This window comes from Poecile atricapillus, chromosome W, assembly GCF_030490865.1.
Source record: "Poecile atricapillus isolate bPoeAtr1 chromosome W, bPoeAtr1.hap1, whole genome shotgun sequence".
Taxonomy (NCBI): Eukaryota; Metazoa; Chordata; class Aves; order Passeriformes; family Paridae; genus Poecile; species Poecile atricapillus.
Window position 1 is genome coordinate 48,652,721 of NC_081288.1, and position 144,179 is coordinate 48,796,899.

At 36.7% G+C, this 144,179-nt stretch overlaps 1 protein-coding gene across 2 annotated transcripts; it reads right to left on the bottom strand.

The window, feature by feature from the left end:
- Positions 1–4,628: 4,628 nt before the first annotated feature.
- LOC131591601 (neuronal cell adhesion molecule-like) lies at positions 4,629–71,907 on the bottom strand. 2 transcript variants are annotated; one of them, XM_058862446.1, is made up of 31 exons: positions 71,742–71,907; positions 69,308–69,325; positions 67,223–67,328; positions 64,191–64,387; positions 63,181–63,303; positions 62,635–62,805; positions 62,139–62,195; positions 60,057–60,168; positions 57,955–58,139; positions 56,401–56,532; positions 48,496–48,639; positions 47,388–47,499; positions 46,899–47,065; positions 46,668–46,815; positions 45,987–46,111; positions 44,725–44,754; positions 43,253–43,354; positions 40,209–40,406; positions 40,026–40,096; positions 38,986–39,211; positions 38,590–38,705; positions 34,861–35,065; positions 34,579–34,701; positions 33,386–33,571; positions 32,272–32,307; positions 24,892–24,957; positions 24,248–24,373; positions 23,031–23,183; positions 19,599–19,730; positions 16,431–16,509; positions 12,885–14,718 (listed from the first exon to the last, which is right to left on the bottom strand). In XM_058862446.1, exons 1-31 carry the CDS (start codon positions 71,830–71,832, stop codon positions 12,885–12,887), a joined length of 5,571 nt encoding a protein of 1,856 aa, XP_058718429.1. In that variant the 5' UTR covers positions 71,833–71,907. The 2 variants fall into 2 exon arrangements, with proteins under 2 accessions (XP_058718430.1, XP_058718429.1); XM_058862447.1 differs by lacking the exons at positions 12,885–14,718; positions 23,031–23,183; positions 24,248–24,373; ... (2 more) ...; positions 44,725–44,754; positions 69,308–69,325 and adding an exon at positions 4,629–7,001 and having other exon boundaries at positions 33,395–33,571.
- Positions 71,908–144,179: the final 72,272 nt, after the last annotated feature.

A 144,179-nucleotide genomic window follows, 5' to 3' on the forward strand; every position in this document is an offset into this window, starting at 1 on the left:
CAAGTATGGTACTTCAGTAAGATGAACTGCTGCCCTACAAATTGCCCAGCCAGGCGGCACTCATTGACTTCTTATAGGAACCTGTCCCCTCCAGTTGCACAGGTTCAGCAGCACCAGGCAGCACCTTCTCCAAACCCATTTGGGGCAGTGTAAGCTTCTTATGAATTGCAAAAGCTGAGCTAGCTGGCTACACACCAACCAGGTCAACATCATTTTTAAAATCTTTCTTATTTTACAGCTGCCAGGCACACATACCAACAGACACATCTGGGAACTGACAGCCTAGCAAGACATTCATCTGGCTTCTATTCTGCCTCGAAAAAGCCTTTGGGACGGGGCTACCTGCTGAATTTCAAACTAAGCATACCTGTCCCATAGTTCTTGCCAGTTTACTTTTCAAACAGCAATTCTGCTCCAAATGTCCCTGCAATTTACAATCCTGATAACAAATGGTTGAATTAGAATAAGGTCATCATTGCATAGACAAACAGAATTAATGTGTTACACAAACAAAAGAATTATCAACCTGTTTCCTATTCTTTTTAACCACTATTTTATGGTGCCTTTATATATATAGATAGACACATGCATTTACACGTACACACACACACACACACCACACACTCTCTATATCCATTACCATGGGATGTGAACTTCAGATGCTTTGGGGTTCTGCTAACCAACAATTGTAACTTCCCTCTAGTGGCCAATTGTAAATGCTAGTGATTGAAGACTTGTCTGCCTCTCATTACAAAAAAGATAAATCAACTTGTTTTAGAAAAATATATATGAGTTTTGCTTTTAATAAATTTTATGGTCATTGCCTAATTGTAGTAGAAAAGCACAGACTGTTTCCTTCTTAAAGCAAAACTTTGGAATCAAGTACCTGTAGTGAAAAGGGCAGGAAGGAAAAACAATCTTTGCTAAACAGAAGTTCTTGCTGGCTAATTATTCAAGTTATATAAATATACCAAAAAATTATGGTTGTGTACTGCTAGAAAATTAAAGCTGTAGTATTCACTTATAGGCAGGGTAGCCAGTTTTCTTGTGCTTCTTCATGTGGTATTTGTACCTACATGTCATCAGATAGCCTAGCAAAGGCCTTTTTCCCCTCTCCTTACTGGAAATCAAACTATTCCTGCCCATGTCAGTGTTCTTTTACATTCATCTGTACTCTGACTTGTCCAGAAACTATTGCAATTAGTTGTCCTTTTATTTTTATCTCTCTTCAGTTTTATTCTTGAAGAATCTCTTCAAAAACATTAATTCTGGTTTTCCGTGTTTGGAGTCCTCATTGTGTATGTTCTTCATCTACCAAACCGTTTGTATGGCTCCCTTGTATCTTCCTTATCTCAACAGCTCAGAAAATGCCCACTTTCCTCATATTACTAGAACAGCACTAGTCAAATTCCTAGGAAAAGGGAAAAGGATCTTTTCAGATTGCCTTGTCCCATACCTGCAGAAAGCAGGTGCTTTCCAGGAGATAGTTTTAGCTTACTTCGAAAAGTAAGGAAATTAAAGCCACTGCTTTGTGAGTTTGTTTGTCCAGCTGGTCAGTATTTCCCCTATGCCAAATCTACAAACTCCCTAGCAATTTTCAGTTGTTTGACAGACATTTTTAAGATTGGTAAGTCTTTCTAAGTCTCTTGGAACAATAACTAAATAAATAATAATTAAAAAAAAAATCTGGAAGGAGAATGATGTAGTATTTTATGCTGTTTGTCACCAACAGATAGTGTGGTCTGCACCTAGCAGGCTGTGCTGCTCCACACTAGCAAGGTCTCCTGCTGCCTCTGCCATTTTCTCTTTTTGCCCTTCAGGCCAGCTACCCTACTGGCTGTTTCTCAAATCTTTCCAAGAAACCTCAGATATTATACTTTTGTACTTGCATTTTCTCTGTCTCAATAGTTTCATTTTTACTACCCCTTCTTGCCACACCAGACAGGCAAACTTTTCACGCCAGCATGACCATAACTCTTTCACTACAGTTCATACATTGCAGAACATCTGCCTGAACTATATTCTGAACACTGCCATTTAGAAAACTTAATTTGTTCCCTTAGCCCTGTGAAGTCTTGAAGCCCTTTAGATCTTTGCAAACACAGGGCAGAGGAGTGGGCTGCTATCCTCTCTCAGGTAAGATGTTGGGTTTCAAAGCCAAAGCATCCCTCTTCCGAAGTCTTTGGACATGGGAAATACAGAAGAACCCCCTGGAAGATATGTATCAAGTACAGTTTACTGTCAAAAGTAAATGTAGTTCATTCCTCAATGTAGCACAAGACCTGGTAATTTTTAAAAAGTTTGGCATCACTTTCCCTGTTTGAAAGCTCAGGTCTGAAAACCATATTTGTACAGCATGGACCAGGTATGTTTCCTCCTCATCACTCATATCCAAAATGTGATAGAAAGCCATGCAGAATTAAATCTAAGCACTGGCTTAGATTTCTGACATGATGCCATGGGGTTTTTTTCAGCTGGCAGGGAAACCATACTACCTTCTAAACTTCTTTATTTTAGTTGAGTACTTTAGGGCAAGATGAAACAGGTCAAAGGCTGGCTGGGTCCAGGTGACAAGAGCTGTCTCCTGCCCTGCCACTCTCCAGTTTAAACATGTGCAAACCTATTACTTGCCAGCTGGCTTCAAATTTATCCTGTGCAGCTTTCCTGGAGGGACAAAGCCAGTGCTGCCAAATTCACAACAGGGCAAACTTCTCCAACCCCAAATGAAGAATCCATTCTTCAGGTATTGAACATGATCACATTTTTTTTACCAGCTCATTTACATGTGAGCACAGTAAGGAACCTGGTGTATATTTTTGCTGCCAAAATTTATGAGAACACTGGGATGACCATTTTTCTCCTTACTTACCGTCACAACGGATCACATCTACTGTCTGTCATAGTCCTGCTGACATGTATTTATCTTGACAGTTTGGTCTAAAGTTTCCACTTCTCATGTACAAAGAGCAACCAGAGATCCCTTCATTCAGATGAAATCCAGAGATTAAAATATGATTGCCAGTTGTATTTATTTTCACTCTAGGGGCATCATTTAGGGGTAGATTCCTACAAGTAGCACATTCAGTTATTTCCATCTTCCCATAAAACCAATTGCTATTTTTGCCAACTCTTTGAAATGTTCTTTTCAAAGGTAGATGAAGGGAGAAAACAGAGACAGTGTGACAGAAATACAGGAAAGGACAATTGCTTTTCAGAAATTATTGGAATCTCATTCTCTTTCTGAATTTCTCCACAGATCTTTTCTTTAGAAAAGAAGACACTTCCATATGGTAGATAATACTTCTTCATATATAATTCCTAGGGTTTCTGTTTTAAAATAAACCAGACATCCTGAAAAGAGAATTTCCACTCTGCTTCTGCTACTTTTTTCTTTTTTTGCCACTTTGCTTCTGCTACATGAGAAAGCATGAGAAAATACATGAGAAAATTGTATTTTCCTAGGAACAATGTGAGAATAGATTACAAGAAAAATTACCATTGGGGTAGCCTCTTTAATTCCCTCAGGATTTATACAATCACTTCAGTGAGAATAAAATCAAAAGCAAAGGTATATCAGTAAAATGAAAATGTAGCAACTATATGTATTAGTACACTTTGGGGAACATGCACAAATAACGTATGCATCTCCAAAAATTGTTACTGTATGAAATCCCTCTTCCCAACTAAGCCTAGGGAACTCAGACCTCTCTTTTCAGGAAATATTCTTTAATTGAAACAGAAACAGCTTATTTCGTATCTCCCAGACAATTTACATTGCTGCAAAAAATCAACAGATACCTGTACAAAAACCAAGACAGACAGTATCTGAAGATAATGTGAAGATATTTGAAGATACAAGTGCCAGAGCTGAGTCTCTGCAGATAACAGCAGCTGAAATATTCAAGAATTTCCAATTACATATGGAAAGGCTGACAGAATGGCTTCTGATTCAGTGATAAGATCCCTCTTTCAAGCATCATGCCCACACATCAACTTTTGGATACATCTCCTGAAGCACCTGCATCTCTTGGAATCCATGGCTCTCCTGCAGTCTTCTATGCAGAACAGCTGCCCTCCTGCCCAGTCTGTTTCCACTCATATATAGAATAGACAAGATATGAAAAGAGCATTGCAATGGATTTTGTGTACTGTAAAAGATGATATCTAAAAATTCCTCACTTTATATACTATTTAAAAACAGATAGCCATAAATTTATATGTTAGACAATTCCTTTAGGACACAAAATCCTTATTTGGATCCTATATGAGGGCTCTTAATTTCAAATCAACATACTTACGTTCTCCTATTCACTCTTACACGTATGGAACATGACTATTTCAATTCTTTTCTTTGCAGTAATATTACTAAATAAATAATAAAAACATCCATGGAAGAAAAATGCAAATAGTAGATTTCAATAGGAAATGGTCAAATTTACCATTTTTTTCAAATGGTAGCATGTAAAGGTATGCAACTTTCTGCAAATAAGTCGATGGCAGTAATGGAAGTTCTATAACATCATGGGAACAACTGTCAGAGTTCTTTCATGCTTTTTTTCTACTTTGAATTCTTAATTACAGGATGAATCCAACGTGATTTTTACTGCTAGTGTAAACAGAACAAACAGTGAAATTTTAAAACCACATTTATTTTTAATACAAAATCTGTTGCACTATTACAGAAGTGAGCCTGTATGTTTACCCCCACATGCACAGATAATTCAGCATCTACAATTAAATAAGAGTAAAATGATATTTAATTTTTACCAAAACCATTGGCAAATCCTGTTAAGAAATGTTCTCTTTGTGCTTTGTAATCAATGTTCATATAATTCATTTCGTATTTCGGTTCCCATTAAAAAAACTGACCAATGGAAAGCTCAAAGGTGCGAAAGAAGCTTATTACAGCTGGGTTACATTTGGAATTACTTCAGTTGTGCTTTACCTACAATATATACATGAAAGCTGCAAGGTGTCCTGTGGGCTAATGTAGTGCACTGGCAAAAGCTCTGAATGGTTTAGTTGGAAACTGTAATAAATGAGCAGATCACTATTTTGTTCTCACAGCAAAAACAAACAAAAAGAATGAAGTAGATGCTTTAAAATACCATGCACACCATTGGCTATAGTACTTCTTACACAGTACAACATAAGCTTTCTTGGTTTATTTGTCTGTAACACCTAGAAGCATATAGCATCTACGCTTTAAGTGTATTTACAAATTCAACAAAATATCTACATATAAAAAGCTTACTTAAAATTAAACTTGATGCAAGTTATGAAAAACCAATTTATTGGCAAATGAAACTGAGCATTCCTTCAACCATAGGTTGTTATAAAAATTTATATTTGGAGGTAAACATTTGATTGATATAGTATGCGAGAAAATAATTTTTTAACCGATAAGGGTAATCCTTTACCAATAAACCCTATTAGCACTTGTCAGATGGAATGCTGTGGTTCTGAGCAGTAACCCCCACACTGCTTCAGGCTGGAGATAATTACAAAGTTGCCACACTGATCAGACTGGGACACAGAGAGAAATGTGCTCTCACCAATGGAGTCAGCTGGTTTGGGTTTTTAATGATTTATTTTACAAGAGCTTGTACCTTGCTGTGTTAGTAAATAATTTAATTCTGGTTGTGGTTTGGGATTTTTGTTTGTTTGTTTTCATTTTTGTTTTAAGTATTCTAAGGCCATGAAAACATGTTGTGCTGTAACTTTGTAGAAAGCTTTTTGTAAAGGGAAAAAAATCATACTCCTCTTTATGTAGTTTAAAATATTTTAAACTTTCCATTTTTAGCACAACAGTTTCATAACACTTCTTTTTCTTCACATTTTTCCTTTATTTGGCAATGACAGTAGTCTGCTAATCACAGTTTACTGCACCAACTGCTTTAGTAGTACAGCGCATTATGGAATGCATATTGTATAAAGGCACTGAATGTACTTTGCCCTGTGTTTTCCAGAATATTTTCCCTCATTTTTAAAGTTTTTCTTTCAGTGACTGTACAAATTCCAAAATGCATTGCAATGCATATTTTTATGCCCTAAAATCAATTCAATGTGTTTTGATGTAAAAATAGAATACTGTACTGCTGCAATACTTGGTAGATTAAAAAGGTTATAAAGTAATAGGAGCAGAGAGCAGATAATAGGGTCTCATTAAGCTTCAGCAAATGCAAGTGTCATACTTAAATCATTTAGCAATTATATACTGTACATACTGTTCCTAACTGTCTTACAAAAAGACATATGATAGCTAGACATTAAGTCACCAATTTCACAACAATGTCCACAAAGACATTGAAGTTCTATATAATACTACTATAACACTCTGACAATGAGAACGGAATTCATATCCAGGGATTCAGCTGAGGACTGCATAACAAATTGTCAAACCATGTTTTTATAGTGTACACAAGATTTCCTGTGAGTTGTGTAGGGGTTTTTTTTCCATGCATTATATTGTATTTTCAACAGGAAACAAAATTACAAGTTGCTGTTACTGTTTGCGTCAGTTCCTTTAAAAAAAAAAGTCAAAACAGCCAAGTTTTGAACAAAATTTGAATTTTCTATTTTGATTCATAGTAACATACCACTTACTGTGTCATTATGCTGTATACTGATATTAACCTGCATATTCTCATAGCATTAACTTCTGGTGGTGAGGAGCTCCATTACCTGTGTGTTCATAGTATGAGAAGGAGGATGCACAAGTGCTTTAAGCAAACTGAAGATACAAGGGGATCGAGTTCTGTGGTTACACAAATGAATTCATGGCATTTACAGGAGAAGGAGCCTCAGAGCTTTCATTTCCTTCTGCAGGTTCTTTCTCTTTTTTACCACTATATTGTCCAATAAAGGAGCCATCCTCATTGAACTGACCATTTACACCTTCTCCATAGTCAACTAAACTATCATCACTGTCTTCTTTTTTCACAGTTCTGTCTGAAGGTGTCCGGCTTCCTTTTTTTAGAGGTTTATGGTCCTCTGCATCGCTGGAGACACAAACAAACAAACATGGGATTAACTGATGTACTATTTACTAAGACAAAATCAGCCGTGCATGCAGAGTTTATGAAAAGCATGTGTGCAGCCCTACAATCCTTTAGTAAACCCACATCACATTGTAGAGACAAATCAATATGATGCAGTTCACATGAAAACATGGTGTAAGAATGGTTTAAATAGAGAATGTCTTCAGTGGAGGGAGGGGGAGTTGTGTTTTTGGTTTGTTTTTTTCCCATCGTGCATGAATTTTCAGTGGTAAGACCTGTGCCCTTTGCTTGGAGGCCATGTAGATGCAACTGCAAGCATTAAGAAGTGGGTTGTAAAGTTATAAAAAAATAATTTGTTTGTTCTCCAAAGTAACAAGCTTATGATGTGCCGTGAAGTTAGTCTGTTAAACTTCTTAATTTTTTTGACTCCTTGAAAATGAATGAAGAATGAATTTGGTTAAATGAAATATACTGATTTTCTTTACTAGTATAAAGAAAATAAAAGTGCTGCATTTCAAATAATTTGTTACATAATGCAGTCCAGACTTGCAATTTTCAGCCTTACCTTTCAAGAGACCTACATATTCCATTAAAAGGGTGCAGAAGAAACAAATGAAAATAGCCTAAGAAGAAAAGCAAAGTCCATATCCTGATAGTGATCAGTATTTTATCAATAATAAGTTGCTCTTAAAATTTCTACAATATTTACTGTATTACAGGAAAAGCAACAATTCAGCTTACAGCAGTTAGAATTGAGGAGTTGAGAGCATGCTTATTCTTTTTCATTTCTTATCAGATCCATCTCCCTACCCTACTCCCTGACTGATAATGTTCTGACAGTGATGATGGTGATTTGGAGGACAACAGAAAAATGAAATGAAAGAAAGGCCAGTAGAAGAGATCTCTAGCAAAGTACTGTGGTCTTTCCTTTGTCAGTGGAAAAGCTGCAGCACCATCAGCATCCTCAAATAAATTTGCAGCTGTGGTAGGCTTGTATTTCATGAAATAGATATAGTTGGGCTCTTTTCAGAATCCTTTACACTGCACTTCAGTTTCAAGATGAAGATTTCAGCAGCAGCTCCAAAGCATCTTGATTTGAAACCCACTATTGCCAGCTGCACTTTTGGGTGCAATTATTTACCTTGTCTTAAACAGAACATGTGACTTGATTTGCATATAGGGTACAAAAAGAGGAAGTAGTTTGGAGTTTTTATTAAGATTCACAGGTACTTTTTATATTATTATGGGAAATATAAAGAAAAACATATAAAATATTAAAGAAACAAAATTACATTTTACAATTTCTAGAATGCTAGGCTGAATATATACTCAGCAAATTATTTTAACTCTCTAATTCCTAAAACCTAATGTCTTAGATCTTCAAATATTGCATTTTTTCCTAATTAATACCTTTGAACACCCAGAGAAACCATTTATATATATATATATATATATTACATAGGATGTACAAGGCCACACAGATCATACAGTTAGCAACAAAAGATCAACAAAAGCCCTGTTGAGAAACTATTGCTAGAAAACCATTACAACCCATTTTCTATCACAGTTTCTCCTCATTTCATCACCTTTTTTTTGTTTTGTTTTCCAAAACACTAAGTTATTAAATTCTAAAAGAAGGCCACCTCTAATATGCATATACTTACAGAAAGAGCATACCAGAGATTTTATCATTCTGCATATACACCAGAATAAAAGGTGTTAGGTGTTATTTACATGTAAGAAAATCTTCAGGCTCAAAGCACACAAAAGCAAAACCTCAGAATGTGACTGTGTCAGGCTTGATGTTTTATTTATTGCTGTGTACAAGGCACTAGGATAAATGTTTGTCATTGATCTGTGCTCACCGGTGCTGCAAACAAACAGGCCAATAACCTTTAAAAGACTACTCCAAAATTTCAAGAATCCATCAGCAAAGTGAAAGTGTCTATACCACTGTGAACACAAGCAGATTACAGAGGCATTACTGAAGAAGGTTCATTTTGGAAGGGCCATGTATTTAAAAGGTTGAAGATGGAATCAAGTATTTAATACTCATACACAATGTACTTTCTCCAGTGCCCCCATCAGAAGGTATTAATAGTCATTAAAACAGGTGATATGAGTCAAATGAAGGCCAGGGCCTCCCTTTGCAATTGTAACCAGTCCTACTCCAGGGGAGATCTGCTTTCTGGGTAGGACTGTTAAGGAAAGAACACTGGCATATGGTTTGTTGTTTAATTTCAGGTGAATAATTTCATAATCCCTTACACCATAATACACAGGAATGAAAATAAATTAAAATCACAATCATTTCATATTCCAATTGGTCATGAATCTCTGTACAAATATTCTAAAATATGACTGTAACCAGTGTAATTCACCAGGTTGGAATATACATAAATAAATATTACACTAGTACTGTATTAAAGATATCAACATTTTTTGTGTTTAATCCAATGAAAAGCTTGATTTGCCTTTACAATTTAGAAAAATCTGAGTATGAGACCTGTTGCTCTTATGGTTTTCTTATTTATATTTTTGCAAAGTTTATGTTTAAGACAATGAAGAAATATTTACACAGTTACATTGTGTATAAGATTTTTCTATATTTTAGTCGGGATGTGAATTCTACTATCTCTACAATTAAAACCAAACAAAACTGCAGATTTACCCAGGAGTGTATCTGCACAGAGGTAGGCACTGGTGTGAGAGCACAGTCACAGCAAATACAAAAATCAAATCAAATCAAAGGAACCTGGGGATTCCTTTAATTCTTGCTCTATGTAAGTCTAGAGAGAGGTTCTGCCAGGACTGTGGCAGTGGAAAAACAAGTGGGATTGTCCAAGATGCTTTATGCTCCTGGTTCAGAAAAGAAAACATATGCCATGGTACTGTTTTTTCTGTATCAAACTGGATTATGATTCTTAGATGAACACAGGTTTTTGAGTGGAAGAGAAAGAAATTGAGGAAGAAAGACAAAACCACCAAACAAATAGGAAAAGGAGAAAAAGTGAACACGTCAATGATTTGGACAACACTTTTGCTACTCTAGGGATTCAAAACAGAGGAGGGGCTCTGTGCTCTGGTGATGAATGTATTATCTGTTTGTTGCCAAGAAGCAAATTGCAAAACCTTCTGAATTACATTAGGAAGAGCTATACAACACTTTAGGCTGTAGAATATATAATATTATATTGCCAAAAACATGATAAAGCCATAAATTTTGATACTGTACCCCCAAGGTTTGCCAGCCTTGCTTACAATTGTTCATAAAACTATTCCAAAATGCAGTCAGGATAAATCATAGTTTCTTTCAGTTTCTGTTTGTGATTTTGTTTGCTGACCTTTATTTTGTACCTAGTGTAATACTGTGATATTAAAAAATAAAGTGCAAATTGGGTTGACTGAAATTACAGTGGGAAACTGAAGAAGTTTTTGAAAGCATAGTTTATGTAGTGCATATAATTATATAATTGTCAGAAAACAATACTGGAAGGGAACCAAACATGCGGTGAGAATGGGTACAAATTCTTCATTTAGTGCTATGGAAGTTAAGTGTAGTAATACTTTTATTATTTTTTGCTGTATAAATAAATTCCATACTAGTACCTTTTTAAGGATGAAAATTTCTCAAACACTCATATGTACCAATCATTTTGGTAAGCACTTTTACGTACCACATACACTTCAGTAAGAAAAGTGATTAATATTAAAGCATACTCTGAAAGCATGATTTAAACCTTAATCATTATTGATTGCTATTGTATGAATATGTTTCTTTTTCTTCTTAGTTTAATGAAACACATATCAAACTTGAAGCTAAATATTAAGAGTTATAAGAACTATGAAGGTAAAAATAACATAAGTGCAAAGTACAAATTTACTTGTTTAAAAAAAGTAATTCCATTTCACAAGCTTATCAGTTATTGAAAGAAATATGTACCTTGAAATCTCCTTTCTTCTTTCAACTTTTCAATTTTTCTTCCTTAGATATGGGTACATGCAGCAACCAGTCAGAATGGGGAAGACACTTTTATGATGCCTCTGCAGTCCAGCAGGCAATTAGTTCCCAACTAAACTTTGCCACATTCATAGACATGCAAAAAGACTCAATATATGGTTAGCAATATTACTTATTTTCCTTACAGCACAACTGTCAGGTGGAAGGCAACATGAAATAGAGTGGGTAAAGCATTTTGGGCTATGAGACACAGAAAGTGGATGCAGAAGATTAAAATTGTTTGCAGTAAATTCCTGTTTCTGTGACCTCAGGTTAATAGCCCAGAAATGTTTAAGTAAAAAGCAATCAGGTAAAGCCACAGAAGTACCTTCCATACCTTATGGCTTGCCTGCATACTCCAGGACAATCTGTCTCTAAGCCTAACAGGCTTCTGCTAACACTCCTAAGGAGGACTGTGAGTCCCAATATTATTAGAGTCAATCCATACTTCAAACCATTTTACTATTTCTTATTTAGCTAAGACTTAAGCACACCTATATTACTCCTCTGAGTAGTTTTTCATTAACATCTCTGTATGACTCGATCTTCAATCCTGGCAGAAGCTGGAAAAACTGGGTGATGAAGCTCTGGCTTTAAAAAGCAATGTATTGAAAAAATTGTTAATCACATAAGTATTCAAGAATGAAAACAAGAACTGTCAAAGTCCACGTACGTAAATTAGAATACAGTACGACCATTGCCAAATCCAATTGGACTATTCAGTTCTTCAGGTAGTTCATTGAGATAATCCCTTGTTCTGGATGGGACCAAACTTAGAATCACAGTCCTGAGGCACAAATCATACCTATGTCCCTGTGGAAACACACCTAAGTTGCAAGTTAAGTAACTACAAGAGAAAAAATCCCACAGTTGTAGTTACAGACTTTATTTTCATTGTTAATCAACTCAGAACAAGAAGGAAGAGTACTATATTTTCTAGCAATCCCAGAACTCTCTGCCACAGCATCTCACAGCGTATCCTAGAATTTCTAGAAAAACTACTGCGTGTCAAAATATTGAAGAGGCAAAACAATTCACCAAAATGTGCAAATATCCTGTGTTACCACACTAGCAATCCTTCTACTGTCATTGCCTAGTCCTGTTTTATCTCCCTGAACATTCTGCAGACCACTGGACTTTCATCCTTCCCTTCTAGTTGCTTGCTTCCAGTCTTCCTACCCATGAATCCACAGGTCTGTAGCTGTCAAAACTTCTTAATTTCCCGCAATTTATGGACCAGGAGGAAAATTTAGGCTGATTTATACACCTACACTGACCTCAACACAGATCTGTAGTACTTATTCTGTTTCTTGAAGGTTCTTGGTGTAGACAATGACTGCCCACAAGTTACTGTCTCAGTCTTCCACAACTCAGAAAAATTCTGAGAATGCAGTGCAGATTGTGATTGGGAGCGTGATTGTTACTGTTTTCCCCTATTAAGTAAAAATTAAGGAATCCATCCAGTCACAGGAATATAGCATCCACAATCATTCCATAGTTCCTGAAACACCTGAATTTCCTAAAGTATTATTTCCTTCACTAGATCAATATGGCAGAAAAATCTGATGTTGTCCTGCAGACCAGCCAACTCACACAGAAAGTATTCTCTTGAGGTTGAGGAGTGCAAAACTTCAAACAAATCCAAACCATCCCAAGACCACTAGGAAACCTAGAGTGAAAAAACCCTCCCCTAAAACTGAGAGCTATGATTTCTCTAGAATATCTTAATTAGTCATTAAGATTTAAGTAACTTCATAATTTAAATCTTACTTTGAAACAACTAATTTTCTAAGGGCCAGGTTTATTTATCCAGAAATATTGAAACATTTCCTTGTCTTTCACTCTTCTCAGTTCCTGAGAAACTAGGAAGCAAGTCTGTGTTCTTAGAAAGTTCCTCTCGATGGTCTAGTATCTCTCTGAAAGTGAGATGTCTTTTCATACTTGGCATGAAGTGATTGTGAGACCTTATACTTTCCCTTCCCTCCTTTGAACTTTGGTGGAGAACGCAAGGAGCTCAGACACTTGTGAGTAGAACAGGAAGAACTTCCAACAGAGCTCTTTTTTTTCATCTGACGTAAGGAGTGTTTGTGTTCTGAGAAATCCTTCATGATCTGGACTAAGGATTCACCGAACAGCTTGCCCCCTGTGTATGGTAAAGACAGCAGTTTACATTTCAGATCTAGCAATGAGCTCCAAGGACGCAGCCATAGAGCTCTCCAGGCTACAGTGAGGCATGCCACATTTTTAACAGTGAGTCTAAGAGAATCCTCAGCTGCATCATGGATAAAATTAGCTGCAATTTTACACAGCCTGTGTTTCCTCTGCATTGCACCAGATGGGACCCATTTCTTTTTGAATCTGGCTCTTTCTTCCTCTAACCATATTAGTAAAGCTTTAGAAGCGTAAGTGCAGTAGATAGATACTCCAAGCTGGGCTGCAACTAGCTTAAAAGATCTTTTAATTGCTTCCTCAATCTTTCTGTCAGTAGGATCTTTAGGGAGAGCATGTGTACTATCAGGTACTGACAGTATAGAATCACCAGTAACCAATGATCTGTCTACCTCAGGCAAGGTCCCCCACAAAGCAGCTTTATCCACTGGAAGAGGATAGAGCTTACGCAGGACTGGTGGGGCTTCATGCTTGGCTTCAGGATTTCCCCAAATCCTGCAGACAAGATCTTCCACAGCAGGATGGATGGGAAGTGCATTATCTACCTTGCCTTCTTCAGAGGGGATAAGCAGCTCTTCTGAAGCACATTCAGATTTGGAAGATTTTAGCATTAGCACCCTCTTTATGTGTTCAAACAGGTAATTCTGATTCTTCATGTCAAATTTACGCAGAGGATTTGGTCCTTCTAGATCTTCTGTAGGGGATTCAGAGGCCACCTCCCCATCTTCAGAGGCTGATTCAACCTCCAAGGCCTTATTAGCCTCAGGTTTCTCCTTCCCAGAAGCTGTTTCATTTTTTAAGCAGTCCATATGATCAGACTCAGAAATCTGGGAACTGCTCCCAGATGCTTCTAAAGGAACCAGTGGAACTTCTGCAATTGGTACCCTGGGATGCTTTACTGAATGGGACCTAGCCTGTGCCACAGATGTTATGCTTTGTCTGGCTGCTGTCAAAGCATCCTTTAAGACAGTGGCCAGCTCAGGCAAAATTACAGATTTCATTAGTGAATTCTTCTCAGATTCGGAGAAGTGAGTAGAAGGTCTTGCCTTTGTGTGGCAGGAGCTCTGAGTGTCTTCTGAATCTGAGCTGCAGTCTGGGGTCTGGCTGCACCAGTGCTGGAGAGAAGAATGTTGCATTGCCAGTAAGCCACCAATTGAGTTGCAGCCGAGGGGTTGCTGGAAAGGGGATGGCTGTCCTGCCTGAGAATCTGAGCCCTCCTCCAACCCCATTATCTGTTGCTCAGAAGCATGATGTCTAGAGCCATGCCTGTACTTCCATTCGTCTGGCCTCTTTTCCTCTTGGCAGAGGGAAGCAGAGACAGAACTAACCCTTGTAAGCTCTGAAGACTGCCTAGCCCTCCTCCTGGTGTAGGAGGTCTCTGATCTGGTGCTGGAGTATTGATCCCCTGACCTTCTGAAGAAGTTGGATCTGTCAGATCTCACAGACTTTGGTTTGGTAAAGACAGGGTCTGCTTCAGGAGAATTGGCACAGCTACCTTTTCTTTTCTTTTCCTTGTCCAGTTTCTTTCCTGTCCAAGCAGACATGGACCTGAAGTGATGAAAAAAGTTCAAAATACTCGAATTCCTAGATCTTTCAAAAATTACATTTTTTTCCAAGGGAAACCCTAATACCCTTTTTCCTCAAAGAAGCACCGCATCATGTGACGCAGACAAACTGGGAACTGAGTGACTGCAGTGATGCTGGGCTGCAGAGAGGATGACATGATATCTTCTGTAATCTGACTGGTTGCTGCTCCTGCCCTGTCTCTAAGGAAAAAAGAGGAAAGCCCAATATATACTAATTACACAGAAATACATTTTAAAAAGGAGTTTTCGCAGGATACATAGAATGAACTCTTTCATGTGAACAAGCGTGAAAGCTTGGCGCTCATCTGGCCATATTCACTGGACATGAGTGAATAAATGCATTATAAAATAATTTAATAAAGCACTAGATCACGCTTTAGATTAACTCAAGCCACCTAAACATGGAGATATAAATTCAAATCTTGCTACAGGTCACACATGAAAGAAGGCTTGAATACTTATTTCAGGCCTGAGAAAACATGTATTGACGTCATATCATTTGTACAATTCTGTACAAAGGTCAGTTTCTGCTGCTAAAAGTTCCAAGTATCAACAACCAGTGGAGCAATACAGGAGTATTCAAACTAGACTTCCAGGGAAAGCTTATACAGTACTTTTTAAACTCTACTTCCAAAGATTGCTTCACACTTCCCTTTTTATCAGTTGAATTTAGATAATTCATATGCACTTAAAGCTGTAATAAAATACTATTCTGAACTCCTTAACCTGAGAATGGAGTATATTGTTTTTAATCAAAGAAGAATAAACAGAAACTGCTCCTTAGCATTCAGAACTGTACATCTAGTCCTGTCAGATCAAGATGTACCTCTTTCTTCTATGAAGAAGCTATGGCAACAAAGTAGATAATTCTTGAAAAAAACCCTGCTTTTCCACAGGAATGTACTATCTGTTATAACACCCGTGTAAAATATAATCATATTGGCCTTTTTAGAAAATAATATTATTTTTTGTACTAATCAAAAAACAAATACACTGCTTACTTAATAAGCTATATTTATAACTGTTGTATGAATAATCTTGCCAAGCCATGCTTTTGGTAATGTGAGATTTGACTAGACTGCATTGACTATAAAGGCAGCCAGCAATAAGAGCTGTGTTGCATGCTTTGAAGCTGCTTGCTATGTATCTTGTACTGAAATACATGAAAGGGAGATTTCTTGTGGGACACTCCTTCACCTCGGTGTATAACTTCACTTTGTTACTGGATTAGATGTTAGTACTGGCAGCTACTTTAAACACATTTGTTTTCCAGTCAGAGTAACACCAGATTGTCTTTATTAGGCTTTAGTTGGAAATTTATTTTCAAAAACTCTAATGCTCAACATAGTACCCTAACTGAAAAGTCACTGTATTTGGCATTTGAACTATCTGAAAGATGGCTTTGGAAATAAAGATTCCACACTATGACTGTCAAACATATACAATTGTGTTTGAATCTGGGTTTCACCTTGCATTACCAAATGGCTTATACTAAGCTTACACATTTTTTTTTTCTAATGGTGTGATTGAAATGCTATTTTTGTTCTAAATAACACTGGATACAGAATCTTTGACATGGAAAAAAAAAGTTAGTCTTAAATTAATAGGTGTGATACATATACAGTACATGTATGACATGAACAGTGAACATGACAAACCACATCAGCTGCTCACCTGTATTCACCAAACGTTCCATCATCTTCCTTCATAGGTTGTATTTCTGGATCAGCATGTGCATCCTCTTTTTCCTTCACTAAAATATTTGAAATAGTAATTTTTATCATGAAATTGCGAGATGAGAAAGTCTAAGACCTTAATTTCTCAAACTGATCATATTTGGCAGGAATGTGGTTTGAAAAAAAACTATTTTTTTTAAATGGGGCCTTAGGCTATTACTTTTTTTCTTGAAGAAAAAGATCAGTTAATTAGTTATAGAATTTTATTTTTGTTCAACTATGACTGTATGTCATTTCATATTAGAACTTTTTCTTTCTTTTATTTCTAGTGCTAAAGAGAGAAGATTGTTAAAAATCATACTAAAATAACATATTTATTCAGATTATTAAAAGAGTTATTGTTTAATCAAATTTGAATTATTCAGTTCTACTTAACAATGTTCTCTATTTCCTCTTTATATTCTTCTCAGTCTGAATCAGATTCACTTTTGTTCACTGTCGGTTTCTGCTTTAATTTCATGTGGTCAGCCTCCAGAGAACTTTAGATATTTTTTTCCATTATTAATAATTCTCAAAATACTAGGCATGGTTTGTTAACTTCTTCTTTTCTACAACACAATCAAACCCAACATAAAGTCACATACACTGGAACCTAAATTTTACACAAATTTATTTCTTGCACATTCTGGTTTTAGGTTTAATCCTTGTTCACTGGTGGGAATAAATCCAGGCATATAACTTGTCCCTATAAAATAATAAATGTAGCACATTGACACAGAAACCCACTAGCACCTGAGGAGTCAGATATTTACAGATTACATATATTCCTATAAATTAAGGTTGTTGACAGGATTAAACAATATACTGACTTTAAGAATTATATTATGGTTCTTCCCTTTGCCTTTTCATTTCTGTTTTTCTGGCATCTATTCAAATCCTTTCCTTGTCTAGCAGATACAGTTATATAATCCAATACACAATCTCTTGTCTTTTACTCTGGCAATTTCCACACTTAATTTCTACATCATTAATTTATATGCTGTTATTTAAGAGGATAGGAATAATTCCAGACAGTATTCACTAAGTCTATGATTACAATAATGCATAAACACCTTGAGATATATCAGGCTGCTAGAATTTTATATTGAAGTAATTGATTACTTTATACAAACCACAAGCAATCTCAAGATGACATGCAAAAACTGTGAGGAAAAAGAGTTCATAACTTAAATTTTCATAATTTCGTAATTTAGTGCTCTCCATTTGTCACTACCTGTGGAACAGTACATTTGCAATGACCCAAGTAATACAAAATCACTTCTATAAACACCAGTATATACTGAATCTGGAAATTTTATAAACAGTCCAGGTCCACCATTATATATGTGTGTGTATATGCATACGTATCTGTGCATGAAAATCATATACCTTGCAACTGTTTGCTTCAGAAGCAGCAAACAGGACAGAATATCAAGGATCCACAAACTAATAACAACCTCAGCATCCAACTGCCCTCTACACTTTCACTCCAAACCTCTGTTTTACCCTCCCCTAGATGGTAGTTTACTCCATGTCCTCCCTACTCTTTTCAGCTTCATCACTTCACTTGTTTCAGTCACCTGAATCACTTTTTCTATATCCTCTGTTATGTCATTTTCTCTTTAAAAAAATCCAAATATTTGGAAAATAACCCTAAGATGGTGTCTTCACCCTGTCATATAACTCTGTGTAACACTGTGTTCCTTAATCATCTGTTTTCTTCATAGGCATAGGCAGCTGGAACAGAAACTTCTCTTACCTAATTTTTGCTGTCACTACAAATCTTAGCTCTCTCTGTAAAACAATCTAACAGTTAGATTGGGCAAAGTAGGATTCTTGTACTCAATAGATTTTCTCAGAAAAATACTCTGCTATTCTATTCCAGCAGATTTCCCTATGAAGAGCTAAAGTTCTTTATTTTCTTCTAAATTTTAAGAAGTGCACTGGTCAAAACAAACAGGAGAAAATAAAACAAAGTGTGTATTTTTCTTTTGTACTTCTCTATTTGCATACATCTTTTTCATGCTCAAATTAACAGTATGAACTCCAAGAAGTTTGAGTTGACTTTAAGTAAGCATTTTAGATTCTGGATATTTATTTCCAAACCTTAGGAGAAAATAATTTTTTTCATGAAATCAAGATTTTACATTAAACTTAGCAAGTGTACTTTCTATTGTAGCTAGAACAGGAGAATGAAAAATCAGATTATCCTTTGATGCTCACTTGAAGTTCAGTCATAGCCACTCATACCTCAACAGCTGCTCTGAAATCCTATCTGGCAAACTAGTTCTCGCTATCCTTTTCAAGAGAGCTTTGGTCTATGGAGCTACACCACAGAAAGAAATGTAAGACCAGGGCAATATATATATGATACCTATATGTCCACATACATACATACATACACACACACATGGCTTTTGTAACATGTACACCAGGAGGGATACATGATTTGATAAAAGATATACATTGTTTTTCCAACTTTTAATTAAAAATTATAAAACATACTTGGCCATTCCTAGACCTACTATAAAAAATGCTTATTCTACATCTCAGACATAGGAAAAAAACCCCAGCCTAACTGAAGGATGGTATCTTTAAATTTAGCTGCAAAACTGCAAAGGCTGAAGATGACACCGATTCTGGGAAAAAACTCAAGGTATTGGAAACAATATAATATATGAAGATATATATCCTATGACATGCATTCCCCATACTTTAACCAGTGGCTATGATTAGGATTTTCTGAACAAACAAATTCTAACTCAACTCATGTTGGTGGATTAAATCCATCTGCACTGGACTTCAGAAAGTGGAATGTGCACCAGTGGTGATGTTCCAAACAAAGCTCAAACCTCTCTGGAGAGGTCACACACTGACATGACCCTCCGGGAATGAAGAGGGTCCTTCACTTATGCTGAAATAGATGCAGGTTTTCTATCAATAGATAGAAATAGATAGCTCCTGTCAAGCCCACCAAATGGTAAAACTGATTTGCCATATATACAGTGCATATGTAAATGTATGTGTAAATGTAAACCAGCAGCAAATGTAATTTTATGGTAAGCCTGAGATCTGTCTTTATGGGTTACCAAGAGATGAATTTCACTATCCTGGTTAAATAGCATACCTGGATACTTGCCACCCTTATTCCTCCTTATGAAGCAAACAATCAGTAAAATCAAGATCAGAAGAGCAACAGCACACATAAGACCAATGAACCATCCTTGAGTAGCGATGTCTACTTGCCGACTTGCCATTGCTAGAGATAAAAGAAGAAAAATTATGTTTCTCTGTATTTAAATGTTATTTCAGATAAATAATAGCCAATATAATATTCATTAAAGAATAACATTCACTGTGAAAAATAGATAGCATTAAGAAAAACAGTGATTCTGTATTTTTGTGAGTATTTTCATTATTCAGAATATTTCCAAGTACCTATGCATAGAAGTTACTTTTCAGTATATAAGAAGTGTGCTAACATTTAAGCTTAGCAACTACTTTGCAAAATCTATGCACATACTACATTGCCTTCCACAGACCTCAAAACCATTCTCAACCATTTTGAATTAATTAAACTACTTAAATGACGTTGCAAATTATATATAATTCACACAAACATGTCAATTGCATTCTCAAAATGAATAAAAAGCCAGTGCTGATTAGCTAATGCATTCCCATCATTCTGAAATGGGGAAACAGATGGGTCATTCAAGGGCCTTAACATTCCATTTCAACTAAAAATCAACAATGAAGCATCCTTTAAAACCTTATTAAGCATCATGTTTTCTTTCTTCCCTCAAACCCATACCTCATCCTACAATTAATTTATCATGATTGCCATGATTTAGCATTAGTGAGGGCTTAACACAATGCAACTGGGAAGCCTTCCCTTGGCACTATTTCTCTCCAAATGCTGACCCTAGCTGGAAGATAACATAAATAATAAGCAAGCTACTAAGAAAATACTACAGGCAGCAATAAGGACAGGAACTATGTGGTCTAGGATCTGGATCTACTGGTCTCCAACACAGTAGGAGGATTATTCTGGTGAAGCTTATTTTCTACTCCACTGGTGGAAACACACTACAGGCAGCTTGACTTAGGATTTGCTGCTGGGATAAAGTGGGAAGAGTGAGCAGAGTTAGGGATATATGCTCCAAACAGAAGAAAATATGAAGTAGAGGAAGATGAACATCCATCCAAATCTATCTTATTCATTCTTCAGCTTCTTCTCCAGACCCAAAACCCAAGAGTAAGAAAGTCTATGAAGAGCTGCTCAACAGACAGAATTCAAGCCGATGTCTCAATGTCATTTTCTAGTTAAGGAGTGTGAGACAGGTAACTTGGAAAAGCAGCTGCCAATGGCCCCACATTCCTGAGGGATTCTATGAACACACTAAGTACTTCTGATGTCTACATAGAGTATCTCCAGTCCTTTCCATACAGAAGAACAGTGTGTATTCCACTTTAGAAATACTATGCTAAAATTAACTCTTTCTTTAAATGCTTATTTTTGGTCTTACTGTGCAAAGCTATGACTTGATTTTCATTTAAATAATTCAATGAGTTAATGTGCCTAGTTATTGTGGAGATACAATCAGGAGATTTCTCAGCCTTGTTTATGTTTTCTGATATTTTAGAAACTGACTCTTATATGCAAAATAATTTAAACTATTTTTGCATAAAGGTCTCTACATCTCATATAAATATATAGTTTATATACCTTAATGTTTATACTCTTTAGCCATATATAAATATACATAAATATATATATATAAATATTAAAAAGTGGCAATTAAAAAAATCACAAAGGAAATTTTCCTCTGAACTACAAATGTAAATAAAACTTTGTTTTCATATTAAGGTTAATATTATTTTGAGTTTTGTGCATCTGTATTCATAATAAGGCATTAATGTTGTATAATACATACTGTAACAAAATGCAAAAGCACAATTCACATTCAAATGTAGTAAGAAAGAGCATCAATCTAAACAACTAATGCATAAAAATATGCAAGATAGATGAGAAGGTAAAAACTCACTTATGCAGTTTCCTGTATTAACTTACTGCATTTCCAGTAGGAAAGGGTTTCTAGATCTCTGTGCATCTTTTAAAATGGCACACTTCCTGTCTATGCTAAGCAAATTATTTGCTTCAGGCAGAAAAACCTTGCATCTTGGTGAACCACTAATGCTGGAGTCAATGCAGAATCCTGTACTGGTAATGCCCAAGAAAATAAACCCACACACTTTGAAGATGCTCTATAGGAATGCTTGTCAAAGAAAAAAAAAATATGTGGGAAAAGTCTATATATGAAGTATCAAAGTTTCATTCTTAATTAAGGGCATAGTCCAGTGTTTGCCACTCCATCTTTTTGCAGTGTTTAAAAGCTCTGACCTAGGCTGAAGACAGTGTGACACAAAATTTTTATGCAGAAAGATGCTTTTGGGAAGGTTTCCATGCAGCTTGTTTTGAATAACATTACAGCCCTGATCCTTGTTTACTGCTCCTTCAGGCTTCAGATGTGTATTTGCACAACATTGCACAGGGAGGCTTTTCTACCACTAGCTGTTTCTGGTTCTGTGTTCAGCCCATACATATTTGCCTGGCACTGTTATTGAGCACCATGCTTTCAAACCTTCCTGCAACATCATAAACTGTGAACAGAAATGGAACAAAAGAAAGCAAAAAAAATGATGATTTTAGAAGGTGCTCACTTTCAAACTGGCATACCCATTACCTATGTTGTTGCCTGATAATTATAATATAATGTTCAAGTGTATTTTCATATTTAAATTACTTTCTTACAACATGACATTCTGGAGTTGGTGGGGCTACTGCTGTATAAAATACTTGGAATGAGCAGAAGTGGCTAGCAAAGACAAAAATAACAACAGCTGACCAAGAATATGATGATGGCATGGCATGCGATGGCGACATATTCAACATAACATCAAAAAACCTTCCAGTAGAACCTTTTCCCTGAGTGGAATGGGCAGGCATTGCTGATTTGCTTATGAAGAAATAGGACTGCAGTCTGAACTTAAACAGCCTTACTGATTCCCAAGACATATGCGTGACATCAAAATCCTTATAAAACAAGTATATGGGAGGAAAAGAGAGATTTACAAGTAGGAATGTCTTAACACTGGTATAAATAGATTACATGAGGCATCAAATTGAATCTGCACTTTCTGATTATGCAAATATTTTAGCTCTATAAGTAGAGATGTTATTTAAATACAGCCATCTAATTGGAAATATAAGAAATAGGTCATCTTCAGTACACAGCACACAGATGGAGCGTGAGCAGGGCATATCTTGCCCCTAGTACAAACATCAGTCAAGTAGCGTGAATCGAAAGGATGGAAGCATTCATAATCTACATATAAATGTACTGGCATAAATTAGGAGTTTATAAGATAACATTGCTCTATAAAAGAAACATGCAAAGATTCTAGCTGCAACATCTCTTGGCTAGAAGCAGTTCAGCATTTCAGCAGTTGGTCTACCACGATTCTGACTATGATACAGAATTGGTACAGTGTGCCTCACCTGGACCTGTCTCAAACACATCCTCTGAACTCCTAAAACCAGACAGGCCCTCAGCACCAACCCGGACTTTATATGCTGTTCCTGGTGTTAAACCCTTTAAGACAAAGAAGCTTCGAGAACCATTTACAATTTCTTTTTTCCAATCTTCTTTGCCTATAAAAATTTTAGGAAAACAACATATTGGAGTTTTAATTTTCTCTGTATTACTGAAAATTTCTAGACAAAATACTACTGACAGTTACTTGACTAAACTATGGATCATCTGAGAAAAATAGCTGTTCTCTCAAAAATATTAAAATTATATAAAATTATGAGTAATAAATTGCATGCAACATATTGAAGAATAAGCTGTACAGTAATTATGAAACTATTTTAAACATTTGTTCCATTGTACTAAAGAAATACAAATTTAATTTATTTTAAAAATGCTTATTGAACTTGTAATTATGAGATACACTAAAATTGATTATAGTCATTTAATTAAATGACACTTTTGCAACTTCAGTCAATATTTATTTTGGTCAAGAAGTTCCATTTCAAAATCTTCAAAACCTGAGTCTCTCTTGTATTCTTTTTCTTGAACAGTCTCAGCTACATCTTTGGCAAATATCCAGAAAAAGGCATTTCTATTCCAATTTTCAGATTAGTCACCTTTAGTCATAACTTTAGAAGGATGGGGTATTTGAAAAGAAGTATTTTGCTTTTATTAGCTAACTTTGTTTTGATTATTACCAGTATTATCAAAGTTCTAAACCTGGTTTTAGGCAATAAGAGTACATAAATTGATTTGTAACTTATTTTAAGGTTTAATTTAATAAAGGATATCTTATTTAATCTTTTTTCTTTTCTGAATTTGGCATAATTTAGGAAAATCTTTATATCCTATCTTAATGCAAGTAATCATATTTTTACACATATAATCACTTCATGATAAACAACTTCATGCAAACTACATTTTTATTAGCCCACATTCAAAAGAATTTATAAAATAATACAAAGGAACAAAAGTTCATATTCTATCTATTCATCAAAAACCTGTTAAACATTGGTGTGTATTGAAATGAAAATTATTTAATCTTCCTGATCAAATTAAAAAATAATTTAAGACATTTAAGAGCTATCATTAACACTGGGTCAATTAAAGGCCCCATTTACTATCAAAATTTTCAAAAACACATCTCAAAACTTTAGCAGAATTTAATGAAATGACTTCTTACTGCCTGCTACACCATATTCAACATAAAAGTTCGCATGATCTGGTCCCTCATACTCCCAACTGATATTGGCATAGGTCTCAGCAGCAGCTGTTGTAACATTTCTGATCCTTGGATAAAGTGGTTGAACTAAATACACAATAGAAAAACAAAGCAGAATATGCAGTTGTGACTTCACACATTTAAAAAAAAATTATTAAAAGAAGTTACTATGTTAACTTAGAACATATAGAGGGAAAGTATAGCACATTTTTCATTGGTTCCACTACTGGAAATTGGTGACTAAAGTATTGTATTTTGAAACTTAATCCTAGGCAGTTACTACACTAAGAAATTATAAAGTAAAATCTATGTACTTTACTAAGCATGCTCTGTACCACAAAAACTGCTAAATACTTAAAAAGTACCTAACTGCCAAAATTCTGAAAAACATTATTTCTATTCATCTGGAAGTAAAATGAAGACATCTGAAAAGTGAGATCATTGTCAGAGTAATGGGAAATGGTAGGACAGAAGGGAGCTATGAAGGTGGTACGCTTCTCCCTTTATGGCATGTGGAACTGAATGGACTGCAAATGCCCCAAGTGCAAGCCCTTATAGGATTTTGGCTCTATTGCATTGATAGTGATAAAAAAGGAAGACAATACCCTTATAGAATGTTGGACGGACAGTGTGCATGACTGGGGAAGTTGCAAAAAGGATTTCTGAATATCCTTCACCATCAGAGATAGTAGGAAAGAAAAAATAAAGAGTAAAACCACTTTGCATCGAAAAGTAGCAATTAACTAATACAGTAAAATCTTACCTGTTAAATAAGTAACACATGCACATTCTAAGATCATGCAGGTTTCCATTAATTTTACTTGTTAAAATATGAAACAGCTAAGTGATACACATATATTTGAAAACAAACTGAACTATGTATGTACCGGCAGCTTTACTTTCACAGGACATTCCCAAGATCAGCTCTTGTTAATATTACACATTCAGGGCCCTTTTAGACAGTGGAAAACTAGACATCAGATATTAAAATATCAAATCAATATCAAAATATCAAAATCAAAATCTGGTGTGAAGGACACGAAGCACCGGAATGCAAGGAGCTGCCCATTGTAAGGTACAGTGTCTTACTGATGCCATTCCAGTCAGACAACAGTACTTTTCACAGATATGCAAAATGCCCACATCTGTGAAAAGAAGAGCTTCTCTCTCCAGCATTCTGAAATTCTCCACTTCTGTGCTCATACCTCAGTTCTTTGCTCATGCCTTATCTCCAGTAAAGCTTGTTACAAATGGACATATAACTCAATGTCTCTGCTTGCCTAAGACTAATGAAAAATTAGATTTTAATAGTTCTAATGCCGTAACAGGGCAGATACAAAAAGGATGCTCCTCAAATGTATGAAATAGTTTTAACTGAAAATGCCTCACTTTGCCACTGACTTTTCTATCCTGCTAAAAATATTTTTTCTATTAAGGACATTAAAAGTGCTTCCCAAAGGACCATGAAACATCAGAGGTAAAAATCTAGTCTCAGTAAAGACAAATGTCAGAATTCTAATGGCTTTATCTACAGAAGACAATAAAATGAGCAAAAGTGTGTTATCAAGGCAAGAGGGGCTGCACAGAATTAATCTATCCACTTAAATTATTTTCTTCTTCCAACAGGCCAGCTTTGTCCATATGGCCAGCTGGAAAAAGTTCAGACTTATATGCACAGAGGAAATGGCTTATTTGGGCCCCTAGAACAGATGAAATAATAAGAGTACCATGTCTAGAAAACTGTAGTTTCTGAGTATTTTTTAAAATACCTAAATTAGGCAAATTCCATCAGTTCTTCTGATAATGTATTCTGATTATTACAATGTTTTACAAAATATTTTTACACCCATATTTGCATCAAATATTTTTTCTTAACGCTGTTCCAGTAGTACTCAATTCAATCTGTACTGTTCCCCCATCTGATGTTTTTGTAGCTACATTGTGCTTATATATGATTTCTTTCACCAAGCAAAATAATAAGTAACATATTATTTAAGTAATAAAGAATAGTTATATTTCTTGCTAAAGCCACCTAAACAAAATAACTGAGAAAGCACTAGGGGAAAAAAAAAAGCCATCTAGATCTCTAAGTCACAGCAACCACATTAAGAAATACCAAAGCCAGAGCTGTCCATAGGAAATCTAACATGTAACCATATACATTATGGTAATGCAAGGGGATTAGATTTTGTTTCTCTGTGCCACTTGGAAGTAGCAAGAGGAAAGAAAAGGAGTCTCTAAATTTAGGATGGTGCAGAGTCTGAGATTGCAGACAGGATGTATAAACTTCCTTCCTAATTTACACATAGGAACAGGTGTTTGTTTCAATAACCAACCATTTTTGCTGTGCCAAGAAAACAAGTGGCTTGTATTTGAAATATGACTTTGTTTTGTTTCATTAAATTGTATTTTCTCAAAGCCATATTGTCCTGGATTTTGGTCTTACATGGAAGATGTCTAATTAGCAGCCCAACCAACCATACAACTGATATTTGTCACAATATTAAAGACAGAAAAAACTGTTAGCAATAATCAGCTTTGTACTCCTGCAAACAGACGCCACAGCATTACCCCTAACTTCTCCCTTCTCAGGCCTGAGCACTTGGGGATGAAGGAAATTGTCTCATCTTCTTTGAAAGACTCCAGATGATGGAAAGCTTCTGAATTACTAAGCAAATTCAATAATAGCTCAATCTTATCTTGTAGAGCATTTTTTCCATCCCAGATTTCCAGTTCCTGCTCTCATTAAAGAGTTGCCTGCTAGATTAAAGCATCTGGTAAAAGTCTTCCTGTTCACATGATTGCATGTAACAATCAAGTTTGCTCTGGAAGTTTCCCCTAATTTCCTTGGTATCCTAATTTCTAAATCCTTTCAAGTGACTGATTAATGCTTATATTTATCAGATGTACCTGTTTCTTACTAACAGCAGTTTGTACAGATATACCCACATGTAGTATTTGGTCAGATTCAAATTCTGTGTTTTCTAACCATTGAACACAGTGCACCAGGAAATATGTTCAGTAGCATATTTCTTTACAAAATTATTACTTTTGCAATTCTCCTCTTTTTGCACTGTTGCTTGATCTCATTTGCCATCAGGCTTGCCAATTTTTACTTAATTCTTTTAAATGTGCCACGTTTGCAACATGACTACTACATACAGAAGAACATAAAAGATGGCTGATGGATCCTGAGGTGATGGAAGCCTGGAGGTGAATTGGTTATGACACTTAAAGCTTGTAGTCAATCCACCCAGGCTCTTTGTCTTCTCAATCACCACACCTCTAATTATAATTAACCTCCCAGTTCTTCAATATGTTTCCCAGCACTGCTCACAAATGGTAAATGTGTAATTGTCAGCTGGCAGCAGCTCCCATCGTGTGCAAGTGCCAGCTGGGAAAAAGGAAGGAAGAGGGGCAGGCAGAAAACTTTGTCCTGGAGAGCAGAGCACTGTGCTCTCTCATCTGTAACCATGCCCCACACTGTGCAGCAGTGCTGGCAAAAGCATCACTCTAAAAACCATGGGAATGGGCTGTTAGTAAGCTACAGATTTTATACAGACCCACTCTCATTCGTCTACCTCTGGCAAATTAAGCTTTTTCATTCCTGCCTTGATACAATGTAAAATTCAGCTGGCACATTCCAGTAGTATCATATAAAAGCATTTGCCAATTGCTGAGAAAGAGGCCTAGGCTCAAAGAAAAATTTTCCTTTCTTTTCAAATTAATTCCAGTGCTTTTTTTACTGGGTTTTTTTGGTAGAGTTTTACTTAATTTTTCAGCCTTTCAGAAGCACCGTTCCTACAAAGAACAGTTATGGCCGGGCTGTAGAATCTATATAATTTAGTATAAGACAGGACATGAGATTGGAAGGTATTTTAACAATTAAATAGGTACTCTTTCTCAAGATTTAGTCCAGAAGAACAATAAATAAAATAATCCCCAAAGTGACTAAACTTCAGGAATTTTCATGGAATTCACATGATATTCAGGAAAAAATGTTGGGTGAGTGCCAAGCACAAATTTGAAGACTAGCCAAATGGGAAAAAAAAACCCACAAAACAATATATCATAGACAATTAAGTTAAAATGCATATGCAAAGAGAACAGTTAATTTAAAGGAAAAAAACACACCCACAAAAGAAAAAATGAAGGACAAAGGTAATATATTCTGCCAGAGCCTGTCTGATACAGAAAAGGGTTTTATTTTCCTTTGCCTTGTTAACATTCAGAGTATGAAATTCAAGCTTTAGTATAATAGTAGGAGTGAATTCCATTTCTGGCAGTGAGAAATGAGCATTAGTCACTTCTGGGATTATTTAGGCCAATTGCAAGAGCATTTCTGTAGTGTAAGAAATACAAAAGACAAAGAAGAAATGCAAAAAATTATGTCACTGATGAGCATATGGCATGATATCTACAAAGCAAAAGGTATTTGCTGGAATTATTGCACAATGATAATAATAATTTTCTGTAGTCTAGAATACAGAGCATCAGCATTGTTCCCAATGAACTTAAAAGGGGACAAAACAGTGGTTCTGTTCAGCAGGCTGTACTGAAAGAATCACACCAATACATAATGAAGTCCACAGGGGGAATGTGGCTGAAGGAGCAATACAAAAATACTACACTTAACTTGACTGTAAAAGCAGCTTGAAATTGTTAGCAAAAGACATGGAGACATTATGTGCAGTGATTCAAGAGGGAGGGAAAACAGATGGTGGGCAGAGAAAATGATTTAAAGAACTGCATTTTGTACAGAACAAAGAAAACAGAGATGATCTTCTACAAAGAGATCAGAGATATAAACTCACTTGAGACTGATTTCTAGCCTACAGTGAGGAGTTACATACAGGTGATCCAGCCAAAAAGCCCAAAATAATAGTTTCAAACCCAGAGGACAGACTACTTGTTTTTCTCCCTTGTAACAAAAAGTACTGTTTGTCACTCGAGATGTGAAGCTCACATGAAGAAGACTGGCCAGATTGAGTTCCAGTGACAGGAGGCACTAGCTACAATTAAAGGTTACTGTGATCTCACAAACTTACTTTAACTGCATTTCAGGACTACCAGTTACCAGTCTCTGCATGCATGCAGATTACAAGGTCCTTGCTTTCAAATAAAAAGGTTGACTAAATAAAAAATAAACTAAAAAGTGAAATGAGAAGGCGTGTGAAATGAGGCTGACATGCCATGCCATGACTCTCTACACTTCAGCTTACAACAAACATGTGTTCCTATGACTCTATTTTAACCACCAACTTTCATTTCTACCACTGATCAAATTGGAATCTCTTCCCTCCTCTATAGGGCAGTTATTTAAAACTTGGAAAAGGACAAAAAAGACTTGACTCCTGTGATCACCTGAGTCACTTTCCAGTTGCTGCTATAATTATTTTATATAGAATTGGGTTATTCCCCCATGTTTCTCACACTTCTGTTACCTCATGCCTATGGTTAGATGCCAATATATAAATGGCAACACCAGAGCATACTTAATAACTATCATTAGGTATAATAAATTCTGGTTTACATATGATGTTTTCAGACACGTTTAGAATGTAGGTTGCTAAGAAAAACAATTTGTTTTTTCTTTGTAGTACCATTAATTTGATCAATTTTAAGTAATTCATAAAATCAGTATTAGAAAGAAAAAATGACAGTGCAAGTCAAATAGGAGTATCAACTATACTATAACAGCTTTTTCATCTAGTAAATAACATCTCATGATTTATTTATGTAGGCTTGTGAAAGTAAAAATATTGAATCTATTTAGATCCTTAGATTTACCACAGCAATATGTCCCTCTGCACTTTAATTTATAGTTTTACTCAGAGAAGTGAAATATGTCCCAGGTGGCACAGCTCACCAAGGTTTAAAGTAATTTAATTCCTCCAGGACCATGAATCTAATGTACATGACTGGCCAAGCTGCAGGTCTTCACAGGCAGCTATCCCGTAGGAAACACCAAATGCAGAAATTTCAGTTCAGCAGTTTAGGCTGGCTGAATCTGGGACCTACTGTCTGCTTAAATTCCAGTATCCGTGTGTTCAAATTGAAAGAAAAAAGGATAATTACATTTTCCTGGTAAGTTCTGCCCTTCAAAATTAAAAATCTAATATGTTTTTGATAGACCACAAAGAGGCTTGGAATATCTCAATTTGTTCTGGCTTTGGGTCCAAATTAATAAGAACTTGTAGACATCCTGCACTCAATGGACAAAGGAAAGTTCACTGCTGGTTACAGCTTCTTTTTGAGTGCACTGAACACTTTTATCTTCCAAATCCACCCCCTCATGAGACCAACTAATTTGGTGCTTGATCTTGATAATATGATCCTCCTTTTCCTTATTTGTGGTCCTGGATCAGTAGCAAATCAGCTAACATGGTAATGTAGTAAGCACTGAGAACATTCATCTCACACCTGCAGCAACTCAGATGTCCTGACAGATGTCATGGCTTTAGTTCTGTGTGTTTGCAGGTCCAAAGTCCTCTTTGCAACTGCAAGAACTATATATGCTACAGGAATATGTGAAAACTTTGAAACCATAAACAACATAGAACCAAACAAAGACATCTGCTTAGTTTTCAGAGAATCTGAGATCACAGCTCTGAAATGTGAGCTGCTCCAGCTGATCTTACAAATAAGATGCTTTCTGATAGCCATATACAGCTATAATTAGAACTCAGTTTCACACAGAGAATCCATTTTTCCTTGCATGAGTTTTTAGAGTGTGCTATAATGAGAATCTAATTTACATTTCTGCTGTGCATGTCCAGGACTAAAGCCAGTTTGATTGTTCCAATCTGTGCTGACTTCTCAGCTACAACTAGACTAAAATAGTAAAAAAGACTTTTCATCAAAATAATTCCACAACTCACACAGTTACCAGAAACACATCTGATATCAGAATACACTTATATATACATATAAAAATATATACTATATATGCCTAAATGCAGGCATACATATATTTATATATTGTCTGATTTACACCAGACTGAGTGAATGAATTTCTTTCTTACGGCTGCTATCATTCACAACACTTGATAATCAAGTGAAAAGAAATTATGTGTTAAACAATTTATGTTGTCTCTTCCAAGTTTATAAAAAATGTTGGGTACTTCATTTACAGATTTTGACTTGTGATGTTTATGGTCTAAGAATCTGAAACACAGGTGTTCATTAGTGTTAATGACACCTGTCATTCAACGACATCTCTGTACAGAGAGACATTCCTAGTTTGAGCTACCTCAGGACAACCTTTGCTTCTGACAACAAAGGTATCAAAATTCATTAAAACTGTGTGCAAAACTGCATCATGAAGAACTAAATAGTGCCAAATTCACAAATAAGGATGATACTAGGTTCTACACTCTGAAATATCCTCAAGTACTCACTCACAAGATCTGTGAACCTGAAACAGTGGGAAGACATTTGCCGGTATATTCAATCTGATACTCAAACTGAGAAGTAGACAGAGGGTATTGTCAGTCATCTGTCTCCTATGCACAGTTGGCTTGCAAATGAAGTAAATGTGTTCAAGTGGGTAGCAGTAATCCACAGTGAGAACAAGACTGCAGATAGTTTTTTAAAACAAAAAATGCACATGGCACAAGCAGTAAATGAATGCCCTTTGCAAAAGTGCTGTTTTTTCTACTCCAGCTAATCAGTGCTAGTGCACCTGGATCCTGAATATTTATGACAGAAATAATTAGATTTTGCTGAAGCAAAGTTAACGAATTCCCCTGGAACTCTGTGGCAAAATAAACAGATGAAAGGTATTAATAAGCATTCTGGATTCCTTAAAAAAAAAAACCCCAACAAACCCTAACAAAAAACTCCAACAACTCTTTTATTCCAGCACTGATTAAACTTTATACAAAAATGTGTAGTCCAAGATTTTCTGTCCTTACCACTGCAATTTCCCCATTTGCAACACTGCAAAAATCCACACATTCATAAATCATGCAGTTTCATTTTACCTTTGCCTGCACCTACAGCAGGACGGAGAATACCAGCTTTAATGGAGGAAAACAAGAATAGGAACACTATATAATTAGATACAACACCAAAGGAAACATACATATACAGTCTTACTATAAAAAGCATGCAGACTAGATAAAAAAGTATTAATTCAAATAAATTAGAAACAATCCACTTATGCTGAACACTGAATGACTACTACAAGACAAAATTAATGCACATGCATTTACAAAATTTTATTGTTCATGCTTGTTAGGGTGCAAGATTTAAAATAAATGCAGTTCATATGCAAACTTAATACCCTGACAGAGAAATTGAACTGCATACGAACTCATCTATGATAATTCAAAAAAACCCCATCATTTTACTGAGCATAAAATTATGTGAAAACATGGTACCAAAATGGACTTATTAAGATGATCAAAATGATAAAAAAAGTTCCAAATTTCCTGTTGACTTTAAATTATTCTTATTTTGTAAAGCATCCATATTTAAAGAAAGAATTTTAACAATGCTCTAGAATGGCTACAGATATAAAAATCAATGGTGACAGGATTTAACAATATACTTGGTGGTTTTTAAATACTATACAGTTACTTGGGGCCATAGATGACAAATTTATTTCAAAAGTTTTACCATTTTTTGCCAGTTCTGTGAAAGCAATTTTGATTTCACAGAAGCTGTTGAATACTGCAGAAAAGAAATAACTTCCTCTAATCACAACCCTGCATCATTGCAGTATTCTTCTCTGTGACTGAAGCTGGTCAATGATGCAGAATAGGTGAACAGAAAAAGACCACTAAAAACGTCAAATTACATGCAACTCAAAGCCCAGAAAGGCCAATGTCTGTCTTAGAGTTTGTGAGTTGATATTAATAGAAGAGTCTTTATACCTCTTTTGGGGTTCCCACTACAGCAGAAAACCTTTACATGTATTTTCTTTAAAATTATTTAAAATACTTTATTAGTGTATAACACAGTTAAGAAAGCTCTAGGAAAAAAATCGCTTGGCCCTATCTCCTTAGTGGAAGGAAGCAATAGAAATATTTAGATACAGATATTTAATATAATCTGTAGTGGTTTTTCAACTCAATGGACTTTCCTTATACATACCCATCTTACCTTCATCCATAATTGTAACTGCTTCCTCAGTTATCTGACTTCCTGATCCAACTGAAGTTTGTGCGTTGAAGTAAAACTTGTACCGGGTGCTGTAATTTAAATTTTTTAATATCAAGCTGCTCTCGTTGGCAGGAATTCTTATCTCTACCAAGGGACCCAATTCATGTGTGTTGTTGACTGTTGTTACAAAAAACAGAAAAACAAAAACATTAGGAAATTTACATTCACTGTCATTGTGTTTAAAAAAGCTTTTCTTGGTTTGTATGTATTTTTTTTGCCTGTCTGCTGCATCTACACTTTCAAAAGAAAGTTACCTTTGTGTAAAAGTGCCAAATGGAAGATAGGAAACACCAGCAAGTTTTTCAAGATCAAGTTTCACTCTCACAAATCTCTGAATCCAAGGCAAATGAATTCAATTCAAATAATCAGAATTTACGTAGAATTGAAGCCCTGATGATTGAAAAATTCTGAAACTCTAAATTCAGTATGCTTAGGAAAACATTGAAACTACTTGTGTCTAATGCCGAAGAACAGCAGAATTCAGTAAGTGGAAGAAAGTAAACTTCCTTTTTCTCTTCCATTAATATGAAACTCATTCCTTTCCAGTGTCACTGCTGAGAAATTTCTGGGCTAAGCAAATAACTGGGATCCAAAAGAAGTGATTTAATAGCTCTGAGGTGAGTAAATGGCACATTTATAAATTTTTCTTTTTAAGATTATACCATTACAATTGGAAAAGCATACAACAATATAACTGGACATACTTTGATTTACTTCTAATGACATTTTCTTTGCAGTTAGAATATAGAATTTGTAAGCAGTAGTATCTTGCATCTAATTGGATGCCACTTATATGAAGAACCTCACCTCCATTTTTCTGTGAATTATAGTTTGAAGTCATGAAAGTATTAAAATGTTAACCTTGTACTACAGCAAGGAAAGTTTTCCTAGTAGAGTCATCTATATTATCAAAAAATATTTGTCTTTTTCAAACCTGACATTTACAAGGCAATCATATCTTTTGTACGTTTTAAATTTAACATATTTTTTTCTTCATAAATGGTTTATTATTTGGTAGATACATTGCCTAAATTAGAGTTGTATCAGAGAATCAAAGAATGGTTTGGGTTGGAAAGGACTTGATCAGAAGTCCAACCCCTAAAATATATTCACATGTAACTTACTTGGTTGAAACTTCAGTGTATAGGATGTCAAAACACCATTTGGATGGGTGGGTGAACCCCACTCCAGAGTCAGTGAGTCCAGTGTTGGGTTAGTAATCTTCAGAAATGAAGGTGAGCTAGGAACTTTTAAAAAGAACACAGAGTAAATACAAAATAGATTAACTTAAAACAGGTCATAAATTATTAATTCTTAAGAATATTACTGTGTTGGGTCCGATTATTATTTTATGAAGTCCAGGTAGACCCCATTTAAGTTTAATATCTAGTTTTTTAATTTCATACCTCCTTCAGGGGTCTTAAATACTTTGTCTGGGCTTGCTGGTCCTTCTCCTTTACCGTTAACAACTCTAACGTTCAGCTTGTAAGAACTATAGGGCTCTAGCCCTGGTAACATTCCAAAAGTCTTGTTTCCCCTGAAAGTCAAGATCTTTTTTTCTACGTGTCGTCTACTCCTTCTGGATAGACTCTGCACTTTCCAGTAGTAAACCTAAAGACAAAAAAAAAAAACAAACTACAGTGAGTGCTTAGCTGTTCTGATTTTCTAAACTCTGAGCTCTTCCATGAATGTCCATGAATTATAGGTACAAATAACTGCAATTTTAATAACCTCATATAAGACACAGCATAGAGCTTTCCTGCTCTAGAAACAGACCTTGTCCAGAAACAGTCTACACAACTGGGTGCAGACTACCACCTGCCAGCTCTGCTAATGCTCAAAACCAGTTTGATACAAGTTCTGCCTGGGAACTGCATTGGTCTGTGATCATTCTCCTGTTATCCAGTCTATCTGAATGACAGTAGTTATCCATTCTTTCAGTAAGATGTCTACAGGCATTCCAAAGAAGATTTGGACTTTGCCTCCTTGTTAGATCATGTCCCTGGCCATGCTATTCCTTGTCAGATTACCTTTAAATGGGGAAGAAATCAAAAGATTTGACAGGGCTGGAAAAACACACAACTTCTGAAATGGCTCTAAGGTTACAGTATTGGAATGATCTCCACCAATGGATGGGAAGACTGCTCCTCCAATTATGTGACAATTTCATCAGATGAGAAAGCTGATTCTGATGTCCTGATGATCATGATGCTCTGATGAGCTAAGTTTCTAAGAAACTATATATGAGCCTCAGAGGTACTTTCCCTGCACTCGCTTTACTACACAGTCTCCCTACCATGATAACTTGAAAGGTATTAATAGTTGCCTCTCCAAAAGACTTGTGTTACTCCTAAGATTGTCACCTTCAAATACATAATTGTTTATTTTTCACAGCATCTTTTTCATGCATATATGATCACAAGCTGAAGATGATTAAGAAATCTAAATGAATAAAAAATCTGTTGCTATTCAGGCCAACTGCAAAACACCTCCTTAATTAAGGAACCTGGGATTTTACATAGGAATTGAAAAAAAGGGCCTGTTAAGACTTGCAAAGCCCAGCTACATAGCTATAAAGCAATGCTACACTTAGACCAGCTTTCAACATACCATTTCACTCCAATCACTTTTAAATGCCAATGTGTTTTACATGGTTTGAGTTAATGCTTTTCAGTGTCATCAGCTGTCATCCTATAGCTCTCATCCTATCAACTACTGTAGAAAATAATTTACAAGCTAACAAAACTTGAAGTGTTGGTACTACTGGTGCTGAAACTCATCAGCTATAATAAATGAGACGGCATCACATTTTTCATAATTTCTTCCTAACTTTGAAAAGCTTTATAGTACCACAGTATATTGACTAATACTTAGATTAATACAAGTGTAAAATATTAATTATGTGCTGTAGACTGCTGCTTAGTTATGTCTTCCTGCTTTTTTCAGACATTTGCCTTCAAAACATGACTCTTTAGACTCCCTCTTAGTTCTCTCTTTATTAAGAAATCTGTCCCCAGCACAACACTGCATATTGGGCTATTAACAGAAATAATTTTATTAACTAGGAAAACCTGAGTGTGCTAGTAGGATTTTGCTTCTGTGTTTACAAAGAGCTCGTCATGTGCTTTGTAAGCTGCGTCAATGATGAAGATATTTCATCCTTGAAAAGTTTTCAGTTTGTATTGAGAGAAAGCTTTATAATAAAAGCTATTATTCACCAGGTCTTAGGATTTCTCATGCCTTGTCTAGTTTTTAACCTATTTTAGCTTGATTTAGCTGTATTTGCAAAAATTATTTAAGATATTCTTGCTGCATCTGCAACTTATTCAAGGATATACCATTGTCACATTTGTCCTAGCCAGAACAGCAAAACTGCTCAGTGGTCAGGTCTGTTGTCAATCCTGTGGTTGTGAGATTGTTTAATTTATCATTATCAAGTAACTTATTTGAGCTTCAGTTTTGCTTTGCTTTGTATAATTGTGTGGCTCTTCTGCCCACAGAAAAAAAAAAATTACCATGCGTAGAGAAAGCATAACAAATTAAATAGAAGTAATCATGACATGATTGACCCCCTAGATCATGTAGAAAGGAAAGTGATACCATTAGTGATTACAGGACAGGAGATAACCCTCAGACACTGAAAGTCAGAAGGAAAAAGAAATCTCCATCTAAACTTTGGGTAATGACAATTCACTGTAACCATGCTGTTGAACTTAACACCTGATGTATAGTCAGAAATGTGTCTATGGATTTTGGTTTTGGTACTGTTATAGATCTTTAAGGTAAATTTGGTGATTTGGATTATGAGCTTTAGTGCTGCTGTAACTTGATTAATAGTCACCACTACTTTCACTAGAGTCTAACTCTTTAATTGTCTCATAATAGACATTTTCTTTTGATTGCCCATTTGTGCGTGAAATACCAGGTTGATGTAAAGCTGTCATCTAATAGATAAACATTTAAGAGAGTACTGAAGTCCTGTTTCTCAGCTGAATTTATTGAGTTAGTGTGGCAAAGCACCACACAATCTATGAACATGCTCTGTCATACAGAACTAGTTTAAGTCTCTCTGGATGGTGGCATTTTCTGCCAGGAAAGAGATATCCACACACCAGGAACTCACATTCATGTGGTAACCAGCTATGGAGCACTGAAGTTCAGTTTCAATGTTTTTGACTGCTTCATTTTATAAGTATAGTGTATATTTATTCTCCTCTAAACACTGTTTTAATTTTTCAAATATTTTTTTCTACCTCCTTTCACTTAAGGAGAAGTAGTTCAAACCAGTCTGTCTTACAAAGTGATCTAGTTTGGAATAAGTAACCTGTTTTGTTAGAACATATAAGATAACATAACATATATGTTTCTTGCAGAGAAACAAAGAAGGAATTACTTTGGTTTTCTTCTATTATTAAATAGGATGTCAGTATATCCTCACTGAAGCAACTTTTCCCTATCCCTCAGGGACACCGGTTCCAAATATTTAAGTCCTTCTGTCTCCCCTCCTCTATTAATTGCAGTCTTTTTTGTTCAGCACAGCCTTTTCAGTTATGGCCAAAGGCAACCCACTACCTTACAATAAGTTTCTTTGAATCACATGGGCACTGAATTTTCTGCCATTCTGCTGTCCTTAAGCTGAGCTTTCACACTGAGCTTTTTCCAAAAAGACCTCCAAAAAGACATAGAACCCAGCTTATGCTAGCAAGTGTCCAGTTACTCTGAATTAAAGATGTGATTAATCACATTGAAGCAGAACATGAGCAACCCTAGCATTAGACCTAGAAGAGACTCGTACAAAAACTATTTCTTCACATCCTCTAAATTACTTCGGAAAAAGATCATTAAAACTGTTACAATTTTTTTTAATCTGTTTAACATGTGCGAGTTTGATTGCCAACACATGCCATTTTTCTTCAAGGACAATGTCACAGGAAGCTAGTGCAACAAGGCTGGAACATTGCAGAACTCTGTATGAATTCCATCAAAGCTGTTGCTCTTGTCAGCAGAACTTGGGAGCTCACTGAAAAGCACAAGTCCTCTTACATGTCAGTTACTTCAATCTGGATCCAATCTCATATAGGAAGATTGATCTATTTTAATAAACAAGGAAGAGAATGCTTTTTGACCGTACTTACTTTATACCCTTGAAGGTGTCCTCGGACAGTTTTTAGTGGAACTGGGTCCCAGTACACCTTTGCTAATGTGCTGTTAATAACATGAACCTGCACATTGCCTGGAGCAACCATTGGCACTGTGTGGAAAAGATACAACAAGCACCTAGTTAGAATTAGAAACCACACAAACACAGTTTTTTAGAATGAGTCTGCATTGTACCCATGGAATAGTTAAAATGTGTTTTCAGGATTGATACTGCAGAGTATTATGAAGCCTTACTTTCTCCAAATTTCTTCCTTTTATTAAAAAAATAACTACTATTCCCCTTATCAGTATCTCAGTATTTTAAATACCCACTTAGGTTACACATTTAGTTCCTCTTAATTAGGATAACTGAGTTAAACTACAAAACTTACAGTCTTCCCCTGAATGTCCAATCACCTCTGATGGCTCTGGTGCATACCCCAAGTCATTTAAAGCTTGCACTTTTATTTCATATGGAACAAAAGTTGGTGTACCAGACACAATATATTTAGATACATTTGCAACTATAACAGATGTCCATTCATCATCAACATCTTTCTGGCGCCAGCTGACTTTGTACTGAAGCCCTGGTCCGTTAGACTGAAAACCTTTTAAAGGCTGAAATGAAAAGAAATAATTTTTAAATATTCTGAAGTATCTGAAAAATCTTAACTTAGAATGAAATACATTGACTCTTTTATAGAATGTCACTGAAAATTTAGCACTGTACTCTGCAGAGAAGCACTACTGAAAGTTGTGCAATTTAGCTTTTACAGGAACACACTGAATGATGTCAGTGCCTAATCCTTACACAAACAACACATTGTGATTTCTGTATACATATTTTGTTTTCAAATATTTTTTAAGAAGTGAAAGAGAGAAAAACAGACTTGCACCAACTCCCTGTAAGGAATGTATTTCTTGCCTGGGAGGGCAAATTGGTTATACATTGGTTATACATGGCTCTCCTTGAGCTCTTGTCATGATGGTAAGAGCATGATGGAGAAAACTTCAACAGAAGTTTTCTAGTGGGAAAGTGCACAATGATTAGTTTATCACAAAAGATGAAAGTGGAAGTAGCATTCACATTAGAATTCACTCTAAAATTAAGACTCTACTTGAAATTAACCTCCATTTATATTTTGAAGTTTTCCAAAACTGGCAGCAAAATACCATGTATTACTTAACTATTGGCTTATCTTGAAAAATCACTCAAGGAAATACGCCCCTCTCTTAACTTATTTTCATATTTAAAAAAATAAATAAATATATCTTTTCATGAAAATGAAGATGGGGAAGGGTCTGAATTTAGTTATATTTCAAGAGTATTTTAAGCAAGCAATTGGGTACTCTCATCATTGGTTCTCAAAAAAAACCAAAACTACTCACAAATGTGAAAACAAATGAAATCTTGAAAAAAGACCCATCTTACCTCCCATGTTATTACCAAATTATCAGGTTCTGAGCCTATCCCCTGTACATTTGCAGGATTTTCATCAGGGCCTAAAAATAAAATATTTACACGTGAGCAAGAATGGCTGCTGTGTGATTCCAAGCAAATTCAAGGCTATTCATAGAGGGAACCAATCACTGGTAAGTGGGAATAATTATTTACTTGCAGATTTTGTCAGGTACTGCTCAGATGGCTCACTGGGCTGACTCCTGCCAATCTTATTGACGGCTATCACACGGAATGAGTAGTTGACATACGGAGACAACTTCAACTGCACCGTTGTCTGAGTGCCAGGGACTTCCGTCTGGTAATGCCATACTCCTGGTTCATGCAGCGCATCTTCATATTCAATTACAAAGTCTGCAAGTAGGAATTGAATCCAACTTTATGTCAAAACTTGTAACAGCCTCCCAGACGGGTATAGGCTTTTCTGAATGAGCTAGTCAGAAGGGATTGCTCCAACCAATGCTTTCAAAAATCACAGAACTTGACATGTAAATACATAAATCATAACAGAAATCTATAATGTGGGTGGATATCAAAAGTAGAAATTTAGGTGAATTATAATAAATAAACCCTTACTTTTATCCTTTGCAACTTTCACTAATGCAGCCATCTCTCAGGTAATACAAGAGCTCCCTCTCAGGTACTGGATTTTAATTTAATGGGAACCCTTGAACTATCACAGCAAGGAAGTGGAATTTGACTGCCAAGTACATTATTCTTAGTTGTATCAAGCAGACAGCATGCAATACCTGTATAAATTTAAAACGCCCTGAATATTCCATTTTCCCCAATGAAATTGGCATAATGAAAATCTATTTAAAGTCAAGAACCTATACTCAAGGAAGATTTTTGAGAGCACTTTTCATTATCTTCAAATTAAATCAGGGAATGTATGCTCAGAAACTAAATTTCTTAAGAGTTCTCTGTGTGAATATTATGTCGACTACTGTTAATACCCTACAAAGTATATAACCTCAGGGATAAATAGGTTTGTAGAATTCCAAAAAGAAAATCATATTCATTATGAAAGACAAAAGGTCATCTTTTTACAGATATGAAACAGCCAAAAAACCTTGCTGTAAGATATGAGATATGAATTCTGAAAGACTCAGGAGGAAATTTTAGAACACAATAAATGAATGGGAGAATAATGTACAGTCTGAGTACATGCCACAGAACCTAGAGCATCAAATGTTTGTGTGCTGTGTAACAATAATTTTTCTCTATCTCATGTATAGTTGGAGACAGAATATGACTCAAGATTCAACCTGTTTGCACTACTAAAAAAATTCTGAGTCGCTTCTAGAAAGTTCTTTTAGAATACTTACAGCACCACATAGAAAAATGCATAACAATTTGGGGAGCAAGATGTAAAACAAGTAAGTTGTATTAATCATAGCCTTCTGGATTTAAGGCTGGCAGATTTCATTCTGACCTAAGTAGTCAAAAAAAGAGGGAGAATGGACCCCAAATTACTTTCTGAATTACTGCTGCAATTGTGTGCCCAGTGATACAGGTCTTGGGATGGGATGTCTTCTGGATAAAATCTTTGCTGAAAAGGTCAGAATATTATATGCCAAAAAGGTTTTCACTACTGCTTTTTACTTCCCTGGTCACTAGCCTCCTGTCTGCAACTCTAGTAGAATAATTTATGGGCAACTTCAAGGAAAAAAAAAAAAATCTAAACTTTCAGAGAGATTTTAGCATGTCAGTCATATTGTGCAAGCAGATCACTCCTAATGAAACGCGATCCTTGACTCTTCATCTGCACTTTGAAGTGATAGCAGCAGCAAAACAAACAGGCTTACTTAGGAAGCAAATGCCTTATTTTACAGCCTCTAAGAAGACCATGGAGCAATATGAATGGTATTATAATTAAACCCAGCATTATATAGTTAGAAGAGTTCAGCTTCTAATATGAGAGTGCATGCAGTATTTCATTCTAGAAAAAAACCTATAGGAGACAACACTGCCTAGTTAGTATTAACTGTTTTGGAACAGTTTGATCTCATTCCTACAGAAAGACAGCACTTGTGTCTTCTGGCATGGAAAAAATGAGAATACTAATAAAAGGATATGAACAAACCACTATTCAACTATTTACACTGAACTTCTATATATTATATTTTTAAGGTATATTACTAGATATATGTCAGAGATGCCTGAGACGGTAAAATTTCAGAAAAAATCACTTTGTGTTTCATTAAAATGCAGTCAAAATCTTTCCTGTGTTCAGAAACTTGTGAAAGTCTGTTTTTCATAAATCATCCTTTTGAGACACCTCATGTTTTTGGTTTGTTATCAGTGTAGATACCAACACTGCATCGAACCCTGGAGAGCAACACCCAGTAAGTCAGTCTAACAAATTAATTCCAAACATAACATGTACACTGGTGGTGTCAACTTATGGCAGTTATTATCTAAAAACACATTGCATAAATAATGAAATAATTGAATTAAGTTGCTCATAGGGAAAAAGTAATGCCAGAAAGTTTTTCTGATCCTATGGTTTTTTGGAAAACAAACATTTTTGTTCCTTGCTCCTAAAGTCCCCCTCTATCGTCTCAGCTGAATATAAGCAAGAGTCTTTCATTATATTTTACTGGGAAGAATAACAGCACTTAAGATCAATTTACTGTTTCAAAAATTTATAGATATTTAATTGTTTAGTTTTACGGTTATGGTTTATTCTTTTAACTGTCTGGACTAGAAAAAAACCCAGAAAAACTATCTACCTTATATTTTCATGAAGAATAAACTTCTGCATCTGTAGTGATGGATAATCACTGATGATGCTGGTACTGATGCTATTTCAAATTCATAGAATTACAAAAGAGTTAATGAAAGATGTTAGTAGCTCCCTCCTGCAGAAGCATACAAGCAATGAACAAGTCTGCTCTCTACATAAACATAAAATTAGACCTGGTCAGACAGACCTCACATCAGTGTATATATAACTTCTATAATATCTAGCACAAGTTTTTGAATAAAAAGCCCAGGTCTTCTGGGTAGTAAATAGGTCTTCCTGCTTGGCTGTACAGTAGTTATTAAGGGTATGTTATGTTAATAAATGGGAACTGTAGAGAATTAATTTACCATTTTCCCATGCTGTACACAAAATTTATTCCAGAAATATTTGGAATTTGAGAACAGTTAGAACAATACTTTCAATGTAGTGTAGCAAATGCAAACAAACATACTTGTAATGGGACTGTTGTTTTCATCTCCTGGTATCCATGAGAGATCAATGCTTCTTTCTAGCTGACCTGTCAATTCCAAGTCAAAGGGTGGATTTGGCCGAGCTGTAAATCAAGTGAACACAAAGTAAGTAACCACACCAGAATATGCAGTTTTATATTTGAAAAAAATCCTTACATTCCAATCAAAGAATTCCACAAAATACAGCAGGGCAGATCTACTCACTTACGTAAACATGACTTAAAGACCAATAGCATGCAATTGTTAAAAAACAGACAAAAATGGAGAACTGATATAATCTGGAAACTTCTATACATTAACAAGAATAGGTATTTTTTATCTATGTTTGAGTGCACTGTGATATAAAAATGTGATGAGATGCAAGGAATTATGAAATGCACATTTAGTTTGTCTTTGTTTTTGGGTGGTTATCTATTGTAACAGACATACCTCACACAACATGGAAAATAAAGAAGAATTTACATCAAAGAAACTTTTCTAGAACCATTACAAATATTTTTATGTGAATTCAAAACAAGTATACTTCAAATAGAAACTAACTTCAAGTTACTAAATTATTTATTTTTGCTGTTCTTTTAAAAAGGCTCACAAATACCATGCAAGCTGTTATTATACATCCTTACAATGCATAAAGATGTAATTGTCCATTCCAAATTCACAAAGGTAATTTATTATATGATTTGTTACACAAAAATCACGACTAATAAGTAGGTTCAAGGAAGAATACATAAGCATTTTCACTGAATCTTTTTCACTGACAGGATTTACATAAAAGTGCTTAAAACTTTTATACCTAAAAGTGTTTTAGCTTATTAATTGCACTTGAACCCCCAAATTCAGAAAACATGCAACCAAATTAAAGGCTCTATACCATCAAATTTAAGACTATGCCTGACTAACAGATGTATTTATATTTTTTTTTAACTTTAATTTTAAAATCTTGGCAATTTCATCAATTTTAAGTCAAACTGGTTAATATGGTCATATTCATCTTATGAGTGGAGTAAAATGAAGATAAACTATAAAATAGAGCTGGCCTACAAAGCTGCAAAACCAACATTGACATACAACATAATTTGCTTGGTGCAACATCTTTTACAGTGTTTATATAACCTTTCACCAAAGAGTTGGACTTACATTTTAAATATTTATTATATAACTATTTTGTATTACAGTGTGCTCTATGAGAAAAATATTGCCATACTATACCCAATCTTAATTAAAAATTATTTATCTCCAAAAATCATTCATTCCCTAAATATAAAGCAGTCTGCACTGTAACATTTCAAAGTCCAGTACTCCAGTAATGAAACAGTTTGTAGAATGGGATGAAACCACACAGACACAGACACACAGAGGAAAAGGGGAAAAAAATAGGCAAAAAAAATTGCAACAGGCAAATGAGCAATATATCTGCCTGATGATATAGAAAGAGAACTTTGATTTAGTTTACCGTAAATGATAGCTGGTGTTGGGGGAGCAGCTGAAAAGAACATTAATATAAAGGATTTAATCAGTTAGTAGCCAAAGAAACAGAATACTGTAGGTAGTTAAAGATTATAGTTATTAGAGACAAAGAAAAGATAACTTATATAGATTAAATGGTTAATTAAAAAAATACATGATCATTTTTCACTGAAGAGCTAAAAAAGTATTCTTGAGTATTTCATTCATTTTTTAAAATAAGGATAGATCAAGAAAATAAATAAAGCAAGCAATCTTATCAAAACACCTATTTTTTTTGGCTTAGATCATTCCTGGATAGACATAAGATCACAGCAGAATTTTAAAACACAAACATACTTGACTTTGAGTCTCACACTGAACTCACATAAAAATCATTCAGGACATCTACTTAAAACTTTCTTACAAACTGGAGAAGAGACAAAGTTATATATTTGGCAAGAATCTACAATCATAAAAACGTAACAGAACTAAACTAAAATACAATCCATAAGAAATCACACAACCAAGTATGCTCAGTCTTTCTGAAGCACAATTTAGTTGTCAAAGAGACTCCTGAGATACCATTCTCCCAACACAACAAAAACATGGAATGAGTCCAGAGGAGGGTCACTAAGGTGACCACAGAGCTGGAGTGCCTCTCCTATGAAGACAGGCTGAGAGAGTTGGGGCTGTTAGCCCAAAGAAGAGAAGGCTCTAGGAACACCTTAGAGCAGCCTCCCAGCACCTAAACAAGCTACAAGAGAGCTGGAGAGAGACTTTTGACAAGGGCATCCAGTGATAAGACAAGGAGGAATGGCTTCAGCTGAAGCAGAGTGGGTTTACGTTACATACTAAGAAGACATTGTTTATGGTGAGGCACTGGAACAGGCTGCCCAGAGAGGTTGTTTGGAAGGTGCCCCCGCCCAAGGCAGGGGGTTAGATGACCTTTAAAGTACCTTCCAACCCTAGCCATTCTGCCATGTTTATGTTCAAATACCCTGCAAAATTTGATTTCCTGTGGTAGCTCAGGTGAGGTCAAAGTAAAATGCTATACAGCACAAATCTGTCCTGGTGCTACTCTGTCGTTTGGTAAGTAGCTGATTCAAATGCAAACTAAGGTGAAACTGCATTTTTTAAAACTGAAACACATTGACACATAGGTGGCAATTCCTTTATCCTGTCCTAAAAACGAAAACTATTTTTGTGCTTTTCACTTTAAATCTAATGCTGTTTTCATACTTAACAGTAGAAGTTTGAGAGTATTCTTACCAACAACAGTGAGCACAGCACTTGCTGAAACACTGTCCAGAGTAGTATTAACTATGCAAGTGTATGTTCCATCATCTTTATCAGTTACATTCATAATGGTCAAGTTGTCTTTACCAACTAGAAACCTGTAAATACAATAGATTCAGCCACTGATTTTTCAATAACTGGCAGTGTTACAAGAAACTTGCATAAAACATTATTAAATCCCATATACTTGCACATACCTGAACAGATATGTTTACCCAAGTTAAGCTATGGAACAACGTCAGCTATTTTTTTTTCTTCATTGCTGTCGACCATCTTCCCACATAACTGCTTATTCTAATGTGTTTTTCTTTCCAAATATATTCAAACAAATTTTAAATTTATGTGATCTAGAGTAAAATAGTTTTCTATGATCTGTTTGTCTTCTTATGTCAATTATGTTTACCTTACACTTAACCTGTAAGGTCAATGTGCATAGTTTGTACAAATGTTTACATCTCATTTTATTTTTAATTCTATCTTAATATTTTCATCACACTAGGTAAGTCCTTTAGTCATTAAATATTGGAGAGCCATGATGTTTATCAGTCTTTGGAAAATGTCAATAGGTCAATACGTTCCTTTTAAAGATCAGGAAAAGGAGCAGACAAAAGGACCTAGAAAATTAAAAATAAAGGAAAACTATGTGGTCCTTACCTATCATCATCTGGCAGTTCATCATTGTCCTTCAACCACGTAACTGTTGGTAGCAAGGTAGAATCATGTTTTATTATACACTCAAAAGAAACCTGGCCATATCTCTGAATCACTTTGTACTCTGGCTGTTTAATGATCATTGTTGGATCTGAAATTTAAAAACAAAATTAGGTATTCAGAAATTCCGAAATCCTATACTAATCACTGATGAAAGAATGACTATTTTCTCACCTTTAATTTCCAACTGCACCTCATTTTGTATCTTTCCTAATTCATTCCTTGCTACACATGTGTATGTACCAGCACTATTCTTCTGAGCCACTGGAATTTCCAAGGTTCCATTATCATGGAAAACGTACTCATTTCCACGCAAGATGCTACCCTTCACTCCCTTAAACCTTTATATAAGAAGTAATATCATTAGCCAGCATCACAGTCAAATTCGCTATGGTTTTATTATCAATAAAATACAAATCTAGGACTGCCAAATTAGAAAATAGAGACAGCAGCACTCAAATTTAAATTTGACTCTGTAGGTGTAACTTTACTGCTGGTTTATTAAGTATATGCAATATTGTAATAGCAAATTGTAAACAGTATATATTTTACAATATACTATTTTAAAATTGTAAATAGCATTAAGAGTTTTAAGGCTTCAAGTGCTTGTTTCCATAGGTATAACTGGCTCAGCTTCTGTAACTAAGCACAGCTAGAGCTTACCATTCAATTTCAGGCTTAGGTGACCCAAAATAAGCACAGTCTAGCAATGCAGGACTGTCTGCAATGACTTGATACAGTTTATTAGCAGGAGTTAGAATTCTTGGTGGCTCAGCTGAAAAGACAAATATATTTGCATATAGTTACAAATTTACAAATAGTAAATACATGGTACAAAGTATAGTTACAAATACAAAATACAAAGACATCAAGAATGGCCTAAAGAATTACATATAAACATTTTTCTCTGAGATTATTTTGGGTCTCAGTCTGGGTTCAAATACATTCTACTTGTATGAGCCTGAGGAAAAAATGCAGGGAAATTATCTTGTGAAAAACAACTGTTTCTTGCCTATTTATAAGTAATAGTGATGGGCACCAAAGGCAATGATTTCAATTGGAAAATTTAAATCAGTATATACTTCAAGAAGATAATCTCCTGGGTAGACCGAGCTATCTAATTCCAAACAAACCTGCAGGCAGAAAGAAGCTAGGATGTATTTTTGGTCTAACACCTACATTTTCTTTTAAATGACAGTGTCAATCAACACATCTGCCAGTTCCTGCAGGAGAGTCACTGGAGACCATTCTGCCTAGGATTTTGCTACTAGCTTTGTGAAATTCAATGAGAAGAATCAGAGGGGCCACAACATTTTGTAATCAGAAACACATGCCAGGGAAGCCTTAGAGACAAACGCATAATCATGTCCCCTTGCAATAGCAACTTGGAGATCATCTATTCCACTAAACCAAAACATCTAGACTCAATGAAACTGACTTGAAACGTAGTGGTTTAAGCGATACTAATTCCTGCCTTCTTTGTTTGGCTTCTGTTTGACTGACTTACATAAACAAATAAAGGAGATAAAATTTCTTTCAAGTTTTCCCAGCTTTTACTTCTCTATCCTTCTCACTTTGGAACAGTGAAAGTGAAATTCAGGAACAGCCTAGAAAACACACTGTATGTATATACCCTTGCTCTCTACAGGGGCCAGGAAACAGATCAACTCCCAGTGAAGACCTCAAACAAGGCTTGAGCTGAGAATCTGTGTGTTAGCAGTAGACAACTGAATACCCAAGAAAACAGAAAAATATAAATTCTGTTTCTTACCCAGAACATTCACAAATGCATTTGATAGCAAGTATCCGTATTCATTAGAAGCATTGCACTGATAGACGGCACTTGACCTTTCTTGCACGTGTGAGAAAATAATGGTGTCACCATCCACCTTTCTGCTAGGATCTTCTGGGGCAACTGGTGGTGAAAAGAAAAAGAGTTATTGCTTTTCTTAAACTGCTATTGGATTGCAAATTTCATACTTCTGAAAAGAAGGAAAAATCAAAAGACCAATATACCCTTTACGTATTTTTTCCCTGTTTTCAAAAAGTGAATTTTAATATAGCTTAAAAGGTTCTTCTGATTCTAAAGGTATTAACCCAGGATGGTAGAGTTCCCTTTTTTGAAGATGTTTTTGTTTGTTTTCCAAGGAAGTGAAGCTGAGATTGTATTTTGCATGCAATACAGAGAAAAATGCCAATATGATAAGATTCAGGCAAATACAGTCAATATTTAGAAAAATACGGAAATACTTCTGAATGTCAAAAGATAATCCTGATACAGTGACACACTCCTCTGTGACTTTCAAATTTCAAATCAATTGTTATACCATAAATAATTTTCTAAATATAAAAATAGCCATATTCAGTTGAAAATTATCTCAGATTAAAGAATAAGTGTTCCTTCACACATAATCATGAAACAAGCTTCACAAGAGCAGAGTTAGTAATTCAGTAGGTGGCACTCTTTCCCTTATATAAGAATTATACAATGCCATTTCCTTAACTGTTATGGAGTGGCCTGAGCTGTCAAACAGCTTCTGCATCACAGAAGTACCCAGGACATAACTGAAAATAAAATTCTAGGAAAATACTGAAGAAGACAAATAGATGTCAGTTCTAATACAACTGGATGGCATTAGAGAAGCATAATGAAGAAAAAACTTAGCTTGTAACACCACACTGCATAAAAATGTGAAGTCTACAGTTTAATATTTTATGATCGTATTAAGTAAGACCATATATATTATTATTGTTTTAAAAAGCACACGTATTATTGATAATGAAAATTAATGGTAAAATTACTGATCCAATACAAAAAATAGATGTATTTATATGTAAATAAATGCATCCTAGTTTGGCTGCATCATCAAAACTGACACCCTTATTGAAGCCTGAAAAAGTATATTTGTGGAACACATTTTTGTAAAAGAAAATTCTTATTTTAACTCATAAAAAAGATCAATCAACTAAATTAACATAAATTTTCTGTGACAGGAACCTTTTGATTCAGACAATACCTTAATTCTCATTTGTAAAGAAAATGGAGACATTTCTCCTGCATTTTCTTGAAGTATCTGTTACTGAATTCTCCACAAAAGAAACCAGATGAAGGGGACCACAGTTCTGAGCTTCTGCTTAAGGGTATTTCCAGCTTGGATGAAATCTAAGGCCATATTTCATGTAAATACCTCAATTTCCAAACAGCTGCCTCAAGAACAGATTTCAATTTCTGTTTTTTCTGGTCTTCCATCACTCTGAGTTCAAATCAATGTCACAAATTCAAAAATTTCGGGAAGGAAGAAAAAGGTACTACCGTGAGTTTAAATGCTTATTCTCTAGACTTCTGGATTGTTGGCACATATTTTTCTCTCTTTTGCTTTACTTCCTATTGTGTTCCATGTTTCACATTGCTTCCTTTTCTATGTAAATGCCATTTTCATTAAAAGATTCATGGGCTGAAAATAGCCGGAGCAGGTGAGTAGCCCAGCAGGCAGGCCAGTCAGCTGCGGGAAGCGGTCTGTTTCTGCATACAAATCACAGTTAAACAGAAGACAGGCACAACTGCTCTCCCACGAGGAAGGAGAACTGCCCACAGCCATTCCAAGCATGGCTGCTTCCAGCCCTGGGCTCTGGGCTTCCCTCCACTCATGCCCTCTGAATCCTGCAGCACTGTGTGCATCCAGGCAGGTCTTTAATGGCTGCACAGACTGCCCCTCTCTCATACACTCTAACACATAATTCCTTTAAGGACAATGGTAGGGCCCCCTCCTAAGAGATGGGAGCCATTAGTTTAATCCTCTATAACTGAAGGAACGGCACTGTAAAAGAATGATCTAACCATTAAATTACTATATAAAAAGAGGGGCAGCATCTTCCCTTCTCACTGCTGGACTCAAAGGAAAAAGGAGATAACCCCTTTCAGCTATCTGAAGAAAAGGAGGTAGGTGCCTGTTCTCTGAAAAGGGCGTCAAGCTGGGGTCCCAAGAGAAAAGAAGACAGAAGTGTTAGGTTAGCTGGTGCTTTCTGTTAACTGGTCTAGCCACGTGGATGCTGAAGGGCACTGATTCAAAAGCTCCCTGTTAAGACTGGCATCTATTCAACTGCCTGTTGAATACAGTTTCTTTAATGGTCTGAAGCACCCACTGATATGCACTCATAGACACAGAAACACTGACCTTGGAAGGGACTTTTGGAGGTCCAACCCCCTACTCAAGCAGGGCCACTTGGATCCTGTTATCCAGAACTGTGTCCAGATGGGGGAAAGATCACCTTCCTCTACCTGCTGGCTGTACTTTTGTCTCATCTAGCCCAGGATATCATTAACCTCTTTGCCACAAGGGCACACTGCTGGCTCATGGTCAACTTGGCATCCACCAGGATGCCCAAGCCCTGTTCTGCCAAGCCACTATCCATCCGGATGGTGCCCAGCACTAAGGCTGTTCCTCCTCAGGTGCAGGACTTTGTTCCACTGATCACCCTCTCTCAGTTTGGCCTTTCAGCCATTTGTCTATCCACCTCCTTGTCTGCTTATCCAGCCCCTACATCAACTGCTTGTCCATGAGGATCTAATGGGAGACAGTGTTGAAGGCCTCACTGCAGTCCAGGCAGACATTATCCACTACTCTTGCCCTCATTTATCTGGCCAGTCATTTCATCATAAAAATGTATCAAGTTGGTCACTCCTTGGTGAATCCATGAAAACTACTCCTGAAAGTTTTCTTGTCCTTAACATGCCTTGATATGGTTTCCAGAATGAGCTGCTCCATCACCTTCACAGGAATAAAGATGAGAGTGACCAGCTTGAAGTTCCCTGGTTTCTCCTTCTTGCTCTTGTTGAACACAGGAGTAGCATTTGCTTTCTCTCCATCTTTAGGCACTTCTCCCAGCTACCCTGATCACGCAAAGATTATTGAGGCTCTTCTTGCAATGACATATGCCAGCTCAGTCAGCACTTGTGGCTGCATCCCATTAGGGCCCACAAACTTACGTATGTTCAGTTTGCCTCTGACCTAATCCTTTGCCACCAAGAATACATATCATTCTAATATTTTCCCCTGGTCTTTGGGACCTGAGATTCCTGAAGATCAGTCTTGCTGTAAAAGCTGATGAAAAACAGCATGCAGTACTTCAGCCCTTTCCACATACCAGTCTGTCTTTTTCAAAATCTTTTTCTGGGGCAAGGGAGTGATTGCAGGGCCACTCAAACACTACTTGCTTGTATTTATGAATATTCTGGTCACATTACACAACAGCTGCATGAAAAGGAGAAAATGCTTTTGACACATTAGACAAATCTGAATTTGGCACTAATAGGCAAAATACCAAAAAACCTAAGTAATATTTAAAATGGGCTTGTCCAAACAGGATAATGAATTATGAGGATTTGCTATAGGAATTCTGCTGCTGTAACAAGACAGACAAACATGTGCCATCTTACAGCGAACATTTGCTCCCAATAACATGGAATCTCAGCTTATGAATGCATTTCAGTCCTTTCTGAACAAAGACCTGGTTTCACCTAACTTTTTCGTCACATTGTACAATGATACAGTTTCTTGATTCTAGCCATGTTCAGCATATTACTACACAGGGAAGGCAGGGCCCTCATCGGATACTTTTGTCATAGCTAGAGATCCGCACCCTGAGTAAATTGTGTTCATCTGAATGCATACTTCCATCTGTCTCATAAACTACTGACAGCCTAAGCAATTACTTTTGCTAATATGTTTAAATAAAACCACAATGGCACCATTATTACTCTTTTTCTTAAAAAAAAAAAAAAAAGACAGAATGACGTGCTGTCTGAACAGAAGCAGTTAAAACACACTGTTAAGCTTAAAACTGGAAGGGAAAAAATCTGGATTAAAAAAAAGGGATAATTGAAATGGTTAATAATGTCCTTTTCCTTTATTTACCAATCTCCCTTGCTCCTCAGAATATTATTTGCCTGTGAACACTGAAATCCCTTTTTTCCTGAGTTTCTGTTTCTGACAGTTCTATTGTCTCCAAAGGCACAGCATTACCTGCACTAACTACAACCATCCTTTGACTATTTTGTGCAGAATTGGAAAAAAACTGATTATCAAAGGTTTTTTCATCTGCTGAAGTTAGGTCAGTTGCAAAGTTCCAACACAATGACAGCAGCAGTGGATAAAGATCTTCCCAAGCAGTCTTCTCTCCAAGACTGAAATACTGGGGGCATTAGGGTCCAGCAAATTTCTCCCTCCCATGGCTGAAGTGAACAGCTTGTGATGTGTACTCTCAGAGAAAATGATGGATGATGAATCTCTCAGCCAGGGATTAGCAAGGCCTTTCATGAAAGAAATCTTAGGGCTAATGTTTCTCACTTAAATTCAGTGTGAGTACTAATGGAGACTAACTCAAACCTAGCAATTCAAAGCAAAATGTGATATAACGAGAAGAATGTGTTGAAAGAAGATAAATAGTGCCTTTGCACTACTTTGTATAAATCTAAGTGTCTGTATGTAATATTTAACAGCTCATCATGAACTGTAAACCACTGGACCAAAAAATCAGTCTTTTGTACAGTATTTGCAATGCCTTTCTGAAGTCCAATTATGAAAGCGTTTCCCCTTCCTAATTAATCTGGGTTGTTACTTTCTTAAAAGTTGAGATACTTCATGCATGGCTTCCCTTTTGTAAAACCATGCTGAATATCTAAGCAGTAAGACACAATGGATTATGCAGTGATATAAATAATGCAGATCTTGAGTGTTAATTGAAGCACAAGGCAACACAGAGTCATGGCCTGAACTTTCAATTGCTACTTGCCAAAGTAGTTCTAATTGACCTTAACGGGACTGGACATGCGAGTTCAGCATACTCCTCCTGTGAGTAAACATTAGGAGGTTAGGTTAGGTCCTTATCATTCCAACATGTCTAAAGCAGCTTTTTCTTTAGAAATGCTGGTGTTTTCAGCATGACTGTTGAAGAAAACAAATTAAAATATTTCAGGGAAACCTAAAATCTTGCTTAATTTTTTTTTTTTATTCAAATTATTGCAATATTGAACAAAATTCACACCATTGCATTTTATTTGATAGTTGCTAACACACATTACATTTTTCTCTACTTTTTTTTTTTTTTCTCCTTTTCCCTATAGATGCTTAAACCTCAGCCTTTGACTGAGATATGGACGAATGGTTCTTTCTTTCACATTCCCCCTTCCTTGTCTGACTCTATTATGGAAAAACAAAAACGGAAGAATTAAGTATCTCCCAGTTGTGCTTTCCAACAGAAAATTAAAGTATTGCAAACAGATTACTAGGCCACAAGAGGCACATTGTGGGATATATGATGACAGCAGGGCTTTGAAATTCAAATGTAGCTCTTTTTCTTTGAAATCCTGCCATGGGTGTAGCTCTCTCAGCACTGCCCTGAAGCTGAAACAGCTGCTTTAGTTTCCTTTTACAGTGATTTCCTAATCATTCAGTTGGAAGATGAGTGGCTCAATTCTATAATTTAGTAACAAGTGAACAAAAAGACACACTGTACTTGGTAATTTCCAGAACAGCTTTTGATAACTCAGAATAATAAAAAATCACAAGAATCTTAAGAACTGCATTTTCTGTGATCATGATGCTTCTTATAGATGCTCTGACAGATGCAGTGTACTGGAGCATCCAATCAACTTGCACTTAAATATTTAATGTGGATAAGACTTCAGCTTTTCTCAGCAGTGAAAGTGACCTTTAATATAAGGCTGAGCTACCTACTTACTTCATGTGTTCTTTTCTTCTTTTTTTTTCCCTCTACTGAGTTTGAGTGGGTAATTTAATTATTTTAATTTTTACCGAATTCCTGTCAACAAGACTTTGTGTACTAATTCTTCAAGGCCAGTCCAATATATGCTGTCCTTATATTCCCAAATATAATTAGTTTCCCAATATTTGGTGGCATCCTGCAGCTGCTCCTGAAAACTCTGTTTCTTAATCTTTTACTGTACCATGAAAGAATGCAGAACACATCACTGCTTTTTTGGAAAATGTACTTGTTGGTCATTTGAACAGCTCGTCCTACAGCTTTGATAAGTAAGACCAGCAAGGCAAAGCTGACTTTCATAGCCAGGTGAAAAAGATTTTTTCAAGTTAGGAGGCTTGAAATAATAGTTATACTACTAGAACTACAGGATAAAAATCCCCTCCAAACAAATAAACAAAAAGTGAATGATGAGTATACAGAAAACAACAAAGATGAGACCACCAAAAACCCAGAACAGAAAGTGAAGGACAGGTACTGAGCTTTGATAATAACAAATTCATTATGATATATTTCTTTGTAAATATATACTATACAAAATTACATTGATATTTTCCTGTTTTCCTCTCTTACCATTGTTTGATGAGGTGATTAATGTCAGTTTACATAACTTATTTACCAATGGAAACTTCTCATTTTGAATCTCAGGCTGTAGAGCTCACCTTCTATTTAATTAGAATTCCTGAAACAGGTTATTTGCTAAATAATTCTATTAGTTTCAATATATAGCCTTATTTTTCCCCCAAAAGTTGCATTTCTCCCCTACAAATAAGTTTAATCTCTTTTGTATAGTGAATACCTCAAATATATCTAATGAGGGTTCGTGTTTACCTCTTGCTATTACCTAGATTCTGACCATGGACAATCCTTCTCCATGTTCCAAACTGGGTGAATTATATTTTGTCAAGAGACTTAAACAACTCCTAAATTTCTGAAAGTGACAGAAGGGACACTGTCATACTTTAATCAGACCAGTATTCTAGAATACATTATCTCTCATGAGCCAACAGGTGAGACTGTCTGGTTTTTTATTATTGTTTTGAGAAAGAGGAAGGATAAAGGTAGAAGAACCAAGTGTGACTTCACAGGATATGATCTGTGTAAACCCAGCTGCCAACACACTGCAGTGTCCTCCAGCAAGTTCCTTCCAAGGCAAGTTGTACTATATATAGCAGCTACCTTGTGTCTGTCTTACAGTACTGCCAGTCATAACACTGCAGCAATTAAGTAGCTCAATCACCAGTTCAGAGCTGCTTTTCTTACTGGTGCACAGAGAAACAGCTGTTCCACTGCCTTAGGGGTTCCTTTTCCTTGACACCTACTTGGCACAAACTGTTTGCCAGGTAGCTGCTGACACATTCAGACAATTTTGCTGCTGCAGCTTCTTAGAGCTGAAGCCTGGTAGGCTCAAACATACACTAAGCTGCAAATCCTGCAGTGTACTGCAAATCCTACAAGTGCTCTGTACATCCACACATCTGAGGACTTCATTTTTTATGTCGTGTTTAGGATTCCTAGGCAAGATTAGAGTTGCAGTGGGGCAGCAAAGGAGAGATCTAGCAGACACGACTGCCACAGAAACACAGGGGTAACAATGACATCCCAGCAATGGCCCTGTGAGAGAGACCATCTCCACAAAGATGCTACCAGCAGAATGCCAGACAGAAAAACCAGGAGCATGGCTACACATTTTAGTTTTCTCAAACATGTTAGAGGCACATTTTGTTGTTCAGCTTTTATGAACCACAGTATTTTTACCATATCTTTTATGATTTAATATAACCGGTCAGGCAAAAACTACAAAAATACAGGCTCTTCACATTTATTTGACAAAAAACACCCTGAGACTCCTCATATTTTCTTACTCATGCTCCTGTACAGTAATTAAGAATCTTACTTGCTATGGGAACACCATTTGCTAACCAGCTTATACTAGGCTTTGGGTTGCCATTAGCTCTGCAGATCAATGTTCCATCTTCTCCAGGAGACAAGACCAAGTTTCTGGGTGCTGTTATCCAGTATGGAGCAGCTTTAAGAAAACAAAGACAGCAATTATTTTCTAAAATTATGTACAGAAAATCATAAGACACAGGCATGGTAATCAGAAGATAATTCAAACAAGGTATGTGTAGATATAGCCTTACAGCTATACTGTTACTTTATATGTATATATATATATATATAAGTAATAAGTAATGCTTAATTAAGTAATACTCAATTAACTGGCTGAACTGACCCTCTGGTCACCTACTGCATTAAAATTCTGAGATAAACAACAAGAGGATCTTTGTTTCATTTAGGGTTGCCTGCTTTGAATCTAATTTGCCTTCCTAAAGCAAACAAAATTTATCTGAGTACGGCATTTGCAGACACTACTGTGGTCTTTTGATTAATTTCAGAAATATCCATGCTCTTAGTAGTTAGGCTGTTAGGAAGAAATTTAGGTTTGATTACACATAAAGCTTTCATGTCAAGGGTGAAATTTTTAAATGGCAAAATCCTTTGTCTCACTCAATTCAATGGATGATTTTAGTGGGGCCAGATGTTTACCTGAGACAGATGAAAACACAGAGATCAAAATGGGTGAAACACTGTCTTTACTAGAAGATATTCACCTATTTCTCCATCCCTTTTTTGCAAAAAATAACCACAAACAGCATATATTATCACATCTTGCAATTAATTTTCAGATTTTGGATTGATGGACAGATGCAAACAAAATTAAACTTCTGTTCTTAGAAAGGAGGTTAAATGTGATCATAAAAAGATGCTGATCTACAACAAAATAAATTACTATTTAGCATGCAAAGCAAGCAATACAGCTGATTATTTCAATGACTAATTAACTGTCATTACAGTTTTTTGTTTCATGGTATTCACAGCATACTTACAATTCCTATTTAGACAAACATGTTGTAAATGTTTTTAGAACTATAAGACATCATCTTGGATAAAAAACATGAAGAAGATAGGAACCCAGAAGTATCAGTAAAAGAGAAAAAGGAAGAAAAACATAAGACTTCAAGACAACAGTAAAATAGAGGGAAGAAATAATCTGGACTATATGAATGGAGAGAAGAAAAATAGAGAAAATGAGGATGAGATGATGAAAAGAGATAAGGAGGAAGACAGAGAACAAGAGAAAGAAGCAGTCTAATGACAGATAATCAAAGGATCTAAAATAAATGTAGTACTTGTGCAAACTAAGGCATTATCTTACTACTGTTACAGTTTAGCCTCCTGCTTTACAAAGTAACATTAAAAGATGAAAAAGATTTTATAGCTAGTAAAGCCCTTCCAGCATTAGAACTCAGACAGTTGAATGTTTCCTCAGAGTGATTTTTAACTATTATCATTCATCCTTTTAGCTATACTTCATCCTAGAACACCTGCTTCGATCCTTGATTCTGGACCCTTTACAACATTACATTAAGGATAATTTTAGTATTACCTTTCACAGTTACTGAAATGACATGATGAGCTGAACCTAATGTATTTCTTGCTATACATTTGTAGTTCCCAGAGTCAGCTTCTGAAACATCTATAATCTTGAGAGTTTTCTTAAAGTTTTCAAAAAATGTTCTGTTAGCTGGCAGTTCCCCGCCCTCTTTGATCCAGCGGATTACCGGTGTGGGCCTGAAGAAGTAAAAGCACAGATCAAATTTGGGGACTGAAGAAAAGGAATATAAGAGTTCAGTACATTAATATTTTTAATATATGTATTCTATAAATAATTATTTTAAGAGCCTCTACCCAGATTCTGGGCCACATCCAACAAATACGAAAAAATATGCCAGCATTTGTTTCTACGAAATGACAGGTCTCACTAACATTGTCAATGGCCATCTGTTCATAGGATTAATAATTACACAATACATTTGTCTGCTGATTAATCTAAAAAACCTGATGGTTAATAAATGAAGACATGCTTCTACTATTAAATTGATGCTCATGGTGCTTTTAAGGGTAGCTTCTATAAAATGACAAGTTTATAGTTGTCCTTTGTGTGAGCAATATCCTAATGCTGCATGAACATTATAAACTTTACAAAAGAGCAGTAAGGAGATAGAAACATTTCTTTTGAGAAATCAAGAAAAAAATTTCAGTGCTGAGTCAAGTACAGCTACTTGTCATTGCATGAAGTCTAAATCTTGGCTATGCCCCATGTTGTCCACTGAAGTTGAAAGTTGTTCAAACACATGGAGATATACGTTGAAAATTACAAGAAATCACAATTTGCTGCTTCCTGAATAGAATGTCCTCTTTCAAATAGTAATGGCTCTAGGCAAATGTTCCCTTAGCAGTCTAATATCACATATTTTATAACACAGATACCTAAAAATGCTGACTTTTAATTATGGTGTCAGTGATCTTCAAACAAAATCTGTATCTGGCCCTTTGTGGATCAGTATTCCCTATTTTTTTTATTTTTTTTTAATTATGTGACAGCTAAAGACACAAAGCCATGTAATATATTACACTCTATTTTTTTTCACAGGTTTTATCCATCCATTTCACTAGAGTTTGGAGCACCGAATACTTTTGTTGCAGGGTTGTCAAAAGGCATATAACTATATTGCAGATGAAGATCACCTGGGCTTATGCTACTCCCACTCACAAGGGTGGTTTTGCTAGTGCTGCTGGGGCAGACACCTGAGCAGGTCACAGGTGAGACAGAAACACTGCAATGATGCTCAGATCAGCTGTGCCTGAGCGTGCTGTGGAGCTCATGCAAGTGATGTGCACATGTGCACAGTGCTGTGGTGCATGATTTGTGATTACTGGCCTTCCTCATGGCTACCTGAGAGCACTCTGCATTGTATATGCCTTTGTGTGCTGTAAACATGTTTACAGTTCTGGAAATAGATACTGAAGATTTTCCATTTCTATTCTATAACCAATCTATTCTCAGATTTCTTCCTGAGAATGAAATTGATTTAAAAATCAACCTAATTCACGAAGTTAAATTGCTCTCAGTAATCTTTTTGCACAATAACCAGCAGAAGCAAACATGCATTGCATTGAAGAAACAAGTACCAATTAAGCTCAATTACAATGAGAAATTATATGTAAGGACCTGAAGATTTGTTCCAACAATACCCACCTAGTGGATCAACTAGGCAATTACTAACACATATAAGCAGTTTTCTTGGATTAGAACAGCAAATTCGTAACTATTTTTATATAATTTGAGAACCTAATGACTGTAAATTTAGGAAAACAACAGAGGCTTTATTCCTGACTGCAAATCTGTGGATATATACCTGAGTTTAGTCTATAGCATTTCTTGCCTGTGTCCTTTAAAAACAATGGTACAACCCATATTCTGTTCACAGGGTTTGGGGACATGAGAAGGCAGAGGCCATATGTTTTCATGTTCCAAAGTCTGCTGATGCCCAAGTAAATGGTGGTACTCCTAAAAAGTTCATTCTACACTTCTGCTTCTTTGAAACACATAACTTATACAGTGGTCACTTTTTAAGCATCCCTCAAATGTTTCCCTGTTTCTGTATTTCAATTTAGGAAAAAAAAAGAGTCTCAAAAGTAACTCACAATCCTGCTGCGATGCACTCCAACAAAAGCACATTTCCTCTGAGTTCCACTTTGGTACTTGTGCTACCTGTTGGTGTTAGAAGAACTGGCTGCCTCTCTGTAACTGGCTTTGCTGGAACAAGAAGAAGTAAAACAATTAATTTCTAAAGTTTATCCTAATACCAATCAAGTGCATACACCCATTCTCACGTTTTGAACAGAGATTTTACTCCACATTGGCCATTTGTTTAAAAGTCATTTTGCAGCACAACTACAAAGCTGAACACATTAGTTTTTTGACAGACATAACATATCTGTTAAATGCCACAATTTTGAACACATAGAAGAGAAATGTTATTATTAAAAGACAGGAACAATTGATACAAAGCTTTTACATAGGCAATTATGCAATCTTAATCCTAAGTAGCTGCTCTTTCAGTCAACAGAACTATAATGGGAAGAGGCCACTGGTGTGAGGCACAGCGCAAGACTGAGAGTTACTGAAAATTCCTGGGCTTCCATCAAAATAAAAATTAAGAAAAGTTATTTTTAATCGGAAATATAAACCAAGGGAGTGAAAAGTGCAGTCTGCTTTAGAATATGTTTTAATATTTTCTAGACAATGTGAGGAATTGTTTCAGAAAGTAATCCTTGTATTTTCCTCTTACTATATATTTAATTCAAGCTGTTCCCCAGTCTTCCAATACAGAACCTTGATTAACCTGTAAGCAATAATCACAGTAAACAGGCAACTATAAATATAAGACTCATTTCTGACATTAAACTCTGTTGGCTTTTGAAGTATATGGTATTTTCTATGCCTTCATGGAATTCAGAATAAGTGACTTATAATTATAGTGTTTTCTGTGAATACTCTAAGGTTGTGTTGTAGCAATTTTAATATATAGAATTAAATTGCTCTGAAGTGATGTAAGAGTCTGAAACATTACAATAAATATTTTTTTAAAAATGGGATTAGAAACATAATAAAGTTTGTTAGGGTACAGGGCTTACTGATACATTAGCATAAATACAACACTTTGTTTTAATCCAGTATGTGCTGTGAATTCCTTAATAACCAGTACACAAACAACTTAAAGTTGTGGGAGAACAGAGCAGTCTAGAGGCAAGAACACAGCTGACAGTCATGGCAACAACTCATCTACCCAGTGCTGGCACTGCCAAGGGCTGCTGGCTCAATTGGCCAGACTGTGAGTGTTCAGAAGAATTACCCATGGTGGTTCTGAGTTGGGAGCCAACCCAGAGTGTTTTAATCACTAATTGTAGTTAATATATTGTTTTGTGTTCAGGTACTTATTTCTTGTTTGTCCCTCCTGAATAACATGTAATTTTTATGTGGAGAAGTAAAATATTCTGTGCCCATGTTTTATTCTAGATTCACAGAAGTTATGGTTTAATATGCGCAAAGCCCCATTTCACAAGGAAAAAGACAAAAAAAATTGAATAACTATCAAGTATTTTCTATGTCACCCAATATCAAGTGGAGAGTCTAGAATAAGTGGTGCTCCAAAGTCAGCCTTGCTAAACACACATACATCTGTTCAGGATTTAATTCAGAACATACAAAAGACCATTCAACACAGATTAATGGAAAGACCAGCTTAAACACCAAACAAACAAAACTTATCCTACCTCTATGAATTTATTGGTACATTCAGTAAGTTATTACATGTGAAGTGGATATGTTAGGTGCTTAATTGTTGTTATTTAGTATGCAGCACATGACATTAAATAGTCCTAGTGATAATGAACATAATTAAACTACTAGGTAAATTGGAGGAAGAATGTAAAAAATTAACACAGTATAGAAGTAGTTTTTAAAATCTGCACCAGTGTGAAAGCATTCTTTTATTGTAAGTGTTTATATTTGCTATGAGCCATACAAGAGCATTGAAACATTAAATATTTGAAAGGATCACACTGTGCAGTCCCTTTGTAAAGTATGTATTATCACCAGCACTAATTGATACCTTTATTAGAAACTGAAAAAGGAGCAAAAGATTAAGTAGCCATGAAGGTGAAGTTAGTTAACTAAATGCTACTGTGAAACAAGGAGTATCAGTGGGGACCAGTGTAACTCACCACCATAAATATCAGTGTCACTCAAATTAGCAGCTATAGTGTCATTCAATGAATCCACTGAAATAAACAGAATATCATGAAGAAAGCATACAAGAGGGATAAATAAAAAGTTCTGGGAATCAAAAGGTGATGACATGGCCACGGTGAGTTAATCAAGTGATTGATTAATTTGTTTCAATAGTTACAATAATCGAATAACTTAATATTCTTGCATTGGAAAAACATCTAAAAACTTTATTTTTGTATTTTTTCTATGTATCAGATTTTAAAAAACATGTTTTCAAAACACAAAGCCTCATAAAGGGAGAAATGATAGCTTTTAAAATCAATTACATATCAAGAAAACTGGAGATTATGTTTCAATTTTATACAGTACTATAATTTCTTATTCAAAATTAAAATGACAAAATTCCCTAGCATAACACAACTTCAGCATGTAACTTGAGAACTCTGGATAAATACTGTGTAGTATGTAATCTGGTGAGGAAATACCTACTTGAAAAGACTTTTACAGATATGGGTTGTTTCTGCTGTATAGTTTGCGTATGATTAAATCTTGCGTAGCAGATATAGTCCTCCCGGGTGTCTTCTGGTTGTACATTAGAAAAATAAAGATCTCCATTTAGACCTTGGGAAACTCTTTCGCTTTGAGGCAGCCTTTGGAAAGCTAAGGGAAAACAAGAACACATTTATGTCAAATATAATTGACACACTCTGTTATTATGATCTGCAGATTCCACATTCATTCAATTGCACTTGTTTGTGGCTTGGTACATACATAGACATTTCTAAGCTTCCTGATGAAGTCCCTTGTCTACCCATTCTTCCCCAGTGGGTTAATCTACAACCTACATTAAGATCTCCAGCTGCTTTTGGCTTCATGCTTTTGGGCTCTATGTCTGCTTGTTTCCTCTGTTCTACAGGAATGGAAACTCACTGAATTTTGACTTAGAGGGAAACCTCACCATCTGTGGTTTTGGTAAGCAATGATCTACTATATAGAAAAACTGAAAAAAGTCAACTGCATAAAAAACAAACTCACCATTATCCATCCAAAATATGATAGGTGGTGGTAAGCCAACAGGAGGTCTGCAGTGCAGTACTAGTGAATCACCTTCGCGAACATGATTTGGTTCCAGTTTCTCTTTTGTCCACAAAGGCGATCCTGTAGGAAGTAATTTTGACAGACACACACAAACTATGGTTTGGCAAGAACACAGAAATTTAAAGGGAAAATGCACAAACTACATCCATCAGAATGCTAAGTCCTTTCACATTTGCTGATTTTTATTTTTGCTCTTTTTTATGTTTTTTTGACGAAAAGTACATCAATGATTAATTGAAAGTATAATCAACTGATTCAAATTATTTTGTCTACTCACTAAAGGTTTTTTAACAATGTCTTGCAAATTTTTAACCATATTGAAAAAAAAAATGCTAAAATAGAAAATGGGGTAGACATTCCTAAAGCAGTATTATAAACACACTCTTTAATTAAGATGTGAGAACAGCACATTTTAAGCTGAGCAGCTTGAAAACTAAGCTGAGATAAAGCTCCTAAAGAGCTGTAGAAACAATCTACCATTAATCAAAAATTCTTAGCTTCTTTTTAGTTTCAATCTGTTATGTTTTAAAGCTGTTACAAAAACTATGGAATACTTCATAAACAGAAATGTTATTCATAAATGTTTGTTCATAAACAGAATAAAAATTGTTGTTACCAATTATGCAATTAATGTCAACAAATTATCCTTAAAGCCTTAAAGATTTAAATATTTTATTCTAGCAGTAGTGTCATACATACAAGTCAGTTTAAAACATTATAAGGTTATCCAGATATATCAAGAAAAAAACTCAGCTATTAAATTTTTGTAAAAAAAGTATTTGAGAAAATATGTAATACAGTATTATACCTGAGTATTAGAAAATAGGCAATAACTTCTAACATGGTCATTTGGATGACTGAATTTTTAAGACAGGAAAACAAAAAGGCAAAAATTTCATAAGCAAGTAAGAAAACCAAAGTGTTTCTCGCTTAAGAGCTTTACTTACTAGAAGGCCTTATAACGATATTGTTGGAAATGGCTGCTCCTCGTTCATTCCTCGCTGTACATTGGTAAACTCCTTCATATGCTTCTGCCTTCCCACCATTCATAATATTTATGACAAGAGTCCCTGAATTTGGTTTCATTGTTACCTGTGCATCTTTATCTATATCAAAATGAGTTCCATTGCGCGTCCAGGAGAAGCTAAAACAATAAAAACAAGAAGAAAAGAAAAGTTTATTCTGAGCTGCTTTTTGTAGATTGTATGAAGAAAAAGAAGAAAAAAACTGATCAACAAAAATACATGCTGGTTTTTTTTTTTCATTAGCAAATAAGAAAGACTCATTCCCAAACTAAATTAACTAATAAAGCAATATAGAACTTTTAATATAAGAAATCTGGTAATATTTTAAGATAAAAGGTTTGGCTGAACTTGTTAAAAGGAGCTATTTCAAAGTCAATTATTTTTTTAAAAAATGCATTAAAAATTTCTGAGGTTAATTATACATGGAAAAAAACTGATTTCCTTTCTACTAAATATGATGCAGTAATATCTGCATGAACTGATATTGCTAAAGCTGCATTAACATTCCATTATAAAACCTATTGTTGAAAGAGTTTATAAACCTTTCTTTAAAAACTTGCTCAGGGCTGAAATGTGTCATCTCAGGCCCCAGCAGGAGATAATTTCTTTTAATTGGTTCGTTGATTTTGAAGTTATACAAGTGAATTAAAGTCTGTGGTGAGTTTGATTTCTTTTCACTATTCCAATGCAAATGTAATTCTCTAATTGAAATTATAGAGTCTGATAGCCTTTATTTAACCTAGTAAATTTACACTGACACTACTCAAAACAAGAAATGTTTTGAAAAGTAGTCATTAAAAATGAAGACCAATAGAACTCAAAAAATTGTAAAGAAGATTCACAGTTTACAACTTAGACTACTGTAAACACCACTTTCTTACTTACACTTCTGTCAAAAGTATAGTCACAGAGAGCCTGACCAACACCTATGAAGTGTTGAGCACTCACAGCTTCAAATGCTGTGAACAGCAGGTTTTGTACTTGCTACATTTCAGCTTCAGAATCTTAAGCATAAACACTCTTTTTGCTGTTTAGAATGCTTCCTACAGTATAAATGCAAATGGTACTGGGAAAGCTCAAATTCTAAATGACTCAAACTGTGTATTGACATTCTGCAGCAGCTGGGCAGGACTGGACATGATATTTGCACCTTGTGTTGGGGGAAAGAACTGGACCTGCAGCAGTGCTGCACCACACTGCAGTGTTTTTGGGAGGACTACCATGCATAGTCAACTAACAGTGAACCTCTTACTTACAACTTTGCAAGCGAAGCTTTAGGATGTGGGGTTTCTGTTACCAATAATATTAAAGATGCAAGAAAGTGTAATGTAGATTCAAATGAGAGTTGGAAAATGTGGTACAAGCCCCTGAATTTAAGATACATGACAGTCAGAGTCTTTGCTGTTCTAGCTATAGGCAGCAGCATATCCACAAACCTTTATGCCAGGTGATCTTACCAATAACAAGTTATCATACTGATATTACACAATTCACGCTGAGAAAGTCCACCTTTGACTTCAGAGCTCTGGAGCAGCTTAAGTTCCAATATGCATTTGCATTTTATCAAGAGTGATGGACCAACCAGACTGACTACTGATACAAATTAAATCAATATCACGTCTTAAAAAATAAGCAAGACTAAGCACAAGCTTTTAAAACTCATTAGAAAATTCTTTACTTAAATCCTGTCACTTCCTCTGTAGCACAAGAATAAAACAAGATCCATGTTTGATGGGGAAGATGAGGATGTACAGCAGAGAGCCCTGGCATATGGCTCAGGTATGTCAGTCTCACAGACAGCACTCTTTTTCTCTCTGGTAATTCCAACCATAAGTGTTCAATAGAAACATCTGCAGAAGCAATACAGTTGTCTCAAATTGAAAAATAATCATCTGATCACCGAGGTCAAGACCCAGACTCTTAAAAGTGCCATTGGGCCAGCCAAATTAAAATGCTGGTAAACCAATCAGCTCTGTGGCACTCCTGTCTTTATGGAACACTAGAAAGGGTAATCTCCATCTTTTCCAGATAATCTCCATCTTCTCCATTCTGCTGCCCAGTCATGATAATGACCATGATGCCAAGGCAATCAGCAAGAATAATGCAGAAAAAAACCTTGTTATTCAGAAGAAATACATCTAGCAAGCTCTGTCTGTGTCTGAATGAGCAGTTTTAGACGGACCTTGCTAGTAAGGTGTAGTGTAAGACTGCTGGAGCACAGATGCACATTTCCATGTTCATAGTATCTGCAATCACAAGCAGTTACTAACAATGCCAGAATGTATCATGGCTACTGATGCTTCCAGTGCAGGTATTCAATATCTTGAAATGAGTAGTTTTCAAATATTTCAAGATGCTGAAAGAGGATCTTAAAATGGACAATGATCAGGAGTCTGATCCATTTCTGCCAAAACCAAAAATCAAGGCTATTAAAATACACAAGACTGCTGATCAATAAAACTGATACAGACTACATAACTTCTGACAACTGTATTTCAAGATCATCCTTATAAAATGGAATTATTTAGAAAACATGACATTTGAATGTATTAGCATTAGTCTGACTTTATTCCAAGTGCATTCTTAAACACTATGCCTAAATCTGGCACGTCATCCAGTAGTGCCTCCTAGTGTGTTCCATGGACATTTACCTATCTGCTCATGTAATGATCAAGCATTATTCTATTGTTAGAGTTTTGAGAAGAAAAAAATGCTGCAATTTCTTAATGACTCTAGAAACACTTAAATGTCATGTGTGATAAGAGTCAGAATTGTGCCACTATCTGGTAGCTGTGTAATTTACAGAGGTACGGATGTGTTTGTGTTTCTGCATGTCCAAGCACATTCATACACAAAATCTTGATCTTCTCAGTTTACAAAAATTACAGTATGTTCTCCTAGTTCTTCCATGCTCTTAGGCCAACAAATGCAAAACAAAAAAATTAGCTACTAACCTAGGAGGTGGCTTTCCTTTGGCTTCACACTGTATTACAATATTCTCTCGAGGGTCAACAATGTAATCTTTTGGAGATTGCTGAGTTATCGTAGGAGGTTGTGACACTTCATTATGAAATACAACAAAGAGAGATGATTTCAACAATATTTTCAAACTATCACAAGACACTTTTGTAAGCAGAGAAAGAACAAGTGCAGTTAGCATCCAAATCATTGACCAAAGAGTGGGATTAAAAAGTATCCTTTGTATCAGGAGGCTGAAGTTCTCTACCCTTGTAAATCAGTGTAGCTATACTAACTTCCAGCTGAGCTATCCTGATTTACAGTGGATGAAGATCTTGTCCAAAAACTTTAATGAAAATATTTCTATACCTCAGATTTCAACAGATTTTCACAAAACCAAATGACACTCAAAATTTAAGTCCAACAAATCTGAAATGAAGAGCTGCAAGACACAAACCTCAACAAAATGGCTTTTTACAACACAGAAGGAAAAAATATACATTGCTTTGTGCTTCTAAACATTGTATGTATTTTCAAATTCTCTGCAGATGAAACCTTTCCACGCATTTATTATGCTTAACATATTGCATTAATCTACAAAGCATGCATTTAAGAACTTTTTAAGAACTACTTTTCAGGAGTAAAAAATGTATCATAAACAAAAGACTCTTAAAAATGACAAAAATAGTATCTAGTTTCCAAACAAAGTAAACATGTAGGAAAAATAAAGCACTGATTCCCCTTAAGAAACCCATTAAAAATACACTCAGTCTTGTGAACTATCCCAGAAGAAGCAATTTGACATTTGTGATTTGTCAAGTACTATAAAACAAGTAGCTCAGAACAAAACTGATCAGTCTGACAAAATAGTTGGTGTCTACCTAAGTAATTTATAAACTTTTGCCATTATCTATGTCCATTTTTGCATTAAAAAATACTGTTTGTGATATTTAGATAGTGAGAAAGGTATCTTCCTCAACATTATTCATGTTTATAGTTTAGTGTCATCTAAATAAACCTGTTTAAAAACATGCTCATGAATATCCCTGTCTAAGTGCTGTAAATCATCTGTCCAGCCATACCCTTTGCTAGTGCTTTGGGGTAATTTCTAGCCACTGGAACAAAATATTTCAATCATCAGAGTTAACTGTGTTTTTGTGCCTCACTCTAGACAGTTAAAATTGTACAACTGGGATTTTTATTTAAGTCTTCCTTAAATATACCATTATACATTAAGTACACCTTTGTACAGACAGAGGCTGTCTGTAAAACCCTACCTGCAAGAAACAGTGATGAAAAGAAATCAGATCATAAAATCATAAAAAGAACCACAGCAGCTAAGCAGAACAGGCCACAGAGAACTGGGTTCTGCTCCTCGCTGCACAGGGGAGAATCCTTGAATGAGGAAGGCACCACACAGGCATGATGCCTTTGTGTGTGTTTCTTTAAAAGTGAAGGCAGCCCTTTTCCCTCTCAGGGTCAGTACACATCAGATGCTTACATGGGAAAAGCAAATACACTCTGAAAAAAAGATATGAAACAAAAACTGCACAACTTACAGGATATTCCATCTGATGCACATCAAAGACCTGAAATCTCCACTCCTGTCTTATGGATTGCACTTAAAACTGACCTAATTAACCATAAAACTAAAGCTAAGTTAGAAACTGTAAAATATGTCTAATTAAACAGTGATATCCACTGTGGATATAAAAATATGTACACATATATAAAATAGCACAAAAGTACATCTATTCCAATAAATTTATTTTTTAGCAAATATATTTACTCCTGAAAGTAGTAATAAAACACTGCACATGCTCATATTGAGTGAAGATTTTAATGTTCAAATAGCACACCATCAAAAAATCACACAATTAATTTATTCAGAATATCAGAAAGTTGTTTTATGTACAGTAGTATTTTCTGAACACTGCATGCACAAAACATCTAGATACAGCAAACAAAATTATCAACAAAACGTCAGAATCACACATTTTTGGACAGCAAATTCAATTTGCAACACAATCTGTATTAATTTTCAGCAGCACACTGCCTATTTTTAGTGAAGAGTAACTTACATTCTTCTAGAAGTTTTGCTTTTATTCCCACATCAGAATCAGCAGTTGAATGGACAAACGGAGATTAAAGAGAAACATTTGTTAGCGAAGAGAAAATTAGCAATTTTGATTGGGAAGATAAGTATCTCTGACAAGTACATTGGTCACCATTAAAAATAAAACATTTAAAACATTCAGCACTGCAACCCATGCAGCGATGCCTGAAATTCCAGCCACAATTTCCATTGTGTTAGCTATTATTACATTTATCTTAAAGCCCTTGGTATGAAAAACTTTCCTGAACTGTTGACATTTAACAGCATGCTATGCAATTTTATAGCACACATGCTATGTGATTTTGGCCTTGCAAGGACATAAAACACTAATACTGAGAAGACAGCAGCAAATCAGAATTAATGGAGTGCACTACCCTAATGCTGCAGTCAAAATCAATCCACTCTTATGATCCCATGGAAGAACAAAGAGAATGCTGCTGGCTAAAATTACTCTTGTAAAGACAAAAGCACCTAATTCTACTCAACAGACTTGCAACCCTTTTTGGTTTGAAAAATAACTAAACAAAAAAAAATCAGTTTAACTTAAATTCATCTTTATTGCTTACTTCCAATGTTTTGCATAAACATGTCTCTTTATCAACAGGACAAATGTCCTTGAGTCCCCTCCATTTTCAGACATTCCTTGCCAGCTTTGAGGAGACACTGACTAGGAACTAATGAACTTGCTATGGACAGGAATTTCTAACCTGGATGAAACCTAAATATTCAACTGATCAAGTATGTTCTCACCACTAGGTCTCTATGGTGGATATTCAGGAAAGACCTACAGAAAATCCAAGTCCTTCCCTTGTGGTGCTCTCCCAAAGCCCATTCTCATCATTATTTATGAAAGCAATACCACCATTCTAGCTGTAATTTCTGACTAAAAATTTGAGTATGTGACTTCATCAGACCTCACAGTTATTAAGCATGAAGTAGAAGGGGATTAAATTCTCAGTACAGAATTAAAATGGTACATGCAAGAGGGCTATTCATTTTTGCATCTATTGATGCATTTCTGGTAAATTTAACCAAAAATCTTGCTCTTAAGATAACAATATCAGAGAGTTGATATCTTATATCAACTAATATAAGAATTTATATTAGTTTCTAAACTACAAGATAGGTTTAAAACACTATTTATAGCCTGCAGAGATGTTTAAAGAGAAAAAGTGAGTTTTGAAAGTAACACATTTATTTATTCATCGAAGTTCCAAATCCTTCTTTAACCTAAAACTTATTGCTCTAAAGGCATTTACAACACAACAAGTTGGATGTGATTCAGATATATTGATTTTGTTACAGAAATACAGGTCATTGGTTTGATAGGCTTGTTAAATGCATGGGGAAGAAAAAACAAACACCAAAGCACTTGCAAGGCATGTCAATGATTATTAAAGAAAAACATGCATTTCTGTAAGGCAGGAAGGTATCAAAACCACAGGGATAAAGAAAACCATGCAGATTAGAATCACAGGCAAATTTACTGATGTATTAATCCATCAATTAAACACTAGCCCTAACGTTCTCTTCTCTGGTAATTAGTTTAACAAATGAATAGTCACTGAGAGGTGCAACATGGTTCACTGAATTCTGAAAATGTGATCATGTTTATCTTAAAAAGAAAACAGCAACCTGTAACATGAGTAATTTAATAAAATTAGCTACTGAGAATATAAAACGCAGAAGCTACCACTGCTGCCTTTTCAGCATGGAGTGCTACCTTCAAGGTTCCCCACTAACAGCATTTTATATTAGACAAAAACTTCAGATCTTGGGATTTCCCCTTCTCCAGACATTTCCTCATGTGTTAATGCTGCAGTTACCTGGTCAGCACATTTTTAACATGTTTTTAAGTAGAAGTTCGTAACTGTTTTTGGGCACTACTTAAGAAATCTAAGAGTCTTACTTACCCTTTTGCTTCAAAAAAATAAGATGCTTTGAGTGTCTGAATTTTAGGTATTTGAATTTTGTACTGGCTCTCATATCAGCTCTTGGGAACCTCTTCTCTGAAGGTAAGGGTGATTGTTTAGCAACTAGGAATTGTCCTGGGATTTTTAGAAAATTAACAATATGATCTTAATTTCACAAATAATTAGGACTTAGCAGGGCTTTTCTGCCCTTCCTCATTTTGATCAAACAAAGGCAAACTGAAGTGTAAGTAGGATTATGTGAGAATCCTGTGTTAAACCTCTTCAAGTGAACAATGTAACTCATTTTATACACACAGGTTTTGAAAATCTTCAGTAAGTGCAAATATTCATAATTATAATGTGCTGATTGAAGTGACCAAATACACTGCATTTGTAGCTCCATGCTGAAGTTATCTTCAGCTTCCTACAGAAATTATTTAACTAATCTTCCGTTATTCTGCACTTATTTGTCAGGTTAATACTTACAGTCAAGAGGTACATCCAGTGCAGAAATAATTTGGCACAGAAAGAGGACCAAGGAAGTTTTGCTTGTAGGTATGCTCATCTTTTTCATCATGATTTTAGGCTGTACTGAGTAAATCACACTTGGAGTTCAACTTCATAAGACTAGATAGCTTGCAGTAGTTATGTAAGTATAGACAAGAAACCTGGTAAATAAAAAGCAAAAGAATGATTTTCAGAGTTAAATGATTACATGCATCTTAATAATATTATGAAATACCAGCGGTCTAAATGCTACATCTAAGAATAAGAGTTACACTATGTGTTCTACTGAAATCCAAGAAATTCACAAGTTCTTAGGTCACCTAGATCATAACGCTTTCCTAAAGAAGCTAGTGAAGAACTCTTATAACCTTATTGAATAGAAATACAAATGCCTCTCCTAAAGAATAAAGCATGTCAGTCCATCTAGTTTAAGAGGAATATATACTAAAAATAATAGTCTGCTGAAGTAGATTTAGTGGATTAAAGCTCTGGATGCCCACCTAGTCTCTCCTTCAAGCATCCTGTACCATTCTTGGAAAGAGGCATTTTAGGCATCTACTCCAATGAAAATATGTCAAGCCATGAATTTGCTAAGTAAACTGTGGAAAGTTTCTGCAGCTTTGAGTTACATATCCCAGCTTCTCCCCAGTTTGGAACTGTTTCTAATAAGACAGCTGTAGACTGAATTACACAAGACTTCATGAAAGTGTTGAGGTGCTACCATGTGTCACATACCTAGACTCCTATTTTTGGGTAACTGATTCCTCTCAAAATAGGTAGCATCAAACTACTTTGTCATTTCTAGCCTGAAACCAAAATCTAATTAACTGTCAGCATATCCTCAACACTCTCCTCCCCCTTTCATATGTGACGAACTGTCAGAAATTAAATTTAAGGGAAATCTGTTCTTTGAAAAGTGCTAGATTTCCCCCTTCAGCCAAGCATGAGAGATCACATTAGCCATGCAGAATGATTCTGGCTCTCTCCCTGTTTTCTGCATTCAGGACCAAGCTCTAGCTGAGAAGAATGTTGGAGGAGTGAAAACTCACTGTCTGCAAGCCCCATCAGCGTCACCAGTGACCTACAAAGAGTTATGCAGCCCTAGAAATCCAAAAAGTGCCTACACAATGCATTCTCCGTAAATGGATATCCACTGAGAAAGTACTTCCCAGATGCCAGATGGATCAGAAAGTTCACAGGGATCAGTATGAATTCACCTTGAAGAAAGCACTTTCTCAGCTCTGGCTACAGATACGAAACACAATGCTATCCAGCCCACAAGGAGTTAATGTTGCAAAGAAGCAGCCACTTTACCAATGTTAAATTAAAAGTTGTTTGTGCTTCCTGAAGTTACTTAAACCAGTCTGTGGTAAGAATTTCCCTCAATTTTCACATTACAGAAGAAATTATGCCTCTTAATTGCTACTGTAAATTATCCTTCTCTTTGTACAGTCCTCTGAGAAGAGACTGGAATTAGAAACTAGAACTGAGGCATGGAGCTCTATTTCTCATCCTAACGTAAGACATCAAACTCCCTGATTCTTACTGTCACTACCTGTAAAACACAGTTTTCTTTCAAAATAAGAATATTTCAGTAGGTTAAAGTTCTAGATATGTACTACTTGGAGTTGTTGGGAACTGCTGATTGAGGCATCACGGGAGAGGGCAAATTGTGTTTTGACATTACAAATCATCTCTAGGACTGCGTACAGTAATGTAATGACAAATTATTTATCATGGCAGATTAGAAAAATTATAAAACACATCAGAAGAGAGGACACCACAGTTCTGGCCTTTGTATCATTATTTATACACACTGGAACTGCACAAGAGTCAAGGTGGCATGCCTACCTACAAAATACTAGGAAAGGGGTTCAGACATATAACAGTAATGCATGAAAAATATTCACACATTCCTAGAAAAATTAACTGAATTTTCCTACATTTTAAATGAGCACCCTAAATTGCTGGGGGTTGAGCTGGGAAAGGTGAGAAGTGTTTTCTCCATCCCATTTTGGCAGATACAGTTTACTACGCTCCTGCCGCAGTGAGCAAGGGGAAGGAGTAGAGCGTCTGTCAAGAGCGCCTGAGAACACTCCAGCACCTTTCCTGCAATGAAGTGCTCTCCAGAAAAGTTGATTTTATTCCATCTACTACAGCTGTCTGCTCTTCTCCAGTTACACTAGGTTCTCGCACACTGTTCTGCTTATCTTTATGTCATCTCCTCGTTACAGTATCATTGCAATTATCAAGGTGCCCTCTCTGTGCAATGACCTGGGATTTACAGGATACTTTTTGAAGTATTGCACGAGTGAACCTTGACTTCTATTGTTTTTTGTCCATGCAACGTTTCAGTTCTCCTTGCGAAACCCTGAAAACCTGATTATCCACTTTACTGTCTTGTTCTTTCGACATGTAAAATGAGTACTGCAGTGATTTGAGAGTATTGTAAAATTAAATTGCATTTGCTTTGAACAAGTACAAATGAATACACAAGCACTGGTGAATCAGGCAGGGGCAATTAAAATGATTGGGAAAGTAATACTCTTGAGAAATTGTCTCATATTGTCTACCTCTGCTACTGCAAAGTTCCAGTAGGATACCTATTGGATCTGCTCCTGGGATGTTTGGATATTATATGGGAATTCAGCCTCAGAGAGCCAATGTGCCCAAAGGGTCTGCAATAGAATATTACTGAAAGTGATTTTAGGTTTGTCAGCACAACTGGGTGCTCTTGCTGAATATATTGAAGATTAAATCTGGCAGAATTTAGTATGACTACAACAGCTGCTATGTAGAACTAAACATTGCTCTGACATAACATTATCTGCTACAAAATAAGGACAGGCCTCTAAGCGCAGATCAATGTAAAGGCTTCAACTGCAAAACTTGAAATATTTATACAGCAGATGGCCTTTTCCTCCAGATAATTTATTTATGATCTCTTGTAACTCAGATATTTTTTCCTACCTTTTTCATAGGAAAACACATATATTGTGATAGTTCAGGAGTTTACTCACCAATTTGTACAAAATAATAAGATTTTCTATACCTCCATACCTCCTATGTACCTAACAAAATGTCATTTGTTATGTCTTCTGTACTTATTGATGAGATGCTGATTGTGACTAACAACATGGACTAAAGGTTTAATCTATGGGGTAGCAACCAGGAGTCGAGGTAAATAGAAATGTATAAACAAAGTGCAATAGTATTTCATCAGAAAGTATAATTTCCAAAGACAAGGGTTTTATGTATGTATTACAAAAAGAAACCAGGATCAAGTGAGAAGACATTGACCTTTTTTTCACTTAGAAAAAAACCCAAACAATTACTTTTTAAAAATTATCCACAGAAAGCTACAATTAGAATAATGAAATCACATGAGATGAGCCTGAGGTAGATGATATGGCAGAAGATCAAAACAGTTTGTACCCAGTGGTCTCTTCACTGGGACTATTTGGCTATAAACAGCAAAACCAGATACCTCACAAACACTGAAGGAGATAGGAAAAACAGCATGTATATGGAAGGGATAATTTGGAAGGCAAAATTCAAGATTCCTTTTGTAAATCAAAAGGGACAAGGATCTCCTCAATTTTAAGAGCTCAAGAGTAAGTGAATCACAGAATTGTTAAGGCTGGAAACCTTAACAATGATGACCTTTAAGATCATCAAGCCTAACCATGAGCCCAGCACTGCCAAGTCCTTAACTATGTTTCTAAGTGCCACAGTCACACGTGTTTAAATACCTCCAGGGATGAGAACTCAACCACTTCCCTGTTCCAGTGCTTGATAATTGTTTCAGTAAAGAAATTTTTCCTAATATTTAATCTAAACCTTCCCTGGAGCAATTTGAGACTGTTTCCTTTTGTCCTTTTGCTTGCTACTTGGGAGAGGACACTGGTACACCATGGGTTACATCCTTCCACTCTGAAGAAGTATCCATCCCACTTACTCCCTCTGATACACCCTGAATCATGTCCTGGCACCGTAGAATTACTATTGGATCAGGTCAGTATCTGCCAAAGAGAGTGTTAACAACTGAACAGTATCCACGACTGTAGAGCAAACACCCACACACCCATGCATGCACACACGGAGGATATTGCACTATACTATAGTGGTACTGAAAAATACTGATTTCTGATTGAAATATTAGTACAGACAGCATTTGAAACCCCAAAGCTGAGTCAATTGAGGCTCCAAATGATGGAGAGGACACATTTCCTCTAGCTATCTTCAACAGAAGCATACAGCATCTTTAATTTCCTTGTAAGTGCTGCTGCAATATTTCTTTTTTAGGATGTAAGAGTGTAAGGAATTGTGTTCACTGAAATTAAACCTAGTGCCAAGTTAGACAGCATTTTCTAAATGCAATATCGTTTCACAGAGATTTGAGACATCACTGATTATTCATTTCTACTCAATTACATTATTTTAAGACAAAAAGGTTTTTAGAAATGTGAATGGAATAGTCAGTAAGACCATTGGTCAGTAAGAAAAGAGAAAGGGTTGTTAAACTGCAAGACAGAACAACTGGAATATTTCATACACATTAAGAAAAAAAAGGATCCTTTCCCATATAGACATGGCTGAATTAATGCCAATTAATTCAATAAGTTAAACAACTCGAGATTAGAGAAAAATTACTACTTAGCAAAAAATTTCCTCTACTTCATTTGTCTCAATGCCTGTATTTTTTCTAACAGTGAAAGACAGATATAATTAGAATATAGGAAAAATGAACAGTTTTCAAGGAAATCTGTTTCACAGCAGTCTCATATCCACAGAAACATGAAAAGCAATTTCAAATGGTATAAATGTATTTAATGATTTGTATTTAAAAAAAGGTGTTGAAGGTTATAATCAAAAAGCACAACATGCTTGCTTTTGAAGACAACTGCAATACCCTTATCACTTAATGGAAGGTCCTTACAGGACTTGTGTAGTTTTACAGAACTACGCTAACTATGCAAGTATTAAGATAATTTAAAATAGTTTTGAACAAATGCTTTTAAATTTCACACTTCTTTTTTAGGATATCTAGTATTTGCAATAACAGGTCACATAAAAAACGCTAATTGGAAACAATCATTTAATTCAAATATTTCAAATAGAAACAGATAGCAATGCACTTAGCATTACACTACCTAAGCAGCAGACACAGCGCTACTAGTAACAATAATGCTATATAACAAGAATAATCCTAACTGTTTTTATGGAGGTAGCATAACATAGACTAAACACCCATGTATGTGTTGACAGACCCAGGTAGTATTCAAAATTCTGCTCTTGAATAATCTTGTAGACAATTCAGTCCCCACTGGTTTGCTTTCCCCATCCATCTCTTACCTGTTAGATATAAATTATCCAAGTTATGGTCTATTTCCAGGTAGCTGATCTTAATCCACTTACCACAGGACACATAGCTTAAGAGTGTCTGAACAGAGGTGTCACTAAAAAGAAATTATTTTTAAAACTTTCTAAAAGCACACCAAATTAGAACTATTTCTCATCCTCTAGAACCCTGGAATAACACCACACTGCTTTCCTCCGAGTTTTTAATTTGTCACAATCTACTGTAAATCTATCCTTTAAAGTCATCAGGGAATACTAAATCATCTTCTGTGATCTCCTGTTTATGAAGCTTAAGCCCATTGCTTTGGATTTGGCTACACTATACATGTCATGAGGACATCCATTTAAAGTGTACTGGATGAAAAATAAACTAGGCAGACAGAACTCTTGACTTCACCAAGATCTCCTCAGGACTAATTCAGATGCATCAGGTGCTTATTAGGTTTGATGTTTATATGCACTTGGCCATTTTCCAGCTATTTTGACAAAGGCAGATGGCCTTGTGTGCCACGCTCTAAATGTTCTCAGCAGTTCTATATGGAGCAAAAAATCATCAGCCTGAACTGCCACTACACTCAGCATTACTGTTTTGGCTCTGAGAATGTACTTAAGCATTCATAGTGGTCTCCTTCCTTTCCACAGTCCAGACACAATTTACAGTCTCTCTACTCTCACTCTCTCTTTTCCACTGTGGAAGAGCCACTTAGTCCTTGAAACATCTTTATGAACTATCCTATATTAAGACCTGCCAACTGGTTTGCTATTCATCAAAGTCTGGTCTGTTTTGTTACATAGTTCAATTCATATTTTTTTATTAATTGGTTTCACATGGCAGTAAGTCAAATTCTTTTCAAAGTCTTTTACATTGACACCATCATCTTACCAAACTTGTAATTTTACGTGATATTAAAATATTAAAATCAAGCTTTTGTCAATCATTTGTTTTACAAGCCCTACTTTCCATAAAACTCTGAGCAGAATCAATTTTACTCAAGGCTTTTAATTCCCTATCAGCTGAGTCCCCAATCAGCTTTTTCCATATGTTCACTGTGATTTATATCAGGCTATATTTACCCTGCTCAATCTGCTTGTCTATTCTGAATCTGGGCAGAACACCAGCTTTCTTCCAGTCTTAAGGAACATATTAAAAATGAAAACCTGTGAACCCAGATATCTTCCCCACTGTCTCCTCTGGAGCTCACAGGTAGGCCCATCACACCTAGACTTGCTGAATGACATAAAATTATATATTTTCAACACGGATTATTCAATATCTACTAATGGTTACTATGACTAAAGAAGCTTTCCATCCTAATATGATGCATCATAATTTTCTGTCCAATTCATTGTGTTACTTGAAAAAATATAACAACATCAGAAAACAGTGCTGGCCCTGAAACTGTTTCTAAGACTTGGTCCTATAAAAAAAACCCAAATATTTGCCTGCTTATCTCCACCATGGCAATGAGCAACACATCTGCCATGAGAACAGAAGCTCTTTCAACACAAGTACCAGTGTGACTGTACATCTGCACAGCCCCAGCACTATGAGATCCAACTGCTTTCAGAATAACTTCAGCTGCTGAACCAGCAACAGAGAACTGCTTCCATTATGCCCTCCTTTTCCACTGCCACTGAACTGCACTTGTACCAGGTCATTGGGCACCCACACAGCTGATGCACCCTTGCACAAGGCTGACTCCTCTGGCCCTGCCAGGACTGAGCAGGGTTTGAGCTGCTCCTCCCTGAACTCTAAAATTTCATAGCTGCTACCTGGATAAATCACTATGAACTGGGATCCAGCTTAAAAAGCAGACAGGGGTCCTTAAAAATTCCACTCTTATTTCAAGTGTCTGCTCAAGAAATACAATCTATGAGGAGCAAAAAATATAGGAAAAACCCCTGAACAACTAAGCACAGAGGTCAAATGTCTACTTAAGGGCTACAGGTAAGCCTGTAAGCTCAGTCATATGTCACAGACTTGAATCCTTAAAGCAGCCACTTAGAGCTGATTTTTAAAACACTGGAGCAAGGCTAATCTGTCCTTTTACAGTTGTCTTATATATTCCCTGAAGGCCTGTATTGGATTTGGCCCTTTTGAGGATTTAAACAGAGCAGCACTTACATTTTAGATCCTGCTCAGATTAAATTATAAACTGCTTTGGCTGGGCTGACTATAGACGTGGCCAAGTGTAGATAGCCCTCAAATAGGCAGGTAAGCCTAGTAAGCCTGGCAATAGATGCCTAGAGAGTCAAATCAGCACCTGAACAGCACTTCTGTACTGAAAATTTAAACAGATGTCTCAGTCTTGCTTGGGTCCTTTCTGGTGTCCTAAATTTTTGACTGGATTCAGATTATTTTACCTTTTTAATCCGCTCACAAAAAAATAATGGAACAGAGCACAAAACTAATGGTTTGGTGATATCTGCTTCAGTAGTCTTTAGAGTCATGACAGTCTGGACAAATACACTTAATCTCTTATGAATGTATATATATATATATACATATATATATATACATATATATATACAGTATATATATATACAGTATATATATATATATATATACTGTCTTTCAAAGACTTGGTTGAGATGTTTGAACTGAGTGTAACTTTGCAAACCTGCTGAAGACCATGAGTTTACAAAGGACGAAGTGAAAACAACTTGCATCGATTTAGGGAGAGCTAGTTTGGCTTGAAACAAACCACTAAATACAGGGATCAAGGAGAGGAAAGAATTCTGCTTGATCATTAAAATCCTAAGTTAGAAAGAATTCAGAGTAAGTGAGAGAAAATAAACTAAGAAAACACATTTTTACAGCTTGTGAATGATAGATACCTAGATGATGGTATCATTAGGCTAGTTCTTCACGCTTTGACACTTTTAGAACATGCAAATGATCTCATAATTCATTAAGTACAAATAATTCAGCACAAACTTCAACAAGACAAACATTTTCAAGTAGCACACCTCTTTCCCTCTGAACATTTTTGCAATAGAACAATACAGTGCTTATGAGAAAAAATATCAATGTATCCTCAGCCTGCTTTGACAGCCATACCATAGTGTGCAAGACAGAACCAGAAGGAAAACTGCAAAGTGGGCAGAAGGAAAACGCACCTATACCCTGAGTGAAGACTCCCAGTTCAGTTCCTTGTACGTCTGCAAAGAGGATGCTCAGCTGAAATACTCCCTGAAATATTAATTTCTTTACCTGGGAGATGTGATGAAACTGATTTTTTTTTTCCTATTTTCCAAATTTTTTTCCACCCATCAGAATGCAGAGCAGGGGTTTCAGAGAGCTACCTAAGGAGAAGGTAATACACTCTGTATTATGCTGCTTAATTATCTTTGCATCCCTACAGCTAACCCCAAAAGCACTGACTGTCCAGAAGTATTCCTGCAGTCCTGGAGATACTCTTAAGAAAACCATACTGTGCAAAATAGTACAATCAGATTTACAGACAGGGCAACTCCTCCCTTGGGGAAGTAGAGAAGAAACCACTAATATTAGCATGAAATAGTGGAATAATTATGCTAAAGAGGAGGTCACTCAGAATAGGGACATTGCCAGAAACTGAGGACTAAGGCATTCTGTCAGATATAAAACCCTAACAAGTACAGGAACAAAGGAGGGTAAACAGTGCAGAGGGAACAAACTGTACCAATTCCAGCTAGTTGCCTGGGCTACATTTTTTGGTAATGGGGGTTGGGGACTAGCCACCTATGTGCAACACCTATTTAACAGGTAAAAGTTAGCCTGTTTTCTCATTTAACTTTAAATAATTCTGTAAAAGTAGTTATAATTACATCTGTTACCTGCCCACCCTTAAAAACTGAAATGAACAGAGGACTCTGATACAAACACTTCAATACTGTAGAAATATTCTTGCCTTTCTCTCTAAAAATGAGAGTTGATAATCTTCACAATGATTACAGCTGTGCAAATCAAGTCTGTTCCTGCTTTATACAGCACTAGTTCATGCTGCCACTGCTCCTAACAGAATTATGTGAGACTTAAGTAAATGAACCAACTTAGTGGATGATGGAAAGGTTGTGAATGTTGTCTGCTAGACTTTAGTAAAGCCTTTGATAGTGTTTCCCACAGCATTATCCTGAAGAAACTGGCTTCCCACAACTTGGATGGGCATACTCTTTGCTGAGTAAAAGCCTGGCTGGATGGTTGGGCTCAGAGATTGCTGGTGAATGGCAGTGATTTGGCAGCCAGTCACCAGTGGTGCTCCTGAGGGCTCAGTACTGGGGCTCATCCTGTTCAGAACCTTTATCGATGATCTGGACAAAGGGATCAAGTGCACCCTCAGTGAGTTTGCAGACAACACCAAGCTGGGTGGGAGTGTTGATCTACTGGAAGGAAGGAAGGAAGGCCCTGCAGAGGGATCTGGACAGGCTGGATCGATGGGCCGAGTCCAACTGCATGAGATTCAACAAGGCCAAGTGCCAGGTCCCACCCTTGGGTCACAACAACTCCAGGCAGTGCTACAGGCTGGCAGAATACTGGCTGGAAAGTGGCCCAGTGAAAAAGGATCTGGGAGCTTTGGCCAGCGGCCATCTGAACATGAGCCAGTGTGAGCCCAGGTGGCCAAGAAGGACAATGACATCCTGGCCTGAATCTGAAATAGTGTGGCCAGCAGGACCAGGGCAGTGATCGTCCCTCTGTACACAGCACCGGTGAAGCCGCACCTTGAATCCTGTGTTCAGTTTTGGGCCCCTTTCTACAGCAAGACATTGAGGTGCTAGAGTATATCCAGAGAAGGGCAATGAGGCTGGTGAAGGGCCTGGAGCACAGATCTGATTAGGAGCAGCTGAGAGAGCTGGGACTGTTTAGCCTGGAGAAAAGCAGGCTGAAGTGGGACCTTATGAAAGGAGGTTGCAACAAGGTGGAGGTTGGCCTTTTCTCCCAAGTAACATGAGATAGGACAAGAGGAAATTGCCTCAAGTTGTGCCAGGGGAGGTTTAGATTGAATATTAGAAAAAGTTTCTTCACTGAAAGGACAGTCAAGCACTGGAACAAATTGCCCAGAGAAATGGCTTAGTCACCATGCCTGGAGGTACACATGGCACTTTGGGACATAGTTTAGTGGCAGACTTGACAGTGCTGTGTTAATGGCTGGGTGTGATGATCTTAGAAGTCTTTTCCAACCTAACCCATTCTGTCATACTATTATTCTGTAAAAATGAATATTTTCAGTTCAGAGCAGGGTAAGTACCTTAGATCAAAAGTTTGGAAGCATAGATGACATTTTGGACGAATCAGCACTGCACCTGTTATTCCTTCCACCCGGAGTCTACTGTTATCCAGAATTCTTTCCATTTATTACTATATTTTTCTTCTTGTTTAAAAGAAACTATGTGATTTTAGCCAGTTTTACTGACACTATTAAATGTTCAAATTGAAAGACCCATGTTGTTATGTTCTTTTAGTGAGAAGACTTCAAGTAACAGATATAATTTACTAAAATTCATATTTTTAGCATTTATCCTTCATTTTGCCAGTGTTATTCAATCAAATCTGTGACTGGCTTCATCTAGCTTAATTACATCTTGGTTTGATTAAGATGTGTTCTATCTTTACTGAAGCTCATTCTGTTAACTTTCTGTTCTCCAGCCATTTTCTTGTATCCTCATTATCAAAGGCCAAGAAAAGAAAATTTATTCAAAAATATAAATTAAAGTCTATTTTTTTGCATTTCACATTTATGTAAATGTGAAAAATTTCTCTGCTATTATGATGTTAATGGATTAGTATGGCTTTTAAATTAATGTATTTTTTGGTTTAATGTATCAAAATAAAACCCAGAGGCATAATTCTCACAATAAATCTAACACTTCTAATAGAGTTTTAAAACATCATTAAAAAACTGAAACCTAAATGGGATGTGCTAGCCTACATTTCCATGCTGTTGCTCTTTCATTTGAAATATATTTTATATGTTAAGAATATTTTCAATTCCCCATTTAAAAGAATCAGAAAGGCATTTAACACCAATGAAATAACATAATTTCAGGTGCAATTTAAGCAAGTAGAATAGAACAAAGCAACTAGAGCCTGAATATGCCTTTTTATAAAATCATTAATTTAAACCTTAAGGGCAAAAAAAAAGCTCATTTATTCATCAAGAAGTTAATCCAGTTTGTTCCCCAACTAGGAACATTTTTTTGCATTTTTTTGTATGTCTACACTATTAATTAATGAAACAAAAAAAAAAAAAATTACCCAAGACTTCAGATCTATTATGTAAGAAAATATTACACTTGATGTAAAAGTTTACATTGTTCACAGAATCATTTGAATTTCACATTCATATCACCACTGAGGCGGTAAAAGAAATTTCTTTCATAGTGTTCACTACTATTTTCTCTGCCTTTTAAAACTAATTTATCCTTTACCTCAACATCTCAAATGCAATCAGCACACACTGAAAAAATAGTATTCTTTTTCTGTGTAAATTAAGCTCATCACAGCTCTGCACAGTGACACCAATGGATGACAAAAAGCTTTTTTCCATTAGAAGTACTCTCTCATTATATGAGTACTATTCTAAGTATATGTGATATCCTCCCACAAAATAATACTAAATATTGAATTAAAGGAAGATTCTACAAGGTGAAGGAGAAAGAACACTGCAAGAGGCAAACACAATATAAAATCCCAAAATAACAACAACAACAAAATAAATTCCATAAATTCTGTCGTTAGTACTGCAAAAGCACATCACTACACAACATGTAAACCAGACTGTAAATTAGTACTAGCAGACTGATAAGCATATTATTTTATCCACACTAGAGAATGACTACATTTAATGATTCAAAAATAAAAAGAGCTTATTTACATATATACATTTATAATATTTGTATTACACAATGAGGCTTCCCAAGTAATATCTGCTTGTTATGACAATGTGTCTGGGCAGAGAAACAAGGTAGTACTAAAATGACTTGAATTCCTATTTCATGAAAAGGCACTGGTTTAAAACATATCCATCTTCTTTCCTAACTACATTTTCTTCTAAGCCAGGTTATTTGCTATATTTCAAGACATACATAAAAAATGAAAACCAAATTTCCCTCCAATTACATGTGCACTAAGAGCAATTTCTCACAGCACAACTATTAAAAATTATTTAATTCAATTTTGCCAGCTCTAATTTTTTTTTTGCAGTTGTAACATCTAATGCACCTTTTTCATGCAAATTCAGTATCAAATATGAACATTTCAGAAAGAAAAAAATTAAGAAAGTATAACAGTGAAGACAAGACCTTTAAAAAGAGAAAATAAATCATTCCTCGTTAGCTTTACTTCAAACACTTGGCTACGCTTTACAGATTTTATAAATTACCTTACTCTTTGAGGCAATTTTCAGTCAATCCAGTCATAGTTAGAATAAGAGTGTATCAAGGCAGCTTGTCAGTTAGACCCTTCTCCTTCACACATCTTGAAATATTGATCCTTCAAAGAAAATACAAAGGACTGTTCACTCAACTCTCAAGCAACACCTGCAGGTGAAACAGACTTATTAGCATAACACTGTTTGGGATTTCAGCACATAAAGACTGAAAAATTGCTATAAATCAACATTAAAGGCCAAAATTATTTTCTCAAGCATGCTAATTTGAAATAAGAGAGATGGTGCTGTCCCAGGATTTTTAATTTTACATTAAATTGACTTACTGCTTATACACCAGAGAAACTGTAATATAACTAAAACCAGAAAGAACTCTTTAATCTTTAATATATAATTAAATTTTGGTGGTTTTTCAATTTATCCAGAGATAGAGTACCACTTAAAACTGTGCTTTGTTGTATTCATTTTAATCAAATGTTATTTTAATTGGGTCTGTAAGGACATGTAGAAACTACTGCACCATAGGGAAGAAAGTAATTTTTGATCTTCTGTTCTTACATCTCTGAAACCAGCCTGGTTGGCAGTCTCACCTTTAACTTCCCTTCAGGCACTATTCCCTATGGCTCCCAATTCAGATTTGCTCAAATGAATAACGTATCTCAAAGCAGTACTTCTGGAAAGCAAGACATGGAAATGGGGATCTCTTGCCAAATTTTCCATATGGTCTATGGGAAGAACTTGAAACCTAAGGTAGGGCTCCTGGGAAATGCTTCACAGACCACATGGACATCACATGAATGAAAAAGCAACTCTACCCACCAGGTAGGTTCCCGATGTTTATGAAGGTGCCACTGTGTGAGCACACTACAGATCTGGAGGGCCTCCTTCCAAAAAGGAGCAAGATATCAAGACCTTCCTTAGACAAGCATTTGTGAATGTACTGAATCCTTCCCTCCCTCACGCTGATTTCTCCTAAGCACCATTCCTTCTAGGAGACTGAAAGGGGCTGCCTTTTGTTCCTTCCTTCACAAAACCTGTAAGCTCCACCAGACGGATAGAAAAGCTCCATACTGCTGAGTGCAGCCATCTATGAAAGAAAGGGTGATGGGAAATAAAGCCCATCATGGGAGAACACCTTAATCAGACCTTGAGTAAGAACAGTCTACCTCATATTGAAGAAGGTTTGAGACGTGGCTTTTCTTACTGTCAGAACAATAAAATACTAAATCAATAATACCCTTGCACAGAAGTCAGTTACAATAGCTAAAACTGGCTGGCAAATCCAGGCTGCAAAATTAGGACAGCCTCTCTCCTAGTCCTCCTTCTCTCTTTCTTACAGGAACTTGACTCAAGCTGTTTCACTGCAATGATTTGTTAAGTAGCTCACCAGTTTCTAGCCTAAACAACAAGATAAATTCATAACTATGTTCTACAGTTAGGTTCAAATGTTCCAGACAACATTTAACTTGAAATTAAAAGCTTCACTTCCTGTCAGAGTCAAAGTTAAGCTAGTAAATCAACTTTCATCTCTAAATGCATGAAAACAATGTTTCTCATTCAAGACATATAAAAAGTTCTAAGGATGGGGTGTGGGGAATGTGTTGGGGTTTTCCCTGTTTTGTTAGGGTTTTGCTCTGAATTTTATAAACAATTGATCACATTTATGAAAGGGGTTATATCACATTGGTTGCCTGTGCAGCAGTCACTAGACAGTGATGAGCATTGCAAGATTCCTCTTCTCAGAGGGAAAAACAGAAAAAAGGCATCAACATATTTAGGGGTTTTCAGCAGGACACATGAACACTTTTCCTATAAACCTGAATAGCATAAAAAGGAAAAAATCTGTGTCTCCTTTAAGATTCATATCTTAAAGTGCTTTGGTTTTCTCACATTTGAAATGCGAGTGGAACACAAAACCCAGGCTTTTTGTACCCCTTATCATTGTTTAAAAATGTGCACACGTTTTCACAGTGCATCACAGGGATCTCTGCATTCATACTTGTCTCATTTTTAACTTCATAACTCATTCTGTAACAGGAGCTGGTATCTTTAAAAAGGAGTTGCCTAGAAGCATCATCCATGAAATCATAGAGAAGGTAAAGATGAAATAAGATCTTTTCTCACTCTTCTTTAGTCTTGACAGTGAGTTCCCAGCATAAGGCTGGGTCCAACAGATTAAGTGGATTTTCACATATAATGCTTGCTGCTGGGTAGTTTCCAGGTAAGATAATAAATTTCTGCTTAATTAAACCACATTCCTTTTTTTCCACAACAGCTGATAATCTTGGCTATTCTCAATGCTGCAAGATGGATTCACATTAGTATGTGCTGAGAAAAGTATGATATACCTTTTGTTTAATGTCAAAAACCAGTATTTCCAGACATAAAATCAAGATTGGCGTGACCAAGACTCTGAACTTCACACATAAACTTTCTCACATATTTAATCAGAGAAAGTTTACCTAAGTCATTACTCTGGTTTGGCAGAGATATTGAATGTCATGGGGAAAACAGAAAGAGGAAGGAAAGAATAAAATATTTAAAATGGACAGAAGTGTAGTTAAACTATTGTTTTAACAAAATTAACCACTTCAATGTACTTGAGTCAAGACACCTGCACCAAAAAAAGCCCCCAGTAAATTCTGAGTTCAGAAAGCAAATACAATTAAACCTGAATGAACTTGACTGATGGGTCGATAAATGAATTTATATATACAACTGGTTTTGCTACTATAAAAGCATTAAGGGCCAGGTTAGAAAAGTAGTTTCCCCTTTATTTGCCAGCAATCACTGTAATCTCTTGATCATTGAAGTACTTTATTAGAAGGTACTTTTCAGTACTTAAATCTTCCATATACCGTAAACAACTGCAGGAATGAAAAAAGGGAGGTTCACAGAGACTAGAACAACGACATTTCTTCTTTGGGTTGCTGGGTGGAGTCACAGAATTATGTAGGGAAATGATTTCCACAAATTAAAATAGAACCTTTGTGTACATACGTGTGAAGGGGTGGAATCAGGGCCATCCATTCACTGGCTATACTCGCTTCTTTTTGCAAGAAGAGACCTTAGCATTCTCTCCAGCATTCACTTTTACTTAAATGAAAAAATTGGTACTTTATTTAAGGGTGGATTTTCCCACTAGACTTGCTCTGATCTAAAGAGAAGTAGCTGTCAAGAAGATATGGAGAGGTCCTGAGCTCTTCTGCTCCTCACTGCAAGCTCCTGCCCTCTCCCCTCACATTTAAGAATTGTAGCATCCCCAGTGCACTACATCAGTTCACTGATCCAAGAGAAAACAACCCTCTGCAAAAAAAGATTAGGTTCTGACATGACAGAGATTTCCTCAAAGGAGCTACCTCTTTTGGATGACAGCCTGAAATTAAACTAGATAAAGCAGCATGTGAAACTGTATTCCCAGCCAAAGTCTTCATGGATCAGAGTGAGGTGAATGTAATACCAAAGTATTCCCATCACTCTATGCTGACTCTGTTCCTCCCTACTTAAGCATTGGCAAGGAATACTCTGCAAAGCCAAGGATTATTCCTTCTCAAGTAGAGTCAAATATCTGAAAACAGATATATAATATTAATAAAAAAATCAAATAAAGATCCTAGTATCTCGGACTTAATCCATTTGACTCAGTGAACAGTGAGTCAGCAATATCCACTGATTTTTCAAACCACTACCAAGTACATAAAAGCTAAAATATGTTCCTCAAAGACAGCCTCCCAAATAGGCTTTCTTTTCACCTACTTTGCCATGGCAAGGGCTTCTCAGAATTGCAGACTTACTACTTTTCCCAAGGAATTTTGTCACAGTCTTCAAATTTTGTTTATGCTTGGCTTTTTCATTCAGGCTAATCAGCCATCCAGTATTTTGAACAGCTGATTATTCTGAATGACTTTCATTCAGACATTCTTGTCCATGACCTTCAGCAAGGACACAGTTTCTCCACGTGTCTATGACCCACAGCCATCCTTTCTTTTTAAACTACTTTTCACTACAGCATCCCATTTCCTTCCAGACTGTAAAACTTTCAGGTTTAAATACATTCAACTGCAGGATGCTATAAACAATCCTACAGTACTCCTAACATTAAAAATCCTGTGCTAAAATTTCTACCTCAGAGAAAATTGATTTCAGATGTAATAATCTGACGAAAAAGAACACTAACTTGGACTGAGCTTTACTTTATGTTGCTTCACACGCACAGAATTGTACCATCCTCAGCAGAATTTCTTCTAACACACAGGGGAGAAAAGAACAGAACTGGATCTCCTGCCTTCACATACTTCCTGTGACATGTCTGTATCACAAGAGCAGAGCAGCCTGTAAAGTCCATACTGATTTTTTATCTCACCGTGTCTCAGACATGTTTCATAAGATGACAGATGCATTCATAAATTTCACTGTACATTTTTATTTTAAAAAATTGACATTTTCTTTTCCCCATCTTTATGGTTCAAAGCATGTCCTTGTACTTCTTTCTAATGAGTTTCAGCATTGCTTCTAGTGTAGGCTGTTAGATATGTGAACTTTTGCTTCTGAAGAGAGGCAATCAATTCTGCAAACTCCATTAAGTCATGTAAAAAGGAATGTCAAACCTTTATTGGATTTTCCTGAGTTTTATATCCACCAGTCTTTTTAATCATACTTGAATAAATTCATGTATTTGGTTTATTTGGAATAAAATAATTCAAAAAAGTGTAGGCAACTACCATACACCAATATATGCATTTTCCTGCAAAATAATCCTAACATAGTGTCATTCTTCACGTATATTTAACAGAATGTATTTTTTAAACAGCATAAATTTGGTATCTGAAGGCTTTTATTTCTAAAGATAGGAAAATTATGACTAAGTCACTATCAATCATATCTGAGAAGCTGTGGCATTCCAGTCAAGTTCCCACTGACTGGAAAGGAGGAAATACAACACTCATTTTTAGAAAAGAAAACGAAGGAAAACCCAGGGAACCACAGGCTGGTCAGTCTCATCCCAGTGAGATCATGGAGAGCAGAATGTCCAGGAAATAATACTAAGATACATGGATGGTAAGGAGGTTTTGATTGATGACAGTCAACATGGTTTCACTAAGAGCAAACTGTGCCTGACAAACAAGAGGATGACAGCATCAATGGATAAGGGAAGAGCAACTGACATCATCTCCCTGGATTAGTGTGAAGCGTTTGACACTGTTCTGCATCCTAAACTGGAGATAAATGGATCTGAATTTGAAAGATGGACCACTCAGTGGATAAGGAATTGGCTGGATAGTCAGATTCAGAGAGTTGTGGTCAATGACTCAATATCCAAGTGGAGACCAGTGACAAGTGGTGTTCCTCAGAGGTCAGCACTGGGACCAGTGCTGTGCCACACCTCTGTCAGTGACACGGACACTGCCATGGAGCGCACCTCAGCAGGTTTGCTGATGACACCAAGCTGTGTGGTGTGGTCACCATGCTGGAGGGAAGGGATGACACCCACAGGGACCCTCAGCCTTGAGGGGTCAGTCTGTGCAAACCTCGTGAAGTTCAACAAGGCCAAGTGCAAGGTCCTGGGCCAGGGCAATCCCAAGCACAATACAGGCTGGGCAGAGAATGGACTGAGAGCAGGCCTGAAGAGAAGGTCTTGGGCGTGTTGAGAAGCTCAGAGTGACCTGGCAATGGGCACCTGCAGCCCAGAAAGGCAAAAGTGTCCTGGGCTGCATGAAAGCAGCGTGGGCAGCGGAGCGAGGGAAATGATTCCCCCCCATTACTCTGCCCTCATGAGACCCCACCTGGAGTGCTGCATCCAGCTCTGGGGTCCTCAACACAAGAAAGATGTGTACCTGTTCTAATAAGTTCAGAGGAGAGTCACAAAGATGATCAGAGAGCAGGAGCACCTCTCCTATGAAGACAAGCTGAGAGAATTGGGGTTGTTCCATCTGAAGAAGAGGAGATTCCAGGGAGTGCTCCTAAAGGGGCCTAAAAGAAAGCTGGAGAGGGACTGTACAAGGCCAAGTATTGACAGAACATGGGGGAGTGACTTTAAACTGAAAGAGGGTAGATTTATATTGGATATTAGGAAGCTGTTCTTTACTGTGAAGATGGTGAAGCACTGGTACAGGTTGCCCACATAAAGTGTAGATGTCCTATCCCTCAAGTGTTCAGGGAGAGGCTGGATGGGGCTTTGAGCAACCTGGTATAAAGTGTCCCTGCCCATGGTCCTTTCCAACACAAACCTTTCAAACACAAATTCTGGTTTTTTATAAAAATTATGGTGTACATAAATGATAAAGTTACTAACATTATACACTTACATAATTAATAATACGTGTGTGTGTATATACATATACATACATACATATATGAAAATAGTATTTAGTTCATCTTGTAACAAACTAGAGCTATATTTCTCAACATAATAATTTGTTGCTCTGATGAGTACAGTTCTTTAAAAAACCACCCTGATTGCAATTCCTGTGCTCACTGAATCTTAAATACTTCTGTCACAGCAGAGCTTTTCCATTTGCACACCAGTTTGCAAATTGTATCAGTTACCCAATAGTTAAATCTGCTATTAAAAAGGAATATGAAAAATTATATTTGAGGTATTTATGGAAAAGGTGTGCAAACAAAGACAGATCATTGGCAGAAAGTTTGTTAGGTTAATATAATATGCTGGAATGTGACAAAGAGGAGAATTAGAATTCATTGAGCTAATATCAGAATTTTCAACCTATTTTTGCCAAATAATCAGCTAAACTGGGTGCCATGTTAAAGAAAAGCTCATAGGAGAATAAAGATTTGCAAAAGGTTCTGGCTACTAATTTCATTTCAACTGTTGGTATCCTTTTAGGCAGAAAAAGATAAAAAAAGAAACTTTTAAAACACTGTCAATACAGTAAAAGAAGAGAAACACTGCTTTTGACATGAATGCAGGCCAAGAGGCATCCCACTGTGTAGGTTATTCCAAAAAGGAGATTTTAAAAACACATTTCATTCATCTAAGAGAGTCCAATGTGACATTCTTTCAAAAATTAATCCAGTGCTATTTTTGTGCTCAAAGTTTCATGGTCTTTTCAGGCAGCACCCTGGTGGAGCAGCTCACTGCCTCCACTTTGCCCAGGCTACTGACACTTTTCAGGGTCTGTTTAAGCTTCTCTCTTTCTTTCAGCATTGTCAGTGAGAACACACATGCCAGCTGACATCTTTTCAAATCTGTAGGAATCCTTTATTTGTTTGGAGGTTTCTCTGTGGAGAAATGTTTCTGAGTGGGAAAGAATTTAGCTCAGTTTAGCTCTGTCAAGATAAACTGCAATGGCTAAGTCAGTCTATCAGCATCAGGAAGCTTTATCTCATAACAATAAATAACCATTTATTTTCTCCTCTAAAGGTAGACAGGTATTTTAACATGAAAGAAGTACCACCTGTGTTACTAACAATAACAGAAGGATGTCAGTAGGCACAAGAACTTTAGCAGGAAGTTTTCTGCTAAGCTAGTTGTACGTTTAAAGGTGCTGTACTCAAATTCAAAATTAATTTACACAGGATCTTACTGACTACAGAATGCAATGAAAAGCCCCTTAACCTTTCTTTATGCAAGAAAGCACATTTTTTGTACAGAGGTACTGGCAGTGACAGTAGGTAGAGCCTTTCCTTTTGCCATTTGACAGAGTGCACTGCAGTAGTTAGACACAAAAGATACTTTCTACTGTTCTCAGAGAGTCTGCCCATCCTTTTTTTTTTACACTATCATGATTTCCATTAAAGGAATTACAAAACAAAAACATTTTGTGAGTAATTCATGGAATTTTTTTTTTTTTTTTTTTTTTTGTATTTTGCCAGCCAGAATATTCAATTTCTTCTGTCATCTTGCCACTAGATTAGGTCAGTAACTTCCTTACACAACTGTAGTATAAATTTTAACATGAGAAGGATATATCATCTTTCAAAACAATTTTTTCCTTTTTTATTCGTGCCTGCTTTGGTGGCATTTCAAAAATTAATGAATATACAGACATCTTTGAAATCATAACAGATTTCAAAGAACTGTTTTTGCTTTCTGTGGCTAAACATTTGACAGTTTTCTTGCAGAAATGTGTTTCCTGAATAACACTTCATAGAAATTCAACAAAAAGAATTTATACTCAAAAGCAGTAAAAGCCATACCCACATGAACTGTAATTATTTTAGAAACTAAGTGGCCATCAACTTTTGTATATCCCAGTCTTTATCATTTTGTTCTAGTACTGTACGCTGTCATTATCTATTCTTTCAGCAGTATTAACAGGCTTTACAAACTGCTGATAGTCATTTACTCCCTGGTGAAGCCAGAGAGATTTACAGCATTATCGGACCACACCACATATCAAAAAACACTTAGCTTCTGCAAAAGAGGGCTCCTGATGCTAGACAGATTACATTATTGAGCTGTTACAGTACTCAGATCTGCTAATTTTTAGAAGGCCCACGAGAGTTCATGAATCCCAAAACAAAACCAAAAGCCTCTGTGGAATAAACATGAGATTATGTTTTCCTCAGCATGCATTATTTAACAGTGTTTCTCCTTTGGATTCCACAAATCCCGTATAGATTAACCATTTAATAAAAGTCTGAAAATGTAGATGCTCCACAGATGCTTTTGCAGTGTAATAGTTTTCCTATTTCACAGAAGACTTACAAAGGTTGCAGAAAAAGGCATAACTGGAGAACTTTGATATCACAAATATTCACCTTTTGCAACAGAGGGAATGCAATCCCTGGTGTTTAATTAGAAGTCTGAAATCACCTATTACTGTGTACTATGCTAATACTGATCCCAAGTGAATGTGAAGTGATATTTGAGGTACTTTTCCCCTCTGATGACGGTGCCCACACAGCTACATTATAGGGTCAGTGAGATTTTACCTCAGTTCTGTTGAAAGCTGAGGTCCTTCTTCCTGCCTCTACCTAACAAGTTTAGGGCCAGAACTTTTAGTTTTCTATCCTCAGATGTACGCATGATAAGACAGTTTAAATAAGAAAAGCAAAAGCCGTGCAAAGCACAAAAAGGAATTAATTCACTGCTCTGTAATGTTCAACCATCCCTAGGAGGGCAGAGCCCCATCATGTATAATGGTTACTGGGAAAAAAAAACATCATAGTTCCAAATATCCCCCTTCCTCCTTCTTCCCTCGGTATATATGCATATACCAAGCATGATGTCATATGTAATCTCCCTTTGGTCACTTGGGGTCACCTGTCCTGGCTGTGTCTCCCCCAGCCTCCCAATGCAGTTCCAACTTCCTGGCAGTGCAAGAAGCAAGAAAGGCCTTGGGTCTGTGTAAGCCCTGCTCAACAGTAACAAAAATATCTCTATATTATCATCACTGCATTCAGCACAAATCCAAAAGACAGCCACATACAGTCTCTGTGAAGAAAATGAACTCTATCCAAGCCAAAATCGAAACACAATGTGTCACAGAAAGCTTTCCGTATCCTGTCATGGCCACTCTCCTTTCAAATCGATTACGCTGAAAAAAGCACAGTCATCTTTGTATGGGTCTTCTGACTTGTGTAGACTAGTACAGATGAAAAGAGCTTCACAAATCAACTAGAGAAGTAAATTGAATATTCTAATATATTTATTCTGTATTCTAATTGATGAACCTAATTCCATCAATTTTCATATACCGCTAGGAATGCAACCTCATCACAGACACCCAAAGGTAATGTATTATATCTTAACTTGGTAATGTCAATAGGAATTCTTCTGCTAAATTCAATTAGACATTAATGCATCCAAAACAAATAAGATTATCACCTGGATGAGTACAAGTAACAGAGGAGCTACATAACCTGGCACAAAATGGGTTCCTCCAGGAGACAAAACGGAAGGTGTGCTGAACCGATGTGATTTAAATTCAGAGGGGAGTACAGTTCAAGTAAGCAGGTTTCCTGAGGTCTGCGAGAAGAAAAGCAGGGTGCAAGAGAGTGCCTGAGAGCAGAAGTGCTGTGCCAACCATATCTCAGAGGCTTCACAGAGAAGCCACTGTCAGACACAACATGTGTCATTGTACCAAACAGACAGGGATGGTAACTGTACGCATGACAGATAAGTGCTGACACCTGCCAAGGTACAGTGTACACACAACATATTGCCCTACAGTCTGTTTGGGTCCTAAGCCTGTGCTCTTTGTAACCTTTCTCTCATAGGTTCATTTCTTGTACAATACTTCTTAAAGCTCTCCTGAAGGCAAGACTACAGCTGAGCCCTCCACTGAACAACAGGTGTAAGAGAACAGCTGTACATTTACAAGAGAAGATGTGCTACTGCAGCTGCAAGAACAATCATGGGTGCAGGCACATTTGCTGCTAAAATCGGCAACTCAGTGCTCATATATTTGTTTATTTGTACTTTTCCAGGAAAGAAAACCTTGTTCTTGACTGGTTAGGTCATTTAATGCTGGACCCTATGGAATTCAGGAATATGTAATAACAATGAACAAGTTGAGAAGACGAAATACTGTGTACATGAGACACAAGACCCTACTTGAACACCTTGGACCAAACCCAGAAACAACGGACACAGGTTTTCAAACACTGAACACCGTAAGAGTAATTCGCATTGTTAGTTTGGGCATCTATGTCCCCTATTATATTGAACACAAAAGACACATTTTTGCATAGTATTCAAACAGCTAGTTATCTCAGCGAGGAAATACCTACCTAGACAGAAACTGATGGAAGATTTTTCATTCTTTGTCCTGATTTTAAAGTAGCAGCATAGAACCAGAAAAGAGAGCTACAAATCTTTTGTGCAGTGATGAGAACATTCAGTGACTTTGAATACGGAAAAAGGATGCAGAAACACTTTGCACATTAGTGTGGTAGAATCATAGAATATGCTGATTTGGAAAGGACCCATTAGGATCATCACGTCCAACTTGTGCAGCCTTGCACAGGACAGTCCCAAGGCCCACAGTGTGCCAGGAAGTTTTGTATAAATGCTTCTTGAACTCTGACAGGCTGATGCTGTGACCACCTCCCTAGGGAGCCTGTTCCAGTGCTCATATAGCTACAGAGTAGGAGGAAACCTGTATAGTAGGCATTTAGCATTTCATGTTTAAGCTAGCAAAAGACCTTAATCATGAGGCTCTCAGGAGTTTCTATTACCCCAAAAGCTGGGACTCTCTGCACTCAAGAAAACCTAACTGCTGGTATGAAGTACAAAGATGGATTAGTAGTAAGGGGTGCACTGTGTATCAAATTCCAGGTGTCGTCTTGTGAAGGGCTGCCTTCTAATAGGAACCTCTGATGGGACAGTTTCTGTTTTGTGGAAGCTGCTCCTTGTCCTTATGAGTGTTCTGTCCCACTTGTTGAAGAGCAGACCGTGTTACAAGGTACTTGTGAAAAGAATAAAACTAAGAATTCTTCTTGGATCTTTAAGTGAAACAGTTGCCTCAATGAAAATTATCTGGCATCAATGACAAATCCTCCTGAAACTTCATACAAGTTATCTGAACGATTTTTAGAACAGCATTATGAAGAATTAACTCTCAAAATCCTCTTCCTCACTTCCTTCCTTGATACCAGAAAATAAGCATCAAATACGTTGGAAGGACTTTGTTTTGTTACTTTGGTTTTAAAAAGAACAGGCGTGGATCCAGTTTCCTTATAGTTTGTGCATAAACTATTCATCACTCTTCTGCATCAATTCCAAAAATGAGCCAAAAAAATGCTCCATCAGCTTTTCTTGACTTGTGTTAATTTTCAACTGCCTAAAGAAAGGATATTTCTGTAGAGAGAAAATTTGTTCTACAAACCTTCAGATTTAAAGCTTACTTATAAACCAAGTTAAAAGGTGATAACAGCATTCATGTGAAAATGCTGAGAATCCGATTCATATTTTACACCACGTAGTGTTTTGTGGGAACTGTGTAAGGAAAGAAACAAGATTCAAACATTAATGTAGAACAATAACTCTTTTATAGTTCCCATTAAATCCCACAACCACTTTAATACCTGCAGGCTGCATGAATATTTTGTCTCTTTCCAACATTTATATCAACTAATATAATTTATGAATATATCACTTTTCCACATTCCTGAACCACCTGATTGTTCTGGAAATGATCCCAAAGGCTCAAAACGCACAAACTAATGTCTGCTCTTTCAACAACAAACACTCTACTAGCTGTCAATGAGACATGGAGAAGTATCATGAAAAAAATGCATGGTAAGAAATTTAATCCATTTAATTTGCATGAACTGAAGTTGTCAAATTCTTCAGGGCTCTGCAAGCAGTCCAAGGCAACTAATACTGTTTGGATGAATGGTTGCTTTATGCTATTCCATACCATCATGCAGTATATGACTCTACTTCATAATCTTTGCAACTACTTGGGTGGAAGCATATCATCCTTCTGCAGTCTGCTGCTCTAGATGCAAAGGGTTCAATACCTTCCAAACCTGTCTGGCATGAGAGCTGCCATTTCACATGCTGGACTGGAGAAATCTGTCTGAATGCACTTGGGCTAGCAGAAAGACCTGACAGTTAGTGGTAGGTTATTTAATATATACCTACATGGTTTAAATCTTCTTGCAACATTTTTCTCTTTTCTTTGGCTAGAAAACATCCACTCCTGCCAGCCAAAGATCCATTTTCCTTTTAAGTACTTCCTGGGAATTTAATTGCCCAGTAAATTGCCAACAAAACTTCCAAGATGTAGATCAGCCCTGAGAGACTCCAGGGGAAAACAGCCTGTAATTCATCTTCCAGTCAATGAGAAGGGCAGAGTTTCCCTTCAGCCATAAAAATCAATATTTGACTGGATGAAATTTACTGAGGTACATACAGCCATATACAGAAAGTAGAAGCTCTCACCATTCTTGGTGGAATCTGACACTTCACTGGAACAATACTTTAGAGAACTGAGATATTCAGATAATTAGTGTCTAACTACATTGGCAATACAACTAGAATGTCTCCTGTTTGAAAATGTGTCTTCTTAGAAATTTAAACCTCTACAGTTCTTCCATTCTTGTCAGGTCCTCCAAATTGATTATGTTCCACACATTTCACGTCAGCAAGGTTCTGATTGGAAGGTAACTGATTATACAACATAAGAAATACAGTGGAGAGGAACATGAAGTTAGTAAAATATTTTTTTAGTAGCTGAAACAATTTTAGAATCTCACATTCAACCCTCTTCAAAAATAATTGTCAATAAAGAAACAAAAATACTCAAAATTCTCAAAAGACAGAAAATATGGAGATTAAACCAGAACCATTTATTTTTAAAGAAAATAACTTCAGCAAAAATTGTAAAAGTGCTGACTTCATTTCACAATACTGTAAACTATATAACTCATGCAATTCTGGAAACTCTGTCATCTGTCAGGAAAATGTAAACTGAGGTAACACTGAGATGCAATAATGCCTAGCATAGAATAAATAATCCACTTGGGGTTTATTGTTTGGAAACAAGTCCTCTACAAAAAAAAAAAAAAAAAAAGGTTTATGCTAGGCTGTTAATCACACATGACATTTTATTATTATTTTAGTGTATATTCTTTAAATTTTCAATTCAGAAAAATCAAGACTTGTACACTCTAGATACTCAGACCTGCTAATGGTGTTGGAATGCATTATGACGAAGGGTTAACTTTAATGGCATTATTTCACTTTTAATTAAAAATAAGCTGTAAAAGTTGAAGTGAAGCTTGGTCTGACCTGCTTGCAGGAGCACATGTGATGCATATTTGGAGTGCACCAACAGTGCTCCCTCCCTCTGCTCACAAAAACAAGCCAGAGATACTAGAGGTGCTTCTCCTCTGTCCCTGCAAATAGGCCAAATTCCCCTACTGAAGAAGCAAAGAGCCTCTTGGAAAACTGTCCTGAGGTCAGGCACCAGCCTCATCCTCCTCTGAAGACACTAGGGGTCACTGAGGAATTAAATCTGGGTGATGCACATACTGTCATGTTGAGAGCACTGTGGAGTATAAAGACTAAATTCAGCTTCTACTCTGTAATTCTGTAAGATTCAGCAGATTAAGTTTCAGTTTCCTCAGAAGAAACTAAGGCTCTGAAATCATAAGCAATTCCGATTCCAGTGAAAGGACTGGTATTTTTTTCCTAGAGATAGATCAACAAAACCTAGTTTAGAATTTGAAGACTGAAGCAAAATCTTGATTAAACTCCATTCAGTGGAGCAATTACTATTATTTTCAGCAGTAAATTACTTTCTATGCATTCTGTGCCCTCCCCTGTTGCTACTATATGGTTCTGATATGGGAGAACTAAATGACATAGATATTTATTGGGAAATTAAGAGAAGGGAGAAGTTAGTTACAACACACTACTTGCCTTTATTCATTCTATCTAAAGCACAGATCTAGATTTGCTGGCATATTACATTTTTAGAAATAAATCCATACATTCCAGATACCTCTCCATGTACTACCAATCTGTAACACTGATAACACAAACATCTTGTTGCAGAGATGAACATGCAGCTAAATCAATAACAAACAAATGGCTCTGCTGTCTTAATGCTTTTAAAATATGATTTCCTTGATAGAAATAGTAAAAATTTAAAATGAAGAGCTACATTGTGTCAGTCACTTAAATATTCACATACATTTAGACATAATAGAGATGTGCTGCAAAACACTAGAAAAATATTCAGGTAATTAAAGGGTCATTTAGACACCTCTGCAAAACAACATCAGCCTTCAGCAAAGGCTGAAGCCCTCCAGATATTAAAATGCACATTTACTGCCTTTGTTACATCCATTACATTTTTCTGATGCATAAATCTATCCAGATTATCCCATAATATTATGTATGCTAATTATATTTACTAACTCTTCTATAAATTTACAATAAAAACAAGAAACAGCATCTCTTTTCCTTTATCATAGACAGTAATAAAAAATAGTGATTTAAAACCCAATAGTGATTTAAAAAACAATTTATCCCTCTCCATGTTGAACTGTTACCCTTTGTACTTTACATAATCCCTTCCAGTGGTCTTTTCCTAAATGATTCTGTAAGCTCATCTTTTGTATCATACAGTATCACAAGATTTTCTGAAAATTCAATTATGTCCTTTGTTTCAGCTTCTTTGTTTACTGCACACTTCTGAAATTGTGAACACGAACTTACATGTTGGCAAAGAATTCTATAAAAAATTCAGCATTTCCAAGCCTTCCATGATGAATGCAGTAAAAACGATGCGTTCTGGGATTTCAACACAGAAAGGCTTGGCACCATGCTGCAGTCTTTTTCAGGACTATGTTTTATTGCCCATTTCTCATGTTAACATGCTCCAAAAACTTAGATGTAAGGGAAAATGTAAAATGCTTCCCAAAAGTATCTAAGAATTTTGAAAAGTATTGAGTCAAGTATTGGTGGTAAAGTTTTTGTATATCCCTAATACCAATCCCTAAAGACACAGAAGAAGGGGGATGTCAGAAAATATACAGCTGGACTTCAAGGTGAACCACAAAAAGCCAAGATGAAGTAGTCACAAACTACATCAAAGAAAAGTTCAATCAGACTTAAATAAGACATTTCCCAAGTAGAGCTGTTAAAGACATACTATGCTGCCCAAGGAGACTGTAGAACCTCCACCCTTGGCGACTTTTGAATGGGGCAAAACCCTGAATAATCTGCTCTGACTCTACAGTTTCCCTTGCTTTGAACGGGAAGCTGTACTGGGCTACTTCCAGTTCTGCCAGAAGACCTCAAAAAACTAATTTACTGTATTTTTCTACTAATTATATAGCTTGAAGAGTCTTTAAAGATGAGATTATATATTTGCCTTACAGACTAGCTGCAATAAGTAAATGCAAGTGTTTAAGTTGCACCTAAGCTTTACCTGAAGCATTATTATTTTATGGGGGGAAAGGCTATTGACAAAACTATATAAACCTCATTGTCTTCCAAACTTCAGAAGGACTTAAGTCACAAGTTAAATTTATATGTACTCACAGAAAAAGAAATTCTCCAACTGAAGTTTAAAAATTGTGTCAGATTTAGAAACTTTACTGTTTTAATACCTCTCCTCTATTTTCCCTCCATGCTTCTTTATAAAACAAAGATATGCCCAAGCTATTGAAGTATTAACTAAGAATGAACAAGATGTAATCTAGTAGTTGTCCTGTAGTTAAAGTAGAATCAGCTACAGGGAGTACTGTCGACTTGGGAAACTTGCAACTTGCCTTTGGTTCTCTTTCTAACTAGTGACGCACTCAGAAAATGTTTGATTGCACATTGTACATTGGAGTCTGTTAGACGCATCTAACAGACTCCATAACATTTAAAATGCTTTCAATTGGTGCTGTTAGTCATCCAGAAAGTTTCAAACTCATAAAATTTGGTTTAATGTTCTTTTCTTTTCCATCCCTCCCCTTTTAACATTATGTTTAAAAAGAAAAAGAAGTTATAAAATGTTTATTTATGGCATGGGTGGTTGCATGCACAGTTACCACAGGAACAGACTCAAATTTGCAATGACGTAGGAGTATTGCTTTTATCCTAAGTCATCACCCAAAGTTCTTATAAACTGAGCATGCATCAGTAGCTGAGAAACTCAGGATTATGTATTTTCCTTACATGCTGTCCTTTTTTAACATATTGGAAAAACACATAGCAAGACATCTAAAAAAGGAAAATGTGATTAAAGAGGTCCATTTAATTTAATCTACATATGAAGAAATCAGAGATTATGAAGTAAGGAAAAAAGCTGGGCAAAACCTAATGTTTTATATGACAATTATCAATATATCAATATATATACAATTATCCTAGACACTATACACTTACTACATTTGGGCAGACTTCAGTAGAACTAGAGTGGCTGTGATCCCTAAATGAGCTACAGCTACTTCTGTTTAAACTCTTTTTAGCTGTAAACACATTTATGAAACATATCAGCTTATTATCAATAAATGAAAGCTTTGTGAGGTATTTTTTTAACATAAATAAATTCATGTGTTTCCACAAATGAAAACACAAGAGTTCTCTTTCTAGAGCCTTCCATTATCCAACCTGTTAAAAATGTCTCTGATTTCTAGAGATAATTTCTGTCATGTAAAATGCTTACATTTTGGTTCTTGAATGAGAAACTGTCTTCATCCTTTTTTTGCTGATGTTAGGAAACTACAGATTATTAAAATATGCTTCTCATTTACAGACAATGTCTCCTATCAAGTTTCTTAAATTTAACTAGATGAATAGCCTTGTTAGAGTGAGGGCATTTTTCACAATAAATTTTACGAGGAATAATGTAAACTTGAAAAATTGTACCGCTGTTATTATAAACAATTCCTATAACTCCTACCAAATAAAAGTACCCTCTTTTCAATCTATTTATCTTAAACAGCTGTGAGACACTGTGTCAAGCCCTTCTTCTCTTTATTTTCCACTTCCATCAGCAGGTTTTTTTATTAGTAAGGACAGTGAGGAACATAAACAGTTTCTGTATAAACAGTGTTGACAGTGGCTACCTAGCTGACTTCGTACCACTTACAATATTTTCAAAACTTGACTATGTATAAATAACTCTCTTTACTCTTTGAAATATACACATACTGAAAAAAGTGTATTTTAGAAATACACGTTCAAGTCAGCCAAAGCAAAAGTGAGAATATAGTTTCAAAAAAACCTTGAACTTGGGAGACACTGATTTCCTGGAGCCACCCTGCCAGCCGCACCTGCTGGGACTGAGACACTCTGCGCAGAACAGACCAGCTAATGGCAGGCTCAGTGAGTGACAGGAGAGCAGCAGATGTTGTTTATATTGACTTTTGCAAGGCTTTTGACAATGTCTCCCATAAATTCCCCACAGACAAACTGATAAAGTACAGACTACAGAAATGGACAGCGAGATAGACTGAAATCTGGCTGAACTGCTGGGCTCAAAGGGCTGTGATCAGCATGAAGCCTAGCTAAAGAGGAGTCTGCTGGTGTGCTCCAGGCATCAGTAGTAGGGCCAGTTCCATTTAACTAGTTCATTAATGACCTGGGTGATGGGATACAGGGCGCTCTCAGCAAGTCTCCTGATGACACCGACTGGGAAGAGCAGCTCATAGATCAGCTGGTTGCACTGGCACTCAGGGGGACCTTGAAGAGCTCAGTCATAAACCAACAGGAATTTTAATAAGATCAACAAAGGGAAATAACGAAGTCCTGCACCTAGGGAGGAATAACTCCAAGCACCAGAACAGGATGAGGGATGATCAGCTGGAAAGAGGCTTAGCAGAAAAGCACCTGGAGAGCCTCATGGGCTCCAAAGCAAGACCATAAGCCAGCAGTGTACCCTTGTAGCAGGGAAGGCCAAAAACACCTTGTGCTGCATTAGGAAAATATGTCAGCAGGTCAAGATCAACATCATTCTGCTCCACTCAGCTGAGACATGCCAGAAGGGTTGTGTCCACTCATGGGCTGCCCAGTACAAGCAAACATAAGCATCCCAGAATGCAGTCCAGTGCAGGACTGCCAAGATGATTAAGGGATTGGAGCATCTGACATGGTGAGCCTGAAAGCACTGAGACTCCAGCCTGGAGAAGGCTCCAAGAGATCTTATCTATGTGCATAAATACCTGAGAGGGACAGGGTTAAACAACGCTTCTCAGTGGTGCCCAGCAACAGTGTAAAAGGCAATGGGCACAAACTAAAACATATGAAATTCCACCTAAACAAAAGAAAGCTTTTCTACTCTATGGTTGTTCAACAGCTGTCCAAGCAGCAAGCTGCTTTACGTGATCAGGACAGGTGTTGGACTAGACAATCACCAGACACCCTTTCTAACCAGGTATGGTTCTTTGTGGAAGAGACAAAAGGAAATTCATCTGAGTAATATAGATTCTGGGCTTACTGTCAGTTGTTTTCTATGCACACATCAAGCCTTCAATAAGACAAAACAGTTGGCTGTGTCTGACTTCATTACATGAAGGCAAGTTGTTTATTTGACTTAGGGAAAAGTCTCATTGTGCAGATACAACAAAATAAGTTCTTTTTCTCTCCCATGTTTTTTCTGATGCCCAAGCCTGTAGGTCTAAACAGTATGAGAACCACTTAACATAGAGATTAAGGCAATGTATTTGCTTTCACCAGTCAAATAATTCACTTTATTTTCTACTGAAATGTCCATTTGTATCAGCAAACTTCCATCACTTTAACACATTTCTGTGTGTCTCCTCCAGCCAGTACTCAAGCATTAAAGCTAGTTTAACCAAAGCAGGGCAATGGGAAATCATCCTTCTCCTTTGATAAAGCCTTTTCTCTCACATCAAAGTATTGACAGTTTTGTTTCACAACTGTAGGAAAAATGAGAGCAACCAAGAGAACGTCACAGAGAAAAGCTAGAACATCTCATTCATGAAGAGCAGGCACCTGTGCACTGACCCAATTAGGCATTCAAACACTTGTCACTTTGGAGCTGGCTGGTTGTCACTCATCCAATTAGCCCCAGGGGATGTATTGTATGGTGGCATTCCCTGACAGGAGAACTGGAGCAATGGAGGCAATGTAGGCACAGTGATAGGGTGCCAGGATCCTGGTGAGTGAAGCAGCCAGTAGCAAAGCCAAAGAACTTCAGAGCTTCCTTAACTTGTTTACCATCCAAAAAGCCTTTCAGAGTCTTCAATGGTCTTTTTTTTTTTTTTTTTTTCAGAGCAGTCTAGTTAAAAAACCTTACAGTAACAGTTCTCTTTATCCAATGATGCATTTAACTCCTGAGTGACTAACACAAGAACCATTTCAGAAGAGGTAAAAAACAAACAAGAAAACAAAATATCTTCATTGCAGGGAGAGATGCACTAAATGTTACTTTCAGTAACACTGCCAGGAAGTAATTCAGAAGTCAAAATGCTTCAGTGACCATCTCCTCCCTTCTCTGTTTTAAACATATGATTGATGCTTACAGATGCTCTGTTTGCTTGACCACATAAATGAGGGATAAAACACTTTACAACCATCCACGCCTACGTACTGTAAAAGACAGAAAATCTCTGTTCTACTAAACTACATACAATACCACATTCAAGATCCCCAAATCAGATTTTTCATTTAAGAAAAATCAGACACTAAACCACAGATGATTGCTCAGCAGCAACTACTCACTTCAAGTAAAGTGATCTCTCAACTTATGCTAAGAGAGTTATGCAATGCAAACACTAGAGCAGGGAGGAGTTCAAGGGGGATTGGTAAAAAGGTATTAGGACCTAAATCATTTGAGCAAAGATTACAGAATGTTTCCATCACTATATCTGTGGTCTATGCTAGAAGAAAAAACTTCCAATTTGCTGGTACAATATTTTATTTTCCTTCTTAGTCCATTTTTCCAGAGTCAGTGTTTCACTAGCTGACTTGCCCCGATACCTGTTCTCTCCAGTAAAGAATATCAGAAATTATTAAAACTACCTGCAATTATGTGAAACTATGAAATATTTTTAGCTGTTTTTCTAGTTAACATATTTTGATATGCCCTTCAGTTAAAATCCGAGATAAAAAAATAAAGTTAAAGATCACCCACAAAAATCACAGACTGTTCAACAAACATGAAAATGCAGGTAAATGCATAACATGTTATATGACTATCCTGGGCATTACTTAATAGAAAATTAAATAATACTAAATTAAAAGACAGAAACTGAAGAGATAGAAAATCAATGCCTGTAGGTCGAGGGCTTTTTCCCCACTTAGCATGGGAAAATAAAACTTGGAGGGAAAAATTATCTTACCTTTGTACAAATACCTTCTGAGAAAGTTGGTCTCTCTCTTTACTTTTCCTCCTGTTCTTATCTCCTGTATGACAGGTCTTTATGTTACCACCTTGTCTGTAAAAACAACATACAACCTCAAATAATTATAGAGCCAAATAATTACAGACTCTTAAATTACAACAAATACTTCATATATTTCTTGATAAAGCTGCAATACTAAATTCAGTTAAGTCAAACGAAATGGTATTTTAATAGTAACTAATTAATATATGTTGGGCCAAAGAAAAAACAAGAAGCATTAGAGAGAAAAGCAGCTCCCTAGGTTTCAAAGTTGTGTTTTGCATTTAGCTCTCCAAAACGGCCACTTACATCAGGTCAAACCACAGCAACCACAGTTTACCCAGATTCACTGTACTATTAGTGATAAGCAGTCGGTGCTTCAGAAAACTTGAGCAAAACAATCACGAAGCCTTACCACTTCTTCCCAGTGTTAAGTAACCCAACTTAAGGTACACTGGGTCCCTCAGGACTAAAAAACTAAGATGCTCTTTGTGCTACAGGTGCCAAAATTCTAAAGACATACACTGGAAGAGGTGGAAACAGGTGACAACTGTTGCAGGAAAATGGTTGGTCACAGACAGCACTTGCCCAGAAAGAGAGGCTGTAACTTCAAGGAAATTTGTAACTTAACTCCTACTTTCTAGGAGAATATCATAAATTCCAGTGGAAGGATGGGACTCACATCCCCCACTCCCCTACTCCCCCAGTTGAAAAGAACAAAACAAAGAAAAAGAAGACAGAAGAAAAGGTTTGGTTTTGATTCAGCTGCTACTTTCTTCATTTATTGACAAGAATTCTGCAGACAGTTCCTCTAATTTCTTACTTATTATTACTTTAACCTATTTTAAACACATTTAATGTTTTGCTGAGAACAAGTTGCCTATCTTTCCATGGTAGTGCACATGAGGAGTTAAACTTTCAAGTAAGCAAGGTTCAAGAAGGACCAGGAATTTTGAAAGCGAGTCTCAAAAACTTTCTGAGGACTCCCCTTCTAGTCTTTTAGCTGTAACATCTTGCTTATCTGAAAACACAGTTATTCTTGCCACAGTATGAAGTCCTCGTTTCAGTGAACTGGTGATGAATGGCAGTGAACAGCAACAAATTAGCATCACTGCAGCACCTGTCCCACACATAAAAGTATACACATTTTGTGTACCATACATAAAAGTATACACATTTTACTTGTAGGGAAGTAATTAAAGTTTAGTCTTAACTGCAGACTGGTGCCTTTTTGTAAAGTCAACCAGGAGAGATTGCAAGATCTCAGCTTACAATGGTTATACAGGAAGATCAGTTTAATTTCTCATCAAATTGATAATTCAATCATACAATTTCTTTCCATATATTTTTAAAAGCCTTTCTATTGTTAGATTGGCCTGCCAATGACTAGAACTCTCTTGTAGGTATTTCTTTCAATAACAAGCAACACTTCTCATAAATTGCTTTTTATCATGCTCTTCCAAAACAACTTCTTGCCCCTACATCCTAAAACATTGGAAAAAATATATTATCTTTGTAAAATCAGGAGTTTTGGCATATATATATATGTGTGTAATTTATTTCAGCGGGGTGAAATTCTCTTAGGAGATTCACTTCATTGCCTTAATCTTTATTCAGGCACTCAAATCACTTCCAACCCCCTGCCTCTATGTTCAGCTGGAAAAGCTGCCTGCAAACCAGCAGGACCTGGATGTGCCAAAGTCAACACAGAACTTGCATTCTGCAGTGCTACATGTGTGGAGCTCCTAATTGACCACAGCACAGCCTGACAGCAATCACAAAGATCCAATTACACCAAGGTACCGGCTACATCCACCCTGCCATTCTCACTGCTTCCTGGCTGGTTCAGTTCCCCAACAAACTGTCTACAAGACAAAACCTGAGTGTGTTTTAGGGAACGCTCCAGCCTGCAGAACCCTTCCAAACAACAGCATGGGTAAGACTGCCTTAAGTTTTGATTCCCCACTCCTGACAGCCCTGCAATTCTCATGTTCCAGGCACTGCATCCTCATTTGCAGCCTCTGCCTGCCTCCATGGGACACACTGGAGCAGACCCCAGGATTTACAGCATTAGCTGTAACATCATGCCTTTGATGGGCTGCAACACAGCTCCCACTATCCCAGGTACTCTGAACTAAAAGACATCAGCTACTTATCAGGGCTGCAGGACCACCACAGCACCCAGACCACACTCACATTACAGCCAGTTCTTTTTTAAGAGACTCATTTTCTAAAGCACTGAAATGTAGCCCAGCCCCTTGCCAAGCAGCCTACCCTGAAGACAGGTATTTGTCCTTGTCTTCTTGTTTTTGCCATTTAGGAATATCTGTAGCCTCAAGGGCGTTGTTTAAAAGTTAGGCATGCTCTGAAACTCAGAGATAACTTGTATAATACCTCATATACATCAGAAAACCACAGCTCTATTGGCACCATGGATAATCTTTTCAGGAATTTTAAGATTCACTAAAAGAAGGGGAAAAACCAAGTAGGAAATAAAAATCAAGGAGGAGGGTAAAAATGCTGGTTCTAAAACAAGTCCATAGATTAGATGAAATATGTTTTAAAATTTCTGAGATATATTTGGGGTCATATAATTTCCTTGGTCACTAGCATATTGTGGAAATGCAAAGCACACTTTTTAATCTTCTGCACCTGACATTATGATTACTGCATACTTACTTGTTCAGATATTCATTAAATAACTACAATTTACATAGTATTGTTGCTTTTCTTGTAGAAGTGTTGATAGACTTTACGGAAGCTAAATTTAGAAAAATAAATACATAGATTCCAATAGGTAACTATACAAAAAGTTCAAATGTGAAAAATCCAATACAAAAAAATCCATTTTTTATTTCACAGTCTGATTGGCTAAATGGTTTTATATAAAATGTATTAAAAAATATTCTTCAAAATGTCAAGACACTTTAATATTTTTAATGCAACCTTAAAAAGCAATAGTGAGACAATATGCAGCTTTCTCATAAAATTAATAATGTATCTATATACATATATATAATTCAGTTTCTGTTTACTTTACAAAAAGTAAACTGTGCAAAGTTCTTTAATATAAAATATTTGCTTTGTGATATTGAATGTATTTAAGCACAGTTTCATGCAATCCAGTACTGCAGAGCTCCATTGTTCAGCCTTGTGTAATTTCTCCTTTCAGAGCTAAGGATTAATGAGGAGCTCTCAGAAAAGGAGAAACCACCCTGCTTGGTTGATAAGGGCAATGATCCATCTTGCTGTCATGTCTGTCTTATTTCTGGGTGTGCCCAAGCCCAGATGATTGTGCAAGAGTAATAATGGGAAAAAAATATACTGGAAATACAACCAAAGTAGCTTTCAATTTTTTTCATTTCTGATATATACATCCTCATGAAGACACTTTCTAGGGTGGGTAGTCCAGCCTAGATTATATTATATTAACATCCGTAAGAACAATGCTCAAATTTTATGTATGCTATACTAATCAAAACAGAATACAGATTCCACCTGATCTTTAATATGTTGCAAAGTCATGCCCTTCCTTCATGGATACAAGACATGGAAACTCATTCTTTCAATTCCTACACCATTAATCAAAGTTAAATGTTTCAGTAAGTTAAATAGCATAGGCTTATTCCCCTGTTCAAAGTTATAACCTGACTTTTTTCATGATACTTCATTCCAATAAATCAAGCCAACTAATACTAAGGTACATAATTCTCAACTATTTGAGTGACTGGGAAGTACAAGGGTAGAAAAGGGAACTCAGACATTACCTTGTGCATGCAGCTATACGGCTGTCTTGGTCCTCTTCCTTTTTTGGTGGGTTACTTTTTCCTTTCTTCCTGTTAGCAAGTGGTAAGAATTTTTACCATGCACCCCTTCATGTTGCAAACTTGACAAAACTCTGATGCTAAGCCCTGCTGTTGCTGGCCTCTGTGCAGGGGCACGTACAAGAGGGGCCGTTTCCAGCCACCCGTCGCTTTGTCCTCGGCCCTCCCAAGCTTCTGTGTGATCAGCACAGGCTTTGTGCCCATACAATAGGGGTTAAACATTTCCCTGTATTTATAGAAAAGCAGAGCTAAATCTGCTTAGCTGCATGAACCTTTTAATAAAATTACGCTCACACTATTTGGGCATTTTTCCATTTGTTCGGTTATTTTATGAGTAATTAAAAATTAAAAAGACTATATATTTATATTTTATATATATATATATATGGTTTTTCATTATATGCTGTGCATAAAAAAGGCAATAAGCTTTAAGATTTTTATCCAGATCTTATATTATCCACAATTTCCTTCCAAGATGCTACCTGTGACTTGTGTATTTACTTAGAGATATAGTTTCATTTTTCCTTTACAGTTACTCTATTTGATGACTTGTCAGTGGGATAATCCCCTATCTCCAACAGTGTGCTTAAGAGACAGATCACTGCAAAAACTACAATCTGTACTCAGTGGTGAAATTCCACTGTAAGGAGGAAAATTAAAATGTACTGAGAAATAAAAGAAAACATTTTAAAGAATCAAATATGCTTGCTAACAGTCCCAATGATACTGATTTTATACACCACATGAGCCTCTGGACCACCCTTCCTTTCCAAGGAACTACATTAAAGCAACACTGGTACAGAAAACTAACATTTTTTTTCAACTCCTAAAGAAAAAAAAACTATTTTAAAACTTTCTGGTTTGTTCTGTTACAAATTCAGATTTTTCTCTTTGGGTTTTGGTTCTTTTGGGGGGTTGGTTGGTTGGTTGGTTTGGGGTTTTTTTTGGTTGTTTGATTGATTTTTTTGTTTGGTTTGGTTTTGTTTGTTTTTTTTATTTTTTGTTTGTTTGAGGGGTTTGTTTGTTTGTATTTTTTAAGTTCAGTTAAAACATTTCTAACTTTAAGGGGTTTGCATCTTTTTATAAGTAGTAGGATGAATTCTGTCAGCCTCTATTAGCACCAAAACCAGTTCAGAACAATAACTTCATCAAATCCTTTTGAAACCTGTTCCATTTTCAAGGCTTCTTAGAACAATGTTTTTCCTTACAAAAGCACAAGTTAGATTTAAGAATTTACTTCAAAGCAGATTGCCAGTGAGGTTCAGTAATGACTGAATCCACCTGACCTCTTAACTTGCCAAAACAGAACCAGAGTATCCTAACTTGAGCTCTCACTTCACATATGTGTCATGATTCTAGAGCTGCAAACACTTAGCTGAGGAGGACAAAAAACCAGAGCTTAATTACCATTATAGGTCATTAATTTTTTTGTGTGGAAAATTATCATCAAATAATACTGTGTTGATTAGGCAAAACCTCTGCCATTCAGTTACTAATCTTTAACTGCACATTTACAGCTGTACATTCAAATAACAACAGCAGACATGAAACTGTAAACAAGAAGCTACTTATCATGCCACAAATGTGGCATAGCATTAATCTGTAATTTTTACTTAGTAACATTAAATTCTTGGAAAAGCTCGATTCTCAAAATAGCTATTTTCATGGTTTAAATCCCAGAAGAATATGATTTGGGTAATGCAGTAGCTTAACTATTTGCTCCCCTCTGCCTTCGACAGTGTATTATATCAAGAACTCAGCTCATATATAACTGATTGAGCACAGTTTTTGTGTTTAACTGGGTTTAAGCAGAAATTGTTCTCTGAATTTTAGAGCTGAATGATGGAGGGGCAGGACTCATTTTGTCATCTGATTGACCAAGCCTAATCAGAATTATTTCTGCACACTGCTTCACTACAGCTGTAGATCTATTAAACACTAAATGCTCCAGAGGCCTTTCCCCTTCGGCTTCCCACTGTGACTCCCACTTTCCAGACAGTAGCTCCTCACTGGGCTACTCAAAACATTCAAAAAATGGAGGTGTTATATGTAATGGACAGCTCAAAACCCATAGCAAAATCTGACACTTGAAGGTTAGGACAGCAGCTATCATAATAAAACAGGCTCTGTGTGGTGGAGACTTAAAAAGAAGCCTTTGAAATGGCTCCCAATACATTTTTAATAGGAGAAGGTTTTCAGTCACAGTAGCTGTTTTTTCTTCAACAGAAATAATCATGTCTGCCTCTGGAAATGTTCACTGAGATATGCACTTTTTTTTTTTTTTTTTTTTTGGAATCATAACATTACCCCTGGCATGTTTGTTTTTTTTTGAATCTTAGTACCATTTTAGCCTCAGGAAGCTTTAAACTAATATAACCATTAGGAATGACTTAGCACACAATTTACATATTAACAAAACTATTTTTTGACCTATTGAACTGTTTAATCAGAAAAAAGCTGTGATGTGCACATACAGAACACAGTTCCTTACTTTGAGATCTGCTTGTTAGAAAAGATAAAAAACAGATTCTGAGAAATAACTAGGAACTGTCAGATTACACTAATTATTCATCCATTGTTTTTTCGTGGATTTTTGGCTTTCCTTTCCAAATGTCCGCAACTCTTTCCAGGCATATGATAATACTCAGGAAAAGTAACAAATCATTTATGCTTTCTGAGGTCAAAATAATATTCCCATCAAAAGTCAGTGAGTGAAATACTCATCTGAGACCTTCAATCAGCTGAAACGCTAACCTCATGGTGGAGTTTAACCCCAGACACAGGCTTTGGACCCTGGCACGTTGGACTGGGCAACCACATACAGGATCTGTAACTCTAGAAATGCAGAATGGGTCACAATTTCCCAGAAATGGAGCAAAGGAAGACCCCCCTCAAAAAAAGCTGCTTGTGCAGTTAGGTTAGGGCAATGAAGAAGATCAAAGGCTCACAATCACAGTACGATAATAAAATGGACTGCTTCTTTTACCTGCTACTTTGCACGCTGAAGGTTTCAAAAGCTGTATGTAACAATTACAACTGAAATCATGTCAATATTATAATTTTTAGAGTACAGAAAGTACACCATTAAGTCTTCTGACATGTCCACACGACCAGGATGATATTTCAATTTGATGATCACAACAGGAACCGAGATTAGGCATGCTGGATCATATTACTACTACTACTAGTGTTTGCTTGAAAAGAGGCAAAATGTTTCCTTTTCCTACGTGAAACTTAAAGAAATGCATAGCCTTGCTTTAGCTTTGTTCCCTGTACGTTTTGATAGATTCATCTTCTCTTTGCCATGTTTTTGCGTAAAAAAATTGATTTTTTTCTATTTTTCATTTTCCAGCTTCAATTTCCTTTACACTACCAGTGAAGCTTTCAAGAATCATAATTTTGTGTGCAAAAATTTTGAGTTTCTCTGTGCAAAATGCCTTTATGATTATGAAGCCTAAAAATACTTTAACGTGAAGATGACATTTAAAAAGACAGTTTCGTAGTGATAATAAGATATGCAGGATGATTATTCACTGTCACCTACGTATCTTTATCCCAAAAACTTAACCCAAGTACTTCAGCTGGGAGGTGAATTTTAAAGAGTATCTAGTAAGTCAAATGATACTACAAAGCAAAAATTGTGAAGAGCAGAATCCTCTAAGGATTATAGAATTTATTTATTTATTTTGAAACTTCATCATAACCACTTCTACTGGTTTTAAGCTGTTACCACTGAAATTTCATGGACATACTTTAATTAAACCCACTGTTGTTGCTCTCTCAGTAATCATTTATTCCTTTTAGGATTTTTTGCCTGTAAACAGGATGGTCTATACAAGAACACAGCCAGTTACTTCTTACCAGTGACCATCACATTATGGTAGGGAAATCAGGTTAAGTAATTTTTAACTAGACCTGAATAACTATCCTTTGTTCCAAAATAATTGTAGCATGTATGTCCTGATCACAATTCTTAGACTTTTGTCTCCTTTCTACATTTTCCTTAAGTTCATTGTACCAGCCAAAGCAGACTATCTGCCAGCTAGAGAAAATCTCTTCTCACATGCTCTGGGGATGCCGACTCACACAGGTTCATTTTCTCTTAATCCTTCACAGGGAGAGCCTTTGTTCACGTAAGGCGCATAAGCTGTTTATCACACAGAGAAGTTGCCAAGGAGTGTGAGATTTCCCCAAAGTGATTCCAGCACAGCTGACTGAGAAAAGTCCTCTTCAAATAACTCAAGGTTCATTCACTTTATTATTTTACCAGCACATCCAGTCAGGTATTGTACATGGGCCTTCTTTAAGTTTTCATGTTACTTTTGAATGAGGATGATCCATAATAAGATTCACAGCATTAACTTTATACTAAGCTTTTCTCTAGTACCGTTCTCCATCCCTTTTTATAGTGGAACAAATGCTTTGCCCTTCCTCTTTGTGCACAATGAGTGTCCTTGACTACTGGATGCCTAAAGCCATTTAAATATACAGAAACACAGTGTAAGTGTAGACAAATGTGCACTTCCCAACCTCAGGATGAGGAGATTTATCAGCAGCTAGAAAACCAATTGCAGCTTCAGGAACAAAACAGATCTGATGGTGCTGCAGTGCTTATAGTTAGCTAGAAGTTTGTGAAACTAAAGAGGTCAAGTGCATAGCCAAAATAAATTTACATCAACTACACATTAAAAAAAAATAAAATAAAAATTAAGATTCAAGCCTGGGCAAGAAAGGGAAAAGGATAAAAGAAGATGACAGATACAAAGTGAAGTTACAATCTCGATCCTGTAAAAATACCCAAACCAACCAAACAGGAACACAGAACAAAAAGCACCATTCAAAAAGCACAAGTCAAAAGATCATTCAAACAGGCAAGCAAAAAAATCCAACAAGACAGAATCAAGATTCTGTCCATTCCCTTTCCAAGGGAAGGAAAAAAAATGAAACTGAGTCTTCTTTGGATGTAGAAATCTTTTTGGGATGATTCAGCTGTCCAAGAGTTTTCTTTTTCTTGGTAAGGCACATGTTGTTGGAACTTCTGCATGTGATACACGTGCTGTATCTGAGCCTGCACTACCCAAAGAGAACCTTGCTGGAACAGAGGCCACATTCAGCTGCTGATGTTCCTCTGCCCGTGCTCATCTACCATCACACATGGAAACATCCTAATTATCAGTGCCTTAAACTTTACTTGAATGCTTTCTAGCTATCTACTATTCTCTCTCTGTATCATTTTGATAGAATTTAGAAGCTGCCTGCTTGAATTGTGTCAATAATTTGACCAACAACTTGAAACTAAGTTTAGCCACCTGAAACTCCTTAAGGGCTGTTTTCAGTACATACACAAAGAGTGTGCCAAGCATACAAAAGAGCTGGGCTCCCCAAAGCATTGGCACAGACAGCTGTAATTCTCTTTTAAATAACAGCAAGAGGAACGTGGTGTGTGGCAGTGCTTTCTCCTTTACACTGAGCAGCACTGGCTGTGGCTCCCCCAGTCTTCAGCACTTTGCCTCTCAGTGGCACAGCTGGTTTAGAGAGACAGGGACACAATCTCTCCCCCTTGCAGATCCCATCTAAGGAACGTACTCAGGAATTACAGGACATTTTTTTAAAAGGCTCTTTTCTATCTGTTTTTCTTTGCTATCCAAAGATCCTAAAACACAATGAATAGGGATTTTCTTCAGAGACAAACCAAGGAGACTTGCATGTACCTAGCAAAACATACATTTTATCTCAAGTCTCTCCTCCAGCAAGTATTGCAATCAAGGCAGTTTGTTTGAAAAGGCACAAATCCGTAATAATTCTTCCAGTAATTTTCAAATACAAGATCTTCATTCAAGAAAACCAGCACTGAGCAGTAAAGCAGTCTTAATAAAGAACCAGATGGAGACACCTCCTGACCTCCTGATTCTGTGCCAGTCTTGCTGTGTCCCAGCTCTTCCCAGGGTCCACTGCTGGCCCTGGAGGGGGGCCCTCGAGGCACCACAGCGGGGAAGGGGAAGGGGAAGGGGAAGGGGAAGGGGAAGGGGAAGGGGAAGGGGAAGGGGAAGGGGAAGGGGAAGGGGAAGGGGAAGGGGAAGGGGAAGGGGAAGGGGAAGGGGAAGGGGAAGGGGAAGGGGAAGGGGAAGGGGAAGGGGAAGGGGAAGGGGAAGGGGAAGGGGAAGGGGAAGGGGAATGTTAAAAACTGAGCAGCTACACGTGATACCTGTGTGAACATGCACACCCACACTGGACACAGTTGCTGTAGTGTGGAAGCCCCCGTTTTGGTAAATTTGACCATTTTTAAAGGGGAAAAGTTCCACATAAATGCATTTCTGGGCTTCATCTTCCACAAACGTTCACTTTAAACCTGGTTTCTATTTCTGAGATTAAACCATGAACATCTATCCCAAAAACACACACTAAACTGCTTTCAGGTTCAACATCTTAAACATTAAAAATTTTTCACTATGGCAGAGCCATTTGATACTATACAATTAAGACTTCAAGGTCTCAATTTGAAAAATATTTTTTGTCAATCTTCTGATCGGCAAATTAATTTTCATGACTACTGATCTAGAACGAATTTCAACTATTGACCTGGATATAAAAAAAAAAATACTCAAAGGCTTGAAACCATTTGTTGCTGCAGTCCAGTCAGAACTACATTTGATTTTAAATACGTTTGAATAATTTGGCATTACTTATGGAAATAGAACATTTGATATTTTTCTTTATAATTATACTTGTGATTTCAAAGTATTGTCTCTAGATCTGCCATTCACATCTTCACAAAAACTACATGTCATTAATATTCTGTACGTTGTCAAATTCATTAGTGTAGCAGCTAACTGCTGTATTTGGATTGCATGAACAAACATTTCATTTTTACAGTAGCTACTGCAGGAACATTAAGCAGGAGCCACACAAGCATAATAGCCTTTCCACCTCTGCAATGACAAAAGATTGAACTATTTTTATTTCTTTTAAGGACAGTAAAACTATATGGCAACACAGGTGAACTAAGCAATAAAATCACACATTCAGAAGAGTTTCATCAAGAAAATACACTGGGCAAATACTAGCAGTGGAGGAAGAAAGTAGCAGGTTGTTTATGCTATCCAAAAAAGACCAAAAACAAAGGGTAGGATTAATGTAGAAAAAAAGTCCTTATTAAATATTATAATAGTATAATATGGATTTTTTATTATAATAATTAACATCGTATTTATTACAGCCAAATTACCACACATCCAAACTCACGGCAGGTCCGGGTTTTTATTCGCATGCATTGCATAATTTTGTCTTCTCTGCAGTAAGAGATTAAATATTCACACACATAGAAACTAGCTTTATCATTGCTTAAAAACCCTAAAGAAGTTGCGCCCTTTTTAGTTTTTCCTTACTTCACACATTTGTCAAATGGCTTCCTACAAGATTTAAAAAAAAAAAAAAAAGCTAGAAATCTCTACAAGAACCTGAACTTTGCAGAAGCCTATTTTGCAGTTATCAAACGACCTGATGAGCAGCAGATGCACCTCTTCTTTATTAGCAGCTTAGATAGCAAAGGTGTTTGGAATCATTTCTGCATATAGGAAGCTTCTGGAGTTGCCAAGCATCCAGTTCAGTTATTTACTAACTGCCTTTTGTACAGCAAACCTGGTTTGTAGCAGCCAGAACTTCTGCACAGACAGAACTGGAGCAGCTGGAAAAATAGCACAGCTGTAACTCTAGCAGCTGTGACACCAGCAGGTACAGTTATGTTAGGTTACCTCCTGAGGCCATGGAGTCCCTCTGCAATAACACGGTTTCCTCCTTTCATTAGGAGTGTATGACACAAGTCTAAAGGTATCAAATTATTTTACTTTTCAATTGTAGAAGGAGGAATATAATTTACATATAATTTCTATATTTAAATATAATCAATTTAAAGCACTTTTTTTGCTTACCAAATTGTATGCCATATATAGAATTGCAAAATAGCTACCCATTTTACAAACTCAGTGGAAATCTCCATCCGTAGGACAGGTTTTACTTATACAAGAGCCTGAAGCTCTGTTTTCCAAATTGCTATACCCAGGAAACCCATGCACTTCTAGCAGGTACTTGAGGTAAATCTGCTGTGCTCTCCTCCAAAAGTATAGATAGCATATGCACCAAACAAATGCAGCCTCATGCCTCAAAGAGTGATGCATTTACAATATACATACTAACCAAATGTGAACTCAGGAAGTAAGCGGTTTGTCTTTGAGGGCCTTCTGAGGCCATGACTAAAATTGATGCTGTTTTATTCAGTATACTAACATTAGTCACTATTTTGACACACAAAGAGAAATCATGGTATAGAAAGGATCTGTGAATACCCCATTAAAGCCTGAACATCCACTCATCACATGGTCTCCTAATTTAGTTCTCTCTCAGTATCACCTCTCCAGATTAAGAAAACCCCCAGTTCCAATCACTTACACTTCTTCCCAGCAATCTGAATATTTCTCTAACTTTAATCTTACCTGATTATTTTAGTTATACTATTATGGTTGGTGGATATCAATATATAGATAATAATAAATATTATCTATATATAATAATAATATATTAATATATTAGTCTTTCCTGAAAGCATGATGGTGGAGAGGTTACCTCATTTTCAAACTAGGAATATTTTGGCTCAGGATCTGTGATGGGTGAAATGACAACTTATGATAAACCCAAGTCTTACTGAAATTCTGCAAAATGTATTTGGAAATTACCTCAGCAAACACAGCCTATTAAAAATTATGATTTAGCCTCATAATACTGAAAAGGTTTCTTTTTCATCCTAAGTAAGAGATTATTCAAACAGGCCTCTTGACTTGGTAAAAAAGCTTTTAGTAATTCTTTTCTACAAACACAGAAATAAAAACCTATTTTCACTTTACTAAGATTTGGGGGGGTTGTTTGAAAATATACTTAAACCTAAAATTAACCAGTTAACATATTAATTATTTTAGCTACTATTTCACTTTCCTTTAAAGAACAGTAAAGTTTATTAGGATGTACATAAAACCAACAAATACCTAAAAGATGATTATGGAAAAATAAACAACGGAGAATTGAAGACAAATAAACCAGTAAATAAAATAAGAAGAGTACTTTATTCTGCCATTACTGTAGAACTATTTTCCAATTGCAGATCAGAGTATTTTTATTTCCTGCAGTTGCCACAGTGTCATAATCTGTCTAGGATAATCCATCAGAACAATCAGGGGTGGTGTATGTGTACAGTTCTCCCTTATCAGAAAAGGAAAAATACTTGGGCAAGGACCACAAGCAACCTACATCTTTAAAAACACACTTTTACCCTCAAAACACTACAAATAGCAATAGAGTAAGTGTATACTATTGACAAAGCCAAATTCAAGATGGGAACTGGAATTTAAACAGGTTAAAGGAAGAAAAAAACAAGCAAGCAAATAGTATAAGAAAAAAATAGGCACTGCAGGTTCTTTAAAAGGATTTACAGGCATATATTGATTGAGGCTAACACTGAGTGCTACCAACTGACTTTGAAGCACTAAGGTAGTTTTAAAACACACAGCAAGTTAAAGCTGTGGCATTATTAACATTTAATGTTGTTTTGACTTTAAAACACTGACAAGATGTCTGTTTTACCAAAATAAAAAATTCATTAAAGAACTCTTTTGAGACAGAGATTCAGGTTTAAAGCATGGAGTGCAAAACTCTCAGCTTCCAGTTCCTGAGGACATTTGAAGAATTGTGTCTTCATGCCAATTAAAACACTACCAACTCAATGATGGTATCTGCATTTAAAAAAAAATAAAAAAATAAAAGTAAGTCAAAATCAAAACCTATTTTGAAAATAAAAAATCTTGATAAAATAACAATGGTTTTTGATAATTTAAGAATGCCACTCTGGTTTTCTGTTTAAACTGAACAAGAACTAAACACACTCAGCCTCATGCTAAGCGCAATTCTGTTGAATAGTTCACTTTTCTGCCAGCCTTACAAAGGCATGACATCCCCCATGTAATCTGATAAATGATGTTGAATTTGGATTAATTTAGGTGGCAAACAGCAGAGTAACAGGAACTGTCAGTTGAAGAGAAGATATAGTCCCTCATCCCCTCTGCGTTAATACAGAAGCTAATAAAATTCAGATGTCCATAAAAAGAGTACAAGAACCTTCACTTATTTGGAAAATGAAACCTTTAAAAAATCTTTTTAATACAGATTTAAATGTAAGCCTGTTCTACAGAGCATTCTACAAGCTGCAAATCACTACTTAATATGGTACAGACAAGTTGGCTGCTCTCTGTTGAGAGCTACAATGACTCAGGGCTCCAGAGCAGATGATATACACCAGTATGACAATCACATTGGTGATTGTCAAAAAAACTTTGGTGATTACAAGACCATAGTACTAGATAATATAACATATATACGGGCCTCCTAGACTTGACCTAGTTCTGCTTTTTATCTTCTTCCTATTTCGCAGCTACCAGGACTCTGGACCCTCTCCAATCCCCAGCCCAATCCTCCTGACCCCAGTTCCCAATCCAATTCAAATTGCAATGTTACAAGTAAGTGTCAGCAGTTATAAGCAGGCCAGAATCTTCACGTACAAATCACACCCCCTTTTGTAGTTTGATTTCAAACATTGTAATGTACTTATGTTAATGGTATGTTTAATTTTCTGCTAAACATATCTGACAGTCTAAATCAGCCTTCCATTCAACTAGGCTCTGCTCTACCTCATTCCTTGAAATACTTTACTTATTCTTTATATCAGAGGCCAGTGAAAAGTGCATCTGTATTTAGGAAGCTAATTCGGGCACCTGGTTATTGTAACACAGGAAACAACTACAGTGACAAATTGGTAACAAGACAGTCTGGAATAGACAAGTCAGTGTAGAATGAGAGCAAGGTATTTTCATTTTGCATCCAGTACATATATTGATAACACCTGTCAAAACTACTGGGCATCAGATTTATTTTCACCACCCACTGAGAAGGTGAGCAATCCACAGAAACCACCTGACTCCTCTAGTAAGCAGCAAAACTAAGATATGAAGAAAATAAACCCCATATCTCTTTCTTTACAATACATAGGAATTGCTTTAGCCCTAAGAGAAGAGGTTAGGAATGCTGACAAAACTGAACTTCCACTGGAGATGATTTTGATCTTCGCTACAAGGCTGGAAAAGCTACAAGGTTTTGTGAGCTGGCAAATGATTAAAGCCACCAAGTTCTGTGCTCTCCCAAGGGGCAGCGGGAACTGGGGTTTTGTGTGCTGCAAACCCCCACTGCCTGGCAGCAAAAGAGCTGACAGATCACCTGCCAGCACCACAAAGACAGCACTGTCACCAAGGCTGGAAGCTGGGGCTTCAGCCACACTGCAAACACTAACACCAGGAGAAGAAAGTGAGGAAAAGACCCATAAGTCTATTAGTAGGTATCTGAAAATAGACAACTCAAGGCATCCATGCTAGAAATAATTGGGAATTCAGTCCTAGAGGACTGGGGAGCTTCTGTGAAGTGTTTCCCCAGAAAATTTTGATATTTAACACTCTGGGAATGCCTGTTGATTCTTTCTATGTGGGCTTCCCCATTATCCAACTTCAGGTACATTTCATAAACAGTACATGGTAGGATGAACTGTTATCTTTACACTGATCTCTATAACCATAACAATAATTAAATCAAATTTTCCAGCAACAATTTTAGCCCTACCCCTTATATAAGCAGATGATTTTTTATATCAATTTCAGCCTGCCTTATCATGTAATGATTATAATGCACAGGTACTATGAGACTAAAGTTCTTACCATATTTGCAAATTTATTCAAATGTTTCTACTGAGTGCTTTATTTTGGATTTTTTTTTTATTTCTCTCAGCAAACCTTTCATAGTAGATCTTCAGAAAAATGTTTGGGAATATAAATTCTATCTATTCCTAATTATAAATAATGACATAGCTTAAAAGAAGAACTGGAACTTCAGATCTGTTCTAACTGAGCTAAATTCTGACCTTAACTCTGCACAAGTGGTCTAAAGAGAAGAAAAACCAAAAAGGAAACTTTTCTTTGCAAAACACCACCAGCAGAAGAGACAACTTAGGCTTTTTCAGTGGAATACACAGCCATTGAAAGATGATCCCAACATTTTGGAATCAACCTTAACCTTTGAACCATGTGCAGTGCAAGCACACTTCAGCCTAGAGGAACCTTTCATACATCTGTATCCCACCTCTTCTTATACTGTTACACCTTGACCTTGTCTCATGCTCTCTGCTATCCAAGCTCCAGTTTTTCCTTCAGGTTTTTCCTGGTATCTCCTCACTTCCCAGCTGTTACTCTTACCTACTTGCACTCATCCTTTCTGTCCTCCAAATGCATGCACATGAACAAGCTTCCAGTCCTTCAGGTCAATCTGTTTCTCCCAGTCCCCCAACTTCAGAGGCCTAATCTCTGCCACATTCATCATGTCAACACATGAGTACAAAAAAGGTCTGTGCAGGAGTTTAAGCACTGATCTGCTTGACCATCCATAATATTTGGTTCCCTCAGCTGGCTTTTTAAATCATCACCTCACTTGGGGGCTGTTGGCAATGGACAGCATCACTTCTATTTCAGCCAACAGTACTCCAAGACCATCCTAGGCAGCTCTTGACTCCTGTATGCTCGTATGTTCCCCGGTTCACACAACATACATAACCAAGGCCCTGCCACAAAAAATAAGGTCCTGCTGAGCTGCAGCAGTCTTGGTATTATACCAGACATTGAACTGAATCTTCCAAAACAATCATTTGATTAAAGGCACAGAGAAGATTACCATGTAGGACTTGAAGGAGACAGCACACAGTGTGGAAGTGCCCAGGCCATTAGAGGATACCATTTACCAGTGGCAAGACAGACACCTTATCCCAGTTGCTTAACAGCAAAGGATCTGTTTCTTGCCTGGCAAAATTCCCAGTCCCAGCTTCATCAGTTTGACAACTTCTCATAAGAGTCTGGGCCTAACCATTCACGGTCTTGCTGACTCTCCTCATTCTTCCACATTACCAGCTATTACTGGCAAGCAACATTATTAATCAAAGGGAAAACTTCCTTTTCCCCCTAAGCCAGTGGTTTTTCTGCCAAGCCCCAAACTTGGCCAGCTCCAATATAGCTTATTACTATAAATACAAAGCCTTGTCAGACTTTGGTCTGCAGATATGCAAGTATGATCTGGGATGCACTCAGTATAGTTACAGTATTTGTTACAGCTTATGCTTTGCTACTGAAAACAAAACAAACAAGCTGAAATTCATCAAAGGTGCTTTAATTCAGCCAGTAATTAGTCGCAGTAATGACAAAGTACCAATCCTGTACACGAAGGGAAAGTTTTCTAAGTAAAATCTGTGGCTTTTTTATTTTAATAACTTCTAATCTGTCATCATCTTCAGAAGTGACTGAATTACTTTGGCTGAAGGTTTTCTAACAAATCTAGCTTGCAGCAAACACTAGTGTCAGACAGCTTAAAAACCAGATAGCACTAACAATCCTGCCCTTAATGATAAAGGGTGAAACATGATCAACTATTACAAGTCATATTTATTTCATGCAATTTGGTAGCATTGTACCCATATGTGTGAATTAAAATGACTCAAAACAGGAATGAATACATAACAAAAACGAATCTCCAGATTTGAACAGAGCTCTAATTTTAAGTCAGTGTTATGTAACAGTTTTCTCAGGTATAATATCCTTCCAAGTATTTAAATTAGGAAGTTCTTCTCAACCACTTTTAAAAGCAACTGGAGGAAAAGCTGCGTCCAGATCTGGAGCAGCTTAGATGGCTCAGCAATGTCTGCTCTGCTCTGAGCAACACTTAAGTTTTGGCTCTGTGTTCTCATATTCTTAGAAGCCACCTCTGTATTTAGGACTACAGAAGCATTCTCCTAGACACATAGATGCCATCCCCTAAAAGAAGTGGGGAAGCAGCTGAGATCCTTAGAGCCTGAACTTACAGCCAGTAGCCTGCACTGTGAGGCACAGACCCTTGACAGGAGCCCTGCACCAAGGAGCAGCTAAAGGACACCTCTTTTCCTGCCTGAAACATAACAGTGCCAGTAGGAAGAGCTTTTAATTCAAAAGCAGCACACTGCAAGTAAAATTAGCTCAAAGCACTGGATCGTGACTTGGCATCTAATCACTGCACCATCCTACATGATTCACCAAATGAAGAATTCCCAAGTGGCTGACCTTAACAAAAGCAAACCTCCACTATATTCTTACAATATTTTTAAGCATAAGGAATGCTGCAGTATCAGTGTGCACACTGATCAGCACAGCCATACAAGTCAGACAGCTGTGCACATTCTGTGTGAGCTCATTTTACAATAAATGAAACAGTTCAATTATTAGAAACAAAAGTATATGACTGCTTCAATTATGCAATAAGCCTTTAAAACAGGCACTTGAATATTTGATGGTTTAAGCAGGGTGGGTGGAGACTTCTATTTTAAATAAATGTTGCTAATTTCCCTACCACCACCGCTGCCTCAATAGGAAATTTCCAATGTGAGGGGTAACAACGCGATCTAGAAAAGAAGCATTTCAATCTACTTTTCCATTTTAAAATATTAACCCCCTAATAGGAAACATCAAGTGACTAGGCTTCCCAGCTTATCTGCTGACATAAAGATACTTTGAAAATGTTTTATAATTAAAAACTGCAAAGCATTTTTTAATGACACTTAAAAAACACAACTGACAAACAATTCCACAAAAGTTTCATTAAATATCTATTTTCCATAGAATATTCCATAGAATGTTCTGCATTCCACAGAAATGAGGAGAACAGACAGCAGTGGTTTGCTTTCCTTTATGATGTGCACCTTCAGCAGTGTAACTAAATCTTGCATTTAACATGATGCTCATTTGAGCAAAAACTTCTTCATCAAAAATTAGTGGTCTAAGAGGAAGATGGCTTTCAAATTAAAAAAATAAATATTTCCTGGCACATAATTTCTTGCATTTTTCTTTTTTCTGGGTTATCATTTTCTAGTGACGTCTGAATAACACTGGTACTATCCAGTGTAAATTCATCCTATATAAAAGGAGAAAAAGCAAAATATTTTCTCCAGTAAAAATCCTTCAAGTATTTTGTGTAAAAAGGAAACTGGGTATGCTGCTTCTTACACTTTGACTGAATTCTTCTTTTCACTCTGCTCGAAAAATAGTTTATGGGTCCAGTGCTAGAAGGCAACACAGCTTCATAGTTTCTAGAGAGGTCACCTGGGGAAATAGTGCTAAGTTTGTCAAACAACATCTGACAATTGACTAGGTATCACTGTATGCTAGAACATCTAATAAACTAAATTACAATCCTGCTGAAGGCAGAAAGAATATAATTGAGGATACAGACAGCTAATGAGGAAAACAAGGCCTTCCAAAGCAAGACATGCTAAGCAGGGTGTAGAGAGATCAAGTCAAATTTAGCAGCTATTAAGTCAATTGAAAATTATGTCAGGAAAGCATAGAATTCTTAATATAGCACATTCTCACAAATAATGATTAACTAGGAATTATTATCTGAACTGGAGGTTATTGTCATCACTCTCTTTCATACTAAAAAGTGTCAAAATGAGCACTTAGATGCCATGGGGGATTTTCTTTCTTGCCTTGTGAAATGCTGTAATTTTTTTCCCCCCATTGCATTGAAGAAGAAAAAAAAATAAAATTTACTTAGACTCCAACAGTGATGCAAGTCTACTGAAATCCTGCCAGTTAAAAATACCAACCCTCATGTTCAGGTTTCACTAAGAAAGACACTAAAGAAGTTCCCAAGGCTGTATTTATGCCTTGCATCATCTGTCTGGCGATACACAAAAGTCTTTCCAAGGCCTTTATTGTTAGGCCAGGAAGTTAATGAGGCAATACACTTACCATTGGGAGGGAAAGCAGAGACAAACTCCACAACTGTCTCGGGTGGTATAATACTTTAAATGAAATGTAAAATAATAAATATTTCACATATTACCAAACAGTGTTTGTACTTGTAGAAAAAGTTTCTCTGCATTCTGTATTTGAACTTAGAAAAGCCTCACTTGAAATCATCGTGTTTCAGTACTCCGTGAATCACCCCATATGCACCCTTGCTCTTTAGAGCCCACTCCCTGCCATACCACACTGACGTGCCATCCTTAGGATTACAAAGGACGCTCCAACAAAGGGGGATCGCCCACTGTTTTCTATAAATCATCTTGAACCTCATTGATTATTTCAACAAAGGTAGTTCTGATACACAGGCAACTTTGTCTTCTCAGAGAACAGAAAGAATTTAAATGAATGACAACACTGCATCCTAGAACTCAATACAGAACAATGATGACAACTGAAATAGCCCAAAAGAAGTGAAATCATTTAGCTTTCCCTAACAAACAGCATATGAAATGCAGCAGAGGGAAAAACCCAGAATTTTTTTAGACACTCATTATTAATTACTGAAGAAATAAGAATGCCTATCAAGCACACTAATCATGACTGAAAATTATGACATTATGTGAAAGTACAACAAGGTATTTCTCTTGATTTACAAGAGATTAAGCAGGAAGGAAACATGAAAAGAAGTTGTAAGAATTCCTGTTGAGCCTGACACCCAAGCTCCATTTTCCATATCTTTCCATACTTCAATAAACATGAAATGAAAGTTTTACATTTCTGTATGCCAAAAAAGCCCACCCTGAAACACCACACCTTCCTCTCACACCATAAAAAGTATTCCACTGTTCAACCTTCAACTATAAATGCATACTTTAAAGCTTTTAAAAATATTTTAAAATACACTTTTATCACTTTTCTCCATATAAGAACCTTTTCCTTCTTGGAGTTTCTTGTTGCATGAACAATAATGAAACAACAATGACAAAAAAGCCTGAAACAAACAAACAAAAAATTACATTGCAATTCCTCCTCTTAAAGCTAAGTAGAATAGGAAAGTCTAGACTAGAAAGACTAGAAACTTAGCCTTTGATGCAAACTGTAAAAAACAAATGGGATTTTTCCAGTCTCCCCATTTCATTTAGGCAACCAAGTGTTTAAGCAAGGCTTCTACAGGATTGAAATTCAAATTGCAAGTAGACCAGAGAAAAAACCTCTGCCCTAGACTTCTGATAAATACTTCCTAGGAAGGGAAGGGTCTTCCTACTTCATATGTCCAGTGAAGTAGAACTTCATTATCACTTTATTTGAGTTGGTGCTGGACAATGAGATAGCAGGTAATCATCTGGAACCCACACCTGGTGGAAACCATTATTGTTTTATGCATATTAAGACCACGGAACTCCTCGTTCAACACACACTTTGTCCCTGACAGAGCATAACCCATCCTGTTCCTGTTCTCAGAGCACTGATCTCAGCCACATGAAACCAGTATGAGAGGGGTCTCAACTCTTCTTGCTGTAGATGGGTCACTGCATGCTCCAGCACACAGTCACTAGTACAGGAGTCAGACATTCCTCCTGAGGGCACTCAGCAGGTCCAGAAGGTGTCATTTATTGCTGCCTAGGGCATTGGGCTGGGCTAAGATATTTGTCTTGAAGGGCAGACCACACCTTTTAACCCCAGAATAATTTCTATCAAACCACTACCAACAGTAAACACAAGAAACAGTCTAGGTTTCAGAACTGGAAAACCTCACTATTCACATCCTCTCCTCCCTCACTAGGGAAACTTCCCTCTCTCATAAGTGGAGATGAACTTTTGACACACTCTTTTTTCTTATCTCTCATTTTTATCTTCCACCCCCACTCATTACAAGCTATCCATACTTACTTTCCTCCTTAACATTAAAACTGAGACAGCCTCAGACTGTCTCAAATTCCTGCTGTATCTCTGCCCGTGTGTCTCCACAGACACCATGGCACATGCTGATGCAGCTCAGGTGCTACAAACCTCCATCTCCATCCAGGGCACTGGGACCTGGCACTGACTCCCACGGTGATGACAGAGATTAGCTGGCTTCTTCTGAGGTCTGTGCTGCTGGCCACAGTGCCAGAGGCAGTGTGGTACAGGTGGGCTCAGCAACAGCACAGCCATGTAAAGCAGCTCTGTATGAAAATTTGCTTATAACCAGCTTCAGATATCCTGTGAGGAACAGCATGCTCAGGCTCCCCACGCTGGCCTAGTAAATCCTGCCAAGCCTGGGAAGGCTGTGAGCAGTCAGACTAGGTGTCTCAACCTCATGTTGGCATCTCAGGTTGCTTACTGGAGAGTTTGAACACACCCAGCACCCTGGACTCCACAAGAGCTTGTCAGTTTCCCATTTAATGCACAGATGCATAAAGCTGGCTTAGATCTAATACTGAACCTAAGCCAAACTCCTGGCACCTGCTGAGGATGGCAGAGCAAAAACACCCTATCTGGAAATAGCAGGAGACAGCCCAAGTCCAGGCAGCACCAGTGCTGAGCACTGACTGGGAACCTTTTGTGCCTCACTGACAAAGCTTATACAGCCTTCCACTTTGGGTGGGTACTTCAGCCTCCCTGCTGTCCAGACTAACACTTGTCCACTCTAGGAGCAGCTGCTATGATCTTACATACATAAAATGCCAAGGTGTGCAGAATTTTCAGAGTAGTGACCTTTGGTCATTATGTGAAGTTAAGATATAACCATACAAAAATAGACATAATTTAGTTTTACACTGTGAATGACAGGTTTTCCGGGCATAATACTAGGAGCAGTAAAATTATTTCCCAGTGATTAGCACTTTCCTAGATAAAAGCCTTCATGTTTTTCCTAAATTAATGATTAATTAAACGAACAGAAAAAAAGCTGAAAAATAACCACTTAGGTTTATTTTGAAACACAGTATTAAATACCAAATTTGAGTATCACTAAAACAAAACTTTATTTAGTAAGCCACAAATGCATACAGGAGCATGTTCATGGGTCACTGAACTACTTTCTAACTCTGAAATCACCAGCACCGGGGAATAGTAGATTTCTGTATTAAAGGTCAAGGCAGAACAAAATTGCTAAGAGTATACACTGATAAGCAAATGTCAGCAGCAAACAAATAAGTGTTTTGGTGAAGTTAATCATAAGTAAATTCCCACATAGTGTGGATAAAACTATGACCTCTAATACATGCACATCCATAAATCTATGAGCAAGTTTTCCAGAGTTCCAGAATGCAGTGGATCACAGGCAGGTATAGATTGTCAGGTCTCTTGATTCCAGCCAAACTGAACAAGCATTGAGGCAGGTAATGGACTAAGTGTCTTTACATGCAAACACCTAAATATAAACATAAAAATCTTGGAGCTGGTAAGTGCATATGGAAAGAGGAACTCACTGAAATAGAAGGGAATTAGTGAGAATTAATAAAATCTGTTTAAAAAAAGTATCATCTTCCCCTTCTGTGAACTCCAAGCTTTGCTGAAAACCAATAGTCCACAGAAATCTATGAAAATAGACAAGTGTCTCACCAGGAAAGGAATGGAGCCTCACAGTGCTAACCACTAGATCTGCACAAGAATAGTGTTTAATGTTCACCCACTGGAGTCTCGGTGGTTCTTTGCCCATTTCAGACTCACATGAGCTCTGCTGCCCCTTGCACAGGCCAAGTCTCTGCTCCCAGATGGTGAATTTGGGCTCTGTATGACAAAACTGGTCTTGTCTGACCTAAATTTGTGATGTAACACACGATGTAGACGGGAACCCAGAAAGTGCAGGAAAGAAGTAAAGGGGAAAGGCAGAAGCAAAACAAAGTGCCATTTCCTCTTGCCTGAACTTCTGCATCTCCAGGCAGGACAGACTGAGTTCCGCTCTGTTCACAGATGCTTCCTAGAGTGAGTTTCACACCCACCCCCATCTTATGCATTTATGCTTTTTCAGAAACCAAGGGGTAGAATAATTTAACCCCTTTCAACAAACAATGAGCCCATTTCAGTCAATCAACACAAAAATTTGCAGTTATTGCAAGTGTGTAAGACTGACCTTAGGGATAAACTGAAGATTTAATATGATTTCTAACTGTACCCAAGACATCTCAATGCAGAAGATGAACGTTATGCACAGTCTGACTTTAAAAAAAAAAGTAAACTCTGGCTCTAACAGACACAAATCAATTACAAAAATTAAGACTTTTAAGCCTTCTAAAACATAAGCCTTTTAAAACATCCTATTTTTTAGAAATCAAGATTTAGTTAGACCAGATAATTGCTTTCAAATTCAAATAACAATTACAATGATCAAATAACGCCTAGGGGTAATATGAATTTAATAGTTCATCTCCTAATCAAGCTTGTCTTATAAGTTATGTTGTATTTAATTTTACTTGTATTTTAATGAAATTTGCAGAGCCGCCCAGTAAGACTGAAATAGGTTACTGTGCTGAGATGAACTGCCCCAGGGACTCTGGAGAAAAAAGAGCTGGGACAGACTTCTCTTCAGTAGTGCCTTGTGCTGCCTTCATCTGTCAGCTTGATTCTCTACCAGCGTGTCTGTGATCACAGAGATGGTGCTACAACAGCCTTTTATACATTTAGTGACTCCAGCCCAGGAAAAGAACATGGAAGGACTTTCTGTTGTGTTTTAATTGCATATTTCTTTGATAAGAAAGAGACTGAGGGAAAACCTCTTGCACATGAGGTTACTGCCCTAGAGACAATATGGGCTCTTTACGTTCCCTTTCAAAGTATATAAACATGAGCCTGAGAGCAACAGGGAGTGAAAGATGCCACAGTGGCAACACCAGCCACTTCAGATTACCCTGAGTTCAAGATCCTTGGGGCAATGAGGGGTGCACACAGCAAGCTCACTGCCCTGGACTTCATGAGAGCAGATTTTGGCCTCCAGCAACCTGCTTGGTAGAATACCATGGGATAAAGCCCTGGAAGGAAGGGGGCCTAAGAGAGCTGGTTAATATTCAAAGGTCTCATCCAAGCTCAGCAGTAATGTATCCTAACAAAGAGGGTAAAACCACCAGGAAGTCTGCATGGATGAATAAGGAACTCCTGGACACACTCTAGCAGGAAGCCTACAGGTGGTGGAAGCAAGGACAGGTAGCCTGGGAGGAATACAGAGCAACTGTGCAAGCAACCAGGGACCAGGTTAGGAAAGTTAAAGCCCAGATAGAACAAAATCTGTCCAGGGCAATAAAAAGGCTTCTACAGGTTCATCCACAATAAAAGGAAAATTAAGGAAAATCTAGGTCCTCTCCAGAAGGAAACCTGGTTACCTGGGATATGGAGAACTCTGAGGTACTCAGTGACCATTTTCACTGAGTACTGACTGCCTCAGTCTTCACTGGCAGCTGCTCCGAGCACATCATCCACATCGCAGAGGGCAAAGGCAGGGACTGGGAGAGTGAAGAACCACCCACTGTAGATCAGGTTTGAGACCATCTAAGGAATCTGCAGCTGCACAAGGCCATGGGACCTGATGGGATCAATCTACAGGCCCTTAGGGAACCAGCAGATCCACAAGTTGCTAAGCTATCCATCATATTTGAGAAGTCATGGCAGTCTCATGAGGTTGCAACTGACTGGACAAGGGGAAGTATAACCCCCATTTTTAAAAGAGAGAAAAAAGGAAGACCCACAGAAATACTGGCCAATCTCACCACTGTGCCTGGCAGGATCATGGGGTGAATACTCCTGGAAATTTTGCCTTAGGCACATGGAAGATAAGAGGGTGATTGGTGACAGCCAGCATGGCTTCACTGAGGGCAAATTTTGCCTGAGAAATTTGATGGCCTTCTACGATGTTATAATGTAAAGGTATTTTCTTGTTCTCAATTTGAATTTTGCCATCAAGACACTGCAATCCTCTCCGTGTGGTTTTCCTGCCTTTTTTTCCCAAGTTTTCTAGTCTCCAGTCTGTTTCTTCTCTCAATATAGATGAAAACATTTTTAGTTCTCTGTTTCTTTCACACAGCTGTTTTAAAGAAATTTTTTGCTATCTTGCCACTACCAGTCACTTATCATCCCTTAAGAATTCTGAGGTTTCATTTTCTTTTCGCCTCCAACTGTCTGTCCTTTCTTCCTGTCCTGCCTAATGAAACCCTTACACTGACACTGACTAGTCAAGGGAGGGGAGAAATACAGAACAAAGAAGGCCATTTCCAATTTACTGGAAACTTGAATCATTAGAAAAAAATATGCAAAAGAGTATATTATAGCAAGGAATTACTGCCAGTCCAACTCAGCACATAACAACCAACGCACTGCAAAACCAGAAAAGCCACTACACATACAACTATTTAAAAAGAAGTCTGAATCAGTCAGCTTTCTCAACATGACTACACAGAAAGGCAATGTTGTCAGGCTGCTCCAAAGTTACAGCTATTTTGATCCAAGAAAAGACGGGAAATGCACTCAGAAGTCAAGCGTGCTCATTGAGCACACTGAGTCATACCATCCTCTTGCTGGCAAGAGGCTCTGCTTTCCCCACCTCTACGGCCTGGTTTTGCAACCTGGCAGCTGCTCACACACCCAAAACAATACACCATCACTCCACAGACAACTTGCCATTTTGCAGATTTGATACATTTTAGTTCTGTTTTTATGATGCAAAGGTAAATAACATTTGATAATGGATTGAACTCAGAACAATTCATCTTCAACTGTCATCATATATTGAATCAGCAACTGAAGTGGGACAAGTGTTTGAATAGAAATGATACAAAACTGTGACTACCTTTAAATGATTACATCTCTGAGAGGGAAAAGTCATGTGCTTTTCAATTCTTCATTTATACCACAAGCAATTAAAACAATTCTAGTAAATCAGTCCTAGTATCCACTTCCATTTTATAAAAAGGTTGTTTCAAAAGTGAAATTGAGTATTAAAGATGTTTTACTGTTAAAAATGGAAAAATACATTATCAGACTTTCATTGACTTTATTTAAAAATAATTCAAAATCCTATCACACAGTACAGTACTAGGCCTTGAATAAAAGTACATTGATTTGTAGTCAGCCATTAATTTCTTCCCAACTATTTCCGATGAGCTACTGCATAAAACAGATCTAAAATATGTCCTTCCTTACACACTCTTCTCCCTGTTCCCCATTCCAAGTTTCAGTAGTTTAGAGTTAGTGGTGTCTCACAGCATAAGTCTGCATTTTAGGACACCAAAGCAGGTTAAAACCACAGCAACCAGTAGACAGAGAAATTATGTAACAGCACTGCTACTGAGCTACTGGTTGCTAAACGCAGACCCAGCACTAAGCGTGGGAGAGAAAAAAGTACATGTTTGGAGCCTTCATTACAGATCCTGCTTATTTTGAAAGAAGCAGCTTTAAAATTCTAACTAGGTAATCATGTCAGAGGGAAGGGAGGCTACCGTGAGTCCTGAAGGGATGCTCAGGCTTATGCTGCTCAGTGTATTCAGAAATGACCTGGAAAAGGATTAAAAACTCCTAGCCTTCTGGAGTTCCAAAATCTTTGTGACTGTAAAGATAAGGACTGGCTACAATCAACTGAAGAAGGGCCTTGCAGTACAAAGTCAGAAGACAAGAAAATAGCAAAAAAAAAATTAAACAAAAATATATAATGAATTATTAATTCATTATCAAAAATATCTAGAATGAAATATTGAATTTATATTCAGGGTTTATCATTAGAAAAAGGTAAGTGCAACACCCATCACTGGGTGAACAAAAACCAAACGAAGTACTGGAAAAACAACACAGAAACAGAGGAGGATTTTTTTAAATGAATATTATATATATATGATATTTACAGTATAACTCCATGATACAGCTGCATCTGGTGTGTAATATTTTTTCTCTTCTAAAAACCTCTTTTCTCCCCCAGATCTCAGGAAAAAAGTCTCCAACCACACTGGGAGACAGTAATGAACACAATCTTCCAGTTGTCTCTTTTCTCTCATATAGAAATTGTTATACTCATATAGAAATTGTTACTTCTCTAATTAGAAATAACACATATAATTTTAATAGATGGCTCTAAATAGACAGAGGTCTAAAAAACTGGCTTTAGGATACAAATATTTTCTCACTAAGACTTACCAAAGCCTGTGATGACCTAATAGAGTCCAACTTCTGTTTTCTCAAAATGATTATGGAAGAGATTATATTAAAGATACCACATTCCAGGAAAAAATAATAAAAAAAAAGAAATATTTTCTGCTAAATATTCCCTCTCTTTCAGTACATTTAGAATTTCTGTTATACAAAGATACTAGTTTTTGGTCACATGTCTGACAGAGACTGGAGTAAGCACTGATCAGCAAATTAATTTATATTAGCTTATAACCATTGACAAGCTCAAACATAAAGACACTTAAATGTGCTTGTGCAGAGACTTCCTAAATGCAAGAGAGACCGACATCAGCTACACACTTACCATTTCCGACTGACTGTAGCAGCAGCTCTGCTAATCAGTGAGATGAATGGATACTCAGTCTGTCAGAAAAGGGAACAAAGACCTGTGGCTACAGGCAAAAAGCTCTCTGCTTACTGGGCTAGGATGCTTCATCTGCATTATTCAAAGCAAAACAGCTCTTGTCAGGAGGTTTTTGACCACCCATTCTCTTTTATTTCACAGTGGAATTAGGTGATATTATCTAGAGCTAATTGTTTGGATTCTTAGAACAGGCTGAGCTAGCAGTAGCTAACATAGGCTGGGCCACACTGGTTTAATACAGCTTTGGAGAACAGAAGGCTAGATCATCACCCTGCTCACATCCGCAGCATAAAACAAACCACTGTCCTTTTGGTCAGAGTGCTGTGTCAGCCTCTTCAAGGAAAGACTGCATCCAGGAGGATCAGACTCAGCATTAGAACTTTAAGCTTTCTAGAGCTGCCAGATCAGTGGTCCTACCTCCCCTAGCTTTCAGAGGAAACAGTTTATGTACTTGTGTGAGATGGTGGTAGTAGAGAACTTGCTAGACATCTTCTGTATTGACCTCAGCTCTGCTAACTTACTGCTTAACAGCTCCCTGGCAATTTCTGCTTCATTTGTACCCATGAGAAGAGCTGTCACCATTTCTCTTTGTCATTTAAATGAGTTTATGGGTAAAACCATGGTGGAGGCTAGCAGGTGTCACTCTGGTCTATCTATTACACAGGTGTATATGTTTACCCCTTCCCTGTATCAATCCAAAGGAAAGGAAATAGTTTCTGAATCGAGGATGTCCAACCTCCCCTTTGTATCATGCTTCAAACTAGGGTTGCCTGTGGCACAAGTGCTCTGCAGACTGCTCAACTTGACCAAAAAGCAGCACAGAGGGTAACAAGGAATCTGCTGGAGAACAAAACCAAGCCAATACCTGTAGCTCAACAGGCACAAAGAAAAAGTTTCTTCCAGCAGCACTGTCACTCCAGCAAGCAATTACTGGTGTTCTGCCATTCCACCACAGTGCTGTTTCACACCCATTCCCCTGGTACATACTTCAGGATCCATACTGTAAACCCAAGAACCCCCACTAATCCCATCTATTCAAGAGCAGAGGTGTAAAAGCCATGGAAAACACTGGTATGTCCTTGATCAGGCTGTCACCAAGGAGCTGAGAGCACAATGTCTCCAGGACTAATTCCTGCCTACTTGAAACTGAGGGGTACAGGGAAAGCTGAGCTTTGCAGGAAGCCATGGGCTTTCCCAGCTGCTGCCTTGGTATTTAAGAAACATCAAGCTTCATACTTCATTGTATTTTTGTCTCTTTGAACATAAATTGTATGTAATCACTTAAAAGAAGCTTTTCCTAAGGTGCCTTCCAGCCAATTTTTACCAGAAATTAACACCATCCTGAAATCCTGAAAGTCAAAATCCACTTTTCAGGTCTCAGAAATAATTATCATCCCCCACTGAAGAGCACATCAGCATCTACCTGAATGCTCCGTAGAAATGGCAGACGGACAACACTACAGGAATTTATTTTCTAAAAGGATAGGCTCTGATTATTTCCCTAACATTTAAAGTTCTTATGGCCTGTGGCATTTGGGAGCTGTATTTTGGTACTCAGAGAAGAGAGTTCCACAGAAATGACAACTAAGCTGATGGGAAAACCATCTCGTTGTACTAAGAGATATAAATACATGTCACAGAACACAAGAACTTTTATTATTTAAAATAGAAAGAAGAAACAATCTGCATGCAAAGTACAGTTTGGGGAGTTTTTTTCTTGTATATTTATGTACAATACTAACACTTCACAAGTGCTTAAAACTTTTTTTTTTTTCCTCTTAAGTTTCTACTTTTTCTTCCTTGGCCTCTATATATTAAATGTACCTTGTAATGCAGCAAATGCTGCCAAATGTTTCCCTGGGAAAAAAAATAGGGTAATAAAGATTTGGAAGAAATCTGGTGAACAAACCAGATGACAACATTTGAATGAAACCAGGCATAAGGTATGTGAAACAGAAAAATTGAAATTACTCTGCAGGGACAAAAAGGCATCTTTCCATTTAAGTCTGCTCATAGGGGACCTTGGCTGCTGAATACATCAAACAATTTTGCTTTCCAGTAGGAAACATTACCACTGTAAGAGATTTTAATAGCCTGTCTATTAGGGAGTGCCATATTGCAGGCATTCAGAGCATAAAGCAATGACAACAATGCAGAGTCACATGAAGTTGTTCCATGCCAGCTGAAATTTCCTTCACCTAAAGGTCAAGAATTTGTGGTACTGTGCATATGAGGCCTTTGAGAAATTATTTGTAGTTCAATTGCCTGTAAGATTTTCCTCATGGTACATTACAAAGCTCACACTTGATGGACTTGCTTAGCAATGTGACATGTTGTCCACGTACATTCTGCTGTGCAGGAAATGTATTTGGTCTTTTCTGCTGTTTTTTTAACCAAGTAGCTGCCTGAACCAGAAAAAAACACTATGGAGGTATGATGGACTACAGCAATTTCTGACTTTACCAACACAAATCAGATTGTTTGTAACAATCCTGACTCAAGAAGATATCCACCTTGAAAGCTACTTAAAAAACAATCAAAATTTGGATTTTCAATTCATATTTTAAATTAAAACATTGAAGTCATCTAACCTGAAAATATCAAGGATTTGGAAACTGGTATTCTGCCAAGTCTAATCCTAATGTGCTCAGTTTTAAACATACATAACCCAGCAAAATGTAGCCTCTGGCTTAAAAACAATCCTGTATTAAAGCCATAGGTAATCTGTCTTACATAATGCTATTTGCATTTTGTAAATCCTGTTAAAAATACTTGTGACATCAAATCAATGCCTTCTAATCACAAATGCAACAGCCAAACCAGTACTCATGTAGTAGACCTGGACTGGGGCTTTTCCTTTATTTTATGAAGAGTCCTCATAGCATTTGTGGTATACATAAACAGCACAGTGGTATGAACTGAAGTTTAGTATTTTAGTACAAACATAAATTAAATTAGAGAGTTGTCATCACTTATCCTTGGAAATTAAACTAGAGTCTTATGATGCAGTTTGGTGAATTACTCACATCCATGGGATGGGATGGTAACACTAAGTTTTGCCACTAATAAAACAGATTATAACTTCATGGTAGGAAGTTCATATTAAACCTTATGCTAAGTCACCTTATCCTACTTAAATTTTGAACAGCAATTTAGTTTGTAGCATAAAAAAAGTCTCAGGATGTAGGCACATACCCAAGTACACTGCACAGGTCCCAGTTTAGCCATAGAAGTTCCTAGAAAATCAACTTCATTCCCCCAGCTGTGCACACAACACATATTCTGAGTAGATAAACATTTATCCTTGGTTTAACACTCCACAGCTCTCTAAGTAGATGTGATTAAGCACCTGAAGTCTACAAGTGTTCTCTTGAAGAACTGCAAAAGTCAGATATGGTGAGGATCACATTTCCTGAGAAGCAGAAACATTGATAATTCTGCTCACTTCTTCCTCAGCCAGGTGGGTAGAGCACATACTTAACGATGGGAGATCCAACTTCAAGCTCCACATGAGAACAGCTGATTGAACAGGGCTGCTGATGGTTTATTACAGAATACAGTCTCATTGGAAAGTATAATCTAGCATACAATTTCTGTCAGCCATCCATTCCCTGTTGCACAGGGGCTCAGAGCAGATGGAAACTTTCACATAACATGCTCTGGGTCCTGGCAGTTAGAACCCAGAGCACAGAAGTGACTGAGATCACAGGAACCCCAGCAAAAAAAACAAAACCAACCAAACAAAAAACCCAAAACAAAAAACAACCAACCAAAAACCCCACAAACCCAAACAAACAAAAAAAACCCCAATAAACCAAAAAAAATCCAACAAAACACAACAGAATCAGGATCTCCCACTTCTTCTGTGACCCAGTCATTGGGGGGGGGGGGGGGGGGGGAAGAATGTTCTTTGTTCCAATGCTCTGAAACATTTGCTCCCAGAAGGATGACAGACAAACTTATTCTGAAATGGATAGAAGACATCAGAATAATTAGAGTAGTTAAGGTTGAAAAGGATTTCTGGAAGTTACCTAGTTTAAACATTTGTCTCCCACTCTGTTCACAAATTCAAAGTTAGATACAATATCCTAATGATTCCTTAATGTTTTTAAGGAAAGACAGACAAGGATTTCACTGGACTGTGTTCAGAGAGTTCTTATTTTTCAACAAGATGAAAAATGCTACCAAGTTCTATTGGGCAGATCTACCTTATACCAAATTGTTCCAATTCTGGCACAGCTAAGTTTAAGTTATGAAAACAGGATTCCACTTTATTGTGCATAAACACACAATGAACACTGTTTACAGGTATGTTCAATTACTATATTAACATTTGTCAGAAAAATATCCTAGAGTCCAATAAGGTTCCAAGCCCCGATCTAGTTTAGTTTAGTTTAGTCTGATGGTCTCTTTTAATTTGAATATACGAGTGCTGCATGTCTTACCAAGTCTGGCATACACTCAGCATCATAACAAGTATCCCAAGGTCTCAACTCTGATAGTAGCTAAAAGTAGATGCCCAAGGGAAAAGAATACATTTGTGGCAATACCCTCCCAGCCTTCATCACCTGAAAGCTCAGAGGCCTGATGGAATTTCCCATTGCTCAACTCTACTGCTATATCATCTTGATGAAGTACTAACATTTGTACACCAAGCTGTCATCAGAATAAAGACACAAGATTTCAGAATCTATAGTAGGCTGTTTGAAACATTACATGCTGTTAGTGGCAATGGCCATAAAGTTAGCAATTAACACTAGCACAGAAACTACTTAACACATACTGTGCTTCCAGGAAAACAGAACAATACCACAAATTGTTTCCAGAAAGTTTGTAAAAAGTGTATCAGTTCCTTTATCCCGATTTTACTACCAAATTTTGGTCTAAACCAATATATTTTATATTGTAGTGAGTTATACAGAATTTATAATTGTGGATAAAAAATTGAATTCGAAATACCGTACAGTTACCAGGTATCAGGGCTGTGTTTGTGCGCACATCCAGCACACTTAACTCACCAGCCTCCAGCATGGACCAGGAACTATTCAACTGAAATATCTCAGATCAGTCCCTTGTAGCATTTGCAGAGCATGATTAAACAAACTCTCACCTGTCTTTATAACAAGGCAGCTGGCAAATAGGACCTCTCCAGTTGGGAAAAATGGATAGTCCCTGAAGTTACCCTAGGCAGCTCCAGCTGTGCACAGACCAACTGGAGTTGCTTGCAAGCATAAACAGCATCTGATGTTGAGAATCCAGCATTCCCAGAGACTCCCTGAAGCAGCTGAAACTGTTCCTATTTACATAGCAATCTCCTGTGTATATGCAAGGCAGCCAGGAAATACAAAATCAAATAAAGTTTATGGTAAACCAAAAGAAACAGATCATGCATAATCAGCAGAAAATATTTTGTGCAGTCTCATTTAATCCAGATGAAGAGACTTCCACCACCATGTGATAAAGGACCATCAGACCCCATCCAAGAGATTAGATTCCCCAGATGAGCATTACTCAACACAACAGAAACCAGTCAATTACTTTTCCCATACACTCTTTAAACAAACAGCTGTCCAACTGTTCAACAGCATTGAGTAAGTTACTTGGAGACAAGGGATTACATTGTCTTTTTCAAGGAAACACTGTGGTCATCTCAAAAAATTTGTCAACACATTAAGCATACTTCATCTGCATCTGTGTTGCTTCCTTAATGGTTTCCAAACTTAGGTTTTTGGCATAGTACCTAGAAACACTTGTTTGAGCAAAGTTGCGCTGAACTAAATGACAGCAAATGATCAAAAGCCCAATTCAAGCTTCAGATCAATCCTAGAGGCATTAATCCCATTTTACATAGATGGTAGATGAGAAAAAGCCAGAAATACTGAGACAGCTACATGTAATTTTAAAATAATGATACTAGATGGAAAAATAGAACTCCACTCATTTTTCGCACATTTTTCTGAAACAGCTGAAGTAAATTCACTGTATCACCAATGTTCCTGCAAGTACTTTAAACTACTACCCAGACAGGATCAGAACAGTATTTCCCAAGTGAAGGTTGCACCTACCATTTGCATAACAGGCTCTCAGTCAGTCCAAGTGTGATCAGCTTCACAACTCTGGCTTCTCAAAAAACCCAGCAACTACAGACAAGTTTGTTCTTATTTTGATTTCTTCATATACACTGTTAGGTGATTCCAACAGTTTTCCTATTCCTTAAAGATCAACCATGACTGCTTTGAATAGACAGTGATAAGCAGCAGTAATCTTAAACACAGGTTACACCTTGGGACCAGCTGGGGACTGGTGATGATGTGCACAGTACAGTCATCACCCCAGAAGGTGCCATTCCCACCCTCATTTCCTTCACTACAAGCATAGTTTTATTTCAATTATCCAAGGCAGTAAAGGGATCAGATAATTATTACAAGTTTTTAAAAAGCCATGGGGATAACACATGCATATGCACAGTAAGTTGCAGAAGAACACTCAGCAGCATAACTGATGTCAAGGAAGTCAGCTGAAGTGTTGACTATGAATGGACACAAATCCCTTCACTAATACTGACCACAGATCAGACAGCACAGCACAAAAAAATTACTGTCCTACTCTCTTACCTACATTTTCTCACAAGAAGTCAATTTGGGGTACTTCTACATTTATAGCATGGTTAATACATAGCCTGAAAAATAAATAGAAATAACCTTAGCAGAAATCTCAGCTTGGAGAATCAGCAGAAATACACATAATGAAAAACTGGCTATTGAAAACTACTGTATGATGATACTTCTAATGATTACAACTTACCACTGTAACATTAAAACCACTACCAGTCCCTGGGACAGTTGGCTGGATGTGCAAGGGATGCTCCACCAACACATCCCCTGCCTCAAAGAGTAACAAAAATGAATGAAATCTCATTGTTTTCATCAAGCTTTGTATTTAATCAATAACTTCACTACAACAGAATATCATCCATTCATGATGAAGTCAGTGAGGACAATCTGGCCATGCTGGTTCTCCAAAATCAATATTATTGGCATTGTCCTCAGCCACCTGCAGGATATTTTCTTCACAGTATAGTTCTTTGCTTTCCAGTACTGAAGCTACCGTAGCTTCAGAATGAAACGAGTTTGATTGAAATTTTCCTTTCCACACCACCAATAAGATTAATCACCTCAAATGCAGCTTCATTAACAGCAAAGGAAACTTTTGATGTGCAAGGTATGCTACATGAAGTGCTTATCAAAGTGGAACGCTTACGCTAACTATGTGTCCTTTCACACACAGTTTTTAAACTGTGGTACTGAACAGTGACATAATAAAACAATAACAGGATTCATCAATATGAATCTATTTAGTGGAGCAAGCTTTAATATTCTTGAAAACCATAAGTGCTAAAAAATTGTACTGCATAGTACCTGTCAATTGTGTCTAGAAGCTGTAATCATACATTACAATCTCATTAGGACTGGTAATGTATGGACAGATAGCCACAGCCTCAAAAAGCACACAGAAATTTGAAAAATTATTTTATATGAAAACTCAAAAGTCATTAGACAACAAAGGTTTCAAGATACTTTGAATTCTGACAGTCTGATTACATTAAAGTATGTAAACCTTCTTAAAAGGAAACTGTAAGTTTTGTTTTACATTTCTGTGCCTACTAACACCAAATTGCACTCAAAGCAAGATTTACATACTAACTACTTGCCTATGCCTGAATAGCAGGTATTTAAAAATCTATCACTGGATGGTAGCAATGAAGGGATAAAGAAGAAAAGGGAGTAAAAAATGTTGATCTTCTGGGTCCTACTTAAAGATTTGCAAGTGTTTCATTTTGGGCTCTGCTCAAGTCTTTGTTAGAGGATTAGTGTTCAGAAATTGAATTATACTGCAAAGGTTGAGTTACATTTTCAGTTCTATTCAAAAAGTGATAGGTTGGTTTTTCCAATATTTAGTGTTAAAAATTATCAATATTTCTATTCCCCATAGTAATATTTGAAGTCTTAAAATGTTTACATTTCAAATCATATTTCAAGGCCATCAGTTTAGTTCCTTTCTTTGTTAATTATGAAAACAAATTAATATTAAAACTGGGAAGCATTACTGTAATTATGATCAAACAATTCATAATTCCACTAATCTAATTTCTATTTTTTAAAAAGCTCAAAAATTAAAGTAGTGCACTAACTCACCACAGTAAATTATAAATTATTTCCCACAACCACACATATTTATCTTTTACTAATAAAAGCAAATACTCAACTATTTTTAAATATACTTTCAGAAACAGAAGTCTCACTCCATCCTCTACGATCCAGGACAATCCAGGCACTCAGCTTCAGGGATCAGCATTATTCTACATCTTCAGAGAAATATGTTCTTGTACTATTTTGCAATTTTCATTCCAGTGTCTGTCACAACTCGGATGTGTGTAGAATAATCACTGGATCAAGGGACCATCAGAGAAAGGTCATTTTTCCACTTGTGAGCAGCAAGTAAAGGACCAGATGAGCAGTCTATATGAGAAGAATCTTACAAATTATTTTTTTAAACTTAATTATTTTTTAATTCAGGCAATACTTCAGAGTTATGAGTGTTATTAAAACTACAGCTCACGGTTTTGTTTTAGTAAACAAGAAATCATTGTTCTATTCTGTTAGTACCTATTTATATGTAATTAAATAGACTTCTCTTTGCTCTATTTCCCCTCACCTTATCTTCACATTTTCTTCTGGTTTCAGCTCTTTCTTCCTCTTCTCTCTTCCATTCCAATAAATAGGTCTTTTTATTGACAGTCAAACAAGGAAGCTACCTATTAGCTTGCAATTTGAACTTTCCCAATTATAATAATAAGAATAATGGTATTTATTTACTTTAGCTTGCTGTCATGAGTATGATAGCAAACTGTTGGGCTGTCCTTTAATATAATCTCAGTTAAACTAAGCAGGTAGAGGAATTCACAGGAATGTTTGATTCTTTTAGGATAGCTTTGCCTCAGGGAAAAAAACCACACATGAATGTCTGTATGACGTAATGAACACAAAGACCAATCTTCCTACTAATGTGAACTTTGGCATTTCCCTGGCTAAGTTAACAAACTTAACTTCCAACAGATTGTGAGATGCTGCAGATGTTCTCAGCAATAGTGTGTCTGTCACTGTATCTAAGGGACAGAATTGAGCCCTTGTAGAGAGCTATCAAGTCTCATAACTTGAGCCATTTTTTTAAAAAGGTGAAAAAATCAACCAACTATTAACCACAACACTGATTTCATTTCTAGGTGTTTCTAGACTTCTAGGCATGGGGGGTGGGGAGAACCTAGGACACATATAAGTGAATGATTTAGTACAATTTGTATATTCATAGTTAATTATTATATATTATTAATATATTAATTATTCATAGTTAATTCCCATGATTCTCTTTCATGTGTCTGATCCTTTCACTTCTGGATGTGATGAGAAACCTACTCCTATATTTCAATGCCAAGAGGGTGAGAAGGTTGTGAATTACATAAAACTTCAGAAGTAACTCGGAGAAATTTCTCCAAATAAAGTTTTGGGGATGATATCTGCAAGTCATTTTACAAAGGATCTCTCCAGAAATCCTGCTATAAATGGAACTGTGCCTGGTGGAAATGATAGTGGGGAGATTGAAATCTGGGGCAGCATTTAAGGCTGTTTTGATAATGCTTCACTCCAGCATAACTAGTAGAGTTGAGACACCCCAGAGAGCAACCAAAGGTTTCAAGACATGATTGTAAGGAATACCGTGGATTCGAAACAAAGGGTTACAGGCTTTTCTTTCCTCACAAAAACAGTCTAGGTTTTAGAGGAAAGTAATTCAAAGAAAAGACACTATCGCTGTAACTTGAGACAGTGCATGAGCAGTAAAACCCAAAACATGACTTGCTTTAATTAAACACCTACATTCCTATCAAGTAAGCTAAATAAAAATGACTAGACAACATCTTCCACTAAAACCTACACCACAGCTTTCCTGAAAAAGGCTACTTTACTGAAGCATTTAATTTTAGGTCTGTAACATCAAATACTTTCCATAATACTCCTGTACACTTTAAAGGACATAAATCTTATTAATAAAATAAAGGTATATGCAAACCCTGGGGTATATCTGGGAAAACATGAAATTTAATTCTGAAAGGTTCTTTATTCTTTTAACTACAAGGGAGAAACTACTGAGAAAGAAGTGTACTTTTAATTTTCAAATGAAAAACATGCTCGAATTAAAATTACTGGACTCAATATAAAGGCAAATGAGTTAAGTTTAAGAACTCATCATTTACAGGTCAACTGCATGAACTAATCTGATTTCCACTGTAGAAATACAAAACCTCAGGTGAGTTCTAAGAAAATGTATTTACTTTAATCTTAAACACAAAACAGTATTATATTTCTGTCAATGTATAAAATTTTGTGCATTTTTACTGTGTCGTTTATTCAGTCATTACCTCATTACATTTTTATAGGCATAGACTCCTTTCTAAGGACTTGGGGTTGGAGTCATTAAACACTGTGTCTGCCCTCTGGTGGTCACACTCTTTTTATATGTTCCAACATTTTTATCCCTTCATACATTAAAAATGCACTTTATGCAACTACCACCTACAAAGTCTAATAGATATTTAGATTTTAGTCACCTTGGATTGCTTTCCAGTTATGTAACTGCCTACATTTCAACTT

What these genes read in the sequence shown, in the direction of transcription:
- LOC131591601 (XM_058862446.1), bottom strand. Translation starts at nt 71,832, where the DNA reads ATGATGAAAAAGATGAGCATACCTACAAGCAAAACTTCCTTGGTCCTC. An exon ending in ATCTGTAAAAGTCTTTTCAA is followed by an intron (nt 62,196 to 62,634) that starts GTAGGTATTTCC and finishes TGTTTATTTCAG; the next exon opens with TGGATTCATTGAATGACACT. An exon ending in TGGACATTCAGGGGAAGACT is followed by an intron (nt 38,706 to 38,985) that starts GTAAGTTTTGTA and finishes TTTTCCACACAG; the next exon opens with TGCCAATGGTTGCTCCAGGC.